This window comes from Megascapheus bottae, chromosome 10 (genome assembly GCF_031878675.1).
Source record: "Megascapheus bottae isolate mThoBot1 chromosome 10, mThoBot2.hap1, whole genome shotgun sequence".
NCBI lineage: Eukaryota > Metazoa > Chordata > Mammalia > Rodentia > Geomyidae > Megascapheus > Megascapheus bottae.
Window position 1 is genome coordinate 35,120,695 of NC_143518.1, and position 121,316 is coordinate 35,242,010.

The 121,316-nt window shown below is 43.0% G+C and overlaps 4 protein-coding genes across 6 annotated transcripts; 2 read left to right on the top strand and 2 right to left on the bottom strand.

The window, feature by feature from the left end:
• Positions 1-13,157: 13,157 nt before the first annotated feature.
• Positions 13,158-18,814, bottom strand: Nhlh1 (nescient helix-loop-helix 1). Its single transcript, XM_090339813.1, has 2 exons — positions 18,565-18,814; positions 13,158-15,275 (listed from the first exon to the last, which is right to left on the bottom strand). Exon 2 carries the CDS (start codon positions 15,099-15,101, stop codon positions 14,700-14,702), a length of 402 nt encoding a protein of 133 aa, XP_090195939.1. The 5' UTR covers positions 15,102-15,275; positions 18,565-18,814; the 3' UTR covers positions 13,158-14,699.
• A 7,680-nt stretch (positions 18,815-26,494) lies between these two features.
• Ncstn (nicastrin) lies at positions 26,495-44,735 on the bottom strand. The gene is made up of 17 exons (XM_090340664.1): positions 44,594-44,735; positions 42,655-42,759; positions 38,178-38,301; positions 37,636-37,751; positions 36,791-36,936; positions 34,842-34,992; positions 34,077-34,186; positions 33,659-33,811; positions 32,940-33,044; positions 32,697-32,774; positions 31,819-31,991; positions 29,319-29,421; positions 29,109-29,204; positions 28,731-28,818; positions 28,320-28,474; positions 27,813-28,025; positions 26,495-27,030 (listed from the first exon to the last, which is right to left on the bottom strand). Exons 1-17 carry the CDS (start codon positions 44,676-44,678, stop codon positions 26,908-26,910), a joined length of 2,124 nt encoding a protein of 707 aa, XP_090196790.1. The 5' UTR covers positions 44,679-44,735; the 3' UTR covers positions 26,495-26,907.
• Positions 44,736-44,792: 57 nt separating this feature from the next.
• Positions 44,793-98,187, top strand: Copa (coat protein complex I subunit alpha). Of its 2 annotated transcripts, none has more exons than XM_090340662.1 (33): positions 44,793-44,953; positions 48,165-48,278; positions 48,481-48,554; positions 51,001-51,081; positions 53,582-53,658; positions 54,971-55,080; positions 61,141-61,250; positions 64,444-64,543; positions 66,667-66,802; positions 68,032-68,114; positions 72,729-72,879; positions 73,742-73,808; positions 76,905-76,980; positions 79,070-79,152; positions 80,070-80,209; positions 81,654-81,739; positions 81,827-81,992; positions 85,824-85,986; positions 86,079-86,225; positions 87,321-87,510; positions 87,630-87,725; positions 89,203-89,291; positions 91,525-91,648; positions 93,077-93,166; positions 93,344-93,453; positions 93,993-94,070; positions 94,225-94,293; positions 94,821-94,957; positions 95,171-95,357; positions 95,435-95,545; positions 95,811-95,972; positions 96,699-96,893; positions 97,590-98,187. In XM_090340662.1, exons 1-33 carry the CDS (start codon positions 44,914-44,916, stop codon positions 97,647-97,649), a joined length of 3,702 nt encoding a protein of 1,233 aa, XP_090196788.1. In that variant the 5' UTR covers positions 44,793-44,913; the 3' UTR covers positions 97,650-98,187. The 2 variants fall into 2 exon arrangements, with proteins under 2 accessions (XP_090196788.1, XP_090196789.1); XM_090340663.1 differs by having other exon boundaries at positions 44,794-44,953; positions 81,854-81,992.
• Positions 98,188-105,341: 7,154 nt separating this feature from the next.
• Pex19 (peroxisomal biogenesis factor 19) lies at positions 105,342-112,711 on the top strand. 2 transcript variants are annotated; one of them, XM_090340666.1, is made up of 8 exons: positions 105,342-105,432; positions 107,521-107,630; positions 108,053-108,218; positions 109,074-109,159; positions 109,364-109,525; positions 110,994-111,170; positions 111,408-111,452; positions 111,595-112,711. In XM_090340666.1, the coding sequence occupies exons 1-8, from the start codon at positions 105,363-105,365 to the stop codon at positions 111,688-111,690; spliced, it is 912 nt and encodes a 303-aa protein (XP_090196792.1). In that variant the 5' UTR covers positions 105,342-105,362; the 3' UTR covers positions 111,691-112,711. The 2 variants fall into 2 exon arrangements, with proteins under 2 accessions (XP_090196792.1, XP_090196791.1); XM_090340665.1 differs by having other exon boundaries at positions 111,615-112,711.
• Positions 112,712-121,316: the final 8,605 nt, after the last annotated feature.

A 121,316-nucleotide genomic window follows, 5' to 3' on the forward strand; every position in this document is an offset into this window, starting at 1 on the left:
AGTGGTAAAGTTCTAGCTTTAAGAAAGCTCAAGGAGGGCCGGGAGTTTGGCCTAGTGGTTAAAGTGCTTGCCTAGCATGCATGAAGACCCGGGTTCGATTCCTCGGTACCACATACATAGAAAAAAGCCAGAAGTGGTGCTGAGGCTCAAGTGGTAGAGCTCTAGCCTTGAGAAAGTCCAAGGACAGTGCTCAGGCCCTGAGCTCAAGCCCAGGACTGGCAAAAAAAAAAAAAAAAAAAAAAAAAGAAAGCTCAAGGACAATGCCCAGACCTTGAGTTCAAGCCCCAGGACTGGGAAAAAAAAAAAGTCTCATTTGTGATTCGAATGCAAGAATTAAACTTTCTAATTCCCTCTCCTTTCTGAGAAGAATACATGGCTACCCCACCTCCCTTCTGAGACTAATCTCTCCAAGTGTGCATTAGGGCCTACCTTTTCCTACTTCCATGCATTATCCCCATTTTTCTCCTATATCTAATTTTCACTCATCCTTGTTTAGAAGACATAACACATTCAAGAAGTTTCCTCCTGGTCCGGGAGTTTGGCCTAGTGGTAGAGTGCTTGCCTAGCATGCACGAAGACCCGAGTTCGATTCCTCGGTACCACATACGTAGCAAAAAGCCAGAAGTGGTGCTGAGGTTTAAGTGGCAGAACTCTAGCCTTGAGAAAATCCAGGGACAGTGCTCAGGCCCTGAGCTCAAGCCCAGGACTGGCAAAAAAAATTAAAAATTAAAAAAAAAATAAGAAGTTTCCCCTGGGGGCGGGAGTTTGGCCTAATGGTGGAGTGCTTGCCTAGCATGCACGAAGACCCAGGTTCAATTCTTCGGCACCACATACATAGAAAAAAAAAGCCAGAAGTGGTGCTGAAGCTCAAGTGGTAGAGCTCCAGTCTTGAGGAAGTCCAAAGACAGTGCTCAGGCCCTGAGCTCAAGCCCAGGACTGGCAAAAAAAAAAAAAGAAGAAGAAGAAGAAGAAGTTTCCTCCACTCAGTAGCATCCTCGTGTTTCTGCTCTTTCCTTCCTTTCTCATCCTACCTTGAAGGAATATTGCTCTCTATCATCCTTCCTTTTGCCTTCACTATTCAGTCCCTACAGCCCAATCATCCTTTCAATGACTTTCCTCTTCCTGACTTCAAATACTCCACTCATTGACACTCTAACTCCATGGTTCTAACTTCCTACCAGACATTTTAACTCAACTCTTTCTTGGACACATTAAATATAGTAGGTTCAAAGGAACATATTATCTCCCCTACCACATACACAATCCCCTTGGCATATTCAAATCTTATATTATTTCCAAACTTGTCTCATTCTTTTTCTTTTCCCCCGTCTACAAGATACAGTCAAAACTTCTTATACCCGTGTGGTAGGACCTTCAGTTATTTGACTCCCTCTCTAAAATACTCCCTGTACATTCAAAGCCCTAACACTCAACACATATATTAAAACCATATCCATCTGTCCATTGTTTTGTCTTGTTTTGTTTTATTGTTGTTTTGCCAGTCTTGGGCTTGAATGCAAGGCCTGAGCATTGTCCTTGAGCTTTCCTAAGGCTAGTGTTCTACCACTTGAGCTTCAGCACCACTTCTGGCTTTTTCTGTGTATGTGGTACTGAGGAATCGACCCCAGAGTTTCATGCATGCTAAGCAAACACTTCCAACACCCCCATCTGCCCCTTGTTCTACCAATATTTTGCTCTGTGATATCTCCAGCTTCACACAGTGTTTCCTTTGCCTTCTTTTTCTGTCTGGAGATTTCTATTCAGCCTTCAAGACTCAGCTGTTGCCTCTCTGCAACTCCTCCCCAGTTTTCCCAAAGTTAGCCAGTGCCTCATCCAGAGAGTCTCTGTCTTAACATTTCTGACAGTGAATGGCAATTTTATATTTACATATATGTCTGCCAGATAGTAAATTTCTGAAGTAGAAGCAGCCACATCTTATTTGATTTTCTATTCAAAAAGCTCAGTGAATGTCACAGGAGAGTAAATATTTATCAAGTGAAACGGAACACAGGAGAAGAGACTGGGAAGAGATGAACTGAGGAATGAATCTGCTTGTAAATAATAAGTAATAACATTTGGAGCATGTAAGAAATGCTTCTCTGTCTTACGGATGAGGACACAGATGCAGAGCTGCTAATTCATTTTCCCAGATCATGCAGCTAATAAGCAACAGCCCTGGAACTGGTCTGTAGGCCTCCTGGCTTCTTGTCTAGTAGTCCATCAGTTGTGTCACATATTAACTGAGTACTAATTGTTTCATCTGAAATAAAGATACAGAACAGTGGCTCTTAAACTTTTGTGGACTTTCACTCCCTGAAACGTGGATGAAAGTCCATACTTCCCCCCAGAAGAGAGAGGGGGGGTGGAGAAGGAGCTTCACAACCACTCTTAGAGGTAAAGAGAGCCAGTGGCTGTGTGAAGCACGGTTAGAGTGGAAAACACCCTACAAATGCACAGGGCAATAAGAAAGCTAAGCAGATCAAGAGAGGGACAGTAGGCATTGGCTCAAGACTATTCAGGTCAGGTATCAATGGTGTCTCATTCTTATCCTAGCTACTCAGGAGGCTGAAATCTAAGGGTTGAGGTTCAAAGCCAGCCTGGTGGACAAGTCCAAGAAAATCTTTTTTGTACCCGTCTCTTTGGCTCACTGGCTAGCATTCTACCAAATGAACAATGCCTCCGACAGCAAAGGCTCACACCTGTGTAATCCTAGCAACTCAGGTGGCTGAGATCTGAGGACTGTGGCTCGTAGCAACCCAGTCAGGAAAGTGTGTGAGGCTCTTATCTCCAATTAGAAGTGGTACTGTGGATTAAAATGCTAGCGTGTTAGCCTTGAGCAAAAGAGCCCAGGGACAATACCCAGGTCCTAAGTTCAAGCCCCTTGACCAACAACAACAATAACAAAAGCCAGAAGTAGAAGTGTGGCTCAAGTAATAGAGCATCAGCCTTGAGGAAAAAAAAAACAACCTAAGCAACAGTATGAAGCCCTGAGTTCAATTCCTAGTACTAGCACACAGACACAAGGACTATGAGGCTAGCTGGGAATACAAAGAAAGTCTTTCCTGTGAGCTTTAGAATCACTTCTCTCTCTCTCTCTCCCTTTTTTTTTTTCTTTTTGCCAGTTCTGGGGCTTGAACTCAGGGCCTGGACACTGTCTTTGAGCTCACTCTACCTCTTGAGCCACAGCACCACGTCCAGCTTTTTCTGTGTATTTGGTATTTGCTAGGCAAGCAGTCTACCACTAGACGACACTCCTGGCCCCTAAAAAGATAATTGCATTATCAACAGTTGTACGCCAATAAATCTGACTACTTTGCAGAAAATACAGATCTATTGAAAACAATAAAATCATAAATTCATTCAAGTAGAAATAGTATAATTTAATTTCCCTATCGCTATTAAAGGAATCGAATTACAGTTTTTGGTGGGAGAAAAAAAAAAACTCCCACAAACATACCAAGTCAAAATGGCTTTACTGGAGTGTTTAAGGAATAAATATTATCAAATGCTTAAGGAATAATGCCAATTCTACAAACTCATCTTATAAACTGATGCAGAGGGAACACTTCCCAACTCAGGAAGCCAGCTCTATATGCTCACTGGGTTGGTTTCCTAGGGCTGCCATAACAGACTATACACTGAGAGGGAAAAGATCCTGTTTCTAGATATGGTTTTGTTAGCAGGTATCAGGGGCAGGAACTCTTAAGATGATACAGTCAACCTGTAACACTAGCAATGAATGCTCAAAAAATAATGAACTGGAGTGCAGTGACCTAACTGTAATTCCCAGTTACTTGAGAGGCTGAGTTGGGAAGATCATTGCATCTGGAAGTTTAAGGCCACTCTGATCATCACAGTAAGATCCCCATCTCAGAAAAGGATGGGGAGCTGGTAAATATAACCAGCGCCAGCAGTAGAGCACATGAGGCGTTGGTTTAGATCTCAACACCATAAAAAAGAATATACTGTTCATATCATTTAAAAAAATGCTTAAAGGTTACCTCTTACTAAAGACAATCCTATACAACTGAAAACTACAAAACACTGCTCAGAGAAATTAGTAAGTCCTAAGTAAATGGAATAATTCTTGAATCAGAAAGCTCAATGTTGAAATTTTGATTTTCCCAAAATTGACCTATACATACAATAAATGTAATCCAAACAAAATAATAGCAATATATTTTGGGAGAAATTGACAATCTGATTCTAAACATTAGACAGACATATGGACCTGAAACAATTCAGAAATACAAGGATAGAAAAGGATACAAGCCAGGTGTTGGTAGCTCAGGCCTGTAATCCTAGCTACTCAGAAGGCTGAGACCTGTGGTTTGAAGTTAACAAAGCCAGCCTGGGCAGAAAAGTATGTGAAAGTCTCATCTCCAAATAACCACCAGAAAATGGGAAGTGGCACTGTGGCTCAAAGCACTACCTGAGCTGAAGAGCTCAAGAACAGTGCTTAGGCCCAAAGTTCAAGTCCCAAGTGACAAAAAAAAAAAAAATAGAAGAGAGAGAGAGAGAGAGAGAGAGAGAGAGAGAGAGAGAGAGAGAGAGAGAGAAAGAAAAAAGGAAAAAATACAGACCAAATAGCTAACAAGGATCACCTTGGGGGAAGGATACGTGATTGGTTTGTAGGGAGTCATCCATTTGTTTTTGTTTTTGTTTATTTTCTTGTTGGGGTAATGTATAGAGGGGTTATATTACATTTTTCGGGTAGTGGATGTATTACTTCTTGCACATTGGTGCTTTTGTCCCCCTTTCTTTCATCCATTTGTTTTTAACTCTGCATACTTGAATACTACTGAAATTGTTAAAATGGGCATATATGACCTTGGTAATTTAAAAGAATACTGTTCTAAAAACAAGTGATACTTGGCTTCTAGTGAAATGGAAAGATTAAACACAGTTCTGGAGGAAAAGTCTGTGATAATACTATCTGAAATGTCAAGAGGATTGGAAGAGAGGAACAAATTCATATTCTCAAGGTGAATGGTAATAGGCATACTGGAATAGCCCAGTAATTTGAAACCAGAGATAATAAGTGCATTAATTATCCTAATAGAGCTTCCATTTATTAAGCTTTGTTATTTACTAGCATTGGTCTAGCAGAGGTGGGGAACCTTTTTTCACCGAGGGCCATCTGGATAGTTACAACATCATTGGTGAACCATACATAATTATCAATATAGACAGGAGGCCATCGGCAGCCAAAGAGAAGAATATGAGAAACATGTATGTCTGTCCTGTCATATACTCATGATTTGGGGCCTTATAAGGTCTGCAGGCCAGATGTTTCCCCACCCCTGGAAGGCTTTACATGTTATCTTTGTGAGAAAACAGAGGCTCAGCAATCTTAGGTAACTCATTCCAGATAACCCTGAGCACTGGTGACTCATACTATCCTAACTATTCAAGAAGCAGAAACATGAAGGTCAGGGTTCAAAACCAGCATGAACAGGAAAGTCCATGAGACTCCTGTTTCCAATTAATGACCCAAAGCTAAAACTGATAGCCTTGAGGGATAGCACCCAGGCCTCGAGTTCAACCCTAGTACTGGAATTTATTTTTTTTAAAATGTGGTCAGGGAGTGTAGCCTGGTGGTAGAGTGATTGCCTAGCATGCAAAAAGCCCTGGGTTTGTTTCCTCAGCAACACATACTCAGAAAAAGCTGGAAGTGGCACTATGGCTCAAGTGGCCTTGAGCACAAAGTATCCAAGGACGGTGTCCAGTCCCTGAGTTCAAGCCACAGGACTAGCAAAGAAAAAAAAACAAAAAAGAAAGACAGAGAGAGGGAGAGAGAGAGAGAGGAAGAGAAAGAGAGAGGGAGAGAAAGAGAGAAGGAGTGAGAAGGAGAAGGGAGGGGGGAGAGAGAGAGAGAGAGAGAGAGAGAGAGAGAGAGAGAGAGAGAGAGAGAGAGAGAGAGAGAGGAAAAGGAAAAACAGAATGAAACAAAACAGATCACTCTGACTACAGTAAAATTCCGTATGCTAAGTACAATTATAGACATAGGCATGGACAGAGGAGTGGGGGTAGGGAGAGCATGGATGGTCAGAGGCCCAGGGCCCAGCATAGCGCTGCAGGAGGCACACACCATATGGAGGAGGTTTGCTGAAGGTGAGAACATGTGCATTGTCTGGAAGAATGGGTTGGATGTATACAGGTAATCTACAGAACATCAGAGCTTGCAGGTGACATGCAGGGGGAGAAACCATGTGAGACAAGACACAGAAGTAGGAAACAAAATAGTTCCTAGGGCCTGAAGTACTTAGGATGGAAGGACCAGTGGGACTGGCTTGGCACAGTGCTGCAGAAACTGCACCATGAAGAAATTTTCATGCCATGTTGAAGAATGTGGGTTTTAGTCTACAAATAGTGAGGAACCATAAAAAGGAGCCTGGATTTGCACTTGGCTCCATCTGATGCCAGCCTGGAGGACAGACTTAGGAAGAAGGAGCCACCAAGTCAGTGAGACCAGCAGGCCAACTGTAAGAGTCCAGGGGAAGGATAGCAGGACTGTAGTCGTGAAAATGCAGTCCAAATCACATTTAGATGGCAAAGTGAACAGTCCATGATGGTGGACTGGAGGCAGAGGAGTAGAGGGAAGGGAAGTGTGATGCCCATGGGTGGTGCATCATTGATGGAGAATGCCAAGGGAGTGGGGGAGGGCAGATGGGTGAAGATAAAGTGGCTGCTTGGGAAATGGGAAACCTTCTAGGAAAGAGGTCCAGCTCTTTGGCTACAAACCCAGTGAGCCTATTTCTGTCTGGACCGCACCACAGGAAGACTAGTAGGCAGGTCTGTTCAACTTGTCTTCATGATGTCCTCATTATTTCCACCATCCCCACTACAACTCCCCACAGTTTCTCTTCTGTGCTGTTTTGTTGGCGCTGTGCTGGTACGGAGCTTGAACTCTGGGTCTGGGCACTGTCCCTGAGCCTCTTTGTGCTCAAGGCTGGTGCTCTACTTGAGCCACAGAGCCACCAGCTTTTTCTGAGTAGTTTATTGGAGATAAGAGTCTCACAGTCTAGCCCTGAAAAAAGTCCAAGGACAGTGGTCAGGCCCTGAGCTCAAGCCCACGACTGACAAAAAAAAAAAAAATAGTCTCACAGACTTTTCTGTGTAGGCTTGCTTCACATCACAACCCTCAAATCTCAGCCTCCCGATTAGCTAGGATTACAGGTGTGAGGCCCCTGGGCCCAACTTCTCTCTTTACTTTTTCACTCAAGGCTGTGGGTCTACCAATTGAGCAACAGATCCATTTTTTGTTTGTTTGTTTTGCCAGTCCTGAAGCTTGAACTCAGGGCCTAGGCACTTTCCCTGAGCCTCTTTGGCTCAAGGCTAGCACTTTTCCACTTGAGCCACAGCACTATTTCCAGCTTTTTTTTTTTCTGTATGTGGCACTGAGGAATCAAACCCAGGGCTTTGTGCATGCTACCACTAGGCCACCCTTGTGTCCCCACGGCTCCACTTTTGACTTTTTGCTGGTTAATTGGAGATGTGAATCTTAAAGACTTTGCTTCCCAGGCTGTTTAGAATCATGATCCTCAGATCTTAGCCTCCTGAGTAGCTAGGATTTTGGTCATGAGCTTGTATCTGTTTTGGAAAGCAGTATCACTCTTTATACAGGCTCCCTAACTAGAAACCTGGGAGCTCCCTTCCATCTCACACATTTAATACATTTTTATGTCCTGTTGAACTTAGCATTTAAATAGATTTCAAACACTGGTTTTCTTTTCCCTATTCCTACTGCCAATGTCTAAACACAGACACAATGGCAACTGACCTTACAGTAGCTCCTACAACAGATCTGGCACAGATCTCACCTCTCCTGTCCATTCACCCTAATGACATCTGCTTGTCTTTTCCAGAATATTCTTCATCTCTCTCCTGTTCCAATAGCCTATGGTATTATTGTCACAGCAATACCAAATTCTCCTCATCAAACCTTTCTAGGGCTCCACATCTTTACACCTACCAAGCATTCATAAGGTGGACTCTGTTAAAAAAAAATGGATTACTTGGAGCAGTCCGCAGATTTGAACTCAAGGCCTTACACTGCCTCAGCTTGCTTGTTAAGCTGGTGGCTGTACTATTTGAACCATGCTTCCAGCCCTACCTGTAAACAGCCATGTAGCTGATGGAACTGGAAGGCACAGGTAACACCTAGAGGGAAGGAAGGGCTTCTCAAAGAGAAGAAATTAAATAGCACCCTACTCTCACTCTGTTTGACAGCTGTCATACATATTCCAAATAAATGCACAAGCACGGAAATAAATGCAGGCATGTACAAAAATCACAGAATCAGAGAAGCAGTCCTAGACACATAGCACACATATACACAGACCCAACCAATAAAATAGGAACAGATGAGGGAGGAGTCTGAAAATGATAGACCATTATCACATATGTAAATTGCACACTTTTTTTTTTTGCCATTCCTGGGGCTTGAACTCAGGGCCTGAGCATTGTCCTTGGATTTCTCCAGGCTAGATCTCTACCACTTGAGCCACAGCACCATATCTAGCTTTTTCTATGCATGTGGTACCAAAGAATTGAACCTGGGTCTTTGTGCATGCTAGGCAAGCACCCTTACAGTGAGGCCAAACTCTGGGCCCCAATGGCACATTTTTGAGTTCTACCTCCTCCTTCCCCTCTGCCTCCCCCTTCTCTTTCTTCTTTTTGCCAGTCCTGGGGCTTGTATTCAGGGCCTGGGCACTGTCCTTGCAAAGTTTTTGCTCAAGGCTAGCACTCTGTCACTTGAGCCACAGCATCACTTCTGGCTTTTTCTGTATATGTGGTACTGAGGACTCAAACCCAAGGCTTCATGAATGCTAGGCAAGCTCTCTACTTCTAGGTCACACTCCCAGCCTTTGAATTCTACCTTCTATTTATCTTTAGTCAGCGATCAACTCTCCTTTATCTAGAACCTCTTCTAAGAACAAAATTCTGGGCTGCAAGTTGCACCTACAATGTCCTCCAGTCTTTGTCCCCAGTCTAGTGGGTTTTTTCTTTCCCTTCCCTCTCTCCCTCACCCCCCCTTTCTTATCTTTCTAGTGACCAGTAGGGGGCAGTGGTTAACAACCAATAAGCATGAATTACAAAATTTTACTCAAGGGAGTAGAGCAAGAAATCAGAGAAAAGTCCTTAAACCAGCACATCTCTTGTCAGACTCCTGTTTTAAACTCCTCCAACTATAATTTTGCCATTCTCATTTCTTTCGATTTCTCTATCATAGCTTAACTATTCTCAATTTTTCCAAAGAAGATTGAGCTGAGGGGTCTTCCTTTGATGACCTCATGTCTTCTTGTTCCTTCCTGCAATATTTTGGTTTCCAAGATGATCAGGGCTCCTGATTGTCGCTTGGATTCCTGTTCAGGCTCAGGAATGCACATGAATGCTTCATGGGCTACATCCCTGAAAGCACCACTGGTAGAAGGGAGGTTGAACGTCAGGGCCCTTTCACTTCTGTGGCCTGGTGCTCTGTACAATAAACAAGCAGTAGAACAGTACAGGTTGACCAGTTGCTTGCCACCATGCAGTATCATTTGAAGAGCAATTGTAGTGTTGAGCAGCTTCATGACCAACTCACTTCATCCTCATAGCCCCCTGACAGATCTTATTGTCTTCCCACTTTACAGATGGGGAAGTTGACACCCAAAGAAAGCATGCATTTTGCTCTTTGTGACACAAAGAGTAAAGATGAATATGGAGCCAGGCACTGGTGGCTCACATCAGTAGCCCAAGCTACCCAGGAGACTGGGATCTGGAGGATCGTGATTCCAGGGCAGCCCAGGCAGAAAAGTTCACTCCATCTCCATCCCCATTAACAAAAAAAAAATGGACTAGAGACATGGCTCAAGTAATGAAATGCCAGCCTAGTAAGCAACAAGACCCCAGTACTGTAGCAAGGGGGGGGGGGAAAGGACAGGAATCCACTGGCTGCCTGGTATGGGCTTCTTCTCCCTCAAATAAAATTCTGCTGCTGCTGCCTCTTTGCCCCCTAACCCTCTCATCCTCACACACAGTTGCAGCTATGCGTGCTTTCTTCTCTCCCTGCACTTGCAACCTAAGACTGACTTTCCTGTTTGCTTCCTTCTGCTCATAATCTTCACCCAATTAGATTCAAGCACACAGGGAAAGACACAGAAACTATATATACATACATATATATATATATATATATATATATATATATATATATATATATATGGTGTGGCATGAAGGGGCCTTCTGGGTAAAGAATGCAAAGAAGGCAGACACTGTGTTTGGAGATGGATTAAGCAGGGAGATGGGTGAGCTAAGACGAATGCACCTCCCACCCTGTGCCCAGACTGGAAAGGGGGCAGAGACAGGGTCTCCATTGTGCGGGCACAAAGGGGCCATATGCCTAGAAGCCCATGATGACGTGTGTGTGTGTGTGTGTGTGTGTGTGTGTGTGTGTGTGTGTGTACGCGCGCACGCGCAGAAGGGTATGGCTTGAAGACCCCCTCTCACTTTCAAACCCTGGGGCCTTGCCTGCTGATGATGATGAGCAGAAGTAACAATTCTGACAGGCTGACTGGAAGATCGGGGGCTTGTGGTCACTAGGGATGAAACAGAGCCCAGAGTGCTGCAAAGCCACGCAGAGGAAGGAAGGGACACTTGGGAAGGAAGGGGTGAAATGTGCCAGAGTGACATTCACCTGGTCACAGAGCCCTTGTCCCTTACTCCATTGGCCCTGGAGCTGGCTTTGGAGCCATGTGAGATGAAGCCCACTGGACTATGTTCTTGCACACTGTTCCTGCCATCTGTTCAGCCCACTGCTTCCACACTCCTGGCTGCTGTCCCCCTGACCACCTCTCTCTCAGTGTCCCCTGCTTTCACCCCCCACTCATTCTTCCCTCCTCATTCTTTACCTCCTTTCCTGTCCTGCCAAGCAGAGAGCAGAGAGCAGAGTGGCAGGCAGCCGAGGCCAATTGATTATCTGAAGAAATTCGGAACTAGCAGGAGGAACAGCTGCAGCTGCCCCCTCTCACCACCCCCAGGGCCCTGAGGGATGCCCAAGGGGAGGGGCCCCTAACCCCTCTGTTGTCCTGCAAGGAGGGAGGAGGGCTCAGAGCTCAGGGACCGCCAGGCATGGGAAGGCAAACAAGAGAACTTGGGTTCTAATTCCAATCCGTCATCACTGGTGAGACATATTGCCTTTATGGCCAGGTGTTTACCTGCCTCTCAAACAAAGGCATTGGTTTCAGTGATTTCTGTGCTTCTTTCCACCAATCATCCATCACTGTCCTCAGACTGAGTCTTCTTGATCTCAGATCAACCCTTCCTCTCACCAGGCTTTGGGCAGAGCACATTTCATGAAATTCATATGGAGAAGGAAAGATCTTAAATCTTTGCCTTTATAAAGTCCTCCCCCTCTTGTTACTGACAGCATTCTTGGCTCATCAAAAATGAAAACATGAGGATAGAAGGGTAGCTCAGCCTTTTCCTTACACTGTTTTTGCCTTCAGCATTCACACACGATCTACCAGTGTTCCAGTACTGCCTCTCTGCCTGTGCTTAAAGTCTATCCCCACTAGAGAGATTCCTCTTCCTTGAGGCACACATAGCTGTTGCTGGACAGCTCCAAGTGTTTCCAAGTTTTTCTTAGATTTAAAATATACTTTTCTATGACTTCCACTCACTAGCCCTGATCCTGCCTCCGGGGGCTACACAGAAATCTATTTTCACTTCTTCATTCAGTATTTGGAAGTGGATATTGTATGACCCCAAAATCTACTGTCAAGATCACCCATCAGCCAGGCACTGGTTACACCTGTAACCCTAGCTACTCAGGAGGCTGAGATCTGAGGACCTCAAGTCTAAGCCAGTCCAGGCAGAAGCCAGTTGGTGAGAATTATCTCCACTCAAAAACCAGAAGTAGGGGCCGGGAGTTTGGCCTAGTGGTAGAATGCCTGCCTAGCATGCACGAAGACCTGGGTTCGATTCCTCGGTACCACATACATACATAGAAAAAGCCAGAAATGGTGCAGTGGCTCAGGGTAGAACACTAGCCTTGAGGAAAGCCCAAGGACAGTGCTCAGGCCCTGAGCTCAAGCCCAAGACTGGCAAAAAAAAAAAAAAAAAAAAACAGAAGTAATCTGAAAGAGTTTTACTTGTCAAATTTGGGTCACTTCAGAGAAGCCTTAGCTGAATGGAGGGCTGGGAGTGGGGAGAACCTGAGCATCGAGTCTTAGCAGTAATTACCTGTGTGGCCTTGACTATGGCCCTTCTTCTACACTGGGATTTAGTTTCCTCATTTATATGATGAAGAAGAAAAAGAAATTGTTTCTGGGTCCCTTCCAGGACCCTCTCCCACACTTTTTTTGGCCAATTCTGGGGCTTCAACTCAGGGCCTGGGCACTGTCCCAGCTCTCTCAAGGCTAGTGCTATACCACTTGAGCCATGGCACCACTTCTGGCCTTTTCTATTTATGTGATACCGAGGAATTGGGTCTCTGTGAATGCTAGGCAAGCACTCTACCACTAGGCCAAACTCCCAGCCTCTTCTTCCTTCTGTACCTCTTTCTTTTCTTCTGTTTCCTTTGAGACAAGATCTATATGTAGCCCAGGCTGACCTGGATGTCACAATCCTCCTGGTCTCTGCTTACCTGACACTCCCCTCCCCCTTCCTTCCATTCCTCTCTCAGTTCCAGGCCCTTCAGCATGTCCTTTCCAGTATCTTAAGGCTGGACCACAAAATAGACCAAGAGCTGAAACTTTAAGGAATTCTGGCTTACCCTAGAGACAGTAGAGACAAGACAATGTCTCCATATTTGTTCCATGGATTTTCCCAAATGCATGGACCCATAGATATGCATTCAACCTAGGTTCTACTGGGACACTCAGCTCCTTCGGCACATAGGAAGGAAGAACTGAAGCACAGTGAATCAGAAAGTGTCACTTGCTATGTGTCAAGATGGAACTATATGGAACTTAGGGTGGGGAGATTTGGAAACCTGTTTTCTACTCTCTCCTGGCCTCCTTGCACTGTCTTCTCTCTGTCTCCATTCATCCCGTAAGCTGAGTTCTTATAACATGCCCTTGCCCTTCAGAAGAGGCTGCAAACCATGGGGCCTACCACAATCATACCACCTCACCCAATCAGATGAGCCACAGCCATATCTGGTGCTAGAAAGAGGTCACTTTAATTTTTGTTTTTGTATATAATTAGAACTGTGACAGGAAGGAATCACACACAGGGCACAAGACACAAGACAGACCCTGGAGCCTGCTCTTAGGGGTATTAGGAAGAAATAAGGGTCTGGGGAGGGCTGAAGAGAGATGACAGGTGGGTGAGATCTGGGTGGGGTTACCAGGGGGCATGGTGAGGGAGGACATCCAGAAACTCAGCAGCTTGGGAAGGGACGCTATCCCAGAGGAAAAGAGGTCAGAACAGATGGATCTGAGGAAGAGATGCTAGTGTCGTGAGCCAAGAGGATCCCACACACACCTGGGGCTGGAGAATGAGCAAAAGAAAAAAAAAAGGAAAAGAGTAACCAGGAAGGAAGCAAGACCCAGCTAGAACTTCTAGGAGCCCCTCTCATTCAACCCTCCAAAGTGCACAACTCAGCAATAAATAGTAATATTTATAAATAAATAAGCAAATAAATAGATGAATAAATAAATAACACATAAATAAATATCCTAGAGCTAGGAGTTTGTTGTGAATTCACTTCTAATGCACAGATTTGAGGCTCTCAGTACTGCTGCTGAGCCTGAACTATAGAGCCGGCTGTACTCAGCAACACCATGAGGACACACCTCTTCCCCTGGCCATAGCAGCTTAAGGAAGGGAAAACAACTAAACACATGTAATAGAGAGGCCCTAGGGCCCGGAGAACTGCTGATTTCCAGATGGATGGAAATCATAGGGCATCTCTCCTGCCCCTGTGAGGCTCAGGTGTGGGCTTGCACATTTTTGGGGAGTCTGGGCTGGAGGAAGCTGGGGTGAGACCTGGCCTGGACCCTGGGCAGATGCTCTGGGCTGTTTGGAGATTTATCATCCCCTATCCTGGGACTAAGGATTTCCTTCCTCTAGCGCACATGGGCAGGGACTCTGGGCATGGGAAGGCTAAGGGGAATGGCCAAATCGCTCAAAAGGGCAAGGCACTCACTACCAAGTAAGATCTGAGGTCTGTCCAGTCTAAGCCTCAGAACCAAGACGGACAAAAGAAAAGCAAACAAGAGAGTGTGTGTGTGTGTGTGTGTGTGTGTGTGTGTGTGTGTGCTTTCCTAATCCCTAGTTACTGACATTCCCCTTAATAGAGGAGTCCCCGGATCCAGCTGGTCAGCTGGCCCGCCAGTCCTCCACTTACGCAGGCGGGGACCCACGGAGATATCTCTCAGGAGGGGAAACCCCGGGCCGCCCTGGCTTCTGGCTCCGTTGCCTTGCCCCCTCCTTGGGCAGGAGAAGCTAGACCTGAAGCTAGCGCGGCTCTGGAAGGGCCTGGGATTTTGGATATAGGGATAAAGAAGTAGCAGCCGATGAGAGAAAGCTAGACTTCAACTCTACTGGGACCACTCTAACAGGCAATTCTGACCTTGGAAGGAACCCATGGTAAAGGCTCTCCGGGGGGCCCGGTCAATATTAGGAAGTGGCCTTCAGGACCAGCCGGTGGGGTGGGGCCGGGCCTTGGGATGAGCAGGGGAGAGCGCAGGGCCGAAGCCCCGCTGCAGTCAGACATCCAGCACGTGGTTCAGGTAGGAGATGTAGCAGATGGCGAGGCGCAGGATCTCGATCTTGGAGAGCTTCTTGTCCGGGGGCAGCGTGGGCAGCAGCTTGCGCAGCTCGGCAAAGGCCAGGTTGAAGGCCTCCACGCGGATGCGCTCCCGCGTGGCGTGCGCCGTGCGGTACTTGGCGGTGGCGCGGCGCCGGCGTCTGCGCTCCTCGCGGCTCAGGTGCTGCAGGTCTTTCCGGCCGGCCTCTCCCAGCTCGGAGCCCCGGGCCTGACCCCCTCCTGGACCCCCGGACCCAGCACCCTCAGGGCCCGGCCCGCCCCCACAGTCGCTGAAGCCCGACTCGGTCTCAGAGTGGGTGGGAGGCAGGTCCAGCTCCATAGTGTCTGAGTTGAGCATCATGATGGAAGCCCTCTGCCCGAGGAGATCTGGATCCCCTCCCCACCCCTCCCGGTTGGAGCTTGACAGCTGGCTGTGAGAGGGGCAGGAAGGGCCTGGGGTGGTGGGGTCTGCCACTGAGCTCTGGAAATCTCAGGGCTCCTTCAGGGTTCCATGGTCAGGGATGCCGTCTGAAGCCTGGAAAAGAGAAAGGGAAACTGACAGGGATGGAAGGAGGAGTGGACAAGCTCAAAGTTGGGGCAGTGGGCTGGGAGGAGTTGAGGACCTGGGAGTGAAAGAGAAGCGCTGAAACAGGGGTATGGAGTGGGGCAGAGGGCCGGAAGGTGGTCCTGGTGGAAAGGAGTAGGAGGGGAAATAGTTAAGAAGGAAAGATGATCCCGAAGGTAACAGGAAAGGACAGAGAGAGATGGTGGAAAGGACACACCAGACAGGCTGGCCCTTGGCAAGAGGGCTGAAGAAGGAAAACTATTAAAGCCTTAGAAGAAGGCACACGGGGGTGGTGGGTGGGGGGAGGGTAATGGTTACCAAGACATGTGAAAGGGTATCAATGTATGTGAATTAATGCACCTTCTATCTGGCAAATACCATGTAACCCTTTTATTAATTACAATAAAAATATATTAAAAAATTAAAAAATAAAAAAAAAATAAAAAGAAGAAGAAGGCACACGGGAAATCCTTCGTGACGTCAGACTTGGAGATTATTTCTTGGATATAATATCAAAAGCATAAACAACAAAAGAAAAAATGAAAATGAGACTGTATCAGACTTAACTTCAATACATTAGTGGAAGCAACTAATAAAGTGAAAAGACATGTTTTGCACTGAGAAAGTACTTGCAAGTCATATATCTGATAAGCGGTTACTATAACTCAACAATAAAAATATCAAATAACCCAAGTTTTTAAAATGAGCAAAGAACAGACATTTCTCCAGAGATGATCACAAGTTGCCAATGAACATAGAAAAACAAGCTGAAGCTGGGCACTGGTGGTTCACATCTGTAATCCTAGCTACTTAGCAGGCTGAGATCTGGGAACTGTGCTTCTAAACCAAGGCAAGAAAGGCAGGAAAGTCCATGAGACGTTCATTTCCAGTTAACCACCAAAAAGTCAAAAGAGGAGCTGTGTTCTTGAGCAAAAAAGCTCAGAGACAGCATCCAAGTTCTCAGTTCTAGCCCCAAAACTGCCGCAAAAAACAAATAAATACAAAAATGCATAAGCTCACCATCACTAATCACTAAAAACAGAAAGCAACCACAGGTGCCACCATCTCACATTCATCATAAGAAAAGAAAAAAACTAAAACAAAGTCAGTACTGGGTAGGACATGAACAGCATGGAGAAATGGGAAAACTTATACTCTGTTGGTGGGATTATAACACGGTGTGATGGCTAAGGGAAATAGTGTGGATGCTAGCTAAAAAAATTTTTTTAGTGGAACTACCATATATGATCTAGTGCTCCCATCCCTGGAAATGGGTCTAAGTAAATAAAGCAGGATCTCATAGGGATATTTGCACACCCATGTTCACAACACTATTCACGATATCCAAAGGTACAAATGAAGGTGTATTAGTACGCTACAAAAAAGACTGAATGTTAAAGATGTTGGGCTTAATAAAGTAAGCCAGTCATAGAGGGCAAATCTTTGATCCACCTAGATACCATATCTAAAGTAGTCTAATTCATAGAGACTGAAACTAGGTTACCAGGAACTGGAAGGAGGGACCAAAAAAAGAGTTCTTGTTTAATAAGTATAAAATTTCGCATTGGCAAGATGAAAAGCTCTGGAGGTATGCTTTACAACAACTTGAATATGCATAACACTATTGAACTGTTCTGTTATATTTTTTTGCCATTCAATAAATAATTACAGAAGAAGAAAGCAGAAAAAGACTGGACTGACAGCTCCAAGAAAGGCCTTTCTTAGCTGTGAGAGAACTTTAAGCCTTGGTGTCAGGATCATCTCTCTCTGTCAGATCCCCTCTGCATCCTTGTTTCTTGGGTGGGGTGGCTAAACACACAGATTGGCCATTGTAGAGCAGACTGGACATATGGAGCTCAGTACCACTGTCCTCATTCAGTTCTTCCCATCTCTCAACAAGACTACTGTAAATATTTGGTTCTACCATCCTGTCCACTAGAACCAAGGAAAGGCATCCCTTCACCACAGTTCCTTAGTCCAGGACTATCTTTCATCTCTATCCCTAAAACTTTCAGCCCTTGCTATTCCCCGGCCCCTTTGGAAACTCTGCAAGGAAGACTGAGAAGAGGTAACATAATCAGCTTCTAACCCTGAACTTGCATGTAGCCCAAGTGGTTCAGATATGTCTGGCTAAGGAAGGCATAGTACCTTTTTGGAGTTATCTCTATGGGGCTTAACTAAGGTTTGTTTGTCCCAGGACCAGAGAGATTGGGGCAAGGCAGCAGAACCTGGGCTGGGAAAGGCTATGGAAAGGGCTTTCCTTGGGTATTGGGAGAAACACTGGGCTATCCACCATGAGTTCAGCTTACATAATAGTCAAAAACATTGAGGATCCTGGACAATCACCACCTCCCCCTTCTCCCCAGCCTTAGCCCTCCTGCCTGATACCTCATAGGAGACAGGACCCCCCCACTCTCAACCCCAGGTCTTGTTTCACCCTACTACAGATAAGACAGTTTCAAGTCAAATAAACAGTTACTAAGCTCTGGGGGGAATGCAGGGTCATCCATGTCTCAGGATAGGAAAAGAAGTTAATACACAAGGCTACAGGCATGGCTCAAATATACAGTAGACCCCTTGCTTAGCAAACACAAGGCCCTCCATTTAATGTGTAATGTGGCAAAAGAAAAACAAAAAGTGTATACACAAAACCAAGATGAAAAACAGGAGGTGGGAAAGTGGTTGATCCTGAAAGTGAGGACATTCTCCAGATTTGGGGAGCCCATGGAACAAGACAGCATGACAGTAATATGGGCTAGTTATCTTCTGGTTCACGTCTAGTTCCCCAACCTCCCACCCTCAAGCTTGTGTTGAAACCAGTTCTGCTGTGGGGTTCCCAGTACATCAATCACAGCAATTCTCTCATTTCCTTTCCCCTGTGCCCTTGCCACGCCCTCCCTTCTCTGCGCTCTCCATCAGCTCCCCATCTTCAGTCTAGGCAGCAGCTTCTAGTTTCCCAGCAAGTCTTCACCCCCCAAATCTACTTCTGTTCTCAAAGTTCCAGGCTCTAAGACTCTAATTGCAGAGGAGCAGCAATTGCAAACCTCGGGGCTAGGAATGACCTCTCTGCCTCCCGCTACAGCCCAACACAAAGAGAAGTGAGGCAGAGGGAAAGGTAGAGATGGAGACACCCCCCCCCCCCACACACACACAGAGAGTACACAGGAGAGAAGTAGAGGGAGACTCTGGGAAAAGGGGCTTAAACCAGAGATTGGAAGAGACACGCCCACTCCTCCCCAGCCCACAGTTACCCCTTTACCTAGGAGGACCCTGTCAAGGGATCCAAGCTGGCAGGACAGTGGGCAGTGTCCAGAGCCACAGTCTCCTCTGGCTGCTTAGGGCTCATCCGTCTGCAAAGTTAGTGATCAGCTTCCTAGAGCTCTCGGGGACTTCTTGGCTCCGCCACAGAAGCTTCAGAACTGATGAGAAGGATACACATGGTGGAGAAGTAGGGCCTAGGTGGAGAGGGTGGGCTTTGCCAGGTACCGAGGACCACACACACACACATTCACACACCCACAGACACAAACACATACACACCTGAGTGGGCCCAGCCCTATGTATATATAGAGAGTTACACACACACCCCCATCTCTCCATTGGCTGGCCCAGACACCCCCCTCATCAATATTAAACAGCCAGGCCAGGCAGCCATTGGCAGAGGGATCTGGGAACCCCCTCGGGAGAACTGGGAGTGGGGGCTGGCCCTGGGGGGGGTAGAGAGTGGGGGAGCAGGGACATCTGTTCTCCATGCATATTTCATAAGCAAGAAATGGAGAGCTGAGGAAGGGGTGGGGCTGGGGCGAGAGCCAGGGCAGGACCACAGATGAACCCCCTCAGCCTCTCACACCAGAAGGCGGCAGAACAGAAGCTCCCAGCAAACTGCATACAAGTGTCAGAGACCCGTTTTTGAGCCCCAGCACAATTTCCATGGCCTTTTCCCCTCGTGTCTTCCTTTCCTGGGGAAGAAGGTTTTCCACAGTACTCACAGGAGAACTGGGAAAGTGACCAACATGAAAGCAAGAAGAGGGAGCTCAAAGCCCTCACCTTCACTAAACTCTCATCTTTCATAAGACTGGTATTCACTATTTACCAGGCTACCTCTGACTGCTGTTCCCCGCTCCAATCATCATTCTAGGATTCAATCACCCCTCCACCCTCTTATCCAGCCACCGTTCTTCTATCTATTCTAACCAGGCCAAGAGCAGGGTCAGATTCTCCACACAGACCCATAAGGAGTTTATCTAGTTTGGCCAGCCTAGCTTGACCTAGTGGAAAGGGACTCTTAGGAAGAAAAGAACTAAGGAGGACTGGGGGAGGGGAGGGAGGAGTGGAAGGACACAGGGGGAGGCGAACAGAGAAACTCAGGCAGGCTTCTAGTGTGTAAGGCATCGAATGAGCAACAAGAAAAGTAGACACAAAATGATGTTAAAATGAGCACTGATTAAGTTCACATCAATAGCTTAGCCATCTCCAGCATGTGGGGGGAGGCAAGGTTCTGAGTGGCAGGAGCAGAGAGGGGGGCACAGGGCCAAGGGAAGCCCAGAGAGGCAGTGGGATGGGTTTCAGCATGGATGTTTCCCTCCCAACTCAGCTGTTGAACGTCTTCATTGAAGTTCTGTGGATATCCATACTAAACCATGTCTTAGAGGCTGTGCGGCTCAGTGGAAAAGGCTCTGTCAGCTGTGTGATTTCTGGACAAGTAATCTCCTGAGCCTCAATGTCTTCTTCTGTAAAGTGGGGCTAATTATAGTGGCTACTTAGGTTGCCATGGAGACCTAGTGGCATTATGTAGTGAGACTAGATCTCAGTACTAACACAGCCCATCTTTAGGCTGTGGGAAGGATTTGCTACTTTCCCATGTCTGATCAACCTTTTCTGGATTTTCTCCAGGGTGAGGAGTTCCCTAAGGGGAGTTCCATAATTTTTCCCCAAGTTCCTCTTTCTCTCCCTGCCTCCAGGCCTGGGAGGTGCCAACTCCCACCTGGGCAGGCCCAGACAGGTGCCCAGGCGCCAGCAGATGGGCTGAGCTGGAGGGGAAAGGAGCTTGAGGAGGGGGGTTGGGGGGGCAGGGGATCAGGTGGCATCTCAGTTCTTGCATCATCATTGCCATGGTGCTGATTAAAAACCAATCTCCACCTAATGAGCCCCCAGCAACAACAATTCTACCTCCCCCACCCTCCTGCCCTTCAACCCATCCAAGAAATTGGGAGATGGAGAGATTCAGGAAAGAGTACCAAGGGGGAGACAGAGATACAGAAAGAATGGGAGAAGAAGAGATGGGAAGCAGAGGGAAATATCGGGAAGAGGGTAACACTGAGGCCCAGGGAATGGGGGAAAAACAGATGAAAAAGCAGTCACTGGGTAGTAGACAAGGAAGAGATGTGGGAAGAGGGAAGATGCAGTTAGGGAGACAGAGACACAGGGAAACAGACCAAAAATAAGTACATAAATAAAAGGTATAGTGGAGCAGAACCATATCTTTGCAGAAGACTCAGAGATCTAAGATAGGGTTGTGGTGGATGGGGAGGAAATAAAGAAGACATGGAGAGAGAACAGAAAAGAGGAGGAGACTGTTGGGGAGAACCAGATGTAGAGGAAACATCTGTTCAGGGATGGAGAGATGCTGAGATTAGGAGACAGCCTGAGGGAGGGAGGTCCCATAACAAAAGGGCAGCAAGCATGTAGAAGCATGGGAGGGACAGGGCGGGGAGGAGAGGGTATACAGAGAGAAGTTGTGAGACTTAGAAAAAATGATGAGAGGCAAGGTGGGGAGATGTGATAAATAGAAGGATGGAGGTGAGGGACTACTGGTGCTAAAATGAAGCTCAGATCTTGAAGGGTAAGATGTTGGTGGGGGGGGGGGGAAGCAGAACTTAGGGAGACCTTGAAGCAGAAAGGAACCGGGTAGAGTGTCAGGGAGAGAGAAGGAGCAAAATCCTTGATGCCAGCCTCCCTCCTTGCAGGCTGTTTAGTTCAGATACTTCAGCCCTGCAACTTTCAGTTCTAAAGCACCCATAAGCTATCCTTGGTGCACAAGGAGAGAGCAACAGTGTGCTCTGGGGACCACTTCCTCCACCTGTGCACCTGCTATCTAAGGATCTTGGACTCTGGGTCCCCCTTGCCCAGGCTTTGCTGAAGGTTTCAGATTTTGTCCCTATAAACAAAACAAACAAACAAACAACAAACCCTACTCATGTGCTAGAGGAGCTAAAAGCATGAAATGGATAGGCTGGGACTCTATGCTGAACCTGGGCTCAGTTAACCATGGGTCTAAATCCTGATAACCTTGGACAAGCCCTTCACCCTGACTGAATCTTTTTGCCATCTGTGAAATAGAATGTTACTTTTCCCACAGGGTTGCTGTGACATCCAAGTGAAATAAGGTGTGGGAAAATGCAAGATAAACTACAAAGCACTTAGCCTGACACCACCCCCAGTCCCAATTCAAGTGGTGATTTAAAGTAGGCAAGACGTTTCCTTTGCACAAGTATCTGAAGCATGATTGAGGAAGATGGGGACAGCTCTGAATTTAATAACACAGTCCCCAGCCCTGGCCCCTAAGGAGCAAGGAGAGCTCTAGCAGCCAGGGGACAGAGGAGGACAGAAGAAAAAGGCCTGGAGAAGGGGAGGATGATTCTGTCTTCATGGTTTATTGTTACTACTTTGCATTTCATAGCCATTCACTTTTTCAGATTGGGATTCCCAAATCTCTTTCTAGCCACAGGAAGCTTGTGAGAGATTGTAGAGTGGAAGACACAGGGGGAAGGGCCTGGTCCTTGAGGGTGGGGGAGGGCCTGGAGGAGCTGGGAAGTAGTGGGCTTGGCAGGAGAGGGGGTGACATATGTGGGGAACCCTGGGGACCCAACCAGGCAAGCGGCTGGCAGAGAGAGCAGACAGTGTTAACCCTTGCTGTGCTACACTGCCTGACCCTTCCAGGAAGTAGTGTGACCAGGGTGGTATTTTCTAAAATTGTGGCAAGGTTTGGGGTCATGGGACCAAGGTAAGCAGCAGAGCTTGGGCAGGAGCTGTTGTGTTTCTGAAAAGGGGCAGCAACATCTTGGCACATCTTCATCCAGGAGTTTCTCTCCTTAGCTGTTTTCAATCGTCTCTGTCAGTCTGTCTTTCTCTGTCTCCACTTTCGTGCCTCTAGAAGGTGACAGCGGGTCTCCACTCTAACTAACCACACAATCTGTCACTCTCTTTGCTGCCAGCCTGGCTGGAAGCAACCCCCCCCCCCTTCCCAGAGCCCAGCCCCTGAGCCCTCTGCCCCTGGCCCCCTAGGCCTTATTGCCTTTGTCTCCTAAGGCTGCCTTTCCTTTCTTCTTCCTCTCCACTCACCTCTTCTCAGCTCAGAGCCCATCTCCAATCTCATTACAGCCTCAGCCTCCAACCACTGTACCGCCCCCACCCCCAGCCTCTTCTCTTCCCTCCCCCATCCATCTGTCTTCCCTGAAGCTCTCCTCTTTGTGTCCATCCATCTGTCACCACCAGCACTGGGCCTACTCCCCTCCTGGCCACACCCGCCTGGCCTTTCTCCCCTCCTGCTCAGTTCCCTCTCCTCTCTTTCCTCTTTTAGTCCTACTAGGAATCCTTCAGCCTCAGCTCCTTTTCACAAGCTTATCTTGTCTGGATACTCTCACTTCAGTTTTTTCTTCTGTCCCTCGAGTTTCTCCAACCCCATCTCAGTTGAGTTGAGGGATAGGGATTCCTGGGTCCTAGCCCTCAGCCCTTGAGCAATCACCCAGACAGTGGAGACTGGCAATGTTTATTCACACTTGCATCATCTCGGGTCCATTGCTTCTTCTTAGGCCCCCTGAGATGACCCTTTTGCTTCTGATCCAGGTTTCCCTGCTTGGACTCAGAAGCTACTGATGTCCATCCACACTACTGCAGGACTCCCATAACTTCTGAGTTTGAATTCAGGAAGGAATACGTATCTGTCCTGAGACCCACTGGGACCCTGACCTTCTAAGCGCCTTCTGCTTTCCCAGCTCAACACCAGCCACACTGCCAAGCTTCTATTTTGGAGAATGAGATATTGAGTGACAAGCTCTCTTTTAAATCCTGTTAGGCCACAATTTCCAAAATCCATACTATCCCTGGACTGGGGAACAATGGCATCCCTCCGGGATCTCTCCCTAGAGTTGACCCTAGTGCTACCTTTGAGAATTCATTAATTGATCGGCCTTTTAAGTGGCCCTTGCCTTGAGGAGTTTAGGGGAGAGAATTGGATATATCTCTAGCTGTCCTTCCAGAACCAGACTGACAGAGCCAGGGTGGACAGCATAAAGCAGCAGCATGTTATTTACACCCACACTTCATAGATGAGAACACAGGGACCCAGCGAAAGGAAAATGCCCTTCCCAAGGTCACACAGCATGTGAGGCAGATCAGAAAATCTGGTCCTGAACTTTTCCCACAAACTTGAGGCTCTTCCTTACTGGCCCATTGCTGGAAGCAAATCAAATCCTCCATTCCCTGGGCTTGGAGAACCTGTTTAGGGTACTGAGCTTGCATGGAGCATTCTAGCCTTGCCTATTTGTCTTCTGCCATGTAACTTCCTGACTCTGGATCTGGGGACTCAAAAGGAAAAGTACCGTATCTCTTAGCCTTTTATAATACCAGAAGAGTGTTGTGCCTGTGGCCATGCTCAATAAATGTTTATTACTATCGTGGCTGTTTGTAGATATACAGCATGTTCTACTCCCAGCTCTGTCTCTAATTTGCTGTGTAACACAGAACAAGTCATATCACTCCTCTGGGCTGGTTTTCCCAATCTATCCAAGTGAGTTAAAATGTGGGACATGATGACTGACGTCTACAAGCTAATACTTTGGAGGGTGACACTGGATTATGAATTTTGAGACCCTGTTTCAAAAAGAGGGGAAAAATAGTCCATATACATAACTTCTAATATACATTTCTTTAAAGAAACAAAGCTCTTCTGAGTAAATCTGTAGATTAAAAAAAAAATCTCCTCCTAGGCAATGCCTTTTCCAGATGTTGGAAAAACATCCTATTTATTTATTTATTCAAATAAGCTGGGGACAGATACCAGTTGGTGAGTTGAGGGCAGGTGTCAAAATAGCTAGACAGACTGGGTGCGGGAGTAAATGTCCTATATGGTTTGAAAAAGAGCGGTGTGAAATAGCCAACGGCAGTAGTGGGAAGGAAGGAAAACCCTTAGGAAAGAGCCTGGGAAAGATGTATCTCAGAAAGCACAAGTGACTAAGGCTTACATTGGTAGGGAGTGGGAAGTCAATTGATAAGCATGTAGCCCCTAAAATGCTTCTAGCCCATCACTCAGTCTTCAGCACAGATACCTGGTGAAGGCCCAGTCCCATGGATCTAGAAAGGGAATGCTGGGGAGCCTCAATGTGTTATCTGGGTGGCTTTGTGACCTCCCATAGACCTTAGCCTCTCCAAGAGCCATGAAAAGGGCTGGGTTTTTTTGTTTGTCTTTGTTTTATTGGTCTTATTCTTTGTAGGGAGATGATGCAGGTTAAGGGAGCATAGAAGGAAGAAGATAAACTGTGTCTGGTTCTTCCCTAGGCACAGAAACGAGAGTATCGGAGGGTCTATATCTTGCCCCCTTCCTTCTTACCCACCCCAATGCCCTGATTGAGTCTAAACCTCTGCTTCCCCGTTTAGCACTCTCCCTGGTACCAAGCCACATCCCTGTTTCTCGGAGCTGCCAGCAGGATGAGGGAGTTTACTGCTCTGTCCGCTGGGAGACCTGTTGGCCGAGGGAGACATGGAGCTGGCCCAGACGGTGGTGGCAGCTGTGCTCAACTCCCGCCAGCACAGCATACAGCTCCTCCAGCTCCAATGGGGGCCAGAGGGAGCTTCAGGGCATATTTCCTCTCTCAGAACTCCAAACCTGCTCCCTCAAGGGAGGGAGCTTGGTCAGAAACCTGGAGGAAAATCATCTCCTCTCAGCACAATTCAGAAAGGTAAACAGCCCTACCTGTGACCTAAGAGATGTGCTTGGGACCTGTGAAAATGGCCAGTTCCCTATCACTGCTAGTCTTCAGGCATGTGTCAGAAGCACCCTTCTGGCCAATAGTGAGGAGAGGCTGGGTTTAGTTTTTCTCTCCTGCTGCTTCTCTTTCCCCATCAGCTGACTCAGCTGCTGCCCACAGCCATTTAGCAGTTAGTTGTGTTTCACTCCGCAATTTTGCCTCCATGAAGACCTAGGGAATTCAGGTTCTAAAGAGCTGTGGTTCTTCTGAAGCAGGCCTAAACAACTCCTGTTCTACAAAACATCCAAGATTAAAAGAGGGCCTAAAACTCTTCAGCATGTGATCTATCTCACTTCCTCCTGACCCAGCTATATTGAGTGATTTCCTACTTCCCAAACAGGACTTGTGCCTTTATTTAACTGATGAACTCCTTAGGCTTTATCTCAATGTCACCCACACTGCCTTGAACCCCACCACATACTACTACCGCAGTCTAGATATTTTGAAATTCCACTTATAGTGTTGGATTATACCTAACTGTAAAATGTTTTTCTTTCTTTTTCTTTTTTCTTTTTTTTTTTTTTTTGCCAGTCCTGGGCTTGAGCTCAGGGCCTGAGCACTGTCCTTGGACTTTCTCAAGGCTAGAGCTCTACCACTTGAGTCTCAGCACCACTTCCAGCTTTTTTTCTATGTATGTGGTACCGAGGAATCGAACCCAGGTCTTCGTGCATGCAAGGCACTAGGCCAAACTCCCGGCACCCTGTAAAATGTTCTCTCCTTCCTTGCAACTGTGAACTGCTTCACCTCTGTACCCCAGCCATTGTCTGGCAATGAATAAAGAAATGTCTGTCATTACTAAGGTGAGAAGAAATGGTGTTAACTTACTTACAAAAGGGGCTTCAGGGTTCTGCAAAAGGTCCTTTTTTTAGGGCTGTGTTTGAAAGGGCCTTACTTCTGGGGTCTTGGAGACCAAGAAGATAGCACACAAAGTCACTGACTATGGTGGTATGGAAGAATAACAATGATACAAGTCATTTGGGATAATTTTAATGAGACTTGGTATTTATATATTTACAAAAAAAGAAAAAGAAAAACGAAAAAACCCAACGAAAATAGATATTACACCTTAATAAAAAGTACAACTGAGCACAGTGGGCTGGAGGTGGGATACCCACCCGGCAGCATGCCCACCATAATATGCCATCAGACGACCCAGAGAAAGAGACACAAGGCTCCTCCTCAGGGGTTCCATGTAGTACGAGCCTTATGCTAAAGTCTCATGTCCTTCTTCCTGGACTCATGTCCAGTAGGTGGTTGGGTAACAGGGTGTGAGAGTAGGGCAACAGTGGGAGTTGAGGTCCAAGAGCAGGGTAGAAAGGAAAGATACATCCTGTGGAAGGGCAAGCAAGGGTAGGCAACTTGGGAGTTGAACAGGAGCAGGAGCTTCTATCATAGTCCCAGGATCTTGCAGGGGTAGGAGTAGGGGAGGATGAGGAGAGGCTACCTCTCCCTGTCTCTTCTGGACAGTTCCACTTCTTTATGCTAAGCTCTGTCTGAGACAGGCCCAGAGAGATTCCAGTGATACCTAGTGCTGTGTTCCCAGTGAAGTGCAGAGCTGGCAGGGAGAGCTGGGGTCCTCAGTAAGACACAGCTCCTGGCTCTCGGGGAACAATGAAAAGGACATCGGCTTTGGCATTAATGCAGTAGGTGACGATGAGAGAGAAGATGAGGATGCCAAAACCCACCATCAGGGTGATAAACTGCAAGGGAGAAGGTTGTGGTCAGGGAAAGAGAAAGGTGCTCAGAACTCAGTGCAGTTTCGGACATTGGGGTCACAGGACAGGACAGCGGAATTCTGGTGCTGGCTTCAAACACCAAGTACAGAACAACCACCAGGCACCATTTCCCAGATATCTGAATACTTAACTCTCCTCATTTGAAAAGAGAAGTTTGTTCTTGCTCTTACCTTGCATTACTTAGATTTTAAGTATCTCAAAGGTAGGGTCTGTGGCTCTGATTTTCTCATGGGGCTTCTTTTTGTTTTTTGGGATTTTTTTGGCCAGTGCTGGGGCTTGAACTGGGGTCTAGGCACTGTCCTTGGAGCTTTCTCAAGGCTATCACTCTACCACGTGAGCCACAGCACCACTTCCAGCTTTTTCTGTATAAGTGGTACTGAGGAATTGAACCCAGGGCTTTGTGCATGCTAGGCAAGCACTCTACCACTAGGTCACACTCCCAGCCCCTCACGGGAGGGCTTTTATTACTCATGATATGGCTCACTAAATCTTAGATTGATCCATCCCAGCCAGATGGGGATGCCAGGTAGGAAGGGAATATGGAAGACCTTCTGGAATTCCACTCTGGATTGCACTCAGACTAGCAGTGGAGGTCTCACAATTGTACATGCTTGTGGGCCAGGGATAGGTTTTGTAGTAAGTTCTGCTGCAAATATGAGACAAACGGGATATGGAACGGTATGAGCCAGAAAACAACAGAAACCCCTTAGAAAGACTCTGTTACTTCCCTTCTGGCCCCATCTCACCTCAAGCTCTTTGCTGGCAATCAGGAATATCCGGGCGCGGATATCTTTCCAGCGGCTCTCAGTCCATGTAGAGTACTCAGTGGAGCTCCACTGACTCAGTTCGAAAGCAGGGGACAAGGCCCTGGCGAGTCGTACCGTGGAACGCACACACCGTGGGAGTCGATCTGTCTCATTGGAATTCAAAGGGCCCTGTACCCATGAGTACTCATACAGCTGCACAGGAAGATGAGCCATACACAAGGCTGAGGTAACTCTCTTCTTACTTGTTCCTTTCACCCCCATCAGCACCACATTTGAACCAATTGTTAACTGGTTGCCATCCCATTATTATGCTGTAGGTGGTCCATTTTCACCCAGCTATTGCTTCTTCAACACTCAGGTTCACTGGGCTGCATCCCTCCACCAATCTCCATCCCAACCCCCTGAGTCCACATGGACCTAGAAGATCCTCCAATTTTCCCAAGGGAACGAGACCCCGGAGGACCTCCAACACCCACCACCACTCACATCCTTGTTTTCATTCGGAACTTTACTTGGATCCTGGCACTGATCTCGGGTGAGGTTGGTCACCTTGCCAGTCAAATTTGCCAAGGCATACTGCACAACGTAAGTGGCGTTGGTGGGGCTGGAGACAGCGATGTAATGTTGAAGAGGCCCATCACCTGATTGCAGGCCAGAGGGGGAGTGAGGATTGATTGGATGGGTGGAAGGTGGGGTGAGGTAGGCAGAGATAGGAAGAACCCAAGATTGACAGGAGCCAGAAGAGAGAAGAATCCAACCAATATCGGGAGAAAGGAAAACAGAGAAAGAGAAAACAGAAGAAAAAAAAAAAAAAGAACAAAGAATTAAACTAAAATGATGGCTATTTTTGACACATTTCTTCAGCTAAGGATTACCCTTTTCATACCACATGCTTACCCAGGTAGGACCTTAGGTCCTGTCTCAAGATAGACTGGAACCATGAGTTGTTGGCTCTAACCAGGAATCCATAAAGGAGGCGAGTGACCTAAGATTGGAACAGCAAGTTGAAAAAACATTGTGACCTGCCAGGAAAAGAATTAATGGAGATAAGGCATGGAGCAGGAGCCAAATAGGATTGGAAGATAGTGGCCAGCTATAAGGACATAGATGATGTCTACCTAAGAGCTCTCTGAGGCAGCATCCTTGTCAGTGTGAAAAGGCATGCTGAGTTCGAAAGTTTGGAAAGTGAGGCAAAGAACATAAGAGGTTGGGGTCCGCCCACTGTGTAAAACAAGACAGAAAGGGCCAAGGGGCCAAGGGCCAATCAGTTCTTACCGTTTGGGGATCAGCCTCAACTGTGTGGCTGTAGTTAGTTCCTCCTGCAAGCTCATAGAGTGCACGTCCCAATATTGTAGCCACATTAGCCAAAGCCTGTGGTAGTTAAGGAGAGAAGCTCACTGGTTCATCTCATCTACTCTCTGTGTCTTAATTTTAACCATTTTCACTGTGTTTCCCATGTTCCCATCTAGCCTGGGTCAGTGCTACCTTAGCAGTATCTGTCACGAAGTTCAGGTTCTCTTCAGGGCTTTGCATCTCAGGATAGGTCACGTTAATGTTCTCAGCTGTATCATAAATGCTCTCGAAATAGCTGCCAGAAAAGTTAGCATGAGTCTTGGCTATGTCCAGCAAAGCCTATGTCTTTTACTACATAAAGGCCCCTTTAACAAGAACTTGGTATGTTATTTTTCATAACCCAGGGGAAGGGAAAAGAGAAAATTAGGTACCATTATCAAAAAAGGCACCGAATAAAGAGGAGCTAGGAAGGGATTGGTGGCTGGATAAATACCAAGACTTTCCAAATGGGGTAGAAAAGATTAAATAAGCACAGGAGACTCTTCTAATTGTATGGGCTAGAGACCCAAGATGGCGCGGCTAAAAGGCTTTTCAGAAAATTGCCACATAGGGCCAGGAGTTTAGCCTACTGGTAGAGTGCTTGCCTAGCATGCATGAAGACCCGGGTTCAATTCCTCAGTACCATATACATAGAAAAAAGCCAGAAGTGGTGCTGAGGCTCAAGTGGTAGAGCTCTAGCCTTGAGAAAGCCCAAGTTCAAGGCCTAGGACTGGAAAAAATAAATAAATAAAATATATTAAAAAAAAAAGAAAATTGCACATAATCAGAGCAACTGTAAGTTCCAACTAACATTTATGTTGCTAGGGCTTCGAAGTAGAGGGGAAATAAGCAGGTATTAGGATTGTGTATATGTATGAATACATTGGGTCATGTCATTGCGATGGTCGTCGGGAGCTCCAAATTAAAAAGAGGGTACTCCCAGCCTCTACAATGAGTAAATCCTCATCCCTCTCAGATTCAAGTCTACCACACAATCAAATCCAAATCTTGTTCAAATGATGAATTCTGCCTCACCCTAAAGTAATGCAGAAAAGAAGAAGAAAGCTACTCTAATGCTAGAACTGTCACTTCCATAAGTGGAATGAAAAGGGAGCTCAGGCTCTGGTGAAACAACCAGAGCCTCAGTATTTTTACACAGAAACTTATTTGGTCCTGGGGCTCAAAAAGTAGCCTGCAAAGCTGGGAATGTGACTTAGTGGTAGAGTGCTTACCTAGTATGCAAGAAGCCCTGAGTTCAATTCCTCAGTACATACACAGAAAAAGCCAAAAGTATTGCTGTGGCTCAAGTGGTAGAGGGCTAGCCTTGAGCAAAAGAAGCTTAGGGACAGCGCCTAGGCCCTGAGTTCAAGCCTCAGGACTGGCCAAAAAAAAAAAAAAGCCTGAATGAAAAGTCCTGTTCTCTTAGACAGTAATTTAGGAACAACTTAAGGGCAACCCAGAAAAAGAGGTAACTATTGGTATTTCATTTCTTCTCTGGAGCCCTGCTCAGCACACTGAACCACGTGTGTCCACCATAGGACAAGAACATGTTACAGTTCAGAGTATGAGCACTGTGTGTGCCATCCCATGGACAGATGGGAGACAGATACCAACTCTGTTTAAATGATAATCCCCCTCTTTCCCATATTCTTGAGAGGATGCCCTCTGCTGGCAACCCTAGGGAGCTCAGACCCCAAGAGATTGGAAGAAAGGGGACTCCCAAGAGGGGGACTGGAAGTGCTACAGTTGAGGATGGTTTTGTTACTATAAAGAGCAAGTTAGCAGGGGGCTGGTGGCTCAAGTCTGTCATCCTAGCTACTCAGGAGGCTGACATATGAGGATCACAGTTTAAAGCCAGCCCAGGCATGAAATTCTGTGATACTCTTATCACTAATAAATCACCAGAAAACTGGAAATGGCACTGTGGCTCAAGTGGCAGAGCGCTAGCCTTAAGCTAAAGAGCGCAGGGACAATGCCCAGGCCTACAGTTCAAGCCTCATGACTGACCAAAAAAATAAATAAATAAAAGGACAAATCAATAAGAGGACCACTATTTTTTTGGGTGGGGGGGCAGTCGTGGGTCTTGAACTCAAGACCTAGGCACTGTCCTTGGACCTTTTTTTGCTCAAGGTTAGCACTCTGCCACTTGAGCCACAGTACCACTTCCAGCTTTTTCTTTTCTTTTTTTTTTTTTTTTTTGCCAGTCATGGGCTTGAGCTCAGGGCCTGAGCACTGTCCTTGGACTTTCTCAAGGTTAGAGCTCTACCACTTGAGCCCCAGCACCATTTCTGGCTTTTTTTCTATGTATGTGGTACCGAGGAATTGAACCCGGGTCTTCGTGCATGCTAGGCCAGCACTCTACCACTAGGCCAAACTTCCGGCCCGCACTTCCAGCTTTTTCTGTGTATGTGGTTTTGGGGAATCAAACCCAGGGCTTTGTGCATGCTAGGCGAGCACTCTACCACTAGGCCACACTCTCAGCCAAGGTCCACTCATACAATAAGAGTGACCAGGTTACTAAGAAAAGAACCCAAACAGCCTGGCGGGTTTTGTTTGTTTGTTTGAGAGGGAGCAAGGAGCAGGGGTGGGATAAGAGCAACTTTTCCCTCAGACTTCAGAATTGGAATGAAACAAGCAGAGCCCGGTGACTTACCGGTTATGAAAGGATCTAGCATGGTCGGCCAGAACAACACCAGAGATGTTTCGAGCTCGAAGAAATCGTTGTAGAGAAGATGGTGGGAGGGCCTGGGACTGATTCAATTTCCTGAGGATGACATCCGGGACACCAGCACCACTCCTCTCCAGAGTCGCCAGGAGATCCTCAACCTGGGGGGAGTGAAGGAGGCTAACTACTGAGAAATAGGAAACAGGGTTCTCCCAGCCCTTCAGTGTTCTATACTTCTTGCCCTATGCTCTTCTAGATCTACAGCCTTCAAAACTTTTGGAACCAGTGCTTTGGATTACCTATTGCTCACATCATTCTTTCTACAATTAGGAAATTTGGGTGTAAAGAAGAAGCCTGTAATTATTTTCTTTAAACTCTGCTGCCTTATGCCTTCTCTTCAGTGGCTATTTCACTTATTATCTGTTGTCCAGAATTGGCAAGGGAAAATAGTAATGAAAACTTCAATGCTGAAGACTAAATAGGTACTCAATTCTCTAGTGCTATAGGAGTGGAATGACAGCAAAGATGAAGTGGCAGGAAGAGCATTACATGAAGAGGAGCAGGCATAAAGAACTGCACCTGAAAAAAGAAGAGTCTTAAATAAGCAGTAAGGAAAGGGGAGGCCAATTTGGGAGGCAGGGGGCCTGACAAGATGGGAAGATTTCAGCAGAAAAGCAAGGACAAGTCACTCGTCTGTCCTTAATGAGCAATGGTACTGTGCCAGGCATCAAATGATCAGAGAACTACCCGTAAGAGGGAATGGAGTGTCACTGAGCTCATGCTTCTCCCCAGCAAGCAATAACAACTGTAGTATTCATCCTTTAGCCAATACCCAACCTGATCCTTTCTCTTATCTGATGGGTTACCTGATTATGCACAGACTCATTTTTCTGAGACATTGGATCTGTGTGCATCCAGAGATCTAATGAAGGTCTTAGGGCCACCTGTGGAGGAGGAAGAAGCAACATTTATAGTCCATCTCCTGCTGTGGTCCATGCCTGTTGAAAAGGAGTCAAAGGAGAGGGGGGTGGTGCTGGCAACCAGGACAACAGAATATAAAGGAAGAACTTTTAGTTCAAAAGAAGGAAAGAAAGATATATACTGCATACCTGGCCCAGCTCCACAAAATAGTCAATGTTTTCTAACCGCACGGGAAATTTGCCTTTCTCCATATCGTATACCATTCGAGAGCTGCCAATGTAGTCAAACGTTTCCTGAGGTGTGAAGATAGGGAGGAAAAGGAACAGAAACTTAAAAGAGTTAGGACAGCCTCAAGGAAAAGTAGATCATCAAAGCTAAAGACAAGAAGCCTACTGTCTTGGGTCATCTGAACTGCCCATCAGCTTACAGCCACATGACTCCTCCATCCTTCCTCCACCTCCCCATTGTGAAGATTCCTCAAATGCATATACATGTATCACAGGACAGCTTGAGCCCAGAAATAGGGAAATCAGCCTTAATAAAAGGTCCAAAGAAAACACCAACTGTTATGTGTGTTTCTTGACTCTTCCCTGCCTCTACTAGCTTAGCTATGGGTGTCATTCTCTCATCTTCGACCAACAGGAATAGGCAGGATCTCTCAGGTGGCAGTAAAAGAACTCGACAAAAAATGTGAGAGGAGGCCTCAGATAGAAGATTGAGGTGGGAGAGGGTGGAGGCTGATAGCCTAGCCACTCAGTGAAGAGCTTCCTAAAATACAGGACACCAAAGGGGAAACACATATAGTCACATCCAAAAACTTTGCTACCTAACAACCCAGGTTAAGTGCTGAGTTCTTCCCTTTTGCCATCCCGCTTCTTCCAGCCCACTCAATGTGAAGAACCCTTACTCCTTGAAAGAAGACAAACATGACATTGCGGGGCAAGGTGGTCACATCAGGTGCCTTGTGCAAAGCTTCAGCTGCAGCCAGCTGGGTAACAAAGGAGGCAACAGCACTTTCAGCTCCTGGGGCTACATTCCAGAAAAAGGAGCGGCTGTCCAACTGTGTACAAAAAAAAGGGGAGGAGACAGGCGAGGTATAGTTTAAAACTGGAAACTAGTATAAAGCCCCATGTCCCCTCTCCTGCTCCAGCCAAGGGAATATATATTTGTTGGAATAATGGAGAGAGCCCAGGACTACTACATCCCAGATCCCTCTCCATTTAAGGTTCTTGAGTGTATGAATTCTGAAATCAGATACACCCAAAAGAGGTCTGCCAGCTCTTTCTATGACAGCCCTGCAGGTACTGACCAGGGGCAACACTCACCCGGGTTGCAGCAACCACAACCCTGTCATCAGGCTCCAGTGTCCCAGAAGTATTTATAGGCTTAAGCATGCTCCATACATTGTAGTCTGACAGGGGGTCACAGACGATTTCTGAGTAGGTCACAAACAAGAGAACCAACAGTGATAGGACTAAGGGAGAGGGAGCTATAAAGAAAGCCTGGGAGACCTCTCAGACTCAGGGCCTTATGGATTTTTTTCCCCCAGTCCTGGGGACTGAACTTAGGGCCTGAGCACTGTCAAACACTGAGCTTTCCTCAAGGCTAGCACTTTACCACTTGAGCCATGGCACCACTTTCAGCTTTTCTATGTATGTGGTACCAAGAAATCACAAACCCGGGCCTTTGGGCATGCTAAACAAGCACTCTACCTTCTAGGCCAAACTCCTGACTCAAAAGTGTAATATTTTTTAGGGGAGGATTGTCAGTCATGGGGCTTGAACTCTGGGCCTGTCCCTAAGCTCTTCAGCTCAAGGTTAGCACTGTATGACTTGACCCACAGTGCCACTTCCATATCTCATTGGTTTTGAGGGCTACTTTTTTCTATCTCCAACTGTCCCAGACTGTGTTCTCTGCTGACGTCTACTTCAGTACAAGCTGTCTAAAACTTCAAAATTGTAGCTACTGCTTCCACTCAGTGCTCCCACTACCCAAGCTTGTTCCTTTCTTCCCTTGTTCTCACCAACCTCCCTGGCCCGGTATGTCTGCCCTCACAACAGTCCACCCAGCACAGCTTGGACCCATCCTACCTGGGTTGATACTAAAGGTGCTCTGGATGAAGCTGCGTCGCATGCAGGTGGCAGTGCTGATGACTGCGTGCATGTGTGAGAAGAGCTGCATGGCACACAACGGGAAGGCAGGGGCTGAGCCATTCTCACTCAGGTTGTGATCCTGATAGCACTGGAAGGGAGATGGGCCCCACTGAGACAGCTAGCTGTGAAACCTTTTTCTCCCCGGAAAAAGGAAATCCCATCTCCATTTTTTTTTTTAAATATTTAATTGTTGTGCTGGTCCTGAGGCTGAACTCAAGGCCTAGACACTGTCCCTGAGCTTTTTTGCTCAAGGTTAGTGCAACACCATTTAACCACAGCTCCACTTCAGCTTTTTTTAGTGTCTAGCTGGGGATAAGAATCTCAAGGATTTTTTTTGCCTGGGATGGCTTTGAACCTTGAACCTCAGATCTTAGCCTCCTGTGTAGCTAGGATTATAGGCATGAGCCTATAAGCCTGTGCCTGCTTTCCATTCCCATTCTTAAGCCACTCCCTTTTGGGAGACATTTATCTCTGAGTTACAGATGTCCTGGTAGAAACATAGGATCTGTAAGATCAAAGACAAAGACTCAACAGTCAGCTCAATAGTTTGGTTAGAGTAGATAAATTTATTAACTATCCCAGAATGACCTATTAGAGCTGCTATTTTTGTGGGTTTTTTTTTTCATTTTTGTTTTTGAGACAAGGTCCGGCTATATAGTTCAGGATAGTCTCAAACTCATAATCCTCCTATTGAGACTTCAGGTATTGCCTACACACCTGGCTTCAGACAGTATTCTCAGTGTGATCTGATGCAAGAAGCACTGCTAGAGATCAAACATAAGATTAAAATAATCTTAGACATCAAGTCACCTTGTAAAGTGTAGACATATCTTTTAACTACTCTTAATGTTAAAAGTGAATGAAGATGTTAGACTACAATTAGGACATAGAAGCTCATAAATTCCTTCACGGAAGTTTTTGCTTATGTGTGTCCCATTTTTAGGGTTTGAGCTCTTGCTTGGCTTTTTTTTGTTCACAGCTGGCACTATACTACCTGAATACACCTCCAATCTAACTTTTTGCAAATTGGATATAACAATTGTCTGTATTTGCCTGCTTGGGCTACTTTAAACTGTGATCCTTAGATCTCAGCCTTTGAATAGGTAGAATTATAGACGCATGTCACTCAAGGAATTGAATTTTTGAATGCCTACTCCAATGTGGGTTTGTTTGTTGTTTTTGCCAGCCATGGAACTTGAACTCAGAGCACTGCACTTTCCCTGAGGTTTTTTGTTTTTTTGCTCAAAGCTAGTGTTCTACCATTTGAACCACACCTCTGCTTCCAGCTTTTTGGTGGTTAATTGGAGATGAGTGGCATACATTTTCCTGCCCGAGATGGCTTTAAACCATGATCCTCAGATCTCAGCCTCCTAAATAGCTGGGATTATAGGCATGAACTATGAGCACCCAGCTTCAAATATTTTTAATATTTTCTTTCAGTCTAAAATGCTTTGCTGGTACTGTTACTGTATCATGTCAATAATCTTAACAACTTAAAGGTCGAGTTTTGAGAATCACAGTTCCAAGTCAGCCCAAGCCACAAATCTGAGACTCATTTCCCTATAACTCAATGAAAGCCAGAGTACAAGTATGGCTCAAGTAGTAGAGTGCCAGCTGTGAGTGCAAAAAGAGCAAGAGTACAAAGCCCTGTGTTCAAGCACTAGTATTGGAGATAAACAGATCAAAGATACATTGGTAGCTTTAATGCTGTGATTATCAGACAAGAAAGAAATCAGATGTGAGGAAAATAAACCTCTTGTGTTTTTTTTCAAGAAACTGTTTTTCCAAGTGTCTAACTGTAAAAAGAGCTTGCTTCCAAACAGGAAAGCCTAAAAAATAAAATATACTTTCTCATAATAATTATTAGGAGATGGCAAAGTCAGTACCTGCTTGATGATCTTGGTTTCATTTTCATCCTCAAGAAGAAAAATGGGAAAACTAAAGTCTTCATAAGCTAAGCCATTGCCCAGAGAGTTCCATAGTGTTTCTTTACAGTGAGCAAACTCTGGTCCATAAGAATTGGAGTAAATACCTGAAGTGTGGAAGGAAAGTGAGAGAGACTATGAGGACATCAAGCACGTAAGTAACAGGTGAAAGAGGAAGATTAGAATATTAGAGGATCGGGACTAAGAATTTAAAAAGAGACAGTGATGCAAAAATACAAACATAAATCTATCCCCAGTCACATTAAAATAGAGATATTGGTTACTGGAGAAACCTAGGCTGGCAGATTAGGCATCTGGGCATGTGACATAAAGGAATGACACAAAAGTAAGGGGAAAAGGGGAAAGGAGAGAGGAAAGGAAAGTGCAGCAAGGTCATAAGAAAGCCTATAGGACTGATGGTATGGGTTAAATGGTAGAGTACCTGTAAAGTTCAATGCCCTGAGTTCAAATCCAGTACTGCCAAAAAAGAAAGATAAAACAAACAGGAGGGAGGGAGGGAAGAAAGGATAAAGACAGGAGGGAGAAGGGAGGGGAAAGGGAAGGAAGGAAGGAAGGAAGGAAGGAAGGAAGGAAGGAAGGAAGGAAGGAAGGAAGGCAGGCAGGCAGGCAGGCAGGCAGGCAGGGAAACTCTACCTTCTGTTTGGGAGTTAGCTGCACAGAGATACAGATAATCCACCCTCCTTGCACATACACATACACAGACACAGACACAAATACACTTTTAAGACTGAAGCAACAGTGAAGCCTGTACAACAGTAGGCCTTCTGATTCTTTGGGGCTCTTACCAAACCCATCATTTGGGCACTGCACACTAGGAGAGAAGCCTAAGGTGGGCTTGGAAAAAGTCACTGCAAGACCAGCAATTCGGCTGGTTCTCCCTTTCATCTTTTCCATTATATCCCTGCAATAGAAGGAATGCCGTGAGAGAAGACACAACATATAAGTCAAATGCCCTGCCCTCCTCCCCATGCAAATCAATAAACAATTAGGGACTGGAACTATCCACTCACTCTTTCCCTTTTTGGTCTCTAACTTCTGAGTTTGGATTATGGTCCAATGAGTTTAGGGTTTAATCTCATCTATTTTGTCCTTAAGTAAGATCAAGACCTTTGGCATCCCTCCTCATTCCCTGAGATCCTTACAAGAATTTTACTCTTAAGGTTCCTAAGATGATTTCCTTTGACGTTCTTTCTTCCTTTATGAATGCCAACCCTGCCACCATGCCCCCTGATCAGACTAAGGCTGCTATACTCCAAAGTTTGAGAACTGTTCACTGCATCGCTCTTTCTCTGGATATAGATTTCCAGCAGGCACACCCAGTTCTTACCTGTTAAAGAGCTTGCCATCCAGCAGAACCATGTAAGGGGGGTTGGGGCCATCTGTCAACACCCATTGCAGGTCCTCTTCTTTCTCTACTACATGGATAACTCCTGTGTCCCCATTTATTGAAGCTGCCAAGACAGAATGGGTCAAATTAAAGTTCCTACAAGTAACAATTCTGACTTTGTCTTACTGCGTCTACAAATCATTTATCTCTAAAGATGTTACAACATATTTGGGCAGATATGGTCTTCTCTGGTCTTGGAGGGCTGAATTATCCCCAGCTCCACTGAAAGGAGGAATAGGAGGACAAAAGAGATGTCATTAGTAGTCATGATGCCAGAAAAAAACGGATCTTCTTATTCTCTACAATTTCAACCATTCATTTAACAATATGCACAAGACTCTAGGACAACAGACATTCAACTTTCCGAACCTGTATTTTCTCCAGGAAATATCAAACTCTAGAACTCTAGCTTAGCTTCTAGCTTTGAATCTTCCTTTATAAAAGTGTATAGATTTCCTGGCCCCAGTGTCATTATTCCTTCACTTTATTTGGGAATAACTTCACTTGTTCCTGACTAGTTTTAAATGAGATTAAGAACTTTAAGATTTCTAGAACAGAGCTTCCTATCTGACACATGTTGGATGGATTAGAAAGGTGCTGCTGATTTCTCTCCTTTGTATGGGCACTTGTTGACCAAAATAGACTACTCAGGATGCCCTACCAATTACATCCATTCTGTGTGTGTCAGGGTGCCACACAAAGACCCATTTCTAAGTATCTTATAATGAGACAAAGATTGGGAAGCACTGATCTAGAAGATGGATAGTGAAGAATGTTTACAATTCTACACAATTTGAGGCAGCTGATAATATTCCTTAGGTTCTCAAGGGATCTACAGAGAGATATTCTAGGATCTCTTTGGCACTCTTTTCTCCATGGAAGATGAATGTGTTATTCATCAACTATTTTAGAACAGTAGTTCTCAGCCATGACTGTGTATTAGAATCATTGTGTAGATTCCCCTCCCCCTTCTTTTCTTTTTTTACTTTCTTGGTAGTGGGGATTGAATGTAAGATCTCACATATGTTAAATATACAGTATCAATGAGCTATACCCTTCATACCTGGAATCTTAATGGATGTTTGGGCCTTGCCTCAAATATTCCAAACTAAAAGTACTCAAATATAGGTATTTTCAAAATTCACTACATGTAGTTCTATAATGGTCAGGAATGAGAACTATACTTCCAGACTAAGGCATTAAAATACTTGCAACTGGCAGGAGACAAAAACTATAAATTTCCCAATTGCTAGCCAAGAATTTTTCTCCCATGGGATCTTATAAAATTTATGAATGAAGGATCTCCAATGCCCAACTGTGGCTCATATACAAGTAAAAACTTAGCAAGTTCATGTGAGGAGAGTAAAAAATGAGGGATATCAGTCTGAAACAATTTTAGTAACAATCCAAACACCAATGGAAATTCTAATTAAAACAACCAAAAAACCCCAACAACAATGAGCAAAAAAAAACTCCAACAGTTCTTGCAATAAAATGTGAGCAAAGGAAAAGCTAGTGTAGTTTTTTTTTTTTAAAAAAAAAAAAAAGGTCTGGAGAGGAGAAGGCAAAGGCCTGCTACGAGAATGAACTGAAAATCTAGATTCCAACCTGAATCATAACTGGTAATCAGGTAATTTGCTTACATTTTCTGGAAACTTCAAGAAGGAATAGTTTATGGAGCAAGAAGAAATATATAGCTGTTTTTGAGCATTTTAAGGATTCAATAGAAGTAGGGCATTATAACCAGAAAATAAAATCTAAATCTCATTTTTTTCCTTAGTTTAAGCCTAGCCATATTAATTAAGGGCATAGCCTGCTAAGAATGTATAGATAAGATGAAGTAAGGGGCCAGGAGTTTGGCCTAGTGGTAGAGTGCTTGCCTAGCATGCACGAAGACCCAGGTTTGATTCCTCGGTACCACATACATAGAAAAAAGCCAGAAGTGGTGCTGTGGCTCAAGTGGTAGAGCCCTAGCCTTGAGAAAATCCAGGGACAGTGCTCAGGCCCTGAGCCCAAGCCAAAAAAAAAAAAAGATGAAGTAAGAATGAGAAGTCAGAAGGTTGAAAAGGAATGAGATCTTAATGAGGAAGTAGCCAAAGTCCAGCCACTCCCTTCTTGTTTCTCTGTATTAGCTCTAGGCTTTATCTCTAGAGGTTACTGCTTTACTTCCCAAAGGGCTTTTCAAAGACTATCTAGTGGGAAGACTCATTTCCAAAGGGAATTTTTTAGAGCTCAGCTCCAGGAGGATGGGATCCTGGCTTCTTGTGCTCACAATGAGGTTTATAATAAATTCTGATCTTAGCCCATTATGAATCTGGTTGTCTTTCATCTAAAAATCCAGTTTGAAAACTAAATTCATGTGGGTGCAGTGGCTCACGCCTGTAATCCTAGCTACACAGGAGGCTGAGATCAGAGGATCAAGGTTCAAAGTTAGCCTGGGCACACAAGGACTTGAGACTCATCTCCAATTAACCCCTAGAAAACCGGGAAGTGGGGCTTGGCTCAAGAGTAGGGTGGTAACCTTGAGCTGAAGGTATCATTGTCAGGCCAGGGGTAGGGTGGTAGTCTTGAGCTAAAGAGCTCAGGGACAGTGCCCAGGCTGAGTTCAAGCCCCATGACCCACAAAAAAAAACAAAACAAAACAAAACACTAAATCCACCAGAAAAGAAGTTGAGGCTATTTAGAACCACTCAACCTACTCCTAGTGCTTCCTGTAGGAGGGTCAAGGGGCAATTAACATACAGTATACCTATATAACTCAGGAACTAACAGGTTTTATTGTCTTTCTGAGCAATTCCATTATTTCCAACAACAGTTTCTTCTTGATAAGTTGGAAGGATTCAGGTAATCACATAGTACTGTGGAGACCATGCTATAAATTCATCATCAACAACAACCATATTAAAAGACACTAAAGCTGTATATGGTAGCTGATTCCTATAATACAGTACTTGGGAATCTGAAGCAGGAGGATTACAAGTTTGTGACCAACTTGAGCTATACAGTGAGACTCTGCCTCAAAAAAACAAGCAAACAACTTTATCCTTGAGAAAGCCCAAGGACCGTGCTCAGGCTCTGAGTTCAAAGCCCAGGACTGGCAAAAAAAAAAAAAAAGTAAATAAACAAAAAGTCTGACTTTCTGTTTTGGCAAGACTATTCCAAACACTAGTACAGGAATAATCTGAAATTCAAAGGTGACCCATTTGATGATGAAAAAGCTAGGATCAGATTCTAAGTTTCCGGCTTACCTACAAAATTATATTGATAGAACTACTGTCTGTGGAAACCCCAAATCTGAACATAGTAGCCTCAATAGAACGCCAACTGGGACTCAGCCTTCAGATCACAACTTTTGTGTCTCTCATGGCTCAAAGTGGTACAGTATTAGTCTTGAGCCAAAGAGCTCAGGACCATGGGCCATGAGATGGTAATGTGGCTTGGTGGTGCTTGCTTAAATGCATGAAGTCCTGGGTTCAATTTCTCAATACCACATAAATAGAAAAAGTGGGAAGTGGTTCTGTGGCTCAAGAGTGCTAGCCTTAGCCAGCACAGAGGCTCAAGTCTGTAATCCTAGCTCCTCAGGAGGCTGGGATCTGAGGATCACGGTTCAAAGCCAGCCCAGGGAATTAATAAGTCTGTGAGACTCTTATCTCCTATTAACCACCAGAAAACCGGAAGTGGCACTATGGCTTAAGTGGTAGAGTGGTAGACTTGAACTGAAGAGCTCAGAGACAACACCTAGGCCCAGAGCTCAAGTCCCATGGCAGACAAAAAAAAAAGGAAAGACTGCTAGCCTTGAGCAAAAGAAGCTCAGGGCCAATGCTCAAGCCCTGAGTTCAAGCCCTATGACAGACACAAAAAGAAAGAAAGAGCATCCAATAGTTGCTCTATTCAGTGTTTTCAATGCTTTCACCTACTAAACATTAGCTTAAAATCTGGGTTCAATCCTAAGCACAACAAAAAATAAATAAATCCAGGTATGGCAACTCAGACCTATAATCCTAGCAATTAGGAGGATATTAAGTTTGAGGCCAGCCTGGAATGCACAACACATATCATAATCCTTTAAAAAAGAAAAAAAAAGCAGCCCCATAGAGATCATTCAAAGTGCAGGTAATACCAATCTGTAGATAGTATGATCTCGGAAAAGTTATTCATTTTCTCTAAGCTTCACGATATATAATGTTGCTTACAGTTATTGTGGAGGTTAAACAAAACACGGATCAAATAACTTAGTATGTAGCATTTACTAAATATTAGTTCTTATTATCATTCTTAGTTTGGCAGATAGTTCTCTATCATCCACTCACATAATCTAATTTGAAGGCCAAGACTTACAAGCAGAACAAGGATCTTTTTTAATATCACCAGACTGAAATATTAATGGCCACAAACACAAATCCCAATCTCAACTTACACTGGCAGCCAATCTGATGAGTGGCATTGAGCAGACGGACACAGGGAGCTGTTTTATTTAAGGGGATGTAGATCTTTCTCTCCACAGAGTTTCCTCCACACAAACCTGACAGAATAAGAAACGTTAGAAGGAATTACTGTACAAGACACTGGAGACCCTATCGTCTCTCGTGACATTTAACTTGATTCATAGCATATAAGTCACTATCATACTTCTTTTGTGTGTTTGAACTCAAGGTCTTGAGCTTGCTTAGCTGGCTAGTTATTGCCTGGCTTTTTGCTGGTTATTTTGAAGATGGAGTCTCAAAGACTCTTTTGCCTCATCTGGTTTCAAATATGTCCCTTCCCCTCCTCCCCCAATTCCAACCACCAAAGTAGGACTACAGGCATAAGATACAGGGTCCTGGACCTTTTAACATGGCACGTCCATTCTTTTCATTTCTTGGGCATTTGTTGGGAAAGACAAATGCTTAAGAGTATTCATCTATGTATCTCGGAAGGTTTAAACTCCACAAGCAGCAACGACAGTTAAAAGAGATACAACTTGATTTGCCCAAAGAAGGGTGTTTGTCCTTACATGTGCCAGCTTCTGACTGCATTATACACTTTTGGTTCTTGCTTGGCTTTTTTTGCTCAAAAAAGCTCTATCATATCTACCATATCTAGCCATATCTCCATTCTAGCTTTTTGGTGTTTAGCCAGAAATAAGAGTCTCATAGACTTTCTTGGCTGGGTTGGTTTTGAAAGTTGATCCTGGATCTCAACCTCCTGATTACAGGCTTGAGCCACCACTGAGATACAGTACTATCTTTTTAATAAGAGTGCTCCAGTTAAGTTCCAGTGCTCATGATTGTCATCCTAGCTACCTAGAAAGCTGAAATCTGATGGCTGAAGTTTGATGTCAGCCAGGGAGAAAAAGTCCAAGAGACTTGATCTCCAAATAACCAGTAAAAGCCAGACTGTAGCTGTGGCTCAAGTGGTGTGAGTGAAAAAGTCAAGCAAGAGCAAGGCCCAAAGTTCAAGCCCTGGTATTGGTATACACATACACATACACATACACACACGCACACACACATACACAAACAAGAAAAACAAGAGTGCTGGTCCAAAACTATAAATTACCATTACCAAAGCAAACAAAAACATCTAAGACCTCTGCTGGGAATTTGAACACAATAGGGAGAAACCTTATGCCACACACCTGTTCAGTTACACATCTCCAGTAGTTCATTTGTGTATACCTACAATTCGAGTCAGCTAGTGTGTGTGTGTGTGTGTGTGTGTGTATGTGTGTGTGAATTTTGGTAAAGAAACAGACATAATTAAACGCAGGCATGATTACATTTTAGTGCTCAATCACAAAATAAAAAAGAAAGAAAGAAAAAAAAGAAAAAGGCCTAAAGTTCCTTGAGTCACTACAGTTTTAACCTACCTCAGTTTCACTTTACCGATGAAAGAAACTGAGACCCGACACGGGAACATGGGTTCATGGTGGGATCAGAGGACGAAATGATAACTCTACCTTTTCAGGCCCTCACAGCAGCCACAAACAAGGCTGTTTCGGTCTCAAAAAGCCTAAACAGAGGGAAGGAAGCTCAACTTTCACACCTCTCCCTTTCAATGGTGGGTGGGGTAGCTAAGATTCTGGGGGAAAGCAGGCTTCGGATGAAGTGGTTGATAAGTCAGGCTGGAAATGACAGGCGTAGGCCTGGAAGAGGGGAATGAAGCGGCCCAACCTGCCTCCGGGCGGAAGGGATGAAGACAAGAAGGGCCCGGCCAAAGGGGGGAACGTCTGTCGTGGGAACGAAAGAGAAGGCGGATTTAGAGGGTGGGGGGACGGAGGGGCAGCGGGGACCAGAAGGGAAACGCCACCGCATTCCGATGGGCGGATCCGGAGGGTACCCCTTACAGACCGGATCTCACCGGTGGGGAAGCCTCACCTGCCAGTACCACGGAGAGAGACAGAAAGCGAAGGAGACCTCGATTGCCCGGGTCGGCCCCCGAGCCGCCCCCAGCCGTGGCCATCTTGACTCTCCGCGGAGCGGAAGTCTCGGTTCTCCTCCAGGCCAGCTGCGGCCTCTCTAGGATTCCGCCAGCGCCGTCTCTATGGCTTCTAGCCGTAGCGACCGGAAGTCCGTGTCTGAGGCGCTTCCGGGTGCCGCGACCCAGGGTGGCTGACGTGGAAGAGACCCGAAGGCCAGCGGGGAGTGGTGGAAGCTGTGGTGGTCCTCGAGCGTCGGAGCCCCCGGAAGACTGAACGATGCTCACCAAATTCGAGACCAAGAGTGCGCGGGTCAAAGGTAGCAGAGGGGAAAAGGCGAAACTTGGAGGTTGTCCGTCAGGGGCGGCCCTGTTACCGGGAGAGGGAATGGATGGATTTATCCAGCAGAACTAGGCCCATCGGACGAACCGAGGGAGGGGGGGGGGAGGTTAGGGTTAGTGGTCGTCGCCGCGGGCCTCTCCTCTGTGTGATTTACCTGTGTAGTGGTTTCTGCACTGCAGTGCATCCCTTAGGCCTGCTCCCTATTCTTTTCCTTCTTCCTCTCGTCTCTTGAGAGCACCCGACTTTCTTCTTTTTTTTTTTTTTCCCCCTATTCCCACGGCCCGGTGACCTGTTGGGTGTTGTGATTGACAGTTATAGTGAGGGGCCCTGAGCATTTGAGTTTCAACCTATGTCACAGTAGCTTGTGCAGAGATGAACACAGTCCGCTGTGTTCATATCTCATAGTGAGACACTGTCTCAGAGGGCGTTCCAGTTGTTGTTGTTGTTGTTGTTGTTTTTCCTCTAGGTTTTGGCTGTCAGAAAGACCTAATGAAAATACTTCTACACACAATGTAGGCAATTAGACTACAAAATGGGATGGATCAAAAATAGAATATGTACATTTAACACTTTGATAGATATTTAATTGTGAAAGCACTGTCGATATACACTCTCATCAAGTTTATGATACAGTTTGTGAAGGCAAACTAAGACAATCAATTGTTTTATGAGTCCAAGACCTCCTCTGAAATATTCTCACCTTTATTTTACGTTTTTATTTGCCTATTTGTCTGTAGGATAGCACTCTTTAATATACATGAACCCTCAGACATTCTGAGTCTTTTTGCTCCTTTCTAAATTACTCAATGAAAAATTATTTTACACATCCAGCTTCTAGAAATCTTTAATTCTGTCTGTCTGTCTGTCTCTCTCTCTCTCCTCTCTCTCTCTCTCTCTCTCTCTCTCTCTCTCTCTCTCTCTCTCTCTCTCTCTCTCTCTCTCTCTCTCTTTTTTCTTTTGCTAGTCCTGGGCTTGAGCTCAGGGCCTGAGCACTGTCCTTGGACTTTCTCAAGGCTAGAGCTCTACCTTTTGATTCTCAGCACCACGTCAGGTACCGAGGAATTGAATCCAGGTCGGCAAGCACTCTACCACTAGGCTAACCTCCAGGCCCCATAACAAAGAACATTCCTTTTTTTTTTTTGCCAGTCCTGGGTCTTGAACTCAGGGCCTGAGCTCTGTCCTTGGGTTTTCTCAAGGCTAGATCTTTACCACTTGAGCCATAGCACCATTTCCAGCTTTTCTCTAAGTATGTGGTACCAAGGAATCTAACCCCGGTCTTTGTGCATGCTAGGCAAGCACTCTACCACTAGGCCAAACTCCAAGCCCCATTAATTGTATCTTTTTTTTTTTTTGCCAGTCCTGAGCTTGGGCTCAGGGCCTGAGCACTGTCCCTGGATTTTCTCAAGGCTAGGGCTCTACCACTTGAGCCACAGCACCATTTCTGGCTTTTTGCTATGTATGTGGTACCGAGGAATTGAACCCCGGTCTGCGTGCATGCTAGGCAAGCACTCTACCACTAGGCCCCTAATTGTATCTTTTATGAGCAAGAATTTCATGAGTATTGGAAACATCAAAATATAGTCTCATAGAGATAGTATTTTCCAGGTTTTGAGCTAAGAATCTAGCCAACCACTGTAGTATATATTATATACTACTATATGTAGTATATATGTAGTATATTACCAGCTGCGTGGTAATGGCTCATGCCTGTAATCCTACCTACTCAGGAGGCTGAGATCTGAACATCACAGTTCTAAACCAGCCTTGGCAGAAAAGTCTATGAGACTCTTTATCTCCAATTAACCAGCAAAGGCCAGAAGTGGAGGTATTGCTCAAGTGGTAGAGCAACAGCCTTGAGTGAAAAAAATTCAAGCAAGAGCTCAAGGCCCCGAATTCAAGCTTCAGTACCAGCACATATAAATTAAACACTTTCTTTTTTTTTTTTTTTTTTTTTTTGCCAGTCCTGGGCTTGAGCTCAGGGCCTGAGCACTGTCCTTGGATCTTCTCAAGGCTAGAGCTCTACCACTTGAGCCTCAGCCCCACTTCCGGCTTTTTTTCTATGTATGTGGTACCGAGGAATCGAACCCGGGTCTTCATGCATGCTAGGCAAGCACTTTAACCACTAGGCCAAACTCCCGGCCCCAAATTAAACACTTTCTATAAACTTTCTCAGCTTAATTCTCTCTATAAGAGAAGGTTAATTGTCCTTGTTTTAAAAAAACAGAAAGACATTTAAAGATGTTGCCTAAGATTGTTGATAGTATTCCAAAGCAAATCACTGGACTCCAAAGAGTAAGTTCCAAATCACTTCATTATGCTGATCTTAGTAAATATTTCAGATATTTCTTTTCCCCAGACTTCAGTAGATCATCTCTGCTTTTCTCATTTTGACACTGTGAAAGGTTACTACAGTTTCAGTCATTTGCTCGTTAAATATTACTAAAAAGTTATTTGTTATCTGGAGTTCAGATCTAATACAGAGGATCCAATATGTTTTCTGACAACACTACTAATTTTAGGCTTATCGGGGCTCCAAGCTTCAAATACTTTATTCCCAAGCAGGCAATGAAGTCCAGTGGAAGTAATGGATACTGAGGTAGTACAAGTGGGCATCCTTCCTTATAGTAGTCAGTCCTTGTTCCAAAAAAGCTGCTGTGACAGAGCATCCTGTAAACACCTCAGATGAGTATTACAGAAATAGTGGTTCTAAATTAAATCTAGAATAAAGGCTGTGGTCAACCCACTGTAACAAAACTTAAAACAAGCATTCTAGAACAAAGATCACCCATTTAAAGGAATATTAGCCTAATACTTAATAGTATAAATTTTACATTTGGCATCCAGTAAAAAGTCATCAAGCATATTTGAATGCAAGTTAATGATTAACATAGCTTTTTTTTTTTTTTGCCAGTCCGGGACTTGAACTCAGGGCCTCAATACTGTCCTTGGGCCTCAAGTGGTCTGCCACTTGAGCCACAGCACCACTTCTGGCTTTTTCTATGTATGTGGTACTGATTAATCAAGCCCAGGTCTTCATGCATGCTAGGCAGGCGCTCTACCACTAGGCCAAACTCCCAGCCTGCTTTTTTTTTTTTTTTTTTTAAATCATAATTGACAGTGACATTGGGGGCCTTACTTAGTTTTAGTTCACTGTATCACTTTCTGGTTTTGTTTTGTTTCACTCTCAGGGCTCAGTTTTCACCCCAAAAGACCCTGGATCCTGACCAGCTTACACAATGGAGTAATACAGTTGTGGGACTATCGAATGTGCACCCTTATTGACAAGTTTGATGAACATGATGGTAAGACAGTTTATAGGAGGGTATTAAATGAGATAGGGTGTTTATTGGCTCCTAGGACAGACTATCTTCTAGTCTCTTTAACGTGATTCCTGTAAGATTAAAGAATGTGAAAGAGATAAATTGAAAAATCTTGACTATGAATCACTAAAGATTAGAAAAAAAATAACTCTCTGTGATATGCGTTGCCTGCTTTCTCTTTCAGGTCCAGTGCGAGGCATTGACTTTCATAAACAGCAGCCACTGTTTGTCTCTGGAGGAGATGACTATAAGATTAAGGTACAGAGGGTCTGTCATGATTAGGAATAAAGAACACAAGGATGTGGTAGGTTTAGAAATTATGGATGGTACTGAAAAACAAGACATCTCATTCATTCAGAGTTTAGGCTTTTTAACAACATTCAACAAACATATATTGAATACTTAACTGTGTAAATATTCACAGACACTTTTCATTACTGGAAATTTAAAAAATAAATAATTTCTAATACAGAATGTAAATACATACTCAGATAAGAATAGCATGTATGACCTGGTGGGTATTAGATATTCGTAGTGAAATAAAAAAGTCCAGGTACAAAAGTGGGCATACAATTAAAAAACTCCAATCATTTTGTTGGGAATAACACTTGGAGAAAAGTGAATGAAAAAGCAGAAGTTAAAGGAGGCCAGATCATAAGTATCTGCTTGCAGTACTCAGGAATTCTCAGACTTTCATACAGAGATGAAACTCTTAAAAGGGCTTAAATATAAGCTGGGCATAGTGGCTCACTCATGTAATCCTAGCTACTCAGAGGCTGAGATCTGAGTGTCAAGGTTCAAAGCCAACCTGGGCACAAAAGGACTTGAGACTCTTATCTCCATTTAACCTCTAGAAAATAGGAAGTGGGGCTTGGCTCAAGGGCAGGATGGTAGCCTTGAGCTAAAGAGCTCAGGACAGGCCAGCTCAGCCCAGGCCAAGTTCAAGCCCCATGACCCCCCCCAAAAAAGTAAGGGAGGGCTTAAGTATATATAAGAATTTTAATAAAAGGGCTAGAGTAGCTCAAGTGGTAGAGTGGCAGCCATGAGCATAGAAACTGAGAGCAAAACTGTAAGCCCCAGTCAACACACACACATACAAAGAAGAAAAAGGAGGAGAAGTAGAAGCAGCAGCAACAGCAGCGCTGCTTTGTTGGACACCAGTGATTCATGCCTGATAATCCTAGCTACTAGGAAGTTGAAGTCTGAAGTTTGTGGTTTGAAACCGGTCTGAGTAGACAGATTTATGAGACACTTATCTCCAGTTAAGTTAACGGCAGGGAGGGAGGGGGAGGACTGTAACTAGAGGCATAGTTGAAGGAGTAGAATACCAAAATGAGTGAAAAAGCTGAACATGATCATGAGGCCCTGAGTTCAAGCCCCACCACCAGCACCAAAAAGCAAAACAAAAATAGAACCATGTAAGATAAGGGGGAGTAATGGGACTGGGAGTTTGTCCTAGAAGTAGAGTGCTTGCCCTAGCATGCATGAAGGTTGGATTCCTCAGTACCACATACACAGAAAAAAGCCTACAGTGATACTGTGGCTCAAGTGGAAGAGCTCTAGCCTTGAGAAAGCCCAAGGACAGTGCTCAGGCCCTAAGTTCAAGCCCTGGGACAGGCAAAAAAAAAAAAAAAAAAAAAAAAAGAGTTCCATAGGATCTCTTTTTTTGTGGGTTGTGGGGCTTGGCATTGTCCCTGAGCTCTTCAGCTCAAGGCTACCCATCTACCCCGGAGCCAGCCCCCATTTTGGAGCCAGCCCCTATTTTGCATTTTCTAGAGGTTAACTGGAGATAAGAGTCTCAAGTTCTTTTGTGCCTGGGCTGTCTTTGAACAATGATCCTCAGATCTCAGCCTCCTGAGTAGATAGGATATAGCCACTGTGCCTACGCAACTTTTTATACTCAGATTATTCAGGTGATAATGAAAAGGGGGTGAGACTGGACTGTTGGATAAACCCATGTGGCAGTTGAACATTGCCTGGGCTTAGACTGCACCATTTAATATGAAAGCTTAAGAAAAATGAGTCAATAATTCTGTTGAATGGATTTTAGCAGGACCATAGAGGAAATAACTGAAATAACTTCCATATCTTCTTTTCCCCATATCTCCCACCCAGGGCCTTCCTAAGCAAGCATTCTATTGCTGAGTGCATTCCCAGCCCTAACTAAGATGACTTTGAAATTTTTGGTTGCATTCATTGGGTAGAAGAGACTTTTTTTTCTTTCTTTTAGTGCTGAGAATTGCGCTCAGGTCCTGTCGGATACGCTAGGCAATTGCTGTAGTAAGGATTTTCATAACTACAAAATGAAAATCAAGAGGATGTGGTATGAGTAATGAATTCCATCTTGGCTCTGATGTGTTTGGGGTAAATAAGACACAAGGTAGTGGAAGTGATAGCTTCAGGAAAGAGGTAAGAGGCAGAAGATATCACTGAGAAAGGTTGAATAAGAATACAGGCAATCATTTAAGACAGAAAAGAAGTAGAATTACTGTAGAAAGGAGGAATTTTAGAGGCTAGAAGTAAGCCAAAGAGAAGCAGAAACCTCTAGAATGCCAAAAAAGAAGAACATGGTCAGAATTATGTTACTGAAAAGCATTAGTTAGATTGCCATTATATAAACTCAGTTGCTCACTGAAAAACCTGAGCCTTTTAAAAGCCTAAGATTCTTGTATCCTATTTCTTAGCTGGATTTCTGTCTTTGTAGGTTTGGAATTACAAGCTTCGACGCTGTCTCTTCACATTGCTTGGACACTTGGATTATATTCGTACTACATTTTTTCATCATGTAAGTAGCCAGGATAGCTCCTAGTTACCCATTCTTTCTACAAGTAAGGTTTTTGGTATGACTGTCTTGGGATCTGTGGGGTATTTACTTTTCTGCTTTGTTTCCTTCTACTGAGAAAGCACTCAGGACTACACTGAATTTCACTTAATTGAATTCAATAGACTGTATGAGGAAATCATTGTTTCTTTGTAGGGAAAAGAAGGAATTTTTATTTCAGATTTTCTGAGCCATCAAACAAAAGTTTATAGTTATCTTCTATGTGGGTCATTATTAGTAAGCAGTAGGTATAGCTGAAAAGTCAAGATAGCATTTTGATTGCTAATAAACATTTTGAAGTATTAACTACTATCATATCTGATTTTGGAGTCTGTTGAAGTCTATTTCCTTAGTTACATTTACTACCTTCTTTGATCTACTAGTAGGTGTTATAGTAGATTTACAGGTTACAGGCATTCAGCCTCTTAGTTTGCTCTCAACTGGGTAGATTTCCTTATAGTGCTGTTTGAGTTAACTTAGTCTGTTGTTTGGCTCTCAGCAAATAAATCCTTTTGAATAAAATTAGAAAGAATGTAATGAAATAAACAAGTGTTTGATGATTGCTTTATTTCCTTTTTCAAAATTTAAAAATTTTAAGAGAAGATTGCAGCTATAACATTTGTGAATAATCTGTTTGATAGGAAATGTTTGTCACTTGCTAAAGATCCTTGCCTGGAACAAGTTGCTGTCTTCCTAAAGAGTTAAGATAGACCTTTTACATTTTAGTTCATTAAATATATATAGTCCATATACTTACTAAGCTCTATGCTAAACACTAGATACACAACTGTAAACAGGAAATAGTTCCAGTTAGCTGAGCATGGTGATGCATGCCTATAATCTCAGCACTCCGAGCACTTGCGAAGTTGAAGCTACATAGACATTGGTTCAAGGCCAGCCAGAGCTACATGACCACACTCTAAAAATGTCTCAGGAAACTAAGGGCTGGAGCTGTAGCTCAGCAATAGAGAACCTGCTAAGAATGTCCATAGTACTGGATTCAATTCCCCAGCACAGCAAAAAAGGAAAAGAGAAAGAAAGCCCATGGGTCTAGTCCCACCACATGGGAAGCTAAGGCAGAAAAATCACAACTTTATGTCTAACCTGAGCTGCATAGGAAGTTCCAGGATAGGCCTGGAACTTTGAGCCTTGTATCAAAAAAGAGACGATGATAAGAGCTGTCATGCAGCAGTTATCATCTTAGTGACATGCTTCATCTGGTTTTTCCCACTTGTTATGAACTCTTTAAGATCAATTCTTATGTGCTTTTGTAACTATTTCTATGTCCTACATGAGGAATACAGTCATTTTTAAAAACATATGTCACATAGATGAAAATAAGCAATATATAAATTTTGCAAGATGAATGTGAAAAATTGTTAGCTATTTCAGAAGGTATGGTGTTAGCCATCCCTACTATGAAGCTGTTACAATTACTGAGAGTGCCATTAAAAATAATACTTTAAAAAAAAGAGAGAGAGAGAGAAGATGGGGCCAGGAGTTTGGCCTAGTAGTAGAGTGCTTCCCTAAAATGCATAAAGACCCAGGTTCTATTCCTCTGTGCCACATACATAGAAAAGGTGGAAGTGTGCTGTGACTCAAGTGATAGAACACTAGCCTTAAGGAAAGCCCAAGGACAGTGCACAGGCCTGGCTTATGTCTGTAATCCTAGCTACTCAGGCGACTGAGATCTGAGGGTCAAGGTTCAAAGCTAGCTTGGGCACAAAAGACCCCGAGACTTATCTATCCAATTCACCTCTAGAAAATAGGATGTGGGGCTTGGCTCAAGGGTAGGGAGATAGCCTTGAGCCGAAGAGCTCAGGGTTAGCGCCCGGGCCCAGAGTTCAAGCCCAATGACTCAAAAAAAAAAAAAAAGAAGAAGAAGCAGCAGCAGCAGCAGCTTCTTTGCTAATATAGCTGAAGTAGACAAAACAGCAAAGTATATAAGCTTGACAGAATATAATTATTTAATGTTTGCTTGGGATTTTATACTGGGACTTGAACTAAGGCATTGTGCTCACTCAGCTTGCTTTCTCAAAGCTGGTGCTGTCCAGGCTGGGAGTTTGGCCTACTGATAACTGCTTGCCTAGCATCCACGAAGACCCGGGTTTCATTCCTCGGTACTATACACATAGAAAAAAGCCAGAAGTGGTGCTGAGGCTCAAGTGGTAGAGCTCTGGCCTTGAGAAAGCCCAAGGACAGTGCTTAGGCCCTGAGCTCAAACTCAGGACTGGCAAAAAACAAACAAAAAAACTGGTGCTCTCCCATTGAAGCCAATCTTAAATCCCATGTTTCTGTTAGTTAATAATAGTGGAGTGTTTACTACTTTTCTGTCCAGGCTGGCTTTAAACCTTGATTTTCTCTCTGATCTCAATCCCCTGCATAGTAAGGACTATAGGAATGAGCCACTAGGATCCAGCTGACATTTTTAATATTGATAGACTTTGTCTGAAATATCTTTCAGGAATATCCTTGGATTCTGAGTGCCTCAGATGATCAGACCATTCGAGTGTGGAACTGGCAGTCTAGAACCTGTGTCTGGTAAAGCAGAAGGCAGAAGCCTCAAAGACTTTTTTGAAGGCTGGGAATATGGCCTAGTGGTAGAGTGCTTGCCTAGCATGCATGAAGCTCTGGGTTCAATTCCTTAGTACCACAAACAAAAAAAGCTGGAAGTGGCACGGTGGATCAAATGGTAGAATGCTAGCGTTGAGCAAAGAAAGCTTGGGAATAGTGCCCAAATCTTGAGTTCAAACCCCAGGACTGGCCAAAAAAAAAAAAAAAGAAGAAGAAAAAGACATTTTTGATTCTTCCTAGTTTTTTTTATAATCAGCTTCTCTTTAAAACAATCATCTCACTTCCCAAAGGGGATGTACTTGTTAATTGCTGACTATATTTGTGGAGTGCTTTTAAATATAGAATAATAAATGGAGAGATAATCTCATTAAATAATGTAGAAATCTTGATTTCCTGATAATTTATCAAAGAGATGAAGTCATATAGCAAGGTTTTTAGAACATGAACTTTTAGGTGCTTTTTAGTTCTCTTCCCATGAAACCTGAATCAGTTTTATAGACAATGACTGTATTGGGGCTAGAACTCTGCTAGAACTTTCTGTGAAAATCTTAGAAAGATTTTAAGTGTATCCTTTAAGGACACCCTTCTAAAATAGTATCACATGTTTTCCAGTGTAAAGTGCAAAGATTATTTTTATTTTCATATTTCAGTATCTTTAATCTTAAAGGAAAACTACATAATCCCACTTCTCCTAAATTAATATTACTAAACTAGAGTTAAGAAGAAAACTTTATTTCCAAATCAAGTAGCTTATTAATTCAGAATTGTTAGGATGACTTACTTTTGCCCTCATATAAGTATAATTTGGTAAGTGTCTAATGAATATGAAGAAAGGTAGATGGGTGGCAGTGACTTAGACCTGTAATCCCATACTTTAGAAGTAGAGATTGGGAGGATCACAGTTCAAGGCTAACCTGGAAAAGGAAATGATAATAATGAGACAATCTAATTTGTTGAATTTAAACCCTCTGTGTAACTACTTAAGAATAATAATTATATATATATAATTTTTAAGGTAAAGAGAGCTCAACAAATAAGTTGGATGTTGTGGCATATACTTACACTCCTAGCTCCTTGAGAGGCTATAAATGGAGGCCAGAGGGCAGCCCCAGGCCAACTTTCACCCCCAAGAAAGATCTTATCTAAAAAAACAATAACTAAAGCAAAAAAGAGCTAGGGCATGACTCAAGTGCCTAGCAAAAAAAGGCACTGAGTTGAAACCCTAGTAGTCAGTTGATTTCTACCTGTAATTTAATATTATCTTTTTTTTTTCCTACAGTGTGTTAACAGGCCACAATCACTATGTAATGTGCGCTCAGTTCCACCCCTCCGAAGACTTGGTTGTATCAGCTAGCCTGGACCAGACTGTACGCGTTTGGGATATTTCTGGTGAGCTGCCCAAGTTCAGAGAATCTAGTCATGTCTGGCATGAAACTGCAATTGCTTAAAATAGTGAGGTAGTTGGCTTAAAACAAAAAAGTTTATATATTTAGTTCCCATATAATAGCAGTCTGCTTTTGTAGTTCATAATGTTAGAAGTATTTTTTATGAAAAGTGGTTGCTCTAGAATATTAATTTGATTTGAATAAATTTTAACTTTTTAGTTTATCCCTGTTTTCAGTTAAAATGGATATATTTCTGGAGACCTTGTTTAAGAATCAAGTTTTCTATATATTTAAATAATAAAGAATATAACTTCAGAAAAGGAAATTTTGAGAATAGACTAATGCAGAGAACCAAGACTTGATACTGTTACCCTTAGAAATACAAAGATTATTTCTGTTAGATTCTTCTGGATTACAAAGCATGGGATGAAGCAAGTTCGTGGCTTTTATGTCTAGAATACTATTTAATAGACAGACATCTAAAGCCAGTGATAGTTCATAAATTGTAAGTAATTGGAATAACTCTTCCTTTCATAGTTTACTGTACGTATGATTTTGAGGTAATGATAAATAGAGCTGTATAGAGATCTAATATGCTAATCCGAGAATTTAGAATCAGAGAAAAAACTGCCCATGAGATGGGAGAGCTTTGTGTCACAGTAGAAAAAGAGACTAAATGATGCTGTTCTCTGCCCAGTTACATTTGCTGATCACTGACTGTTCTCTCTCTTGTTGCCTTAGAAATAGTGAAGATTGCGTTCTGTGAAAACTCAGTAACTTAGCTCCAAAATGGTATTTCATTCTACACAAGGAAGTTCCCTTATAGGTCTTAAGCAGTTATTCTGCATTGAACAACTAAGTTGTGATAGGGCTTTGCCATTGCAGTTTTTTGTCAGACTGACTAGAATTTTGGAAGTGCACCCAGATGTGACCAGCCATGCTAATAAGAGGAGCTAGGTACAAACTGTGAGCCTGTGCCCTCCTCACTGTAATCCCAGGGGGCTTAGCATTCACTCTTCCAGTAACTCAGCTATGGCTTCCTTGGGTTTTCACTGTGAACACATTCAAACTACTCTCCTTGTCTCAGGATGTAGGAGCCTGGTGAGGGTAGATCTCATCTCATATACTGCTCAGCTTTTGGGGGCAATTGTTTATTAACAGTCGCATTCCAAATTCTGTGAGAAAACTGAGTGACACAAAAAGTTCTTTGACTGACTGTTTAATAATTTCATCTTAAAAGTGTTATTTTGTTGCCTATCTAAAAAGGCACAAGAGGCTTAATTCTTTCCCAGAACACTGGGTTAAGACAGCATGTTCCTTGCAGTCTAACTAATGCAACTTGAGAAATTTGAAAATCTAGCTACTTTTAAAACATTAGGAGAAAGCAGGTGTTTGGATTCTTGGTTTTGATCATGAAATGTCCTGTAAGCCAGGGACATGGCTTAACTGGTACTGTACCTAGCAAGCATGAAGCCCCTGCACTGGAAAAGAAGGAAAAAGAAAAGAAAAATGGGTGAAAAACATGGGAAGGGGTATTAATGTTCAAGAAGTAATGTACCTAATACCTGACGAATGTAACTGTAATCCCTCTATTTATTGCCCTGACAATAAAATACAATTTAAAAAAAAAAAAAAAGAGCACCTGGGAGTTTGGCCTAGTGGTAGAGTGCTTGCCTAGCATGCACGAAGACCCAGGTTCAATTCCTCAGTACCCCTACATAGAAAAATGCTGGAAAGGGTACCAAGTGGTAGAGCACTAGCCTTGAGAAAGCCTAAGGACAGTGCTCATACCCTGAGCCCCAGGACTGGCAAAAAGAAAAGAAAAGAAATTTTTTCCTTCACCTTTTACATCAAAATTAAAGGCCCTAAATCAGAAGAGAAGGAGAGAGGTGTAACCCCCATGGGTTTATACTTGTTCTTGAATGTGTGAATTGCATGGATTACTACTATGTAATAAGATTATAATTGGTATACTTTACATATGTAATAGTATTTATGCTAACTTGCTATATTAATATTAATGCTTTCTTTACCATTTTAAATATTTTTCTCTAGTCACAAGTCTTGATTTCAAGTAACACCTTAACTAAAGTGAATGGAGATGCTTGGGTCTTTTTTTTTTATTGCTTTGGCTTTTAACCAAGTGGAAGGAGCTTTTGGGTTAGACTTTCACTCTATTCTAGTCTAGAAAGCAGCATTCTTTACAGCAGGATTCCTTTTTGCTTTGATTCAAGTAAGTCTCAACACAATAAGAGGAATTAATTTAACAGATCTGTTGGGGACCAGTGCTCATATTTGTGAGAAAGAGAAGTTACCTCTGAATAAGAGAAATAGTAATTTTATTTAAAGAACTTGTGAAAATTTTGATTATTTGGATGGTCTCTTTTTGAAAGAAATACTCTAATCTCACAGGTAAGCACCAAGAGAATGCAGAAATTTTTTTTGAGGTTTTTTTTTTGAAGATTGAGTTCTATGAAAACTCGGTGACTTAGCTCCAAAATTGTGTTTCATTCTGTACAAGGAAGTTCCCTTGTATGTCTTTGCCTTGTTCTTTGTTGTAATAAAGGAGGTATTCTTCTGCATTCAACAACTAAGTTGTGATATCTCTTGCTGTCAAGAGATGGCTTTTCCCATGAAGATCAAGCACCTTGGAGCTTAAATTTTTTTTTTTTTTGCTAGCCTGATACAAACCTTCTTGTTTAAAAGGACTATTTACAACTTAGCAGTAGACATGAAGTTACTTTTTTTAGCTTGAGCTTCTAAGTGTCAGTTAAAGTCTTTTAACATGCTTACACCTTTGCATGTCATGCCCATGTAATTCAGGCTTGCTGTTTTGACCACTAAAAAAATATTAATATGCTGTCAAATCCTGTCTTCATCCCTCTTTCTTTACTGCTGACCCTGGTTCCCTTTGGGAGTCTTGCATAAACTGGTCCATTCTGAGAGTGTTCTCTTCTCCCTCTGGATTTGGGTAGCTGCTGTAGAAATTTTCCATCTGTCGTTCAGTCCTACTGAGTGGTTTGTGGAAGGCTCAGATATTTCTCTTAAGTATCTTTTTTCTGCCTGTCACTATTCATCTGTGTTTCACCCTTCCCTCATTCCTAGATCATTACATGCAAGTGCAATGAAGGCTTCCATTCTGTCATACAGCTTTCTTTCTAATGTGTTTGTTGAAGCTTATTGGAGGTGAAGTTCTTCACAGCTGTCTGTCTTTGTATCTTTCATTGAATTTGTTTCATACACCAGACTTATTAGGAAAAGTTAGCAGATCCTATTAAAAGGACATGAAAAATAAGTGAAAGGAGGCCGCCTTGTCATAATGTATTTACGGAGCTTGGGAATAGTGTATTATTTTTAAAGCATTAACTTTGTTTCTACGTATTGGCCAGCTGGTTATCTTGAATAGAGGACAAGATAATTAAAACTGTTGGGGCCATTTAAAATGTTGCTGATACCTAGTTGCTAAGTTTCACAGAAGAGATGTATTTTAAAATAATGAGTATATTTTAAAACAATGAGTATACATCAAGCTCTGGTGGCTCACACCTGTAATCCTAGCTACTCAGGAGGCTGAGATCTGAAGATTATGATTGGAAGCCAGCCTGGGCAGGAAAGTCCATAAAACATCTCCAGTTAGCCACCAGAAAACCAGAAGGAGAACTGTGGCTTAAAGTGGTAGAGTGCTACCCTTTAGCAGGAATGCTCAGGGACTGTACCGAGACCCTGAGCCCCTTGACTGACCCCTTCCCCCCCAAAAAATTGAAGATAAATAAATGCAATCTTTTAAACTTGAGTTTTCTTCAAAGACCAACTTTTTAGGCTTGAAATTAGTTACATATCTTTTATTTTTGGCTATGGCTATATTATCATTGGAATATATGAATCATACACAGATAATCTGTCTTTTAAAAATGTTTTACAAGTGCTAGAAAATGTCATCCTTCACTTACTATCCCATATAATTCAACAGATAGGATTTTAGGAGGTAGAGACATTGTTGAAGTATAGAAAACCAGCCATGAGCAAAAAAGCCAAGTAAGCGCATAAGTCCCTGAGTTTAAGCTCCAGACCAGCATACACAAAAAGATAGGATTTTTAGTCCCAGTTCTATTTTCTTATATATATAATAGGTTTGGGGCTGCTGCCGCCGCCGACACCTCTTCCTCCTCTTCTTCCTCCTCCTCCTTTTCCTCCTCCTTCTCCTTTTACATTCTTATTATCGTATATTAGCTTTCCAAAGGGTTATTTTATTGTTTCATTTCAACACATGTGTGCACTATATCCCAATCAACCTCACTCCCTCTGTCACTCTCCTGAGCATGTTTCATTGATTTCTTTTCATACATGTGAACAAGCTACTTTTACCATATTCATCTTCATTGATTCATTCACTACCTTTGTTAACCCAGCCCCCTCCTACTAGTAGGCCTCTTCCTCATCCCATTCTCATCCCAGAACATAAGATAGTTTGATACCATAGTTTTGGTCTGGCTTTAATAGAAATAGATTTTCAAAGGATGAGTCCAGTAGGGTGGTAGCCTTGAGCTGAAGAGCTCAGGGACAGAGCACAGGCCCAGAGTTCAAGCCTCATGACCCACCAAAAAAAAAAAAAAGTCCACACAAGCCATAGATGTGAGATCCTCTTATAAGGCCCTGCTTACTCTGGTTCCCCTTTGATTCTAGCCTCCAAGAGTTTGATGGTAAAATACCTATGTTCATATCTATAACTGACCTTTTAAGCAAGAACTGGAATGGATGTAGTAGTTTTTATTATCATATGTGCAGTTAAAAATCAAGATATGGGTTCACTTTTTGCGTAATACCCTTTTTCATAATATTTTTAATAGTATATACCAAACCAGATAGCTGTTTTGTGTTAAACAGGTTTGGTTCTGTGACCCACTTGGACTTTGTACGTAAGTTGCCTCAAAGTTTCTAGTTTGAGAAACATTGAGCCCATAGCCTTCCCCCAATGTCTTTTTTTCTTTTCTTTTTGTTTAATTAAAAGATTTTATTAACACTGATTGTTTTACATCATATTTCCAATGTCTTATTTAACAAACAAGTATTCAAGAAGGGAATCTATAATCACTGGCACATAAATTTTAGAACATAATTAAAGCTGAGACTTTGTCATAGATACATATCGATCTATATAATTTAACATTATGTCAATAGAATATATATCCTATCATAGATTTTTATGTCTACGTAGTTATATTTATATCTCCAAGACCATGTCAATAACCTTGAGTAACGGAGTATTGAGTACTGTTTGGATCTAATATCCACATATGAAGGAGACCATGAGCCTTTTGTTCCTTTGCTCTAGTTTCCTCTACTTCCCAGCAAATACTTTTATTTTATCTTGTCTGGTGGCTATGCAGAATTCCATTGTATATATGTACCACAATTTTTGTATCCATTCATCTATAGTGGGTCATCTGGGTTGTTTCCATCGCTTGGCTATTGTGAATAGTGCAGTGATGAACATGGCTATGCAGATGTTCTTATCATATCCTGGGTTATGATGCTCAGGATAGTGCCCAGGAGTGTAAGGCTGGATCAAAGGGAAGGTCTATTTTTAGTTTTTTGAGAAACCGCCAAACTGCCTTCCAGAGTGGGTATACTAGTTTACATTCCCACCACCAATGGCTTTTCTTTAGAATTTTTTGATATGATTGAACAATGTGAGTAGTAGATTTCATTAAGTTGAAAGTATAAATTGTTTATGCCTTCAGAGACCACATTTTAAGAACACTTAAGAATGAAAAGTGGACATTTGTGTAAATTACACAACTCTTATGAGACTTGTTGTGTAAGTTAATTGTATCAGGAATTTGGGTTGGTTCCCGGTAGTGCATCTGTTGAGTGTTGAAGGAGAAGACAGTGTGGCTAGAAGTTCTTCTTTTCTCTTCATTCTCTTTTTTCTTCAATTTCGCCTTCTTTTTCATCTGATTTTTGGTCCATCATGTTATTTCTCTATACTTCTGATATATTGTACACTTTTTTATAACATTATGCTTGCATTTTTTCTTTTATCCCATTCCTTACTCCTTCAAAGGTCTGAGGAAAAAAAACTTGTCTCCTGGTGCAGTGGAGTCGGATGTAAGAGGAATAACAGGGGTTGATCTGTTTGGAACTACAGACGCGGTGGTGAAACATGTACTAGAGGTACTTATTGTTGTAGTTGGTAGCTGGTTATGGGCTGTCTTCTGGAGAAAATCTCAACGTGCTATTCATTATTTCATTCCTTTGGTAAATATTTATTAAGAATTGTGTCTGAAGCATGAGGGGATAGAGTTGTAGCCAGGCCGATAGAGAAATGAAAACTACGTGTCTCAGAGAGTCAGGTGACCTTATATATAAATCCAATGGAGAGAAAGAAAGTGGGTATAGGCTTCATCCCCATTCCTATCTCAAAGCAGAACCTAAGCCTCCTAACAGAGCAGGAGGGAGATACTTAATGAAGTTACTGAAAAGCACCGTTGTATAAGAAACTTGTTCATGATATGGAAATAGAAATGCATAAGGGAAAGAAACAATTTTTTTCTTTTTTTGCCAGACCTGGGACTTGAACTCAGGGCCTGGACACTGTCCTTGGACACTTTTTGCTCAAGACTAGCACCTTGCCACTTGAGCCACAGCACCACTTCTGGCTTTTTCTGTGTATATGGGTCTGGGGGATTGAACCCAGGGCATGCTAGGCGAGCATGCTGCTACTAGACCATGCTCCCAGCCACAAGAAACAATTTTTATAAATTAAAAATCTAATCTCTACTGAAGTAGCTTTTATTAAGCTCAAAATTTTTTGAGATTTAATGAAATTAAGCAGTTTATCAATATTCATATATATCTAATAAATGGACAAGCTGGGGTTTTAAATTGAATCTGTTTGAACAAGAGAGGGAAATGGGGGAGAATGAAGGAAGAGGGTAACATTGACCAAGAAGCACTGTATCCATAAGCTGACTTATGAAATTAGAAACCCTTTGTATGACTACTTAATCATAATTATTAAAAAAAAACTGAAAAAGGTCAGTTTAATTCTAAAATCCAGGTGCTTTTAGTTATCAGTATACTATACTATCTATCAGAGATACACCTTAATCAAAACTACTGGGTCCACAATTTTGTTGTAATGTGAAGTACAACTATACACTTTTTTTTTTTTTGCCAGTCCTGGGCTTGAGCTCAGGGCCTGAGCACTGTCCCTTGGACTTTCTCAAGGCTAGAGCTCTACCACTTGAGCCTCAGCACCACTTCCAGCTTTTTTTTTATGTATGTGGTACCGAGGAATCGAACCCGGGTCTTCGTGCATGCTAGGCAAGCACTTTAACCACTAGACCAAACTCCCGGCCCCTACAACTATACACTTTTAAGGTGAAATCTTAAAACTAGCAGTTCTTAAACTTTTTGGTCTGAAGAATTCTTCATACCCTTAAATTATACTGAGTACTCCAGTGAGTTTTTCTTTATATAGTTCATATTTATTAATTTTAACCATATTCAAACAAACTTTTTGGGGGTAGACAAGTCCTGAGAATTGAACCCAGAACCTTGCTATGTATGCTAATAAACACATGCTTTACCATTGAACTATATACCTATGATCTGTTCGGGCCTTAGCTTAAGTGGTAGAACACCATCCTTGAGCAAAAAAGATGAGTAAGAGCATGAGGCCTTGAATTCAAGCCTCAGTAAAAAACAAAAAGTAAAACTGAATTTTTAAAATATGAATGATATTAAGACACATGCTTTTAGATGTCAGATAATGTCATCATGTAATAGCTGTGCAACTCCACTAATCTCATGAAATAGTAATGATGAAAAGATAAATAAAGCTTCTGTCTGATTACAAAAATGGTGGGGGGTTTTTGTTGTTGTTACTTTGTTTTTGTTGGTTGTAGGGCACTGTCCCTGAGCTCTTTTAGCTCAAGGCTAGCATTCTCCACTTTGAGCCATAGCTCCACTTCCAGTTTTTGAGTGGTTAATTGGAGATCAGAGTCTCCCAAACTTTCCTGCCTTGGCTGGCTTCGAACCACCATCATCAGATCTCAGCCTCTTGAGTAGCTAGAATTACAGGAGGGAATCACTGGCATCTAGCACAAAGTAGATCTTTATACTGAAATGTTAATAAATATTTAGAGAAATAAGATGTAAGTACATCTTATATACAGAATATCCTAAAAGTAAATGAAGCTAAATTTAAGTGTAGAAACATTTTGAAATTTTTCATGAGAATCTGGAGTGATGCCAGATAGATTGACATGGTAATTCAAATGTTCAAAACCTAATAGTAGTGACATGAATTACTCCTTGTACACAAGCTGAAGCAGAATGATTACAAGTTTAAGTCTACACAGTGGTAGTATCTCACCACTACTCCCTGGCCAAAACAACAACAACAACAAAAACTTTACTGTGTCATAGACACTTGAGTCTTTTAACATGAATAGCAAATTATAAACATCTTTTTTAAAGAATTTATTAACATTGATTTTTACATCATATTTCAAATCATGTGTTTAACAAACAAGTATTCAAGAAGGGAATCTATACAATCACTGTTACTTAGATTTTAGAACATAATTAAAATTAAGCTGAGGGTTTGTATGTCATAGATACGTAGTAATCTGTGTAATAAAACATTATGTATAGACATCTTTTATAACCACCAGCATGACTTACTGATTTGCGTTGAGTAATATTTATAAAGCTGGGGCTGGGAATGTGGCTTAGCAGTAGAATGCTTGACTAGCATGCATGAAAATCTAGATTCATTTCCTCAGTACCATATAAACAGAAAAAGCTAGAAGTGATGTGGCTCAAGTAGTAGAGAAGCTCAGTGCCCAGGCCCTGAAATAAAGCCTCAGGGCAAGCAAAAAAAAAATATTTATAGAGCCATGCACTCAAGAGACTCTTCAATTAACCACTAGAAAACTGGAAGTGGCACTATGGCTCAGGTGATAGGGTGGTAGCCTTGAGCTGAAGAATTTGGGGATAATGCACCCAGGCCCAGAGTTCAAGCCCCAAGACCAATCCCCCCCAAAAAAATTTGTGTGTGTGTCTGTGTGTGTGTGTGTGAAGCTGTTTTGTAAGAACCTGTCACTCTCTTGGGCTGGGAGTTGGCCTAGTGGCAGAGTCCTTGCCTAGCATGCACAAAGACCCAGGTTCGATTCCTTAGTACCACATACACAGGAAAAAGCTAGAAATAGTGCTGTGGCTCAAGTGGTAGTAGCGCTAGCCTTGAGAAATCCCAAAGACAGTGCTCAGGCCTGGAACTCAAACCCAGGACTGGCAAAAAAACAAACAAACAACAACAACAAAAAAAAACCTGTCACTCTCTTTAAAAAAAAAAAAACAGGGTCATGATCGTGGAGTAAACTGGGCTGCATTCCACCCTACTATGCCTCTTATTGTATCTGGAGCAGATGACAGACAAGTGAAGATCTGGCGCATGAATGGTGAGTGAACCAATAGCATATCATGATTTCTAAGAAATTAACTATTGGTCAGTAAAGTACAGTACCCAGGTCTTTTGAACTTTGACTTATTTTCCTGTTTTGGGTAATTTCTTTTTGAACCAGTCCTGGGAGCACAGACATTTTTTCCTTTTTTGCCTTTTTTCCTGTGGTAGCTTCCTAATTTTAAGAGTAAGAAGTCAGGGTAAGAGTTTGGCCTAGTGGCAGAGTTCTTGCCTAGTGTGCACGAAGACCCGGGTTCTGTTCCTTGGTACCACATATGTAGCAAAAAGACAGAAATGGTGCTGTGGCTCAAGTGGTAGAGCTCTAGCCTTGAGAATGTCCAAGGACAGTGCCTATGCCCTGAGTTGAAAGCCCAGGACTGGCAAAAAAATAAAATAAGTTGCCAGGTATGGTAGCTGAAGCCTGTAATTCTAGCTACTCAGGAGGCTGAGATCTGAGGATCAAGGTTCAAGACTAAAGACTGAGATTCTTATCTACAGTTAAACACTAGAAAACCAGAAATGGCACTGTGGCTCCAGAAATAGGGCAGTGACCTTTAGCTGAAGAGCTCAGGAACAATGCCCAGGCCCAGAGTTGAAGCCCCACTATTGACAAAAAAAAAGTAAGAAGCAATCCATTTATTTGAAAAATTATTGAGAACTTAACACTGTATTAGACATTGCTTAGAGTGTTGTGTATATAATGATGACTAAAACAGGTAAAGCTCCCTTCTTAGGAAGTATTTATTCTACAATGACTGCTAGTGGCAAATGCTGTTAGGATAGAGGTATCAGAAATTATAGGAAAATCAGAATGAAAGAACAGTCATGAAAAGGTTAAGAGACTTAGAGCCAGGATGTTATGTGCAATTTAATTTTTACAGCTCTCTAGCTACTCAAGAGGATGACAGCTGAAGATCACAATTCAAAGCCAACCTGGACAGGAAAGTCTGTGAGAATCTGACTTCTGTTTAATCAGCAAAAAGCATCATGAAATGCAGCCAGGACTTAAATATTAGCGCCTATAATCTTAGCAACTTAGAGGCCAGGAAAATCTCAGTTTTAGATCAGCCTGTGCAGAAAAGTTTTCAAAACTATTTCTAGGACCAGGACCTTAGCCTAGTGGTGAGTGCTTGCCTACCAGGCACAAAGCCTCCATTCCATATACCTAGAAAAAGCTGGAAGTGGCATTGTGGCTCAAATGGCAGAGCGCCAGCCTTGAGCAAAAAGTGTCCAAGGATAGTGCTCAGGTCTTGAGTTCAAGCCCCAGGATTGGCAAAAAACAAACAAGCAAACAAAAACCCTTTCTTTTTCTTTTTTTTCTGAAAATCCAGTTTTATTTTCCATGTTGTGGACAGATCCAGTTAGTGTGATCAGTTCTTCTGTATGTGTAATAAATTATCAAAATAAGTTTTCCCACAATATTCTTTTCCATCAAAAACCCTTTCTTAACCCATAGCAGGTCACATTGTCCTGTACTTGTCCTCCCAAGCTATGTTGGAGGCCAAGATTGGGAAAATTTTGATGTCAGGCCAGCCCAGGCAGAAAAGTCCTTAAAAGAGAAGCTGGAGCTGGGTACGGTGGCTCACGCCTGTAATCCTAGCTACTCAGAAGGCTGAGATCTGAGGATCAAGATTCAAAGCCAGCCAGGGCACAAAAGGACCTGAGATTATCTCCAATTAACCTCTAGAAAACAGGAAGTGGGGCTTGACTCAAGGGTTGAGCAGTAGCCTTGAGCTGAAGAACTCAGGGACAATGCCCAGGCCCAGGCGTAGGGCTGTAGCCTTGAGATCAAGAGCTGAGGGACCGTGCCCAGGCTGAGTTCAAGCCCCATGATTCACCAAAAAAAAAAAAAAAAAAAAAAAGGCAAAGGGGGGTGGGGGGCAGGAATGAAGCTGGATGTATAGATACACATTTGTGGTCTCAGTGACAATGAGAAAGCTAAGACCCGAGCACATGCCTGCCCGAGAAGCAAAAGCCATAATTTCACTATCCAGTGAAAAACAGCTGGTGGTACCACTCAGCTAGCAAAGCCTATGGCACTAGGTAAGATGCCATATGTCCAAATCTCATCGTTACAATGTTAAGAAATTGTAATAACCTGATCTTTTTTTTGTCTTTCAGAATCAAAGGCATGGGAGGTTGACACCTGTCGAGGTCATTACAACAATGTGTCATGTGCTGTCTTCCATCCTCGCCAAGAGTTGATCCTTAGCAATTCTGAGGACAAGAGTATTCGAGTCTGGGATATGTCTAAGCGGTAAGGAAGCTATCCATGTTGTGTGTCTACAACAGGGGAAAGTCTCTCTCTTTGTTTCTCATCTTTAGCATATTAAGAAAACTTAAAGAGACCTCAGACAGCCAACATTTATTAATTTTTTGTTAAGAATCTTTACTTGTAATCTTTTTTTCTTCTTATAATCTCAGATACTGGGGGTTGGGTCGGATATGGGTTAGGAATAAGGAGGATTATGATTTGAAGCCATCCTAAGAGTAAAAAGAGTTCCTCCCTCCCCCTGCCACCCTCCACATACCCATAACTCAATCAATAGCTGAACATACTTGCAAGTTCCTACATATCAGTTATTTGGGGAGTATACATAGAAGGATCAAAGTCCAGACTGCCCTGGGCAAAACTATGAAAGCTTTATCCAAAAAGTAACTGATGCAAAAAGGGTTCGGAATTCAGCTCAAAGTGGTAGAGTGCCTGCCTAACAAGCACAAGGTGCTCAGTTCAAACCCCAATACTGTCAACAAAACAAAACACGGAGCTGGAATTTGGCCTAGCAGTAGAGTGCTTGCCTAGCATGCACAAAGACCTGGGTTCCTTGGTACCACATCCATAGAAAAAAAAAAAACTGGAAGTGGTGCTGTGGCTCAAGTGGTAGAGCTCTAGCCTTGAGAAAAGTCCAAGGACAGTGCTAAGGCCCTGAGATCAAGCCACACAACTGACAAAAAACAAAACAAAACACCTCTTTTTTTCCCTACCTCTCTCTCTGATTCTTTAGCTAGGAAAGTAAGAAATAAACAATGAAGAGTACAGCAGGAAATTATGATGAATAGGATAAATTAACATACCAAAATGATGTCAGTTTACAGTTGTTCACTTTTTAACTCTTTGCTAGATGATACATACCCTTACTTATGATATGATTCTTATTACCCTTGATTTACTTTTTTTTTTTTTTTTCCCAGTCCTGGGCTTGAGCTCCGGGCCTGAGTACTGTCCTTGCACTTTTCTCAAGGCTAGAGCTCTACCACTTGAGCCTCAGCATCACTTCCGGCTTTTTTCTATGTATGTGGTACCATGGAATTGAACCAGGGTCTTCGTGCATGGTAGGCAAGCGCTCTACCACTGGGCCAAACTCCTGGCCCCCTTGATTTACTTTTTAGATTAGCTTGTGGGCGTACCATTCAATATTTTTATGTACAGTGGGCTGAAGATCTTTAACATTAATATTTTTCTTTATATACCTTATACTTTCTTAGGACTGGTGTTCAGACCTTCCGAAGGGACCATGATCGTTTCTGGGTCCTAGCTGCTCACCCCAACCTTAACCTCTTTGCAGCAGGTAAAGACTACTTTCTTTTGTTTCATTTCATGTTTGTTCAAAGATTTAAGGTTTTGAATGTGATTCTCCATTAGCTTTGCCTCTGGTGAATATGGTAGGGTAACAAAGAAAACTAGAATTCTTAGAGCTCCTTAATTGAAAATTTTCTTCTTTTTTTGTTGTTGTTTTTTGTTTGTTTGTTTGTTTGCCAGTCTTGGGACTTGAACTTAGGGCTTGGGCACTGTCCGTGGACTTTCTCAAGGCTAGTGCTCTACTACTTGAACCAAAGCATCACTTCTGACTTTTTCCATGTATGTGGTACCTAGGAATCAAACCCAGGGCTTTGTGTATGCTAGGCATGCACTCTATCACTAGGCCATGTCCCTGGCCTTCTATATTTTTCTCTTTAATACTCTTTAGTACTCTTTATTTACCAAAATCTATTTAATGTAAAGCCCGTTTGCTGATTTATTCCTAGAGTCAGAGTTCTTAGACTAAGAATCTAGAAACCTAAATTTTGTTCATTCACTTGACAAATACATATTAAGTTTCAGGCCTTATTCTGGTTATTAGTGTTAAAGCAGTACATTAAACATAGTCTCTGCTTTTTGGAGCTTTTAGTTATAGTAGGAAAGATTGACTGTAAGTAGAAAATACATACAATGGGGAAAATGCTTTGAAAAAAGATTAAGCAAAAGTAAATGGTATACAGGCCAGGAGTTTGGCCTAGTGGTAGAGTGCTTGCCTAGCATGCATGAAAACCCAGGTTCCATTCCTTGGTACCACATACATAGAAAAAGTCAGAAGTGGTGCTGTGGCTCAAGTGGTAGAGCACTAGCCTTGAGGAAAGCTCAAGTGCAGGGCTCAGGCCCTGAGTTCAAGCCCCAGGAGTGGCAAAAATAGAGAGAGAGAGAGAGAGAGAGAGAGAGAGAGAGAGAGAGAGAGAGAGAGAGAGATAGATGGGGTGGAATACAAAGGATAGTGTAGAGACTACTACCTTATATTGATAATTTAAAAAAAAAAGTGAGAGAGGATTGGGAATGTGGCTTAGTGGTAGAGTGCCCAGCATGTATGAAGCTCTGGGCTCAATACCTCAGTATAACATAAACAGAAAAAGATGCAAGTGGCACTGTGACTTAAGTGGTAGAGTGCTAACCTTGAGCACAGAGAGGCTTTGGGACAGTGCCCAGGCCCCAAGTTCAAGCCCTAGGACTGTCAAAAGAAAAAAAGTGAGAGAGTGGAGAAATAAAAACATCACATACAAAGAAAGCCTAGTAGGATTACAAAGAGAAGTGCTTTCCATGTTAGGGAACGTGGAAACCCCTAGCATCTGAAAAGCCAGGGATAGTCATGCAGTAAGCAAAAGTCTAGTCGTAGGAAGTCAGACCACAGCAGAGTTTGCATTGTTTTATAGGTCAAGGCTAGAACTATATTTTATTCTAAATGAACGCAAAGCCATTTGAAAGTTTTGAGTATTGGAGTGACTGGCTTATATGTGGCGAGCAAACAGTATTAGTACAAAAATGAAAAGAATCTCTAAAGGATGAAGGGTAAGACATTTTAAAATCAACTGTAGTGACTTATTAAAATAACTTTAGCAACTTCCTTTTTTGTTGTTGTTGTTGCCAGTCCTAGGTCTTGAACATAGGACTTGGTTGCTGTCTCTGAATTTTGTTGCTCAAGGCTCATACTTTACCACTTGAGCCACAGCAACACGTCTGACTTTTTTGGTGATTAATTGAAGATAGGAGTCTCATGGACTTTCCTGTCCTGACTGGCTTCAAACCTCAATCCTCAGAACTCAGCTTCCTGAGTTGCCAGGATTATAAACGTGAACCACCTGTGCCTGGATAGCAAATTCTTTTTCATGCACTTATGCCAGGGATTTGGGAAGGATGGAAATTATTGCTTCTACCTTTAGAGAACACAAGACAGAGTGCAAATGAGAGGTAACTAATTATAGAACAAAATGATAAGTGCTAAGATGAAAATTTGTATGAATTGTTAGGAGATTACAGAAAGAATGTGCCCAAGTATGGTAATATGATATAGTATTAAGAAAAATTCCCCAAGCATGAGTGGTTCATGACTGTAATTCTAGTGACTCTGGAGGTTGAGATCTGTGGATTGCAATGCAAAGCCAGCCAGGACAGTCTGAACAGAAAAACTCAAGGATAACACCTTGATCTTAAGTTTAAGCCCTAAGACTGAAACACACACACACACACACACACACACACTCTCTCTCTCTCTCTCTCTCTCTCTCTCTCTCTCTCTCTCTCTCTCTCTCTCTCCCTCTCCCTCTCCCTCTCCCTCTCCCTCTCCCTCTCCCTCTCCCTCTCCCTCTCCCTCTCTCTCTCTCTCCCTCTCTCTGTCCCTCTCTCTGTCCCTCTCTCCTTTCCTCCCTTCTTCTCCCTCCCTCCCTCTCCCTTCCCCTCTCTCTAGGGCTGAGAATGTGACTGTTAGAGTGCTTGCATGTTGCCCGGGGTTTGATTCCTCAGAACTGCATAAAACAGAAAAAGTTGGAAATGACACTGAGGTTCAAGTGGTAGAGTATTAGCCTTGAGTAAAAGAAGCCCAGGGACCATGCCTAGCCCCTGAGTTCAAGCCCCAGAACTGCTTAAATAAATAAATAAATAAAAATTTAGCCAGCCAGCAAAGATATGGAACCAACCTAGATGTCCCTCAGTTGATGAGTGGATCAACAAGTTGTGGTATTTGTACACAATTCTATGCTGCTGCCAGAAAGAATGACATCGACCCATTTGTTAGGAAATGGAAAGACTTAGAAAAAATCATATTAAGTGAAGTAAGCCAGACTCAAAGGAACTTAGGCTCAATGGTTTCCCTCATTTGTCATAATCAGTAGAAACCTTGGGCTCTACTAGCAGAGATCTGCAATAGAGCAAAACCTTGATACATAAGGCCATATAGTGTGAAGCTAATTGAAAGTACCTCTAGGATATTGAAGCAAAAGCCATATAACGAATGATTGTTGTCCTTAATGTACTATGTTATCCCTCATCTCCTTTGCTGTCCCTTGGGTATCTCATATTGTTACAGTATCTCACTTTGTTATCTGATATATTGAATTTATTTGTATTTGGTTATCTGAAAGTTGATAGGGAAGGGGGGAAAACCAATACAGGAAGTGGGTGGTGTGGGTGGGGGAGGGTAATGGGTACCAAGACATGTGAAAGGGTATCAATGTATGTGAATTAATGCACCTTCTATCTGGCAAATATCATGTAACCCTTTTATTAATTACAATAAAAATATATTTAAAAAAATTTAGCCAGCCATAAGTGGCCATTACTTGTAATCTTAGCAAGACGCTGAAATTTGAGGCTTACGGTTCAAAGACTGCTGGAAAAAAAAATCTGAGAGACTTTTATTTCCAATTAAGCATCAAAAAGGCTGTTCTACAAACACAGTGATGGTACTTAATAGACACTATGTTGAAAATGAACTATACTATTTGTGGACACAGATGGGAGGGAACAACTGGGAGATTGTGAAGAAAGGTATGACATTGTCCAAAAGGAAAAGTACTAATTATCTGACTTAGTAGCTGTAACTCCTCTGCACATCACCTTTATAAAGGTATGGAGGTATGACTCAAGTGGTAATGTGTCTGCTTCATTGAAAAAGCTAACCAGAGTATAGGCAAGGCCCTGAGTTTAAGCCTTGGTACCAGTGCAAAAAATAAGAACAAGTGACAGAAAATCATTGTGAGAATTTAGACAAATAAAGGATGTATTTAGGTGTAATATTAGTCCGTTTTCTAGTGCTGTAGCAAGATTCCTCACAGTAGGTACTTTATAAAGAGGTTTGTTTCACCTCTGGGAGGTTGAAAATCAAACTTGAGTAGCTCCAAATATTTGTCCTCTTTGAAATGCCCCCTTGGCTAGGTCACAATACAGCACATGTCATCAGGGTGGGTGTATGTTTGAGAGGAAGAGAGCACATGGTTAAATAGGAAATTAGAGGATTCAGAGGTCAAGCTTGGTCCTTGCATAATAGCATAAGCTCTAGGGAACTAACCAATATCCTGATAGAACTATGTTAATCCCTTCCTAAGGTGTTCCTGCTGATGACCTAGTTAAATTCCCTAGTCCTCAAAGTTTCAATATTTACTGTCTTAACACCATCAAACCTAAGCTTCCAACTTGTTAGCCTTGAGGCAAACACAGCCAAACCATAAACTTTTAGCTCACATAAATAAACCCTATTATTTAGGGTTTGGTGATTTAGTTCAGACCTAAAGCATGTACCTATGTACAAGGTCCTGAATATTAAAGATCCTGAGTTCAATTTCAAGCACTATAAAATAATAAAATTGTCATCATCATTTTCTTTTTTTTTTTTTTTGCCAGTCCTGGGCTTGAGCTCAGGGCCTGAGCACTGTCCTTGGACTTTCTCAAGGCTAGAGCTCTACCACTTGAGTCTCAGCACCACTTCCGGCTTTTTTCTATGTATGTGGTACCGAGGAATCGAACCCGGGTCTTCGTGCATGCTAGGCCAGCACTTTAACCACTAGGCCAGACTCCCAGCCTCAACTTTATCCAGCTCCTATTTCCAGCTTGCTTTTGTGCCTACAGCTGATTCTTTCCTTTTTTCTCCTCAACCTTTCAGGGCATGATGGTGGCATGATTGTATTTAAGCTAGAACGGGAACGGCCAGCCTATGCTGTTCATGGCAATATGCTTCATTATGTCAAGGACCGATTCTTACGTCAGCTGGATTTCAATAGCTCCAAAGATGTAGCTGTGATGCAGTTGCGGAGGTAAATATGATTTGTTTCTTCTTTCCGAACACCTATTAGTGACAGGTCTTTTTACCTTTATTTGGATTTAGTCCTTAAGGAAACTGATGATATAGTGGGATGGTAAATTTAAATTGATTACAGCACAGAATGATAAGTAAATATAATAGTTCATACTAGAGTTATGATTTCCTGGAACTCTTGCTTTCCAGCAAAATAAACACAGCTAAAAGCTAGAATATATATTTTTTTTCTTTTTTTTTCCTTGAAACCATTAATTCTGAAGATATGATAACCTCTGGGATACTTGGCAAAAGGAACTGTCCTTTTGGAAAAGCCAGCTGCATCAGTGCTAAAACATTCATGGTGGCAAACATTGGCATGCGGATTTGATAACTACCCTGTAACATCACAACAATAAAAGAGATAGGTTTATGTGAGCAGTCTCAGAGACAGAAGGACCCAGCCAGAGACATATTATATCAGCTGTTATTCAGTAATGTCCACAGCAGTTATATGTAGGAATTTGTATATAATCTCACTCACTACAGAGAATGCTGCCCCTGCCTTTTGTTGAACAATTTGACTTCTGTTCATTGCTTTTCTTTTTCTTTTTCTTTTTTGCCTTTCCTGGGCTTGGGCTCAGGGCCTGAGCACTGTCTTTGGGTTTTCTCAAGGCTAGCGTTCTACCTCTTGAGCCACAGCACCACTTCTGGTTTCTTTCAATGTATGTGGTACCAAGGAATTGAACCCAGGTCTTCATGCATGCTAGGCAAGCACTCTACCACTAGGCCAAACTCCTGGTCCCCTTTCTTCTAATCTTAATACCTATTTACCATTTTCTCCTCTCCCTCCCTCCCTCCCCTCCCTCCCCCCCCCCCAGTGGTTCCAAGTTTCCAGTGTTCAATATGTCATACAATCCAGCAGAAAATGCAGTCCTACTATGCACAGTAAGTAACCTATGGAATCTAAATTTTCATTTTCCTAAGTGTCTTTCTTGTGCCCTTAGAGAATAATCTCTGATAACTCGTTAAGAGTTGTTTTGTGCTGGGTGCTAGTGGCTCACATCTGTAATCCTAGCTACTCAGGAGGCTGAGATCTGAGTATCTAGGCTCAAAACTAGCCCAGGCACCAAAGTCCACAAGACTCTTACTGCCAATTAACCGCCAGAAAACCGGAAGTGGCTCTGTGACTCAGATAGTAGAGCCTTGAGCTGAAGAGCTCAGGGACAGCACCCAGGCCCTAAGTTCAAGCCCCACAACCGCCAAAAAAAAAGTGGGTTTTATTTTGTTGGCAGTACTGGGGTTTGAACTTAGGGCCTCCCACTTTCCGATACTCTACCACTTGTTGAGATATGTATACAGCCCAGTTTTTGATGGTGTGTGCGCGCACACGCATGCACCAGTGTTGCTGCTGAGGCTTAAAACAGAGAACCGTGCACTCTCACTTAGCTCTAGCTTTTTCCACTCATAGCTTGCTGTCACTTGAGCCTTAATTCCAGTTCTGGGTTTTTAATGGTTAACTGGAAATTAGAGTGAGGATTTGTGCCTGGGTTGGCTCAGAACCTTGATCTACCCACTCTCAGCCTCCCAAGTAGACAGGATTACAGACTTGAGCCCCACAAGTACCTAGCTTGTTAGGAGTTATTAGTTATCATTTTGATAGAACATGCCCTTGACTCAACCTAGGTAGGCTTCTGTAGATTAAGAGTTTGTGAACACAGATCCTTTCTAAGGCTGATGGCATCTAAACTTAAGGAAACCTCAAAATCATCAAAAGTGATTGAAAAGAATATTTATATTTCCTGTGCAAAAGAAATGTTTAAACTGGTTCCTACCGTGTGAAAATGGAAGAACTAAGTTTTATTTTATTTTTTGGTGATATTGGGATTTGAGTTCAGAGCCTCAAGTTTTCTCAAGAGGTACTCTTCCTCCTGAGCCATATCTCCAGCCCAAGACTTGTGCTTTGTAAAGGAATTCTTTTCAGAGTAACTGCTTCAGAGTCATCAGAGCCCTTCCCATTTCTTACCTCACAATTTTGAAGGAAAAATACAATCTTAAGAATGAAAATTGTAATCCAGGCCTTGGTGGCTCATGCCTGTAATTCTAGCTATCAGGAGGCTGAGATCTGAGGATCATAGTTCAAAGCCAGCTTGGGCACTAAAAAGCCCTAGAGACTCTTATCTCCAATTAACCATTAGAAAACTGGAAGTGACACTGTAGCTTAAAGTGGTAGAGTGCTAGTCTTGAACTGAAGAGCTCAGGGTCAGTGCCCAGGCCCAGAGTTTAAGCCCTGTGACTACCACCACCAACAAAATAAAAAGAATGAAAATTTTGAGACTTAAGAATGTGGCTTAGTGGTAGAGTTGCCTAGCATGCATAAGGTCTGGGTTCTGTTCCTCAGTCCTACATAAATAAAAAAAATCAAAAGTGGTACTGTGAGCTGGGCACAGGCGTGATGGCTCACACCTGTAATCCTAGCTACTCAGGAGACTGAGATCTGAGGATCAAGGTTCAAAGCCAGCCTGGGCACAAACGGACCTGAGACTTTTATCTCCAGTTAACCTCTAGAAAATGGGAAGTGAGGCATGGTTGAAGCATAGAGCATAGAGCGGTAACCTTGAGCTGAAGAGCTCAGGGACAACACCCAGGCTGAGCTCAAGCCCCATGACCAAAAAAAGTGGGGGGTCACTATGGCTTAAGTGCTGCACTGTACAGTGCTAACTTTAAGCAAAAGAAGCTCAGGGACAGTGTGCAGGCCCTGAGTTCAAGTGCCAGGACTGGCAAAAAATAAAGAATAAAAATTCTCTGCCTCAGTTCTCTTTTTTAAAAATAAAATCTTGCAGTTATTGTTATTGCACAGAGTGGTTACTATTTCATAAATCACGTAAATGAGTACAATTAGAGTTGGGCACTTGTGCTTGCTGGGTTAGACACACTACCAATTCCAATTGAGTCATACCTCTCCTTTTTTTGTGTCAGTACTGGGCTTGAACTCAAGACCTGAGCTCTTGTCCTTTTCACACAAGGCTGGCACTACCACTAAGACCACATCTTTATGTTTGGCTTTTTGTTGGTTAACTGAAGGTAAGAGTCTCAAACTTACCTACCCAGGCTGGCTGCAATCCTCAGATCTCAGCTTCCTGTGTAGCTAAAATTACAGGTATGATTGATTCTTTGTCACCTTGCTTCCTTTTGGTTTTTTTCTTTTTTTTTTTTTTTGAGGTAGGGTTTTGCTTTTTGCCCAAACTGGCCTCAAGCTGTAGGCCCCTAACTCTGCCTCCCAAGTATTTAAGATTATGACTTTGATAGCCGGGACAGTGGCTGACATCTGAGGATCTCCGTTCAAAGCCAGCCTAGGCACCAAGAGGTCTATGAGACTATTATCTCCAATTAATCACCAGAAAACTGGAAGTGGCCCTGTGGCTCAAGGGTAGGGCGGTAGCCTTGAGCTGAAGAACTCAGGGACAATGCCCAAGCCAAAGTGTAGGGTAGTAGCCTTAAGCTGAAGAGCTCAGGGACAGCACTCAGGCCCAGAATTCAAGTCCAGAGACTGACCAAAAAAAAAAAAAGACTATGAGCTTGAGCCACCTGCTGACCTGAAAACTGTCTTCCATATAGCTTCTAGTATTTAATTTTAGTTCTTCCCTAATATCTAATAGTCTCATATTCTCCTGGAAACTTTCTTTAATATGTTTTCTTTGGTGTCTTCTTTATTCTCCCAAGAAGACTTTTGATGTAACAAGTATATTTAGATGAGACACCAGAATATCTGATCCATAAGTCTTTTAATTCATGGATGAGAAAACAATACTTGCTTTCATTTGCATCTTTAGAAGATAAAATAAAATAACATCAGAGCTGAGTTGTTTGGCTAAGAGCCCTACAACTAACTCTTCGATGTTACATTTAAATATTCTGTGGGTAAAGGGTGACAAAAGTATGCTCTCATATTGTCTGTGGAGTGGAACTGTTTTCTCTTTTCAGAATAAACTGGTATCTTGGGTGCCTCTCATTAACATTTTAATTTCCTGTTTTCCTCTACAGAGAGCCAGCAATTTAGAGAATAGTACCTATGATCTGTATACCATCCCCAAAGATGCCGATTCCCAGAATCCTGATGGTAAGTACTCTCTTTGTCCACCCCATTCTGCTTCCAGCTCTCCCTCACCCATATTGTCACTCCTTTTCAAGTTGTTCACATTCCATCCTAAACTGTAGCCACATCATTCACATCTGTTGGCAGGTGCTTGCTGACAGTTGCATCAGAGGCGACCATGATGTGAAATATTCATGTTCCGCCTCCATTTTATTACCCCAGCTAGATATATATATTTTATAATTTGGTTATTAGAAACTCTCCATTTTCTCTTTCAGCACAGCATGTTATCCTAGTTTATTGTCAGTTGATATGACTTTCACCCTGGTAGTTTCATTTATTTAAAAATGTAGTTCCAATCTTGCAATGTCTCATCCTGGGACTAGGGATTTATGCTCTCTCATCCAGATCCAGATCCGATTTGCTTCTTTTTGCATGTCAAAAAGATGAGGTTGCTAACAGCTCCATACCCCACCTGGGATCCCAGGATCCAGCTGAGACCCCTGCCTACCTCTTCCATCACCACCATCCCTTGGTGATGTCCTTACTATTAGAACTTGCTGACAGCACATTCTCAAAGTAGCTATGACACTTGCTTCTGCTCCTCTCAGTGCACTTCCTCCAGTGGTCTATAGACATACCGAGTCAGAGGCTTATCCCACCAGTCCTCTTATTACAGTTTGATATTTTAGAGCCTGTCTGCATAGTCTTTCCCTTTTGTGGATGCCACAAAATTATTAATACTTCTCATGCTATTCCTTTTCTCTTTTTTCTTTTTCTTCCTTCTCCCCTTCTTTCTATTTGTTTTATTCTCTGCCCTCCTTTCTTTTTTTTTTAGTAAATGAAGCCTATCTTCAAGTTAATGATAAAAAAAATTTTCAGCACAGCTGTTGCATTTAAAAAAGTGAAACTACATACTACCTTTCTAGCTCAGTAAACAGATGAACCTGATCTCTGCCCTCCTTTCTTTCCCTTCCTTCTCTCTACTCTTCACCAGTATCTTGTTTAAAAGCTTAGACCATCCTTGAACACAAGGCTTGCTTATATACATCTATCACCATGCTCAGATTGACTTACTTTCCTTTGAATGTGATCATATGAAAGAAAAAACCTGTATGTATGTGATGTCTGTAAATCAAAGTCTCCTTTATAAATTAGTTACATTTCTAATGAAATCTTACGATTTCTTTCTAGTCTGTGTCCTTACTTAAAACTCAGATCTTTATTTTGTTTTATTGTTACTTTTCTGATATACTTTCCTTTGATGAGGATAAAAACTAATCTAGGTAAGGCCTAATGGTAGACAGCATGGTAGAGGGAAAAGAAAGCAGAATGATTTCCTGGCATCTGAAAATAGAAGTAGGGTTTGTAAATTACCTGATGCCTAACAACTAACAAGGCAGGTCTGGTCAGCTTGTTCCAGTTTGTACAACAGATGAAAGAATATATCAGTGCATCCTTTACAAGCTTCTCAGAGAATAGTTTCCTCTCTGAAATTCTAATAACTGTGGAACTGAAGAATAGTTTATAATTTCCCTTCAGAGTAATAATGGTAGGTTGACATTTAGAGAGCAACAGCTTGATGGTAAGTTCTGCCCAACATCTCACTGGCCTGTCAAGATTTAGTTGGGAGTGCTCTGACCCACCCTGCCCTACTAGGAAGTCTGCATTTGCATGCTAAATGTAGCTGAGCAGCTGTGTCTTGGGGAGGGAGGCTCGGTCTCTCTCCAGCTTGTTTAGATAGGAGGTCCTACAACATTGACAGGCTGCTTGCTGGGCCACAGCTTGGCCAGGGAGGCCGTGCTCGTTAGCTTGATGGAGTGTACTGTCTCCCAAGATGGGCAGCCCTTCTGCCAGTATTTGATGTTGGCTGAAATGTAGCTACTTGGCTGAGAGAAAAGAGACTTGGCAGAGGTGGGGGTTGTAGTTTGGAGGGGCCTGGTAGGGAAAAGTCACTCAACAATAGCCTGAGGTTATAGCTGAATTAGTTAGAAAGCAGCTGATGGCAAAGCCAAAATGGGAACCAACAAGACTGGCAGCTCCATGGCACCTGACTCTGTCACCTGCCAGTGGCTCACCACATGCTTCCGCCCTTTGGTTTTGTTCTCCTCAGCCCCTGAAGGGAAACGATCCTCAGGCCTGACAGCCGTTTGGGTTGCTCGAAATCGATTTGCTGTCTTAGATCGAATGCATTCGGTGAGTTAAAACTAAAAGTAAAAAACCGTTTGAGGAGTGAGTGTGGTGGCAGGGGTTTGTATTTGCAGAATAAAGAGCACTGTTTTTTTTACTTGTTCTCCCCAAGGAAGCCGTGGTCCTCATGTATTGGCTCTACCTCTATCCCTGGCTGTAACAATCTCACTGGGGGAATGACTTTATGGTTGATTTGATTGGATGGCTAAGCACTGGACTTAACATCCAACCTAAAATCTCTCAACTATAAGAGCCAAAAACAGCATGAGATTTCAAGCAATGGATCTCCTTCCTTGTCCTACTCCCTCCATGGTATATGAAATGTAGTAGAGATAAGCAAAACATAGTACAGATAAGCAAAGCTCTCACAAGAAAATAGGTAACAAAAATTTAAGGTCTAGAAATGGTGTTTTTTTCTCTCTTTGATATTTTTGTGAGATTTTTTTGTTTTGTTTTGTTCTTTTTTTGCCTTAAAAACAACAACAAACCGGGCATTGGTAGCTCATTGCTGTAATCCTTGCTACTCAGGAGACTGAGATCTAAGGATTGCAATTCAAAACCAGCATGGGCAGGAAAGTTCATGAGACTCTTAAATCTCCAATTAACCACCAGAAAATAGGAAGTACAGCTGTAGTTCAAGTGGTAGAGTGCTAGCCTTGAGCTGAAGAGCTCAGAGACAGTGCCCAGGCCGAGTTCAAGCCCCATTACCTACAAACAAACAAACAAAAAACTAAATCTTATCCTCACAGAGATTTTGAAATGATTTACCTCATGTATGATTAACTTGGGTAGAGGAAAAAAATTGTTTATTGAAGCTCAGGATCAATAGCTATGGGACAGTGTCAGTGGCTATCATCATATATATATATATGTATATAATATACATATGCTTCTTTTAACCTCACCTTTTGTGTTCATTTCAGCTTCTGATCAAGAATCTGAAGAATGAGATCACCAAAAAGGTACAGGTGCCCAACTGTGATGAAATCTTCTATGCTGGCACAGGCAACCTCCTGCTTCGAGATGCAGATTCTATCACACTTTTTGATGTACAACAGAAACGGTAATGTGATAGGTGCTTTTATTAGGAACAAGCAGGGGAGATCACGTTTATTTAGAAGGAGCTATTTTCCCCCACAGGACTTGCCATGTACCTTTTATACCTATTACACTATAACACTAAGATTTTATCCATATTTTTCACTTCAGTATTCTGCACTATATACATACAATCATTATATATATAGAGAGAGAGAGAGTGCTTGATCTTGAACTCAGAGCGTGGGTACAGTCCTTGTGCAGTTTTGCTCAAAGCTAGCACTCTACTACTTGAGCCACAACTCCACTTCTAGCCTTTTGGTAGTTAATTAGAGATAAGAGTGTCATAGATTGTTAATCTACCAGGGATGGCTTTAAACCACAGTCCTCATATCTCAGCCTCCTGAGTAGCTAGGATTCCAGGTATGCGCCTACTAGTGGCCAGCTATATTTTTGTAGTACTATAGGACTTTACAGTGAGAGGTACATGTATGACTAGCACAGTTCTTATACTTAAAGGATCTTACAGTTTGGTAATGGAATTAGATAAATGAAAGTTCCTAAAAATATGAGGGTTTGCTCTTTGTATGATTATAGATACAACTAGCTTTCCACATTCCACTGCAGTTTGTATGCTTGAAGCCAACTATACCTCAATGGGGCCCACTCTGGGAGCTACAGATCAGGCTGTTACTTCAGAGTGTTTCTGCTTTTAACTTGTCCCAACATTCTCCTTAAAATGATTGTTAATGGGCTGGGAGCATAGCCTAGTGGTAGAGTACCCGCCTAGAATGCATGAATCCCTGGGTTTGATTCCTTGGCACTGCATATTCAAAAAAAGCCAGAAGTGGCACTATGGCTCAAGTGGCAGAGCTCTAGCCTTGAGCAAAAACTGTCCAAGGACAGTGCTTAGGTCCTGAGTTCAAGCCCCAAGACAGGCACCAAAAAAAAAAAAAAAGATTGTTGAAAGCTAAGGTAAGTTACATTGCATTTATTTTATATTCTTCATTGAAATAAAACCTAATTGACTTTGAAAATATAACATATATACATACATACATACAGCCAGGGTTTGGCCTAGTGGTTGAATGCTTGCCTAGCATGCACAAAGACCAGGGTTCAATTCCTCAGTGCCACATACATAGAAAAAAGCCAGAAGTGGTGCTGAGGCTCAAGTGGTAAAGTGCTAGCCTTGAGCAAAAGAAGCTCAGGGATAATGCTCAGGCCCTGAGTTCAAGCCCAGGACTGGCAAAAAAAAAAAAAAAAGAGAGAAGAGTGTGTGTGTTTGAAGGAATCAAGGAAAGGAAAACTGCATGATGTGAGCCAAAATGTTATAAGTAACAGAGTTAATATAGAGGAATGTTTATTTGCTATAAACATTCCAAAGTTAGAGAAGGAAAGGGACATAGATCCTAGCCTGAGCCAAGGGAGTCAAGTCCATTCATCTTTGCCTTCTCTCTGTATCTCAGGACTTTGGCATCTGTAAATATTTCTAAGGTGAAATATGTCATCTGGTCAGCAGACATGTCTCACGTAGCACTACTAGCCAAACATGGTAAGTCTTTGTTATATCCACCCTGATTTGAAGCCCACTGTCTCCCACCCTTCCCTGACAGTCTACTGCACTCACCCTATCCAACAGAACACTCATGCCCTTTGCCTCTTACAGCCATTGTGATCTGTAACCGCAAATTGGACGCTCTTTGTAATATTCACGAGAACATTCGTGTCAAGAGTGGGGCCTGGGATGAGAGTGGGGTATTTATCTATACCACAAGCAACCACATCAAATATGCTGTCACCACTGGGTAAGTCATTTATCTGAGATACAGAGTGGGAGAAGGTAGCTTTTCAAAAGATATAACAAGTTCCTTGTGATTTTCTTCATGAAAAAATCCTTATCTGGCAGATGTTATGTGCTAGAGGCATCAGCACATTCTCTTTTAACTCTTAAAATTGTGAAATATAACCAAAATATAGAAAATTGCATCAGTTATAAATATATAGTGACTAAGTTCTGAAGTGAACTTCTGTATAACTTCCATCCAAGGCAAGAAATAGAATAGTTCTGGCATCCCAGAAGCCCTTTGCCATGTGATCTTCATTGATGCCAACCTCCTTTAGTTCCATCCAGAGCTAACAGTATTCTTTTTTTTTATTAAAGATTTGATTAACATTGATTTTTACATCATATTTCAAATGTCATGTTTAACAAACAAGTATTCAAGAAGGGAATCTCTATATACAATCACTGGCACTTAGGTTTTAGAACATAATTAAGATTAAGCTGAGGGTTTGTATGTTATAGATACATATTAATCTATGTAATAAAACATGTCTATAGAGTATATAGCCCATCATATATTTTTATGTCTGTGTAGTTACGTTTATATCTCCAAGACCATGCCCATAACATTAGGTACCCAAATATTGAGTCATCGCTCTTGTACTGTTTGGATCTAATATCCACATATTAAGGATACCATGTGCCTTTTGTTCCTTTGGTCTTGACTTATCTTACTCAACATGATTAGTTCTGGCTTCATTCACTTCCCAGAGAATGCCGTTATTTTATCTTGTCTGTTGGCTATGTAAAATTCCTGTGTGTGTGTGTGTGTGTGTGTGTGTGTGTGTGTGTGTGTGTGTGTGTGTGTGTGTGTGTGTGTGTGTGTGTGTGTGTGTGTGTGTGTGTGTGTGTGTGTGTGTGTGTGTGTGTGTGTCCATTCATCTGCAGTAGGGCATCTGGGTTGTTTTCATTGCTTGGCTATTGTGAATAATGCAGAGATGAACATAGCTGAGCAGGTGTCCTTACCATATCCTGGGTTATGATGTTCAGGATGATGCCCAGAAGTGGTATGGCAGGATCATAGGGAAAGTTGTATTCTGCTTTTTGTAGTAATTTTTTTCTTAATTTCTCCATTGTTTTGCCACTTGTTTGTCTTAGTATGACTTAGTTTTGTCTGATTTTGAACTTGATATAAGTGAAATTATTCTGAATTTATTATTTTGTGTCTTACTCAATATTTTGTTTATAAGATTCATCTAATCACGATTCAGAGCCATCCTGGGCACTAAAGTCTATGAGATTCTTATCTCCAATTAACTACTAGAAAACCAGAAGTGGTGCTGTAGCTCAAAAGGTAGGGTGGTAGCCTTGAGCTGCAGAGCTCAGGGAAAGCACTCAGGCCTAGAGTTCAAGCCCCACGACGGAAAAACAAAAAACAAAAACCAGATTCATCCAAGTCTGGCCATGCTGTCCTAACACTCAAGAGGTAGAAGTAGGAAGATAAGCCAGTCTAATTATACAGCAAGACCCTGTTCAAAAAAGAAAAAAAAAAAGGTTTATCCATGTTGTACCTCTTACTCATTTTTATTGTTGGAGTATTCATTATATGATTATATCATCTTTCATTCATAATGTTTCTGGTGTGTATGTATGTTCATTTCTCTAGCGTATATTTCCTTGGTAACTTACTAGACTTTGGAATGTGAATGTTTTCCCACTTACTAGCTAATGTGAAACTTCATTCCAAACTATTCTTATGCTGGGGCATAACTCAAGTGGTAGAGCACCTGCCTAACAAGCACAGAGCCCTTAATTAAAACTCTAATGCTGGGTCTGGGAGTTTGGCCTAGTGGTTGAGTGCTTGCCTAGCATGCAAAGACCCGGGTTCCATTCCTCCATACCACATACATAGAAAAAAAGCCGGAAGTAGTACTGAGGCTCAAGTGATAGAGCTCTAGCCTTGAGAAAGTCCAAGGACAGTGCTCAGGCCCTGAGATCAAGCCCCAGGACTGAAAAGAAAAAAAAAAAAATACTGATAAAAAAGCAAACAATGCTGGGCAAGGTGGCTCACGCCTGTAATCCTAGCTACTCAGGAGGCTTACAGTTCAGAGGGTTACAGTTCAGAGCCAGCTGGGGCACTAAAAAGCCCTTGAGGCTCTTATCTCCAATAAAATTGCCAGAAAACCAGAAGTGGCACAGTGGCTCAAGGGGTAGGGCGGTAGCTTCGAGCTGAAGAGCTCACGGACAACGCCCAGACCCAGAATTCAAGCCCCACAATTGATCTCCCCCCCAAAAAAGTAAACATAAAAATGATATATGGGGGGGTGTTTGGCCTAGTGATAGAGTGCTTGCCTAGCATGCACGAAGACCCAGGTTTGATTCCTCGGTACCACATACATAGAAAAAAGCTGGAAATGGTGCTGAGGCTCAAGTGGTAGAGCTCTAGCCTTGAGAAAGTCCAAGGACAGTGCTCAGGCCCTGAGCTCAAGCCCAGGACTGGCAAAAAAAATTTAAAAAATACATGATCCCACTAGTATTGTGTACGTTTCCTTGCTGATCATCTTAACAATAGTTGGCTTTGTTACACTTTTATTTTTGTTCATCTGGTGGTTTTAAGTCTTTTTTTATTGTTTACTTTTGATTTTTAGTTTATTTGATTCCTTTATATCTTTAGATAACAATCTTTTCTCAGAGCTATTTCAAATATTAAAATCTCTTGTTCCATAGCATACCTTCTCATTCTTCTCTTTTTTGTGGTTAACCTTTTAGCAACAGAAACTTTCGATTTTAATGTAACTAAATTTACTAATAGATGTGTGTGTGCCCTCTCTCTCTCGCGCGCGCGCTCTCTCTCGCTCTCTCTCTCTTTCTCTCCCTCCTCCCCCTCTCTCTCTCTCCCCCCCTTCTCTCTCTCCCTTCCTCCTTCTCTCCCTCTCTTTCCCTCTCTCTCCCTCCTGGTGCTATTAGTGAGGTATGAATTTACTTGGCTTTTTCATTCACAGTTATTACTCTACCACTTGAGCCATACCTTCAATCTTCAGAGTGTGTGTCCATGTCCATGTGTCCTGGTACCAGGGATTCAACTTGGGCTTCCCTCTCTTGAGATGCTTTCTTGCTCATGGCTAAGTGCTCTGCCACATGAGCTGTATCTCTACTCTCTCTTTTTTTTAATACCTTTATACAGAGCCTACAATTTCATCCAACTTTTGGCAACTATTGACTTTTCTATAACATTTTTCCTCTTCCATATCTTAATTTCTGCTACTGGCTTTATTATTTCCTTCTTTGTATTCTCTTGGATTTAATTTTTTAAGTGTAGTTTTTGAAATATATGCAGATAGATCTCATCATTTTCAGTATTTCTTTTAATACTCATCCATTTAGAGCTATAAATTATCAACTACTGCATGAATTATATACCAACAAGTTTTAATCTGTGATCTTTTTTATTATCTTTCAATTAAAAATACCTTCTGCCTTCTATCATTTCTTTGTGTGCCAAAACTCTTCTATTTACTTATCTTCTACTTACAACTTATAAAGAAGGAATTATCTGTCCATAGTGATCTACTGATTGTATATCTAAATATACAATTTAACTTTGGTGTCTGATTCTTATATTCACATACGGTATTTTGCTCCTGGAGTAGTAGCTTTATAAAAAAAGATCAAATCACCCAACCTATTGTATAAAACAACAGGTATGAATCATTTTCCTTCTACACTGTTGTTTAATTGGCATTTGACAGAGGGTTATGAGAAGATAAAAATCTGGCCTAGGCTTGTTCATTTTTCACAGGCTAGATTTTCACCACACCTACTGAAAGTTGTGCCATATCCCCTCTTCTCTTAGAGACCATGGGATCATCCGGACTCTGGATTTACCCATCTATGTCACACGAGTGAAGGGCAACAATGTATACTGCCTAGACAGGGAGTGTCGTCCTCGAGTACTCACCATTGATCCTACTGAGTTCAAATTCAAGCTGGCTCTGATCAACAGAAAATATGATGAGGTGAGAAAGTATACTAGGAGCATTAAAAAAGCAGTGCTCATTTTTTCCTGTAAGTAATGTTTACTTCCTGTCTACCCAACTCAAATGTCCAGGTACTGCACATGGTGAGAAATGCCAAACTAGTAGGCCAGTCTATCATTGCTTATCTCCAGAAGAAGGGCTATCCTGAAGTGGCCTTGCATTTTGTTAAGGATGAAAAAACTCGCTTTAGTCTGGCACTGGAGTGTGGAAACATTGAGGTGAGAGAATTATGCTCAGCAACCCCAGCTCCTTTAGATATGAGGGCTAGAGTGGCTTTGGCTTCATTAATCCATTAGCTAGAAAAGTGGAATTTGGGATCTTTTTTAGTTGTTAAATTAACCGACTATTAGTGTTCCTTTTTGCCTATTTCTACTTTTTTTTCCTCTGTTTCTGCTTCTGCCACAGCTTTTCCACCATTATTGACATTCTCACTTTGAAGTCAATAACTTCTAAGATATAGTATAAAATTTGTTTAAATCTCATTATTTTCTTGCCATTTGAACTTTTTTTTTTTTTTTTTTTTTTTTTGTCAGTTGTGAGGCTTGAAATTCAGGGCCTGGTCACACTGTCCCTAAGCCTCTTTGTGCTCAAGGCTAACATTCTCCCACTTGAAGCATAGCACCACTTTTGTGTGTGTGTGTGTGTGTGTGTGTGTGTGTGTGTGTGTGTGTGTGTGTGTGTGGTCATGGGACTTGAACTCTGGGTCTGGGCATTGTCCCTGAGCTCTTCAGCTCAAGGCTACCACCTACCCCTTGAGCCACAGCGCCACCTCCAGTTTTTTGGTGGTTAATTGGAGATGAAAGTCACACAGACTTTTTTTTTAGTGCCTGGGCTAGCTTTGAACCGCAATCCTCAGATCTCAGCCTCTTAAGTAGGATTACAGGCATTAGCCACCAAAGCCCGGTAGCATTTGATCTTGTTTAGGTGAAGAATATTTATAAAATGTTGAGACTTGGGCTTTTTTCCAGGGAAGGAAAAGGCTTAAGAAAATAATTTTTCCATTTCTGGACTGAAATCCTTTGTTTATTCCTCTGACTTTTAGAAAGCTTCTGTGGATCTTCAAAACCAGAAAATAAGAAATATGGTTGCTAGGCAAAACTGAAATCAGCAAGTGCTAGGTGGTTTTATTATAAAACTAAACTGGGAATGAGAAATGTGATGTAGAAATAGACTGAAAGCTAAAAGTGTTTGATACTGTAGGAAACAGAGAAATATTTTTCTTAGGTGGCAGACACTTAGACTGTACAGTCCCTAGTTTTGAGACATAGTATTTACCACAGTGTCTCATTAATTCTGACCCTGGGATTCCTTAGATTGCTCTGGAAGCAGCCAAAGCACTGGATGACAAGAACTGTTGGGAGAAACTGGGAGAAGTGGCCCTGCTACAAGGGAACCACCAGATTGTGGAAATGTGCTACCAGCGCACTAAAAACTTTGACAAACTTTCCTTCCTGTACCTTATTACTGGCAACCTAGAGAAACTTCGCAAGATGATGAAGATTGGTGAGCTACATAAAACTAATGGGAAGAGGAGGGAGCATTGTGGGGAGCAGGAAGGCAAATAGAGGTGACAGAACTTAACAGAGAAGATCTAACTTGGTTTTTTGTTGGCTTGTATGCAGCTGAGATCCGAAAAGACATGAGTGGCCATTATCAGAATGCACTCTACTTGGGTGACGTGTCAGAGAGGGTGCGAATCCTGAAGAACTGTGGGCAGAGTAAGTTTGGGGGCCGTAGGAAGTACTTTTTCTTCATACTGACTCATTTATATATGGTACTGAGGAGTTGTCCTTTATCATACATGTTTTCAGAGAAAATGACACATTCACACCACATTGGGATTTTTTTTCAAAGCCAAATGGAAGAGTACACGGCCAGATTGTTTTGTCCAGCCAACATCTTTAGAAAATATGGGGTAGTTAAAATTTTGGGGCAGATACTCTAGTAATGCAATTAGTTAGATGCCATTACAGTTTTATTCTTTTACTTCCAGTTTGGGAAGTTCACTTAAGGATGATTTTTGTTGTTTGTTTTGAGAAATTTAAATAGATCAATAGATACTACATACATATATAAATACATGTGAGCGTGTGCACGTGCGCGCACACACACACACACACACACACACACACACACACACACACACACACACACACACACACACACACACACACTAGCTGGTCATAAGGCTGAGATCTGAGAATCACAATTGGAAGCCAGCTCCTGCAAGAAAGTCCATAGGATGCTTATCTCCCCAGTTAAGCATCCCCCAAAAAGAAGAAATGGGGCTGGGAGCATTGCCTACTGGTAAAGTGCTCACCTAGAATGCATAAAGCCCTGGGTTCGATTCCTCAGTATCACATACTCAGAAAAAGCCAGAGGTGGCTCAAGTGCCAGAGTGCTAGCCTTGAGCAAAAGTGTCCAGGCTGAGTTCAAGCCCCAGGACTGGTAAAAAAAAAAAAAAAGATCTGTGGCCAAAATGATTGAGCACTAGCCTTGCACAAAAGAGCCTGGGCCCGGAGTTCAAGCCCCATGACCAACAAAAGAAAAAGAATCTACTTCCATAATCATTCTTCCCCTACCCCACCCATCTTTGGTCGAGGAACTTGAACTGGAGGCCTAGGCACTGTCTCTCAGCTCTCCTGCTCAAGACTAGCACTCTACCACTTTGAGCCACAGCTCCACTTCCAGTTTTCTGGTGATTAATTGGAAGTAATAGTCTCACAGACTTTCCTTCTGGCTTTGAACCATGATCCTCAGATGTCAGCCTCCTGAGTAGCTGGATTACAGGCATGAGCCACCAGCGCCCTGCTCCATCTTCATATTCTTAGGGTGTCAGCATTCCTCTGGACTTTGCTCTCTGTTGTTTGGGAGACCAAATTGTCTTGCTACATTGGCTTCTCCATTTTGCAGTTCACAACATTGCAGCCGGTTTCCCTCAGAGAAAGCCTAAAGTGCACCCAAGATAGAAATCACAATCTTAAGCTAGTTTTTGCACATGATACTCCACCATTTTTGCTGTGTTCTCCCCATAAACCAGTAACAAGTCTGGTTCACACATGAGGGAAGATAATATGAAAACACATCAATACTAGAAGACAGGATCATATGATGGTTATCTTTACCCCCTAGAAGAGTCTCCTGCAGTAGCATTTACTTGAAATGTTCTTGTATCAAAGTCTGTTTTCTCTTCAGAGTCCCTGGCCTATCTCACAGCTGCTACCCATGGATTAGATGAAGAAGCTGAGAGCCTGAAGGAGACATTTGATCCAGAGAAAGAGACAGTGAGTATATATCTAGATAGAAAGATAGATAGATAGATAGATAGATAGATAGATAGATAGATAGATGTATGTCTTATTACAGGTCTTAAAACAATGTAAAACTATAAAGTGCATGGTAGTGTGGATAAGGTTGATGGGCCAGTTTGTATTTATGGAGGTATCACATGGAATCTGCCTTGTACATTCAATATTTGCCAATAAAAAAGACTTTACCAAAAACATTAGAGTATACTCTTTAACTGGTTAAAAGAATGAGACTGAAGCTGGGAGCTGGTGGCTCATGCTTATAATCCTAGCTATTCAGGAGACTGAGATCTAAGGATCTCTTTTTTTTCTTTTTTTTTTTTTTTTTTTTTTTTTGGCCAATCCTAAGGACTGAACTCAGGGCCTAAGTTCTGTCCTTGGGCTTTCCTCAAAGCTAGCATTCTACCACTAACGCCTTAGCACCACTTCCAGCTTTTCTATTTATATGGTATGGAGAAATCGAACCTGGGGCTTTGTGTATGCCAGGCAAGCACTCTACCACTAGGCCAAACTCCTGGCCTAAAGAATCACAATTTGAAGCTAACCTGGGCAGAAAAACCTATCAGACTCTTGCCTCTAATTAACCACTAGAAAACAGGAAGTGATGCTGTGGCTCAAAGTGGTAGAGCTGTAGCTTCCAGCAAAAAAGCTCAGGGATAACACCCACATCCTGAGTTCACAACAACAACAAAGCCAGTTCCACTGTCTGATGCCTATAATCCTAGCTACTCCGGAGACTGAGATCTGTGGATTGAAGTTCAAAGCCAGCCCAGGCACTAAAGTCTGAGAGACCAGAAAACTGGAAGTGGCACTGTGGTTCAAAGTGGTAGAGCATTATCCTTGAGCGGAAGAGCTCAGGGACAACACCCAGGCCCAGAGCTCAAACCCCATGAGCAACAACAACAAAAAGGAATGAGGGTGAAAAATAAATAAGCCCAGTTGAGGTACAGTGACTCACTACTATAATCTCAGCTCTTCAGGAAGTGAAGATCAAGAGAATTGTAATTGTCAAATCTAAGCTAAAAGTTAACATGAGAGCTGGGAATGTGGCTAGTGGTAGAACACTAGCATGTGTGAAGCCCAGAAAAAGACAGAAGTGGCATTGTGGCTCAAGTGGTAGAATTCTAGCCTTGAGCAAAAAAGCTCAGTGCCCAAGCCCTGGGTTCAAGCCCCAGGACTAGCAAAAGAAAACAAACAAAAAAAGTTAACATGATACCATTTCAAGCAAAAAGCCAAGCATGGTTGTATGCACCTGTTGTCCCATCTATGCAGGAGGTCATACGTTGGTAGATACAGGTCCATCACATCACCCTATTTTTTATTTTATTTTACTTACTTATTTTTTTGCCAGTCCTGGGCTTGAGCTCAGGGCCTGAGCACTGTCCTTGGACTTTCTCAAGACTAGAGCTCTACCACTTGAGCCTCAGCACCACTTCCGGCTTTTTTCTATGTATGTGGTACCGAGGAATCGAACCCGGGTTTTCATGCATGCTAGGCAAGCACTTTAACCACTAGGCCAAACTCCCGGCCCACATCACCCTATTTTTTAAATAACCCAAAGCAAAAAGAGCTAAATCCATAGACCAGGTGGCGGAGTACTTGAAGTGAAAGGCCCTGAATTCAAACTCTAGTATCCCCAAAAAAGAAGAAGGGCGCTGGTAGCTCACACCTGTACTCCTAGCTACTCAGGAGGCTGAGATCTTAGGATCTCAGTTTGAAGCTAGTCTGGGCAGGAAAGTCTGTGAGACTTTTATCTCCAATAAGCTACTCAGGAAAAAAAAGCTAAAAGTGCTGCTATGGCTCAGGAACAATACCCAGGTCCTGAGTTCAAGCCCCAGGACTTGCCTCCCCCCCCCCCCAAAAAAAAAAAAGAAGAAGAAAAGGAAGGATGGAGAGCCAGGTGCCATAATTCTAGCTACTCAAGGAGCTGGGATCTGAGGATTGTTGTTTGAAGCCAGCCCAGGCAAGAAAGTCTATGAAGCTCTGATCTCTAATTACCAAAATAGCCATAACTGGAGCTAAGGCTCTAGTGGCAGACCACTAGCCTTGAATGAAAAGGCTCAGGAATCTCAAGGACCTGAGTTCAAGCACCTGGACAGGTGGCATTCACTTGTCTGCGCCACACAGACACACATACATGGCTCAAAAGAGGTTCTATAACCTTCCTCTGTGAATCCAAGAGTTGTTTGTGTTTTCTTTCATCTCTTAGATCCCAGACATTGACCCTAATGCCAAGCTGCTCCAACCACCTGCACCAATTATGCCATTAGATACCAATTGGCCCTTATTAACTGTGTCCAAAGGATTCTTTGAAGGCTCTATTGCCAACAAGGGTAAGTATCCATTTCTTCCATTGCATTGTTCTTTGTCTTGTGAAGAACAGTTTTAGAAAGTTCCATTTATTAGTTTCATTTTTCTTATTCTTCATTGCCAGAGTAGCTACAGCACTTCAGTGCCCATCACAGCTAGGGTACAGTCTTTAAAAACAAAAGCTTTGGCCAGGCACGATGGCTCACGCCTGTAATCCTAGCTACTCAGGAGGCTGAAGTTCAAGATTCAAAGCCAGCCAGGGCATTAAAGTCCAGAGACTCTTTATCTCCAATTAATCACCAGGAAACTGGAAGTGGCACTGTGGCTCAATGGGTAGGACAGTTGCCTTGAGCTGAAGAGCTCAAGGACAACTCCCAGGCCAAGGGGTAGGGCAATAGCCCTGAGCTGAAGAGCTCAGGAACAACATCCTGACCCAGAGTTCGATTCCCATGGCTGAGAGGAAAAAAAAGGCTTTTTGAGGTCAACAAAGAAATTTTGGAAAATGGAGAAATAGAGGAACCCCTCTATTTCAACCTATAAACTTGATCAACATTTTGATATGTTTTTGTAGGATTTACCATATATGTAGTCATATCCTCTGTTCAATATTTTGTCACTCAAAACAGCCTTAATTCTGTAGTGCCGATGTGCATACATATGTACTGCCCCGCCCCCCCCTCTTTCTCTTTTTCTCTCTCTGTCCTACCTTTACCATCCTGTTTCTCCTGGATACCTCTTTATTCACTCCATCTGTGTAAGAAACTAAACAGGCTGGGCATTTGTGCCCAACATTGTTCTTTTCTATCTTTCCTTGTCTACTCCCTGTTCTCATGAGCATACTGTAGTGGTAGTAACATAGGAAAGATCTCAGGAAGAAATTTCAAGAATGGAAAGCCAAAGACTGCTAAGTAAAAAATGATTTAAGAACTACTTTCTGGTAGCAGCAAATCCAACTCTCTCTTTCTCTCCAGCCATTCCCCCTCTTGTTTTTTGTGTATATAGTGCTAAGAATACACTAGACAAGCACTGTGCAAAGCCCCTATTTATCTCTTTCCTATTTCCATCTTCTTTGTAACTGTTGCAAATTAGTATAATATATTCCACAATAATGAATAACATAAACATAGTAAGTGGGCAGAACCTGGGCAATTGTTTTGTTTTGTAGTTGTTGTTGTGTTGTGTTTTGTTTTGTCATTCCTAGCTTTGAGCTCAGGGCCTGAGCACTGTCCTTGAACTTTCTCAAAGCTAGCGCTCTACCAATTGAGCCTCAGCACCGCTTTCGACTTTTTTCTATGTATGTGGTACCGAGGAATTGAACCCGGGTCTTTATGCATGCTAGGCAAGCACTCTACCCCTAGGCCAAATTCCTGGCCAGGGCAATTGTTTTTGAAAGGTTGCAGCTTGCTTGCAAGAAATACTGCATCTCAAACTTACTGGTATTCCCTCTATAGGGAAGGGAGGAGCACTGGCTGCTGACATTGACATTGACACTGTTGGTACTGAGGGCTGGGGAGAGGATGCAGAACTACAGCTGGATGAAGGTAAGAGTACAGTTTTGAAACTGTTCTGGGGTAATGGACTTCATGGATTGAGACTAGTTACAGAGAAGTCTGTAAGCTTCCAAACTATGGAACCAACTAAGTTACCAACATCATGCTTTCCTTTGACTAAGTATGCCACCATACACATCTATTTTGAGCCTGGATTTTCCTTTACAGATGGATTTGTGGAGGCGCCAGAAGGTTTGGGAGATGATGCTCTTGGCAAGGGGCAGGAAGAAGGAGGTGGCTGGGATGTAGAGGAAGATCTGGAGCTTCCCCCTGAACTGGTATGTGAAATTCTTACCCTTGGAATGTTCTCTTCTAATCTCCCTATAGAAACTAGTAACTTCATTTCTGTCCCCCAACTCTCCGCACCTGTTATGTGGTCTCCAAAAGGAAAGGATCTAGACCGTTCTCCTAATTTGATGATTAGGATCTCCTACTTGAAGAAAGGAAGAGTGAAATAATTAGGATTGTTTCCTCAGCAGCTTATGGAAAAGCAGAAAGCTTTTAATCCCAAAATGGAGCTTTTGATGCATTACTTTGTTACTGGTGAGGTCCCAGTGCCAGTATGGGCCTTGAACTCAAGGCTTGGAACTTGCTTGACTTGCACTTAAAGCTTGCACTCTACCAATTGAGCTATTTAGAGTTTGTTCTTGTTGTTGTTAATTGGAGATAAGAATCTCATGGCCTTTACTACCCAAGTTGCTTTGAACTGAAATCCTCAGATCTCAGCCTCCTGATTAGCTAGGATAACAGGCATGAGCCACTAGCACTCAGCTTTAAATGGCTTTTAAAAATAGCTTAATGCTCTTTTTCCTTGTAGGATGTATCCCCAGGAGCAGCTGGTGGGGCTGAAGATGGGTTCTTTGTGCCCCCAACGAAAGGAACAAGTCCAACACAAGTAAGCAGAATCAGTGTTTCTGAGCTGGCTAATATTTGATTAATCAGTGTATACAATGTATTAGATGATTTTTCTGCTAATAGATCTGGAAGAGGATAATCTGGGAAGAGAAGGATAGAATTTCACTTGGCTTGGGTTTTCTGTTTGTTATTAGATCTGGTGTAATAACTCACAGCTTCCAGTTGATCACATCCTGGCAGGCTCTTTTGAAACAGCCATGCGGGTAAGTCTTCTTAAAGCAATCTTGGCCCTTCTTCTTTAGTATGCCTAGCCCCAGGACTCCAGGGAGGTGATTGACTCATCTTTTTAGCCTAATAGAGATGATCTAACCCACAAGGGCGGATTGTGATTTATCTGAAAGCTGTTGTTCTTGTTTAAGGAACTTGCTTCATAAGTCTTCCCTTTTACCTGCACTCTTAGCCTTTTAATCTTTTAAAACAGATCCTTTTAAGCATTTCCACCAGTTGATAGCTTGATTTCTGACTCACATAAGTGAAATTAGCACTTCTTTATGAACCAGATGTATGTTTTAAACACCAAGACATGTAGTTTAATAACTAAAACAATCACTGACATTTATTTAGGGTCACTGTGTGCCAAGCATTATCCTAAAATATATTATTAAATGAAGTAAGTCCTATAATTAAATGTTTTATTAATGATGAAACAGTACAGAGAAAAATACCTTACCAACATCAGTTAGTTTTTAATTAGCAGGGCCAGATATTTCTTTTTTTACCCATGTTCTAGCTCCTTCATGACCAAGTGGGAGTAGTGCAGTTTGGCCCCTACAAGCAACTGTTCCTGCAGACATATGCTCGAGGCCGTACTACTTATCAAGCTCTGCCCTGTTTGCCCTCCATGTATAGCTACCCTAACCGAAACTGGTGAGTTCTTTTGCTTCTTTGCTTCTATTAGTTCCAAGTTAGATAGATATTTCAATTAGTCATTTCAGTGTCAGGATTGTCCCAGAAATCAGTCTACTTCCTGTTCCCCTGCTACTTTAACAATAGTGTGTTGCTGATGGTGTCTTCCAGAATAAAATGATGAGTCCTGCTTGTCTACTGACAGTTCTGTTTTCTTCCTTTTTCTATTTCCAGGAAGGATGCAGGGCTGAAGAACGGTGTGCCAGCTGTGGGCCTGAAGCTTAACGACCTCATCCAGCGGTTGCAGCTGTGCTACCAGCTCACCACAGTTGGCAAGTTTGAGGAGGCTGTAGAAAAGTTCCGTTCTATCCTACTCAGTGTGCCACTTCTCGTTGTGGACAATAAACAGGAGATTGCAGAGGTAGGAGAGGTTTAGGCACTTGTCCCAATCCTAGTCACCCCCAGATTCTTACCATGGCTTTCCTCTGCCACCCTCAGGCCCAGCAGCTAATAACCATTTGCCGTGAATATATTGTGGGTTTGTCCATGGAAATAGAAAGGAAGAAGCTGCCCAAGGAGACTTTAGAACAACAGAAGCGCATTTGTGAGGTAAGATCTATGGGGCTCTTGAGCACTGCAGAGGCATGCTTCCCATCACCTTCTATTATGTCTGTATTCTTTGGTTCTAAACTCAAATCTGGCTTTGGGAAGGAAGAGAAATTTGGATGCAAGTCTGTGAAGTGAGATTATATTTCTTTGCCCTTCTTCCTCATTTTGTCAGTCCTCTGTGTATTATAGCAAGTCCTCTTGGCTTTTTGTTTTATGTATGTAAACCCATTTGTCAGACTGACTGTGCTCTCTTTCTGTCCACCAGATGGCAGCCTATTTTACCCACTCAAATCTGCAGCCTGTTCACATGATCCTGGTGCTGCGAACAGCCCTCAACCTCTTCTTCAAGCTCAAAAACTTCAAGACAGCAGCCACTTTTGCTCGGCGCCTCCTGGAACTTGGGCCCAAGCCTGAAGTGGCTCAACAGGTGGATAAGAACTCATATGTTAACCAGATCTGCGTGTGTGTGTGTGTGTGCGCGTGTATGTGTGTGACGTTAACCAGATCTGTGTGTGTGTGTGTGTGTGTGTGTGTCAAAAGACCAAGATCTTTGCCCCGAAACAAACAGTGCTTAACAATATTCAACCAAAAGAATGTTAATAATTTATTCAGACATGGCACTAGTGTGAGCATGACCCATAACCTAAAAAAAACTTCACTGCATCTGAAGATAATCCCATTCTTGTTTTTAAACTCCAGATACCCTTTCTTGACCACTTCTACTTTATATGAGTAGCTCCTTATTTGTGCCTTCCAAAAACATTCTTCTTGGGCAGTAGAAGCCTGTTTTAACCCTATGACCTGAGGCTAATAATCTCTAGACAAGATTATGAGGCCTAGCTCCATGGAGCCACATTGTTATTGGTAAGGGGAAATCTATGTGCTTTTTTTTTTTTTTTTTGAGATGCAGTTTTATCTGTGTTAAACAAATAATCCTCCAGCCTAAACCCTACTGGGTGTTGGGATAAAAATTATGCACCCACCAGACTCATTGGGAGTAGATAAATCTTGATAATACAGGGATGGCGGTATCTTTGGAAATATCCAGTGTAGAGGATAGGGCCTATTTCATACAGTACAGTTAATCTTGAATCACAGAATGTTGTTATATGCTTCTTTCTGTCCTCATAAATAAACATTCCTTCCCTCCTAGACCCGAAAAATCCTGTCTGCCTGTGAGAAGAACCCCACAGATGCCTACCAGCTCAACTATGATATGCACAACCCATTTGACATTTGTGCTGCATCCTATCGTCCCATCTACCGTGGAAAACCAGTGGAGAAATGTCCCTTCAGTGGGGCTTGCTACTCCCCCGAATTCAAGGGTCAAATTTGCAGAGTCACTACAGTGAGTACTGCATGAAATATAACCAGGTTTTGGGGGGAAGGGGAAGAAGCATGGTCATTATTCTCTTCCCTAGTATTGGCCCTAGCTTCTTCAGGCATTCACAACACTAAAGACAGTTCAGACTGGGCCAGGACTTTGTCCTAGTAGTAGAGTGCTTGCCTAACAAGCATGAAGACCTGGGTTTGATTCCTCAGTACCACATACAAGAAAAAGCTGGAAGCGGTGCTGTGGCTGAAGTGGTAGAGCTCTAGCCTTGAGAAAGCCCAAGGACAGTGCTCATGCCCTGGGTTCAAGCCCCAGGACTGGCAAAAAAAAAGAAAAAAAAAATGAAACAAACAGGCTGAGAATTTGGCCTAGTGGTAGAGTGCTTGCCTAGCATGCACAAAGACCCGGGTTCGAGTCCTCTGTACTACATACATAGAAAAAAACCAGAAGTGGTACTGAGGCTCAAGTGGCAGAGTGCTAGCTTTGAGGGGAGAAAAAAGAAAAAAATCTCAAGGATAGTGCTCAGGCCCTGAGTTCAAACCCCAGGACTAGCAAAAAAGAAACAAAGAACCAAAAGAGACTTCAGACATTTCCCATTTCTCAGTAACACACATCCATCTGTTGTGCTCATTGAGGGGTATAGGGAATAAGCTTTCTAGGGTTCTCAGCCTCACAGATCTCTAAGCTGATCTTTTGTTTCCTCTTCTACAGGTGACAGAGATTGGTAAAGATGGGATTGGTCTGAGGATCAGTCCTCTTCAGTTTCGCTAAGGACCCCTTTGTGTGCATGTTGCTATCCTCCTAACCTGCCGTTCTCTTCTGACGGATATCTTGTTCTGTCTAAAGTTAATGTCGTTTTTTCACAAATCAAAATGGCAAAACACAAACAAAGAAAACAAAACAAAACTTACCTTCTCAAAGCAACTAAAATTGTAGTCACAGTTGTCCTTGCCTTTCTAGCTTGGGTGGATCTTTCAAGTAATAAAAACTTTGTGATGGACAATTGTTTAGTAAATTTCTCCTATATTTATTCTTCCTTTTTCCTGTTCACCACTTTTCCCCTTTCTCCTAGAAAGGAGAATGTTGGTAAATACCATTTTTTTATACAGCCACATTGAATTCTTAGCTGTCTCCCATTTTTCTTAAATGTTTAAGTTCCTTGCTGATAGTTTCTGTGTATCCAAACATTCTTGAAGTCTACGAAGAAATCATTTGGTTTTTTTCAAAAGCATTTCACTTTCAATTAATTTGTGTTCTTTCAAACTATTCTTACGTTTTGTTGCTTATAATAAATTTCAGTAAGAGCTGCTTTGCTTGTCATTTATTTCCTGAACATTTTCACATTTATGTTCACTATGTAGTTTCCCCACCAAATAGGTATCTTTCCTTCCATAATTATTTTTACAGTCAGGTGCTAGTGGATCAACACTTGTAATCCTAGCTACATAGGAGAGCTGAAAAGAGGAGAATCACAGTTTGAGGCCAGCTAGAGCAGAAAAAATTATAAGACTCCTTCTAAACCTATAACTGTTCCCAGTAGTACATTCCTTTTCTATGGGAATGAATCTGAGTTAAGGAAGATTGGCTCAAGGTCAGCCTAAGTCAGTCTGAAAGACTTCATCTCAAGAAAAGAGAAATGGGGCATGGTGGTATATGCTACACCTGTCTTCCCAACTATAGTAGGAAGCCTGAAATAGAGGAATTGCCATCTAGGTGAGCATCTGGGTAGAAACTAAAGCCCTTTCTCAAAAATAACAAGTACAGGACCGGTAATTTGGCCTAGTGGTAGAGTGCTTGCCTAGCATGCACGAAGACCTGGGTTCAATTCTTCAGTACCACATACATACAAAAAGCTGGAAGTGGTGCTGAGACTCAAGTGGTAGGGCTCTAGCCTTGAGAAAGTCCAAAGACAGTGCTCAGACCCTGAGCTCAAGCCCAGCACAGGCAAAAAATGAAATAACAAGTGCAAAACAGGGAGCTGTGTTTATCAGTAGAATGTCTGCCTAGCAAGCATATGCTCTGGAGTTCAAACTCCAGGACTGTCAAAAACAAAAGACTAAAGTCATACCCATTATTGAGTGTGATTGGGAGTTTTGTTTTTGTGATTCCATCTTAGAGGGTAAAACCCGTGTGATTAGTTTCTTGTAGTTTGAAGATATATGTAGCCTTTGTTTCTGTTTATAGATAACAATCATAGTAACAGGTCGTGAAAATAATCATAGTAATGAGTTACAGAAATGATAATTATAGGGCCGGGAGTTTGGCCTAGTGGTTAAAGTGCTTGCCTAGCATGCACGAAGGCCCGGGTTCGATTCCTTGGTACCACATACATAGAAAAAAAGCCGGAAGTGGTGCTGAAGTTCAAGTGGTAGAGCTCTAACCTTGAGAAAGGCCAAGGACAGTGCTCAGGCCCTGAGCTCAAGCCCAGGACTGGCTAAAAAAAAAAAAAAAAAAAAAAAAAAAGAAATGATAATTATAGAAATGCTTATGGTAACCGTCAGGTTGCCCCACTTATGATTGCTTACTGGATTGTTTTAGCCTGCTCTTGCTTACAGTATTGTTTTAGCTTCTGTAACTTCATGCTTGACTTGCACTTGTAGAAAAAGCCATTAGTTACTTTCCTCCCCTCAGTGAGAATAAGGGGGAGATGGACTTTCAGCCTTAAAAAAAGCCATGAGACCAGACTGGGCACTGCACATTTTGGGTACCTCAGCGGTCCAGTGTAGTCCCAGTCAGTAATAAAAACTTTTTTGGCTGTATTCTATGTATGGTGGTCTTCCCTTGGTGGTCTTCCCTACAACACAAAGGCCTTTAACATGATTAAAGAGCTGGGCACCTCACGCCTGTGACATCTCAGGAGGCTGAGATCTGAGGATTGTAGTTCAAAGCCAGCCTCAGCACTAAAGAGCTTATCCAACAAACCACTAGAAAACAGGAAGTGGACTGTGACTCAAGTCACACTCCTGGCCCATGGATGTTTCTTAAACACTATCCCCAAGCTAAACCTGTTTTCTCAAAACTTTGTATACTAGGGGCTGGGAGTTTGGCCTAGTGGTAGAGTGCTTGCCTAGCATGCACAAAGACCCGGGTTTGATTCCTCGGTACCACATACTTAGAAAAAAGCCAGCTAGTGGTTAAAGTGCTTGCCTAGCATGCATGAAGACCCGGGTTCGATTCCTCGGTACCACATACATAGAAAAAAGCCGGAAGTGGTGCTGAGGCTCAAGTGATAGAGCTCTAGCCTTGAGAAAGTCCAAGGACAGTGCTCAGGCCCTGAGCTCAAGCCAGGCCTGGCAAAAAAAAAAAAAAAAGAAAAAAGCCAGAAGTGGTGCTGAGGCTCAAGTGGTAGAGCTCTAGTCTTGAGAAAGTCCAAGGACAGTGCTCAGGCCCTGAGCTCAAGCCCAGGACTGACAAAAAAAGAACAAAAAAAACCTGTGTTGTGCCAAGATTGTTTCATGTTCTGGAAATGACTCCCCCCCAACCCCCCCCCCCCATTGTCCTTGAACCCCAGGTGGTAACAGCTTGGTGCTCAGTGGTTAGACACCTGAGCTCTGATTGGACCAGTGGCTTGAGTCAAATAGCCAATCATGTAATTGTACTTTCCCTATAAAAGCAGTGTAAAGTTCTTGCTCAGGGCCTTTTCAGCGTTGCCGGCTGCTGGTACTCGGAGGCCTGAGTCTAGACTGGTAAATAAAACGACCCCTGCTTTTTAGCTTTGACTGTGGCCTCTGGTGGTCTTTTCGGGGTTCTAGGGATTCGGGTACAACACCTGCATAATACATTGGCAACACTTTCTCAAGTTATTAATGTCATTCCTATAAACATAGGCAAGTTAGTCTTGAAGAAACAAAATTACAAGCTTATAAAATTAATTTTCAAAATTAAGTTTGCAGCTGGCACCAGTGGCTGATGTCTGTAATCCTAGCTACTCAGGAAGCTGAGATCTGAGTATCTTGGTTCAAAGCCAGCCCTGAGTATGAAAGTTCCTGAGGTGCTTATTTCCAATTAATCACCAGAAAACCAAAAGTGTTATGGCTCAAAGTGCTAGAGTGCTGCTAGCCTTGTGCTGAAGAGTTCAGGGACAACACTCAGGCCCAGAGTTCAAGCCCTATGACCGACAAAAAAAAAAACACCTAAATTATAAAGATGACAAGCTCTGCCTTTTGAGACTTACATAGTTGGGAAAACAAGTTAGATAGCTGTGATTTAATTGTGAATGCCAAACAAGAATCTGAAGTTGCTCAACAAACTGGAAAGACAAGTCCTTAAGCAAGAATGATACAGGAAGTGCTGTAATTTTTTCCCCAACAGTATTCACTCTTTATTAGAAGGGCAGAACAGTCAGAAGAAAATGAGTACTGATGGCCGGGAATTTGGCCTAGTGGTTAAAGTGCTTGCCTAGCATGCATGAAGACCCGGGTTCGATTCCTCAGTACCACAACATAGAAAAAAGCCAGAAGTGGTGCTATGGCTCAAGTGGTAGAGCTCTAGCCTTGAGAAAGTCCAAGGACAGTGCTCAGGCCCTGAACTCAAGCCCAGGACTGGCAAAAAAAAAAAAAAAGAGTACTGACATGAGATGCTAAGAGAATCAGCAAAAAAAAAAAAAAAAAAAAAAAAAGCTGGGAATGTGGCTTGCCTAGCATGCATGAAGCTCTAGGTTTGAGTCCTCAGTACCACATAAGCAGAAAAAGGCAGAAGTGGTGCTGTGTCTCAAGTAGTAGTGTCCTAATTTTGTGTGTGTGTATCATGGGCTTAAACTTGGCCTGGGCACTGTCCTTAAGCTCTTCCGCTGAAGGCTACCACCCTACTCCTGGGCCTGGTTGTTGTCCCTGAGCACTTCAGCTCTAGGCTACCACCATACCCTTGAGCCAAGCCCCACTTCCCATTTTCTAGAGTTTAATTGGAGATAAGTCTCAAACCCTTTTGAGCCTGGGCTGACTTTGAACCTTGATCCTCAGATATCAGTCTCCTGAGTAGCTAGGATTGGAGGCATGAGCCACCACTGCTGTCCCGATTTCTTTTTATTTTTTGCCAGTTCTAGGCCTTGAACTCAGGGCTTGAGCACTATCTTTAGGCTTTCTCAAGGCTAGAGCTCTACCACTTGAGCCACAGCACCACTTCCGGCCTTTTTCTATGTATATGGTACCGAGGAATTGAACCTGGGTCTTCGTGCATGCCAGGCAAGCACTCTACCACTAGGCCAAACTCCCAGCTGTCCTGATTTATTTCTGTGCTCTACTGTGCCTAGCACAAGATTTCAAACAAGTAGGTGCTAAGTGCTAAAACAGATTTGTATCTGAAACAGTTGCCACATTCTGGCATACCTAACAGACCAATCCCAAAGAAGGGAAGGAGTATCTGTAGAGTTATTTACCTGAGCCTTCCTCAGCTTCTCTTTATCAGAGATCAGGTTCTGAGTGGAGTGCAAGACAGATGATTGCATTTGAATTGCCCTTTGCTCACTCCAAAGTTCCAAAGTCCTGTTTCCTGTTTACCACTCTAAGTTCCCTTCAGTTTAACAGACAGTTCCAATGGAAAATAGTTTTCCACTAGATTTGCAGACAGAAAAGAGTAGCCAATGATGTTTTGTTTTTGTTTTTTGCCAATCCTGGGTTTGAGCTTAGGGACTGAGCACTGTCCTTGGACTTTCTCAAGGCGAGGCTAGAGCTTTACCACTTGAGCCTCAGCACAGCTTCTGGCTTTTTTTCTATGTATGTGGTACCAAGGAATCAAACCCAGTCTCTGTGCATGCTAGGCAAGCACTCTACCACTAGGCTAAACTCCCGGCCCGGATTTGGATTTTCTTTTTTTTGTCCGTAGTGGGACTTGAACTCTGGGCCTGGGTGTTGTCCCTGAGCTCTTCTTCTCAAGGTTACCATTCTACCACTTGAGCCACAGCACCACTTCTGGTTTCCTGGTTGTTAATTGGAGATAAGAGTCTCACAGTGTTTATTGCCAGCTGGCTTTGAACCTTGATCCTTAGATCTCAGCCTCCAGGATAACTAGGATTACAGTTATGAGCCACAACACAGGACTTGTGTTATTTTGTTTTGTTTTAAAACTACTCCTAGAGCTTAACTACTGAGACATTTTGCTCAAGGCTAAAAGGCTAGCATTCTACCACTTAAGCCACAACTCTACTTCCAACTTTTTTTGTGCTTTTTTTTTTTTTTTTTTTGGTGCCAGTCCTGGGCTTGAGCTCAGGGGGTTTTGTGTGTGTGTGTGTGTGTGTGTGTGTGTGTGTGTGTGTGTGTGTGTGTGTGTGTGTATACTTTCTTGAAGATAAGAATGTTACTTTCTTGTGGGAGCTGGCTTCAAACCCTCATCCTCATATCTAGTCTCCTGAGTAGTTGTATTACAAGCATGAGCCACTAGCCACTAGGGCCCAGCCAAATTCTTTTTTGTTTTTGTTTTTGTTTTTTGTCAGTCCTGGGGACAAACTCTGTGCTGGACTCCTCAGCTCAAGGCTACCACCCTATCACCTTGGCCCCAAGATTTCCCGTTTTCTAGTGGTTAACTGGAGATAAGTATCAGTCTCATGTTGTTGTTTTTGTTTTGGCCAGTCCTGGGGACTGAACTCCGGGCCTGACCACTGTCCTTGGGCTTTCCTCAAGGCTAGCACTTGAGCCACAGCACCAGTTCTGCCTTTTCTATACATGTGGTACCGAGGAATCGAACCTGGGTCTTCACACATGCTAGGCAAGCACTCTACCACTAGGCCAAACTTCTGGCCCTCTCAGTCTCATGTTCTTTAGTGTTGGGGCTGACTTTAAACCATGATCCTCATATCTCAGCCTCCTGAGCCATTGCGCTTGGCCAAATTCTTAAGTTTTAAGCACTCTGCTTTGAAAGTTGAGATACAACAATAAATAAAGACAACAGAAATTCTTCTTGTAACTTAGTGCTTGTGGAGGTGGAGGTGGTGAAGTCAGATAAATATATGGTATATCAGTTAACGTTCAGTATTAGAAAAAGACGCATAAAGTGTGAGGTTGGGACAGATAAGGATTTAGATTTTATTTAGCGAGGCCAAAAGCAATCATTTCAGAGAATATGACATATGAAAGGCAAAACAAAATGACGCAGATCATAATTATCTTCCCTGTTTCATAAGCCCAGATTCTAGTTGTTTGGCATAACTGGAACACAAGCACAAATAATGAAGAACTTCTCTAGGTAATGTAAAAGGAGTCTAGGCCAATGGAAAACCAGGCAGAAGGGCCTGGGCACTGTCTCTGCGCTCTTTTGCCCTAATGCTCCACCACTGGAACCACAGCTCCATTTCCAGTTTTTGGTAATAATTGGAGATGAGTCTCACGGACATTTTTCTGGTGGTTAATTAGAGATAAGAGTCTGGGACTGGCTGGGGTGGTGGCTCCCGTCTGTAATCCTAGCTACTCAGGAGACTGAGATCTGAGGATCAAGGTTCAAAGCTAGCCAGAGCACAAAAGGACCTGAGACTCTTTAGCCTCTAGAAAACAGGAAGTGGGGCTTGGCTCAGGGATAGCGTGGTAGCCTTGAGCTGAAAAGCTCAGGAACAGGGCCCAGGCCGAGTTCAGGACCCACATTCAAGTCCCACGACCCACAAAAAAAGTCACCGACTTCCCTGCTCAGAGTTTGAACCTTGATTCTCAGATCTCAGCCTCTGTAATCTAGGATTACAGGTCGAGCCCAACTTTAGCTCAATGTTTTGGGGTGTGTGTGTGTGTGTATTTTGTTTTTGCCAGTCCTGAGGCTTGAACTCAGGGCCGGGACACTGTACCTGAGTGAGCTTCTGGTTTTTTTTTTGGTCGGTCATGGGGCTTGAACTCTGGGCCTGGGTGCTCACTGTCCCTGAGCTGTTCAGTTCAAGGCTACCACCCTCCCCCTTGGGCCACAACGCCACTTCCGTTTTTCTGGTGGTTAATTGGAAATGAGAGTCTCATGGACTTCTGTGCCCAGGCTGGCTCTGAAGCGCAATCCTCAGACCTCAGCCTCCTGAGTAGCGAGGATTACAGGTGTGAGCCACCGGTGCCCGCCTTCCCTGAGCTTCTTCTGCTCAAGACTAGTCCTCTACCGCTTGAGCCACAGCGCCACCTCTGCCTTTTTCCGTGCATTTGGTTACTGAGGCACGGAGCAGAGGGCTTCACACGCATCCTAGGCCCGGCACTCTACCAGTAGGCCACATTCCCAGCTCTTGATTTCTGTTTTGAGGTGGGAGATCTCACGTTAAACTCCAACTTGCAACTGCTCTCCGGTCTCAGCGTCGAGAGTGCTGGGATGACAGGCGTGAATCACCCCTCAGTAGGCGATATTTCACCGACGGGAAGATTCCAGCTCCGGGGGTCAATAAACAACAGCCACGCAGTTCCTGTCCCTTTAAAAATGGCGGCGCCGCAGGGACCCGCGATCTCATTGGCTGCACGTGTCGAGGGGCGGGGCGAGGGGTGGGGCACGCGGCGCCGCCGGTAGTCACGCCTCCTACGGCAAGTGGGAAGCGGCAAGATGGCGGCTGCTGAAGACGGCTGTGGTGTCGGAGTTGAAGCGGACCGGGAACTGGAAGAGCTTCTGGAAAGTAAGAGCTGGTAATGGGAAAAGGTCCGAAGAGGACAAGGGTGAGGACTCATTCCGGTGGTAAAGTGAACATGAAATATCTGGCGGTGGGGTGGGAGGTCTCCGATCGTTAGCGAAGAGGTCGGACGATGACCCCCAAGGAAGATCTCGGGGTCACCCTGTCCGCTCCGCAGTGGGAGCTGGAGAGTTCACCCGGACCTTTGACCAGTCCTGACCCTTATCCTCCCTGCAGAAGGGGAAAAGGGTAACTCGTAGAGAGGTGTCTTGCGATCCCGCCCTAAACTCCCCTTGCCTTAGACTAGTAAATTATTGAAATCTAACTTTCCTTGCAGCTAGTAGCTGCATCTGAGGGCTGCGAACCCGACAGCCCCCATTACAGGTGTCCTGTACCTGGTCAGATCTTCCTTAACACTGGATCTTCCTTAACACTGCTTTTTTTTTTTTCCCTTCTTCCCGGGCCGTTAGAGTTGTGTCATGTCAGTAGCTCAAGCTACTGACATTGTTTTGAGAAACGGAGGGTGCAGCTGCCCCAGTGAAGGTAGTAGTTCACCCTCTTGAAAAATGGTGGATGTTCGTTTCATTCTTTAGTCTACTCCTGCAATTTTCTGTTGGTTTCCTGCCCAGAATGGGGCCGATGCCCTTAACTTAGGCTTGGCAAGACAGAATGTGGTGGTGACAACACAGACTTTGAGGACAGAGGTGAACGATTTCATCTCTTGCTCAGTCGGAGAGATGTGGGTAGGCAACACACACACACACACACACACACACACACACCCCGTGAGGAGTGCCAAATGACTGAATTGGCAGTGAGTTATCTGCAGAGATTAGACTAACCAGGGTTTTTGAACCTTGCTGAGGGAGAAGGAGATTTAAGAATGGTGTAAGATAAAGCAGGGTGAAGTGGCTCACTACTGTAATCCTAGCTACTCAGGAGGCTGAGATCTGAGCATCAAGGTTCAAAGCTAGCCCGGGCACGAAAGAACCTAAAACTCTTATTTCCAATTAACCTCTAGAAAACAGGAAGTGGGGCTTGGCTCAAGGGTAGGGTGGTAGCCTTGAGCTGAAGAGCTCAAGGAAAGTGCCCAGGCTGAGTTCAAGCGCCATGACCTACAAAAAAAAAAAGTGTAAGATAGTTAAATTCCATGGAACCCATTACGGAGTCCCTTAGTTTCTACTAGCGCCAACACCAGTGGGTACCAGCAGCCAGGTGGGATAGCTTATGCTGACTTGCCAAAAAAGGCGTCAGAGCAAGTTCAGAGGGTTAAGGACATCTATGTTCACTCTTCCTTTTGAATGTTTGTATGAAATTCATATGAAACTAGAAGAGTGTACAGAATTTTTTATGTGTCTGTGCCTATACTAAGGCTTGAGCTCAGGGTCTCTCACTCTTCCTTAGCTTTTTTTTTTTTTTTCACTCAAGGCTGGCAACACACCATTTTAGCAACAGCTTTACTTTACTTGTAAGAGTTTCTTGGATTTGAGCCGGGTGCCCTATAATCCTAGCTACCCAGGAGGCTGAGATCTGAGGATTGTGGTTTAAAGCCAGGCCCAATACAAAAGTCCATGGGACTCTTTATCTCCAATTAAAACCAGAAAACTGGAAGTGGCCCTGTGGTCCACAGTGGTAGAGTACTAGCTTTGAGGTGAAGAACTAAGGTACAGTGCCCAGGCCCAGAGTTCAAGCCCCATGACAGCCCCCCCCCCCCAAAAAAAAAAGGAGTTTCTTGGATTTGTCTGCCTGGCTAGTTCCTATCCTAGATCCTCATGGCTTCCTGAGTAGCTCAGAGTCACCAGCCACCTGTGGCCAACCTCTGCAGAACTTTTTGCCTTTTCTCCCAACTCAGAGATGAAGATGTGTTCCACCTTTACATGACTTAACCATTTGATCACAATAAATCAGGTAATCCTAAGGAAGATAGGAGACTTACTGATCAGTAGACTGGAAGGAAAAGACACCAAAAAAGGAGAATATTGAGGGTAGTTATCACTTTGAAAAAATATTTTTCCTAATATTTTCACCAGAAATCACCCAGCCTTGCATCCTCATCCAGCCCCAACACACATACCATATCTCTTGTCTCTTAAGGTGCTCTTGATGATTTCGATAAAGCCAAACCCTCCCCAGCACCCCCTCCTTCCACCACGGCCCCCGATGCTTCAGGGCCACAGAAGAGATCGCCAGGAGACACTGCCAAAGTATAAATCCCAACCCCTGAAGGGTGAGGGAGGGGATGGGCATGAGGAAGCTCTGACCAGAAGTGGGATCGGGCCTCTGGGCCTGAGGGAGGGCAGGGAGGGGGCCTTGGCCTCACATTGATGAGTGCTATTGCAGACTTCAATTCTCATGACATAAGGACTTGAGGTTGCATGGAGGGATCTCAAGGAGGCTCCTTGAAAAAAAAGCAGACTTAAATGTTGGGTTGATATGCCACCTCATATTTTTTTCTTCAGTGGCCAAATGCCTTTCTTGCTATCCTCATGAGTAGTAGATAGAATGTCCAATGGAGGAGGATAGGAGGGGGGTGCTGCATTTCCCAGAGGTATCGCTTGGACTTCTAAGGAGCCCAAGTATAGTGCAATGCTGTAAGAGTTGCATTTTGCCCACCCCTTCTCTGCAGGATGCCCTCTTTGCCTCCCAAGAGAAGTTCTTCCAGGAACTATTCGACAGTGAGCTGGCTTCCCAAGCCACTGCAGAATTTGAGAAGGCAATGAAGGAGTTGGCTGAAGAAGAGCCCCATCTGGTGGAACAATTCCAAAAGCTCTCAGAGGCTGCTGGGAGAGTGGGTGAGGAGACCCCAGACAAAGGGAAATACCTAGACAGATCGCTTTAGAGTTTGTTGTTTGAGGGCCTGGGAGTATGGCCTAGCAGTAGAGTGCTTGCCTAGCATGCACAAAGCCCTGGGTACCACATACATGGAAAAAGCTGGTAGTGGTGCTGTGGCACAAATGGCACAGCGCTAGCCTTGAGCAAAAAATGCTCAAGGAGAGTGCCCAGGCCCTGAGTTCAATCTCCAGGACTGGCAAAAAAAAAAAAAAAATCTGGGGTCAGGAGTGTGGCATAGTGGAAATAGAGTACTTGCCTAGCATGCACAAAACCCAGGGTGCAATTTCTTGCTACCACATATACAGAAAAAGATGGAAGTGGTGCTGTGGCTCAAGTGGTAGAGCACTAGCCTGTAGTTGAAAAACTCAGGGACAGTGCCCAGGCCCAGAGTTCAAGCCCCATAACCACCACCAACAAAATAACATAATCATGTTTGTGATATAACTGTGAAGCTCATTCTAGATAACTCAAAGATCTAAAGTGATAGCAATTTACTGGTAAATACTTTAAATCCAAGCCTGTAACCAGATTAATTTAGGCAAGCAAAAGCAGTTCAAGTCCCAAATAACTAGTTTTGTTTTTGTTTTTTCCTTGCCAGTCCTAGGGTTTCAACTCAGGGCCTGGGCAATTGTGCCTTAGCTTCTTTTGCTCAAGGCTAGCATTCTACCACTTCAGCCATAGCACCACTTCTGACTTTTTCTGTGTATGTGGTACTGAGGAATCTAAACCCAGGGTTTTGTGCATGCTAGGCAATCACTCTACCACTAAGCCACATTCCCAGCCCCATAATCCTAGTTCTTTTGATCTTTTTTTAGGTAGTGATGCAACCTCCCAACAAGAATTCACTTCTTGCCTAAAGGAGACATTAAGTGGACTAGCCAAAAATGCCACTGACCTTCAGGTAAGGAGTAGGGGTAGGGAACCATAACCAGCTCACTTCTGGACACTTCACCAAAAGTCTGAAAAAACAAATAATTCTCACATATGTTTCTGCCTCAGTATTTTGATCCAGGCAAGTTTAGATGGTTCTTCTTTCTTACCGCACAGGATAGGGGGCACCCCAGGAAGGTTTTATGCCTGTTCACATCTCTTTTCTGTTATCTAGAATTCAGGCATGTCAGAAGAAGAGCTGACCAAAGCCATGGAGGGGCTGGGTATGGATGAAGGGGATGGGGACGGGAACATCCTCCCCATCATGCAGAGCATCATGCAAAACCTGCTCTCCAGGGATGTGCTATATCCATCACTGAAGGAGATCACAGAGAAGGTTTGTGAATTCCTATTGCTGCCTTTTCTCCTCACTCTCCACCATACCAACCCAAATGAGCTACTTTGCTCAGATCCTCAGAGTAACTTGAACATACAAGTCTCCTCTTTATTTGTTGGGAGTAGGAAAAATTGTGTCTTGGAAAGAAGAAAGGTTTGGGGTATAAGGGGAAATGGTTCAGCTCTAGTTTTCTGTAAACTGGATCGAGACTCTGGGGTTATCTTATCAGCCATATGTATTTTATTTCTCTAACAAGGATTCACTGGGATTTTTCACCTTTATGTTATAGTCAATTAAAGAGTAATTTAAAAGCCAGGCTAGTGGTAGCTCAGGCCTGTAATCCTAGCTACTCAGGAGGCTGAAATCAAAGGATCACAGGTTCAAAGCCAGTCCTTCAAAGCTAGCCCATGTATTACAAAGCCTTGAGACTCTTATCTCCAATTAATCTCTAATGGGAGGTGAGGCTTAGCTCAAGGGTAGGGTGGTAGCCTTGAGCTGCAGAGTTCAGTGACAATGCCCAGGCCCAGAGTTCAAGCCCTATGACCCCCCCCACCCCAGCCATTAAAAAAAAAAAAAGTAATTTAAATGATTCCTACCACTTAGTTTTACTAGAGAGATAAAATATAGAAATAGGAGCTTTTTAGTGACACAAGGCAACAAATGACAGTGTGAAATTAATAGTATAAATTAAGAGTCAGCAGGCCAAGGTTTGTGTGGCCTAAGTCAAACTTTCAAATGAAGAATGTTTCTTACTTTTTTTTTATTAGAAATTACAGTTTATGCACCCTGACAATAAAATTAAACTACAATCTTAAAAAAGAAAAAATTGCTCCAGTGGCTTATGCCTGTAATCCTTAGCTACTCAGGCAGCTGAGATCTCAGGATCACGATTCAAAGCCAGCCTGGCACAAACAGTCCGTGAGACTCTTCAATTAACCGCCAGAAAACTGGAAGTGGCACTGTGGCTCAAAGTGGTAGAGCAGTATCCTTAAGCTGAAGATCTCAAGGACAGTGCCCAGGCTCAGAGTTCAAGCCCCATGACTGACAAAACAAAACTGGAAGTAGAGCTGTGGCTCAAAGTGGTAAACCACTAGCCTTGAGAAAAACAAAAACAAAAGCAAAAAAACCCAAAACAAACAACAACAATAAAAAGGCAAGAATAATGTACAGACCTTGAGTTCAAGCCTTATAATAAAAAAAATCCAGAAAATAAAAAATAATAGCAGTACCAAAGAGGAAAAATGTATAGCCAAGCCTACTTACGGCCCTCAAGTCCTAAAATATTTTCTGTCTGACTCGTCATAATTGCTAGTACAATCAGATAGTGTGTTGGAATCAGTGCTACTTGTCATGTTCACTTACTTAGCCTTTCTGCTTCCTATATCCAATTCATGTTTTATTCTTTCCCCCTCACCATTGTTCACTTAATTGTTCACTTAATTCTTCTTCACCCGTTTTCTTTCGTTAGTATCCAGAATGGTTGCAAGATCATCGGGAATCTCTACCTCCAGAACAATTTGAAAAATATCAAGAGCAGCATAATGTCATGTGCAAAATCTGTGAGCAGTTTGAGGCAGAGACACCCACCGACAGTGAAGCCACACAGAAGGCACGTTTTGAGACGGTGCTAGATCTTATGCAGCAGGTAAGACCTCTTCTTGCTGTCTTCCCACCAGTGCTGTCTACTTGAATGTTATGTGGAAAAGGTATTGGGGAAGAATTCTATTCCATCAAATTTGTGTAGTGGGGAGCACAAGAGAAACCATATAGCTAGCCTTGTCAGAAGAAATCGAGCTAATCAAATACATTTTCTGACCTCTTCTGTTTTCTATGATTTGTTTATGATTTTTGTTTTTTTATTTCATATTCTCTTAATTTTCAGCTACAGGATTTGGGCCATCCTCCAAAAGAGCTGGCTGGGGAAATGGTGAGTATGTCTTCTGGATTTTAGTTTGGCTCCCAGCTTCCATAATTCTGTACACTCTACCATTTCCATCTTAGGGTAATAATTGTGGATGCAGGGGATGGGCTGTCAGAAGCTCTGAATGAAGTATAGGCAGTTATCTGAGTCCCTTTGTCTTTTTTCCAGCCTCCTGGTCTCAACTTTGACCTGGATGCCCTCAATCTATCGGGCCCACCAGGTGCCAGTGGTGAGCAATGTCTGATCATGTGAAGCACAACACACTTTCCTCCCTGAGTCTTACCCATGGGAACATCTGGAGTCGGCAGAACATGGGAACTGAGGCAGGAGTCATCTGTGGAAGCAGTCTGCTCTCTGCCCATCATCCTATTCAAGACTGTGCCATACCAGCTGAGCCTTTTCCTCTGTTTTTGTAGAAATGGGATCTGTACCATAGGCCATTTTTATGAGCCCTACTGTTGTGGTTTCTGCTGCTAGAAAAGGCCCAGCTAAGGAAGGTGTCCCTCTTGGGGCATGTACCTTCTTCCCTTTCCCAAAATAATGTTAAATATGGCCATTCTCATGTTCACCTTTTCTTCCGGGGTCTTTGTGCCTTGTTTCTACTCCATTTCTTAGATCTGGGGAGCAGGGGCAGAGTCATAGGACTCTGCATTTCTCTACTTCTCTTGAGCAGGGCCTCAAGGAGTAGAGTGACACTGGCCTGGGCTGCCACTGTGGATCTGTCACTGTATCCTCTTGCCTTCAGACAGAACTTCCCTAATTCTCTGAAGGGAAAGAACTTTTCTATGTAATCACAATGGGGTTAGAGAGAAGCTTTAGGCTTTTTCTTTCTCTAGGTGCTGAGCCCTCAACTCCCTATTCCAGCCTGGGAATTCAAGTTGCTACTCTTGTTCTTTCTACCATTCTTGTTCTTTCTGCTATATGATCTGGATGAATCCAGCCCCTGACCTTCCTTTGCCCTGTGCCAGTCCTTATCTAGTCTCTTTTAAAATTCTTATTTATTCTAAACCTGAACCCATGCTGTAACAAAGGAGAACCCATCCTGTCCCCCCTCATCCAGTATGACCACCACTCTCATTGGTTCCTTCCTTCCTACTCAGGCAATCACAGAATTGTAGTGGCCAGTATGGCAAACTGATGGCCTTTCTACACAGATACATTGAGGGTTATTTGAAATAACTGATTCCCTTAGAATACTTGGTTTAGGAAGGTTCTTGGGAAAGGTATACAGCTTGGGATAGTGTCTAATAAATACTCTGTGTGAAGATTGTGGCCTATTTTTCATCCAGGGTTTTCTGATCTTTCCTAGTTTATGTAAGGTGCAGACGGGGATGAATGTTAGGAGATGTTCTACATAAGGTACATGTTTATTCTCCACCACTTCCTGCTGCCCCAGTTCAGTCTTCATCTCAGTTGACAAAGAAGACTAGACAGCTGGGCTGGGAGTTTGGCCTAGTGGCAGAGTGCTTGCCTTGCATGCCTGAAGACTCGGGTTCACTCGTTCCTTAGTACCACATACATAGAAAAAAGCCAAAAGCCTGGTGCAGTAACTTCTGCCTGTAATCCTAGCTATTTAGGAGGCTGAGATCTGAGGATCAAGGTTCAAAGCCAGCCCGCACAAAAGGACCTGACACTCTGATCTCCAATCAACTCCAATTAACCTCTAGAAAATGGGAAGTAAGGCATTGTCTGGAGGATAGGGGCGAAGCCTTGAGCTGAAGAGCTCAGGGACAGCACCCAGGCCCAGTTCAAGCCTCATGGTCCAAAAGAAAAAATGTAAGGTGTGTGTGGGGGGGGGAGGAGGGCATGCTTAATGAAAACCCATCAGTTGACTGTTTCTCAGAAAGGAATTAAAGCAACACCTATTCTTAGGTATAAAGTAGTTTATCTATTAAGGGCAGCATGTGTAAAGTAGAGCTGGCTATTAGAATGTGGGTGGTCTTAGAAGCTAGATGGATAGCCAAGATTTATAAGTAAGGCAGATTAAGAATTGTTGAATGTTGGGAATGTGGTTTAGTGAGAGTGCTTGCTTAGTATGCATGAAGCCTTGGGTTCTACATAAACAGTAAAAGTGGTGCTGTGGTACAAGTGGTGGAATGTTATCCTTGAGCACAGAGAGGCTCAGGGACAGTGCCTAGGCCCTGAGTTTAAGCCCCAGGACTGGTAAAAAAGAAAAAACATGTTGAGCTATCTGGGTGCCAGTAACTCTTGCCTATAATCATAACTATCTAGGAAGTTCTTCAAGTATAAAGACAGCATAGGCAGACAAAATCTTGAGATTCTTATCTTCAATTAAGCAACAAGAGCACCAGCCTTCAGAGAAAAAGCTAAACAAAAGTGTAAGGCTCTGAGCCCCAGTATCAGCACATAAACACACAAAAATACATGTATGTATGTATATATCTATGTACATAAATGTATATGTTACATACATATGTGTATATTTTGTGTGTATATATATTCATATATATATATGTTGGGGTTTTTTTTTGCCAGTCCTGGGGCTTGAACTCAGGGCCTGGGCACTGTCCCTGAGCTGCTTCTGCTCAAGGCTAGCACTCTACCACTTGCGCTCTAGCACCACTTCTGGCTTTTTCTGTGCATGTGGTACTGAGGAATCGAACCCAGGGCTTCATACATGCTAGGCAAGCACTCTACCACTAAGCCACATTCCCAGCCCCTGACTCCATGTTTCTATGATGTAATGAGATTGAGGGTGGGGAATATTTGTATGGGAGGGTATTGATGTGGTGTTTGGATCAGTGAGTATAAAACTCAGCTAAAGACTCTATATCCATTTCCCAACTCTTCAAGGCTTGGATTTTTTTTGTTTTTGTCCTCTTTGATTTCAGACTTCTGCTGAAAAAGCTCAGGGTCAGTGCCTAGGCCCTGAGTTCAAGCCCCATGACCAACAAAATGAAAAAAACCAATGCAAAAAGGAGCTGGTAAAGTGGTTCAAGTGTCAGAGCATGTGCTTAGCTATCTTGAAGCCCTTCAAACCTCAGTACCAGTATAAGTAAATAAATGGTTCATGTTGTCCACTCTGTCAGCAATAAAAACACAGAGCCCTTGATTTGGTACTACTCAAGGAGAATAGCCTGCTACTTGGTGAATTGATTACAATAAACATTTTTCTATTTAGAAACTGGTAAAAGTTTATCTTGACCAGGATTAATATCTCACTTCACCTGCCCTGTCTACAGTACCTAATTCAGCCCGTACTACTATTCAAGAACTTGTGGCTAGAACTGATTCAACATAATTATGCCGTGAACAAAAGACTCAATGACAAAATGTGTAGCAGTGGACATATGAGCACATTTATATCAGTTGGATTCAATGATTTTTACCAAATACTTCTCGTGGAGACGTTCCTGGCCTGGTAGAAGTGGGAAAGCTCTGTGTGTGTGTGTGTGTGTGTGTGTGTGTGTGTGTGTGTGTGTGTGTGTGTGTGTGTGCATACTATGGTTTCAACTCAGGCCCTCACCCACCACTTGTACTTTTTTAGCCATGTCTCCAGTGTGATACAGCCTTTTGGAGGAGCAGGTGCATCAAGGATCCTGTAGCATACTTCACAATTCCATATGAATTCCCCTTGACTGTATTGGGAAGGTTTTTTGTTTTTGTTTTTGTTTTTTAGCGGGGGGTTGGGGGGGAGGCAGTTATGGAGCTTGAACTGGGCCTGAGTAGGCTCTGTCCCTGAGGTCTTCAGCTCAAGGCTACCACCCTACCCTTAAGCCAAGCCCCACTTCCCATTTTCATTCTAGAGGTTAATTGGAGATAAGTCTCAGGTCCTTTTGTGCCCAGGCTGGCTTTGAGCCTTGATCGTCAGATCTCAGCCTCCTGAGTAGCTAGGATTATAGGCTTGAGCCACTGTGCCCAGTTGTATTAGGAAGTTTTATCTACCAGTTCACTCTGGAACCAAGAGGTGGAAATAGGAGTGACCTTATTCAACATTACTCCTGGTAATTCACTTGAGGAATTTCTGCAACTCATCATGTTCTACAGGTTTGGAGGCTCTGATTTCCAATCTAAGAATCTCAGTAAACTGAAAGGTACCATCTTATCACTTTGGGCTTTTAACATCAGCTGACTTACTAGGCAAAGAAGTTTTATGGAGGCCAGGAGTTTGGCCTAGGGGTTGAGTGCTTGCTAGCATCCGTGAAGATCCAGGTTCGATTCCTCCGTACCACATACATAGAAAAAAGCCGGAAATGGTGCTGAGGCTCAAGTGGTAGAGCTCTAGCTTTGAGAAAGTCCAAGGACAGTGCTCAGACCCTGAGCTCAAGCCCAGGACTGGCAAAAAAAAAAAATTATAGTCTCAGATAATTGGCTTCTTATGAGAAGGTAATACTATAACATAATGGGAGCACAAAGAGACAAGCATGTTAGGTATATGTTATCCCTGGTTATCTCTTGGCTTTCCATGCTGTTTTAACTGTTGATAGGTTAAAAACAAAAACAATTATAGCCTGTTAAGAGCATGACCTCCAGGACTCAGGAATATGAGTCTGGGTCACCTTACCAGGTAAGCCACTTAGACCAGTGTGTAAGCTGTTAATCACAACTGCTTTATTGGGAATTATCCTGTGCCAATAATGTGAATTCTGGACATTGTTGGAGATAAACTCTGCCAGAGAGACGATCATAACTTGTGGCAGGATGTCAATTTTTATTAAGGCGGTTGGGATTGTGGTAGAATTGCATTACCAGTGGTTATATGCAATCAGTAATTTTGTTATCTGCAAGCAATACTAAAGTACAAAATTCTCTCATTTCCTCAAGATGGGACAAATATGGTGCCATTTATCTTCCATAGTTCCTAGTGTAGACTCACCCATCATTGCGTTTGCCTTTCCCTCTATCATATCTATCTTTCACTTCCTCAGAGGTTTTCCAGAGAACACTACCTCAGCAAACCACCTATAATAAATCTCTTTCCTAACCCCAACCTAAAACTGATGAATAATGGTGCTGAGTAAGATAATAAAGCTGAGCACGGTGGCTGAGATCTGAGGATAGAGGTTCAAAGCCAGTCTGGGCACAATTAATCACCAGAAAGCCGAAGTGACACTATGGCTCAAGGTGGTAGGATGGTAGCCTTGAGCTGAAGAGCCTGGGGACAATAACTAGGCTCAGAGTTCAAGTCCCAGGATAAAAAATAAAAATGAAAAAGATAATAAAAAAGCTGGGCAGGGCCAGGAATATGGCCTAGTGGTGGAGTGCTTGCCTCGCATGCATGAAGCCCTGGGCTCCATACCACATATACAGAAAAGGCCAGAAGTGGTGCTCAAGTGATAAGAGTACTACCCTTGAGAAAGCTTCAGGACAGTGCCAGGGGTCTGAGTTCAAGCCCCAGGACTGAAAGTGGGGCGGGGGGGCTATAAACCACTAGGCACCAGTGGTTCATAATCTTACTCATAAGGAGGCTGAAATCCAAGGAATCCAAGGATCACAATTTGAAGCAGCACAGAAAGGAAAGTATGACACTTTTTTTTCTTTTTCTTTTTTGTGGGTTAGGGGGCCTTGATGCTGGCCCTGAGCTCTTCAGCTCAAGGCCACCACCCTACCCCTACCCCTGGGCTTGGGCACTGCCCCCGAGCCCTTCAGCTCATGCCCCACTTCCTGTTTTCTAGAGGTTAATTGGAGATAAGAGTCTCAGGTATTATTGTGCCTGGGCTGGCTTTGAACCTTGATGCTCAGATCTCAGCCTCCTGAGTAGCTAGGATTACAGGGGTGAGCCACTGCAACCGGCTTGTTCCTGAAATTCCTGAGTGGGATCTGTAGCTTTCCAAAACCTTCAGATCCCAAGGTTCTGTTAGCCAATATATTTATTGTTTGTATAGGGAAGTATGTCAAGAAAGAACATAAACATCAGCATGTGAAAATATTTTGTACACAAATGGTGGTTATTTCCCTATCTTGGAAACTAGAGCTAAACAATAAAAAGCTTATAATTTGTATAAACCTTAGTCTACTTTCAGGCTACCAGGCAGTTTAGGGTTGAATTAGCTCACAACCAGCATAGATCTGAATTCCTGTTAAGCCAGGACTGACTAAACTTTGCAGGAAACTTTGAGCATTCTTGAGAGTATGTTGGGAGAAAGCTTCCAAACTCCCAATCCTTTGGGGCCTTACAGCTCAGGGCTTCTGGGGATCTCATTAAGACCAGCACCAAAAAAACTGCATTAATTTGAATTTGACAGAATGTAAAGATAAGCACAATTTGGGTGATATAAAAGTGCTATTGGCACATCCTCACTACACACAAAAAGTGCATTATGAAAAACTTACAGGCTGGGAATGTGGTTGGGAATGTACCTAGCATGCATGAAGACTTGGATTCGATTTCTTGGCACTACATACATAGAAAAAAGCTGGAAATGGTGCTGAGGTTCAAGTGGTAGAGCTCTAGCTTTGAGAAAGCCCAAGGACAGTGCTTAGGCCCTGAGCACACACAGAGAAAAAGCCAGAGGGATGCCTGTGGCTCAGTTGTAGAGTGCTAGCTTTGAGCAAAAGAAGCTCAGGGACAGTACCCAGGCCCTGAGTTCAAGTCCCAGGACTTGACAAAACACAACAACAACTTGACTAAGGATGTGGTAGAGCTCGTGGCAAAGCACTTGCCTAGCATATCCAAGGGCCTGTGATCTCAGCTCTACAGAATAAAACAAGAGAATATACATCCTAGCTACTCAGGAAGCTGAGATCTGGGGATCATGGTTTGAAGCCAGCCCAAGCAGGAAAGTCTAAGAGGCTCTTCTCTAACCACTAAAAGGCCAGAAATGGAGTGCAAGCTGAAGCTCCAGTACAGGCACATGCAAAAACAAATGAATCTTAGGAAAATTCATGTTGGGATCATTCGATTTTACCTCAATTATTAAAATGTAAAAGATGTTTGAAAATATTTTGCATTTCTGCAAATAAAAACAATCCTAAGATACCACCTTACCCCAATCAGAATGGCCAATATTCTGAACTCAGACAACAACATATGCTGGCAGGGATATGGGAAAGAAGAACCCTACTGCACTGCTGTGGGAATGTAAACTAGTATAACCAATATGGAAGGCAGTTTGGAGGTTTCTCATAAAACTAAAAATAGACCTTCCCTACTATCCTGCCGTATCACTTCTGGGCATCTACCCTGAGCATCATAACCCAGGATAAGGACACCTGCACAGCCATGTTCATCGCTGCACTATTCACAACAGCCAAGTGATGGAAACAACTCAGATGCCCCCCAAAGATGAATGGATGCAAAGAATGTAGCACTTATATACAATGGAATTCTACATAACCACCAGACAAGATAAAATAATGGCATGTGCTGGGAAGTGATGGAACTAGAGCAAATCAAGTTAAGTGAAATAAGCCAAGACCAAAGGAACAAAAGGTGCATGGTCTCCTTGCTATGTGGTTATTAGATCCAAACAGTACAAGAGCAATGACTCAATACTCAGGTACTCAGGTCACTGACATAAACTTGGAGATATAAATATAACTATACAAACATAAATCTATGATGGGATATATATTCTATAGACATATTGATGTTATATAGATCGACATGTATTTATGACATATAAACTCTCAGCTTAATTTTAATTTTGTTCTTAAATTTATTTGCAGTGATTGAATATATATTCCATTCTTGAATCCTTGTTAAACTTGACATTTGAAATATGATGTAAAAATCAGTGTTAATTAAAATTATTATTAAAATTAAAATTAAAAATGTTTGCATTTTAATAGTTTCAGGGAGAGTTTACTGCCTGCCATAAGAGTCTAAGCCATATGGAGATCTGGCTTCAACCAAGCTGAATTCTGCTGCTGAGTCCAGTTGAAGCTAAGATGTCCAACTTTTTCCCTCAGTGAAATCGGTTTTATGAAGCTATGTAACAGAGCATGCTTGGGGGATACTCGTAACAGATAAATACAAAGTTGTTGCAAATAGGAAAAAATATTTTCTTAGCTGGACAGGATGTCTCATGCCTGCAATCCTAACTACTCAGGAGGCTGAGATCAGAGGCTCGAGGTACAAAGCCAGCCCAGCTCAAAAGTACCTGGGCACAAAAGGGCCTGAGACTCTTATCTCCAATTAACCTCTAGAATGAAAATGGGATGTGGGGCTTGGCTCAAGAGTAGGGCTGTAGCCTTGAGCTGAAGAGCTCAGGGACAATGCCCAGGCCCAGGGGTAGGATGGTAACATTGAGCTGAAGAGTTGAAGGACAGTGTCCAGGCAGAGTTCAAGCCCCATGACCCACCCTCCCCCACAAAAAATATACATTGTCTTGCCTGGCTTCTGTCTTTGGAACAAATAGTGCAGTATAACATTTGCAGATTGATAGTCTGAGATATCAGGGACTTTGGCATCTTCATGAGTGTAATCAAAAGAAACCAGAACATTGAGGCCCATGGAAGTAACCAAAGGCAGGCCTAGGGCCTGGCCACTTAATGATTCTCAGCTCAGGGAGGGCCACATCATGTCCAGCATGGGCAGCTCCAAGGTGGTGGGCACTTTGACCTGCACCACTGGCTGTAGTGGCACATGTCCAACAGAGTCTGTGCAAATGGCTCTTCTTTTTTTTCTTTCCTCTCCCTCTCCTCCTTTCTCTCCCCGCCCCGCACCCCTCTCTCAGGGCCTTAGTTGCTGTCCCCTAGTTTCTTCCTGCACAATGCTGGTGCTCTATCACTTGAGGCACAGCTCCACTCCTGACTTTTTGGTAATTAACTGGAGATGAGTCTCACAGACATTTCTGCCTAGGTTGGCTCTGAACCACAATCCTCGATTTAAGCCTCCTGAGTAGCTAGTATGATAGGTATAAGCTACCAGCACCCAGCTTTCTACCTTAGGCTTCTTTTATTCAGTATCTCCATTTTGGAACTCTTTTTTTTTTTTTTTTTTTTTTTTTGCCAGTTCTGGGGCTTGATCTCAGGGCCTGAGCGCTGTCCTTGGGCTTTCTCAAGGCTAGAGCTCTAGCACTTGAGCCACAGCACCATTTCCAGCTTTTTCTATGTATATTTGGTACCAAGGAATTGAACCTGAGTCTTTGTGCATGCTAGGCAAGCACTCTACCATGAGGCCAAACTCCCGGCCCCTCCATTTTGGAACTCTAATAGTATGCCTTCTCAGTTAATGTATAATATTTATCTGTTTCCCAAAAATTGCTCCTGTTCCTGAAATTGTGTATTACAGCAAATGGCATTATTATTCAGTTACCCAAGACAATCTGAGACATCCTTGATTTTTCTTTATCTTGAGCCCCAGGTTCAACTGCCTCTATGACACTTGTAGTGTCATGCTGTGCCACCGGGGTTCCTTTACCTTCCCAGTTTCCACAGGAACTTGAAATACACACAAGAAGAGCATTGCAGGGAATCTAACTAAACAAGGAGCATTTTAGCCATAATTTTAGGATATGGTAATGTAGGGTAAATGGAGAAAGAATGGAGAAACATTATCAGCTCCCCCAGACTCAAAACATTGGCTCTTATGACTTTTTGAGCTGGAAGAATTCGCTCTTAAACATTAGACAGTGGTTTTAGGTGGTAAAGATGGGTGCTGTTTATTATTCTAAAACAGGGATATCAACTGGGATTGCCTAAGACAGAGACAACAAACGACCTTAGGCTTCTCCTTTGCCAGGTATGTCTTCCATTGTTCTTTTTTTTTTTTTAAACAGTTGTAAAGAGTTTATAAACTTACCATCTCAAATGAGAAGATAGGTATTAGCCCCATTATGCCTCTAGGTTTTTTGTTTAGTTTTTTGTGGGTCATGGGGCTTGATCTCTGTCTGGGCACTGTCCCTAAGCTCTTTAGCTCAAGGCTACCGCCCTACCCCTGGGCCTGGGTGTTATCCATGAGCTCCT

Bases quoted from the DNA above. Each gene is read 5' to 3' on its own strand.
- Nhlh1 (XM_090339813.1), bottom strand. From the start codon at position 15,101: ATGATGCTCAACTCAGACACTATGGAGCTGGACCTGCCTCCCACCCAC.
- Ncstn (XM_090340664.1), bottom strand. From the start codon at position 44,678: ATGGCCACGGCTGGGGGCGGCTCGGGGGCCGACCCGGGCAATCGAGGT. The intron at 42,760-44,593 runs GTGAGGCTTCCC...TTATTCTGTCAG, and splicing joins TCTCTCCGTGGTACTGGCAG to GTTTGTGTGGAGGAAACTCT. The intron at 28,475-28,730 runs GTAAGCATGTGG...GCCTGCAATCAG, and splicing joins GGACCTAAGGTCCTACCTGG to GTGATGGGCCTCTTCAACAT.
- Copa (XM_090340662.1), top strand. From the start codon at position 44,914: ATGCTCACCAAATTCGAGACCAAGAGTGCGCGGGTCAAAG. The intron at 79,153-80,069 runs GTGAGTTAAAAC...TGTTCATTTCAG, and splicing joins TCTTAGATCGAATGCATTCG to CTTCTGATCAAGAATCTGAA. The intron at 94,958-95,170 runs GTGAGTTCTTTT...TTCTATTTCCAG, and splicing joins AGCTACCCTAACCGAAACTG to GAAGGATGCAGGGCTGAAGA.
- Pex19 (XM_090340666.1), top strand. From the start codon at position 105,363: ATGGCGGCTGCTGAAGACGGCTGTGGTGTCGGAGTTGAAGCGGACCGG. The intron at 109,160-109,363 runs GTAAGGAGTAGG...TCTGTTATCTAG, and splicing joins AAAATGCCACTGACCTTCAG to AATTCAGGCATGTCAGAAGA. The intron at 111,171-111,407 runs GTAAGACCTCTT...CTTAATTTTCAG, and splicing joins TGCTAGATCTTATGCAGCAG to CTACAGGATTTGGGCCATCC.